The 144179-nt window shown below is 43.6% G+C and overlaps 1 protein-coding gene across 2 annotated transcripts; it reads right to left on the reverse strand.

The window, feature by feature from the left end:
• Window positions 1-15677: 15677 nt before the first annotated feature.
• LOC119654840 lies at window positions 15678-107376 on the reverse strand. 2 transcript variants are annotated; one of them, XM_038060418.1, is made up of 7 exons: window positions 106513-107376; window positions 48944-49140; window positions 41949-42120; window positions 28069-28177; window positions 27647-27828; window positions 27498-27581; window positions 15678-17640 (listed from the first exon to the last, which is right to left on the reverse strand). In XM_038060418.1, exons 1-7 carry the CDS (start codon window positions 106562-106564, stop codon window positions 17570-17572), a joined length of 867 nt encoding a protein of 288 aa, XP_037916346.1. In that variant the 5' UTR covers window positions 106565-107376; the 3' UTR covers window positions 15678-17569. The 2 variants fall into 2 exon arrangements, 1 of the variants encoding a protein (XP_037916346.1); XR_005249857.1 differs by having other exon boundaries at window positions 17613-17640; window positions 27498-27601.
• Between the last annotated feature and the right edge of the window lie 36803 nt (window positions 107377-144179).

The following is a 144179-nucleotide window of genomic DNA, read 5'->3' on the forward strand; positions in this document are numbered from 1 at the left end:
GGTAGGCCTCCACCCTAAATGCGCTCCGAAGTATCTTTCCTTGGTCTGTAATTGTTATTGATGAGGCTATCACAGCATTTAATTGCCTACGGGCATCGGTTACCTATTACGATCGTGAGGAGCTTGCCTTTGCGCTCCACTCAGTATCCCAAGACTCTTCACAATCGCATGTTAAGAGATATTTATTTTGGGCGATTCTGAGACCCAGAAAATTCTTCTTCCCCATCGATGTGGCTTTTGGAAGGTAGACTGTTACCATTTGTGCATTTGGTACATCATCACCAGACCATGTGGACAGTTCTCCTCACTTCAAGCTTTGCAATTTCTGGCCTATTATCCTAATCCCTTCCGGCGGGTCCTCCGTCGCGCAGTCTACCATAATAAAACCTGCTCGAAAGTGTATGCCAGTGAACACGAACTTCACACTACATCCCTTGCACATCTGCACGACCACAAGGCTTTCAATGATTTCATGCTCCTTAAGGAAATAACTTCCGCAGTATAGTTAGTTAAATGCGTTTCGCCCCTCACCAACCCCGAATACCACTTAATACTTACGCGACTGAGGCCTATTTCTTTCCTAACGTCTGATATACTGACCTCAGAGGTACAATTTGCTTGTCACTGCCTTGGGATCAAGGACCTCAGTTGGTAGCAGGTTTCTCAAGAGACCATTGTTCAGCTTCGCTCTCCCCCCTTCTGGAGTGTCATCTAATTTTCAATATTGTGGAGATATGCCTCTGCCTGATGGACCAATTTATGTCCGGTATGAGATCCCGCCTGTTTGTCCATCGGGTATCTCCATGAGAGAAACGCGAATTTCTTCATGTGTACTCTCTTCCAAAAATTCCACGTCGCTGATCATTTGTGGCCTAGGCCATCAGATTGCCAAGGGTCTGAAGACCCAAGGCATCTCGAACGTGCCCTCCTTGACATTGAAGGCCAAGCAATAAAGTCAAAGCCTGAGTCTGTAGCTAACCAATATTTATGCCTCTTTCGATATTGCCGATTTGACAGCAATGAAAGTGATGGAGGGAGCGCTAGTGCAACATAACACACTTAAATGACTGAAAATGGTATAAACTGGGAACTACGGTAAAACTATACTTCATTCATAGTAATAGTTTAACCACGATTCCCGTGCTGAAAAGTTGCCGGTTGACATCTTCGACTCCCAAATTTGCAAAACCCAAGTTTTAGTAAAATAACTCCTCGATTCCCAAAGGTGAGCTTCATTCTAAAGTGAAATCCCTAATTTGAGACAATCAGGAGAAAATAACTTTTCAAAAGAAACTTGACTTATACGTAAAATTTGTTATGATCCCACCGCGGGTTCACTTTGTGCTTCGGTGCTCTCCGTTTGCTTTTATCATTACGACTTTCCCAAACAACGCCATGATGGCAAGCGCAGATAATTGAATTTAATCGGCCATTTATAGGATATCCATTCAAAAAAAGATCCCTTCACAATTCGTAAACATTTTTCATTCGTAAGCTCCAATTTCATATTTTTTTTATTTGTCTACTGGGCATTTCACGCCTTTAAGCCGCCATCATACCACCAGGAGACGGGACTGACAGCGCGAGAGAAGCCAGCGTGAATGTATCCCCTGAAGCCTCAGACTTTAAAATATAATAAAAAGGATCTGGAAACGATCCGATACGAGGAGATGAACTTCAATAAAACAAAACAACGTCGACCCGAGTTGATGCAGTGGCAACAATAACAACAAACGCCCCCACCCCTAGTGCCCGCTTTCAGGCCACCACATCGTCAGGACATCTGAATGATACGAAATTTCATTTCCCTGTGGCGTGACTATTTCAATGACGGAGGAGTCTAGGGGGATTTCAAGTTGAATGTTTGCTGAACGGTCAGAACGGAGGCCAATGATACGTACCAAGCCCTCGTTGCTTCTGCTGAAAGTCTCACCCAGGTCCGGGACCAAGCCAGGCATTGTGGCAGTGAGTTTGTTATGAATTTCATTTAGGACGCTACATTATCGGCCTGCAGGATGTGAACATGTGTCTCTGCTCTGCCTTTTTCAACAGGAAAGCCAAGTAATATTTGCCCGTTATTGAAATAATAAAGAACAGATTTTGGATGGGGAGAACAGAATTGATACAAGAATTTAGAATCGTAAAATGTTATTGTTATTTGAATTACCTTTTTTCGCGAGTTTAATGCGATTGGAGGGGAATTAGGGGCGGTTTGGATGATGATGTCTATATGTACGACGTCCTTTTTCCCTTGTCAATTGAGGAATAACCTATCAAATTTGATGTTTGGCATTCAGAGAAACCACTTGACAAGAAGAGCGTGAAATTACACATACACAACACTGTATTCCGGCATCATGCCAGTCAAAGACTTTGCCATCCTTCGCCTGTTCATCTTCTCCTTTACATCTCCTCGCCATTTTCCGATGAAAATTGAAAATTCTCCATTTGATTTCATTTTGTATGTTTGTTATGCTGGCACGAAATGATGTAACGTGGCAACAAGATGTCCTTTGCCTTGAACGCTCACTTCCGCCGAATATATTTTTATAATGGTCATGGCTTGTGTCATAAGGAAATACAAATTCAGGAGAAATTCAAGACTCGTATTGGAGCTTTCTGTTAGGAATAGTCGAACAATAGAGTAATTCATTGGGTTATTTTCCGGTGGCACACAATTGAAAATAAGGAAATAACTGGCATATTCCGGTCTCCATTGTGTTTTGCAAGAAGACAGTAATTTACATAAAGGATTCCCAGTTTCGAGGTCGTGTCGAGGTGGAGGGAGCACACTCTAAAGTCATTCATGTTTGATTTGATTTAGTGATATTGCCGTGAAGACCTTGAGATTCTCCAAATAAGGGAAATGAATGAATGCGTGGCATTTTCGTTTGAACCACCTCTGGGTGCAGCCTGGAGTGAGTGGGAAGCATTGATGTTTAAAGGATTTGTTAGCTTTCGTATGGATTCACCGGATCACGCGACCCTTTGAGAAGCTAGAAATATCTCCTGATAATGTTAGGATCAAACTGACTACATATAGACAACATTTCGCCCACCTCGCAAAGCCTACAAATAGCCCGTTTTCATTATCTACCCACCACAATCGGAAGTCGTGCTCATTACTACATCTCGAACACAGACTGAGCGGAAGCATACCTAAATTCAAAAATAGAAAGTGATTTATTACATCATCAGTCTACATATCAAAGCAATATCCCGAAACTAACACAACACGCGCCAGTACACCCCAAGGATACGCCACGATAATATAAACAACATGCACATGAGAAAAGCGAAACATAGTCAATAGTAAATAATATCTTTTCCATAGTTTCCTCGTTCTATATTTAACTGCTTCCAACTTTCTCTTCACCTTCCTAGTCTTTCGAAGATATTTTATCATGACTTTTTCCTGTTGTACCCTCGGGAAGCCATCCCTAAGGCCGATATCGAACAATTGATTGTGGTAATCAATAAGGATTAAATGAAGAGCTTTCTGAATAATGAGCTCTTATAAAGATTACTTAAATTTCTTAAGATACAGAGATTAGAGAATCCGACGAGATACATTTTCCGTTGTTTCCTTATGTAGTTTACAGGCAAGTCTCCCATGTAATTAAATTGATGATAGACGTTGTGTACCGAATGTGATTCGTGTTAATTGATTATTTTATATAGAAGAGGAGGAGCTCCAAATTAAATGGGGTTGTTGCAGATGTATGCTATTAATCCTAAGAATCTTTTGATGGAGAGAAAAGTCAATGGCCCTGGATCTCCCGAAAGATTTTGAACGGATAAAGGATAGGTTTCATTGATTAATTAGAGCAATATGAAGGTTACAATACTGAACAAATTATTTGAGGTACCGGTTCAATTTTCGCAAGATAGTCTGACATGAAAAAGGGGAAAGCCTTACATCAGCATCTTGAGAGGTGTATTATAGCTTCACAACATCAGGTTGAAATTGGGACTTTAATCGCGACTCTAATGTTCATCCTTAGATATCAGAAGGTAAGAGAAGAAAAGATGGAATCACTTAATTTTGAAAAAAAAAATCAGTAGCAGAGCTTGAGTAGAACAATTGATTATTCGACTCCTAAAATGAAAGCAGTGCTGGTTAATGAAAATGTTTTCCAAACGATACGCCGTCTTATTCATCCCTTCTCTCTTTTTTTGTGTCATACGTGACTCATTTTATGACTCGGAATGGGTTTCCCATCGTTTAAATGTGAAATGCTTAGGTCCCAAGGAAGGAATTGATAGAGTCATTCGACAGTTTCCTGGTGATGCTCAAAACAAAAAAGAAATGTATAAATAATAAAGCCTGATTTTGAAGGGAGGGGAAATAGATAGCCTCAGTCAGTCAAGGGATAGGTGAGGAAAGTGCATGCACTAACGAAGCTATCACGACAGCTGGCGCTCTGGTATCACATGTAAAATGTTGTATGCCTTGATAACTGGGTGAAGATTCTGTAATCGACAGTAAGGTGGTTAAAAGTCTAAGGGCCGATAACCAGTTGTACTTCGCAGTTGGCTTTATGTGTACCGCTTTATCACTCGCAGCCATGTAACTACCGGCGCCGTCAACGGCCGAATACAACTTGGGATCATCCTGGAGGCTCGTCAAGGAACAACAGGTACTCGTCGAAACACTCTTCTTCACCGTCTGATTGAAATCCCCACTAATAGATCGATCCGTTGCATACACCAGGTATTCCTAGGCTTTATGCATTTCCATCAACTCTGAGAATTCTATCTAAAATCAAAGGACACAGTACAAAATCCGCCGACACAAGACCGATTACTAGCTTACCAACCATCTAGAAATTCATAACGTCCATTATTAGTAGAAGGGTTAATGCGCATTTGGAGATCAACAAAGGGGAGTGTAGGTCCCAGGTCGAAACGTGGATTGGTACCCATGATGGAGCATAAAACCTGGCAAATACCTGCTGAACCAACACCAACAGCTCTACTATCAAACCCTATCTCCACCTCCACGTGGTGACCGCTGGGAGCTCTTTCTTAACGAAAAACTGCAGACGGAGAAGGATGAAGGCGAGTCTCCCGCGCCTCAAAACGGAACAAATTGTACAGCTGGTCCTCCAGGTGGAGGTTGGGTAGGGCTGACAACCCTACATGGAAAACAACTTGTAACGAAGCCACAACAGCAGCCTTATGCAACGACGAACCCGGCAACGACAACAGAATAACGATTTGCGCATTTTCTCATGAAACGTGCGCTCCCTGTACAGAGATGAAGCTGATAATCAGCTAGCCGATATCCTGTTCCAATATGGGGCTGATGAAACAGCGTTTCAGGAGATGCGTTGAACAGGGACCTGTTTCCTGGAGAAGAGCCACTACACCATATATTATAGTGTCCATCCAGTAAACCATGTGCTCGGAGTAGGTTTCTTAGTCAGCCAAAAAATGAAACCTGCTGTTATCGGCTTTGAAAACATAAGCGAACGGCTATGCACTCTGCATTTGCGAGGCAAGTTTAGAAATATAAGCCTCATTAATGTTCACACCCCTACAATGTGCAGTTTTTAGGGATATCGAATTTGTGGACATTGGCGCAAAACCAGAATGCCTGGAGTTCCTTATTAAGACAGGCCTAGACTGGATACCTGTTGTTGCGCCATTGATGATTATAAAGCTAGATAAACACTTGCCCGTATCAATTTAAATTCACCCCAAACCACCAAAGCAAACCCAATCATAGCATGCACCGGAGTGCAACCGCTCACCAGTTGCTAGCACAGTTCGCTGCGGAAGTAAATGGTGATCTAGTCCTGATTAGCGAGCAATACCGAAACAAGGACCCGTCCTCATGGCGTCTCGACTTATCGGACACCGCTGCCATCTAGGTTCCGGACAACGTTCGACTTTGTGTTCTTGCCGAAGGCCGGGGGAACGGGTTTGTCTGGATCCGGTGTTTAGGGATAACGTTTTTTAGCGTTTACCTGACGCCGAATGAGAAAATGCCGGACTTTCGGCACCGGCTTGATGCCCTGGAGGACGCCGTTTCGAGCACGGAGGGACGAACCCTAGTTAGCGGTGATTTTAATGCCAGGGCTCTTGAATAGGTCATGCCTCAGTCAGGCTCCAGAGGGAAACGGATTTTGGAAATGGCGGCGAGAACCGGGCTCATAGTTTTAAACACCGAATCCACGCCAACGTTTCGGCGCCCAGGTTGTGAAGGAAGCATTCCTGACATCACTTTAGCGTCGGAATCTCTGGCATCATCGGTGAACGAGTGGCGATTCCTAGAAGACTTCTCGGCAAGTGATCATCAGTACATTGCGTTCGAAGTGGTTGACGCTACTTGCCGCCGAGCACCAACACGACGTTCCCCCTGCGTGTGGAATGTCGCGAGGGTGAACATCGGGAAGTTCGTCAAAGCTCTTGTATCTGGTAGGGCCGCGCTGGAGGGCACTCCGGGGGGTGGTAGTGTCGCTGCTGACACCGTCGTAAATTCAGTGATGAACCTGATAACAACTGCGTGTGAGACTTCCATGCCCCGGAGAGGCCCCAGGCGCGAAAAGCCTTCTATGTACTGGTGGACGGCAGAAATTGCCGACCTACGGAAGAAGTGTCATAAGCTCCGCCATTCGGCGCAACGTTTGCACGCCAACGAAGAAGCATGTGCCATAAATTCACAATATAGATCAGCAAAAAGGAGACTTCGCAGCGCTATAAATAAAAGCAAAGCTCGCGGCTGACAGAATCTTGTTAACGAGGTGAATGAGGACCCGTGGGGACTTGGCTATAAGCTTGTCACCCGGAAAATTGAGGCTCTGCGGAAGCCCTGCATACTTAGCACCGACCAGATGGACCGCATTGTGCGAGCATTGTTCCCCAGACACCCTGTACGGGTTAATGTAAATAGAGAGAGTTCGAAGAAGCGGTTCTCACAATGAAAAACAGCACGCCGCCAGGTCCTGATGGCATCACGGCGGAATTTTTCCAACTGGTGTTCCGCCAACGGCCAGAATTGCTGCTTGAAGTGGTCAACGCCTGCTTTCCCTTGTCGCTGGAAAGTTGCCAGACTTGCGTCCATCACTAAGGATAAAGGAGACTCGAAGCTCCCGTCTACATACCGACCGCTGTGTATTCTTAACACGGCCGGAAAAGTGTTCGAGAAGCTCATCAGGGGTAGACTCGCTGAAGCGATCCGTGCTGCCGGGGACTCATCCGCAAGGCAGTTCGGGTTTAGAGCAGGGAAATCTACAGTGGATGCTGTTATGCAGATCGTAGATGCGGTTAATCGAGCCGAGGCACAGCCGCCGATCTCGACGAATAGTGCTCTTCATAACGTTTGATATCAGAAATGCTTTCAATTCCGTAAGATGAACAGATACGCTATGCACACTAAAGAACTCCTTTCACGTGCCAAGCTATCTCTTGCGGATATTCAGGGATTATCTGAAAGACCGCGCCCTGCTCTTTGAGACGCTAGAGGGCCAAAGGAGGATGGAAATCACGTCGGGAGTAGCACAGGGATCCATCCTAGAGCCAGACCTCTTGAACGCTTCCTACGATAGTCTGCTGAGACTCGATATGCCTGAAGAGTCGCGCCTGGTCGGTTATGCAGACGACGTTGCGGCACTTGTTACCGGACGCACTGTTGAACAGGCGCAAAGCAGACTTGGCATATTGATGCGAGGGGTAAGCGGATGGATGACTGCTCGCGGTTTCAACCTTGCGCTGGAAAAAACCGAAGTAGTCATCCTGACCAGAAGGAGAATCCCGACCCTGCGTCCCATATCGATCGGCGAGTTGATTATAGGGTCAAAACCAGCGGTTGAATACCTTGGTTTAATGCTCGACTCGAAGATGAGCTTCTTCGAGCAAATCAAAGCAGCAGCGGAAGGAGCTGCAGCTGGAGTCGTAGCCTTGAGCCGGCTAATTGCGAATGTTGCGGGCCCTATATCAACTAGGAGACGTATCCTCATGGAAGCAACGCAGTCAGTTCTTCTCTATGATGCAAAGGTATGGGCTGATGCCCTTGACAAGGAGGTAAAAGCCTCCGCTTTGCGAGTGGCGTCTGCTTATCGTACCGTCTCCGAACCGGCTGTAATGTTGATCGCGGGAGTGATCCCCGTCGCCCTCCTCGCCAAGGAGCGCAAAACTATCTACCGCGGTAAGGGCGAAAACTTAAGACTTAAGTTTGCCCGTGAAGAACGTCAACGCACCTTAACGAGTGGCAAGTTTCTTGGCAAAATGAGCCAAGGGGCAGGTGGACTGCGCGGCTCATCGACAAATTAGACCCGTGGTTGAACAGGAAGCACGATGAGATTGATTACTTCCTTACCCAACTTCTAAGTGGGCATGGAGGTATTCAGTCTTACCTGGACAGGATTAAGAGCGCGATCTCCTGATTGTGCGTTCTGCGATGGAGTGGCGGACGACGCTGAACACACCTTTTTCTCTTGCGAGAGGTGGGACGCCCTCCACCAGCAGCTTTATGCAGACACAGGGGAACTCTCTCCAGACAACATTGTCAGAGAGATGGTGAAGAGCGCTAGCAGCTGGAATCGAATCGATTGCGAAGAAGATTGAACTCGACCGGCGGAGGGGCCGGACGGTAATGGGTTCCCTGAACTAACAATAACTAACCTCCTCCCCTGCCCTCCCGTTGGTGAAGGGAATTCCCTGACTTGAAGGCTCCCAAAGCCGGGAGAGCGGGAGAGCTCGCCCAAAGTAATGTGTCAAACGGTTCCAGGCTAGTTCTCTGATGACAGGGAGGACAGGGACAGGGAGGACAGGGAGTAGTTGGTAGTCCGCCAGCGTGCTGCTGCGGGAGTCTAACACACAATAGCGTTGTCCCGGGATATTTAAATCGCTCAGTTCTGCGCAGGTTACTGCCATGGACAGAACTGAGCCATTTAGATATCTTGAGACAATGCTATCAGCCAATGGAGAACTGCGTTATGCCCCTCACATAGAGAAACACAAAACCTTTTATACCTGAAGCGTCAAGCTTCCGGTTTCCCCACTTGTTTTTAATAAAAATGGAACTACTATTGTCCAATCACCCCCTTTTAAATCGCATTTGCTGTCGACCAGTCGTATTTAAAATTCGGTTGGCAGTTTAGCTTCTCGCCTGGGTTTAAACAGTTCGTAGAGGTGGCTTTCTCTCTAGATTGCGACATTGGAGTCTTAGGTTTTCTAGCTAGAAATCCCTGCTGTTTTCATTCATTTCTTCATTTTTAGTATCGCGTCTGTCGTCAAGTACGGTTCAATACATCGGCTAATGATGTGGGGGAAAATAGCCAAAAGGACCCCCACACTCACTGTCCTGGCAAACACAAAGGCGTGGAAACGTTTGTCGTGGAAACCTTATGACCATAATGCTAGTAGGTACGGACTTTACTAATGTTATACAGAGGCCTAAGGACCTAAGCTAAAATATGATAAAACTCGTTGCTAACAGAGAAGGACCTGAAAATATTCAGTAACAGATTTACCAGCTAATAAAACACAACCTCCAACTTTTTTTACAAAATCTGTTTTCATATTTTATTTCTTATAATTTCACACATTTATATAGAAATTTCATCCATAATTTTCTTGCATAGTCAGTTATCCTTTCCGCGACCACTTTCTTTATTTGTAAAACATCAACATCTTATGACTAACTTTCTTTTAACTTAATTTCTAATTATGATCACTTACAAGCGCTGCTCTATATTCATCTCATTATTTTATATATAATTCCCATCAATTTCATATATATATATATTTATATACTCCTCAAGTATTATTTTCATGATTCAGTTCTGAAAGCGTTACATTAAGCAATATTTAATTTACAATTTCTTTTCACGGTCTTTGGATATTTTCAAAAGAAAATTTTTTTATTCAAGTGGAATTGATTTTCAATTACTTTGAGTTGCTTAGCATATTCGAAACTTTTTATTCTTGAATTTCACTTCTGAGAAGAAATAAGTTGGAAACTTGTGTATTTTGATTCAAAAATGAATGGAGGATGGCTTTATTTTTATCAAATTTCAAAGGTATGTCTGAAGTTGTGTTTGTTGGATGAGAACCTGGGAGACTGGTTCGTTAAATTCTAAGGGAAGGAGGTTTAAATGATTGACAACTATAAAAGCCACACCTCTGGTCCCTCAATAAATCAGATAAGTGTAAAATTTAGTAATTTCAGTGGGAACAACTTTTATCTTTTTCTGCCTGGAAGTGAAGCTTTCAATGGTTTTAATTTTTTGATATTATTATAACATCGAAAAGGTGGATTTTAAGTTGGGGTGTGGGGGTTAGATTTAAGTTTCAAATATGGTATAAATAGAAGGTATCGAGTTACTATTCTCTGTAATTTCATCAATAGAACTAAAAAATTTTAAATTTTGAATTCAAAATTCAATTGAATTATCGAATTGTAACTATAGTCTCGAAAGGAATATTGTTTTAAATTAAAATGCATCCCTTAAACTCGATACAGTACGAAAATTGTACTGGAGGCAATAAGTCTTAACAGAAAATCAAAACTCCTAAAAGTATCTTTCATTGATTGGTCAAAGAGGGAACAGCAATCTATCCAAAGTTTTCTCTTAATCGGTTATAATTTACAATATGTTCCTCCAGGAAATGGTGCTCTAAAAAATACTTGGAACAAGAAGTTAAATTGAAAAGCCATAGGCAATATCACAGGCAATATAAAATTAGATACGATATCGTCATTTTAATTTGATTCCACTTAATGAAAATTAGTAACAGTAATACAAAATCTAAAGATTGATATTCTTTTTCAAAATGGCCGTTGTAGTTAGTAGATAGTGGCTTATGCTATTTACATATAATTTCACTTATTTCTTGGAACATTTATTGTTCTCATATTTGTTTATTTATCGCATTTTTCTCATTGTAGCATTATTTTGCTGTCAAATTTACATTTTTGCATTTCTGCATAATACATCCGAGTGCATTAACATTAATAAATAATATAATCACTTCATAATATTTTCACTGATTTTCAATATAAATAATGATCTTTTCAGCTTCAACTTATTACGTGCATGGATATGCACTATACATAGATATTATCCGTGTTATTTTCATTATCTGAAAGCAAAATGGCTTTGCTAGCAACGATTTAATTTATGTATTATATTTCATGCTGAAATTGGAAGCTTTGAGCTCAATTTTTACCAACTAAAACACCGTAGGGGATTAACCCTTAAAACATGCTAAAATAAACCTATTATTCCTGAATTATTGCTGAATTGAAAGCAGGAATTTCGCGAAAATTTTATACAAACATCATTAGTTTCGATGGGAAAGTTTGCAACAATAAACATCAGACGGTGAAGAAATTAATAAAAAATGTTTAAATAGAATTTAACATGAGATAAAAAGTTTGCATTTTAATTATGGAAATGGCAGCAATACATGAGCCAAACTAGTTTGCCAAAAGGAAAATTAAATTTATATATAAATTAGTAAATAGCAAGTACTTTACCAGTGAACGTTGCCATGTATCTATAAAGTACAAATTGGAATACACAAAGTCAACTTTATGACTTACTAACACCAAAATGGGAGCCAAAAAGATGCTGCTGAAAGATACTGAGGTAATGCTCTCAGTAGTGTTCCAGCAAATCGAAAGGTTGACTTATTTGAAAAAGAGGCAGTTTTAAACTATTTGCGGGCTTTCCTGCAACTCATCCGACGCTGCCTCACCCCGGAACGCGACCGAAGGGATGCAAGTTGGTATTTGCTTCCTTATATAAAATCAAACACACGATATAAGTATAAATGACAAACACCGTTTAGTAAAATTCAGGTCTAATTCGGTGGAAGCTAATCTAAGGTTAGTTTGGAATTGAAACAGTCCTAAATCCACTACCTAGTTGATGGCAGACAGGACCACTTGGGAAGTAACGTTTTATCACTGTTTGTAGGGCACGGACCCCTGTTTTGGGCCAGCACCCAATTTGCCAAATACCCGACTTGTGGTTACGTCAGCGAGCCACAAACTTTGGGCGAAAACTTCTTCCTGAAAGGTCGTTGCTTCATCACACCTTCAACTCAAAACAAAACTGAGATTTTAAAGTGAATCTCCCTCGACGTTGAAACTAAACACCCGCCCTAACCTTCGTCTAGCTTAGCCTTATCATCTAGCTTACACTTCTAATTAGCGTCAAACCCATTTGATAGTTAGGCATGAAAATCCACACGTTACCTCCACATGGTGCCTCCTGGGTGATGAGTAGCCAAAGTTAGATGGTATATTTTCGATCCAGTGAAAAGCCTGCACTCCTTCCTAATATTTTCAGATTGATTGGGAATCTAGAAAGGATATCAAGAAAGTGTCTATAAAAAAATATTGAGTTTTTTCTTGAAATCTGGAATACGCGAACCCTGTAGAAACCGATGGTTTTCAAAATCCCATTGGAACAAGACTTAAAATGCAAATGAATGGTTCGAAAAAGATGTCATATACATCAGACCTCATGCAATATTCAAACCAGAGATCTTCAAGGAGTGGAGAGTTGTAAGTCGCGATCATCGTCGAAATTTCAGGTTGATCGGCCAAAAAAGTTTTGTATGAATAGAAGCCTTCAAATTTTCTAGATTTGACTGAAGCAAAAGATAGGAGTAATTAAAATAGGAGGTCCTTCCGTTCAGTATAATTGAGTGAAGTAATAATCAAAGGTTATATTAAAATAAAGAAGGGTTGTCTAATCTCGCAGGGAAACATTACGTTTTAACATTTTAATCATTTATATATCAACAACAATTACTCGAGACAGACGTATATGCTAATGAAGACTTAATGCCTAATTCAGATATATATATATATGCCTGTGTGGAGTTGCCAAATCTCACATCAAGCACGTCCTATCGGGCGAATAAGGAAACGCTCGATGGCATCACATCCACGCCTCCGGAGATGTACGTGTCTGGGCATGCTTAGTCACGGGCAGGGTAGGGGAATAAAAACGCCCACCCGTAGATAAAAATTGGCTACGGAAAGGATACCCAAAAATAAAACCAAACATGGAAGAGGAGAATAGAGGGAAAGTTACGATGCAAGGCTTCGGAAACCCAGTACCAGCGGTTTTTGGGAGTGGGCAAGCGGGCTCTCGGCCGTCGATATCCAATGAGTGCAGTCCCGCAGTAGTGAGAACCTCGGCTACTGTGGCATCAAATGTTACAATTGCGATGAATGTAGTAGTCCACATCTACAACTGCTATACTACGCCCAGCCCTACTGGCTGACTATAATAGCAGTTCATTTTAATGTGTGGGTTTTGAATGGGGTAGCCGGATAACTATGAGGGGACGTGTTCTCCCAGAAGCATTTGCGGAGCTAGACGTGGTACTGGTAAATGTTGGGCCCTCGTACACTTTCCGAAGAATGTGTTTAGGGGGGTATAGTGGACCTGACATTCGTAAGCGCCGCTTTAGCCAGTAGAGTAGCTTGGCATGCCAGTGAGGACTATAATCACAACGACCACGAGGCAATCTGTACGAAAATCAAGGGCGAACCGAGCTCAAAAACAAATTCTCGCAGTATCCCGGGTGTTATGTCCGGCTGGACAGCGAAAGTTTTTGAAGGGCACACGTTTTCCGCGGCGCTCAAACCCCACATATCTCTGAACGGTACGGCTAGAGAAAAAGCCACCCAAATCACCTGAAGGGTATGGAAGTAGGGGCAACCCAACTACTGGTGAAACAACGAAATCGCAAGTTTACGAACCGCATATTTCCGGGTAAGGAGGCTTTGCCAGAGGCTCAGGGGAAAGCCCGGGGGCGACAGACGACAGAAGACACAGAGGCAACTGCGTGGTCGCCTAAAAGAAGCCATTCGGAGGAGCAAAAAGAGCTGCTTCAAACAGCTGTGTGACCATGCAACATAGACTTTTGGGGCGAGATATACAAGGTGGTGCAACCGGAAGCTAGATGCTTGAAGTGTAAAAGGTTTTGTGTTTCCCTATGTGAGGAACGATTCAATTAGGCTCTATCTTTTAAAGATCCATTTACACAAACAATTTCATCTGGAAAGCCGTGTTGACATTACCATCTCAAAGAGTTTCCGGGATGCCATTAAAGAAGTCGATTTCATTACCGGTTGATGAAGCTAACCATTATATCAGCTGATCGCACTATTCACTTTTTCACCGCATACGCACCACAGACACTTCGACCTGATGCCAAGAAAGATGCCTCTTGCCAACTTCTCGATGCGAAGACCTGCAACGCCTGCTGAGGACAATCATCATTGCCGGCGACCTTAATGGTCATGTGGGTGAAGAACCAGGCGGTAATAAGTGCCATTTGGGGGGGGGGGGTTGATTTGGAACACGCAATGAGGGTGGCGAGCGTATAATCAATTGTCTATTAGACATCATACATTGTACTTATGAATACATGATTCATCAAACAATTGTCTCATCTTCCCACATTTTAGAGTAGGAACAGTAAAACGCAAATCGACTATTTTCTCATAAGATGGCGAAATTTTACCCTAGCCGTTCCCTATGAAATTATCGCACCTCAATATCGGGCGTTGATTGCCGTCTTGAGAATCAAGCCACCGATAAAACAGTGTGAGGAACGCACTCGCCGCCGATCATTGAATGGGGGCGATTTCGTGAGAAAAAAGAAGAAATGATCTCACTTACACGATTACCAGCCGAGATACTTGGCTTTGGAATGATGATGTTGAAATGAAGGTCTGTGAAAAGAAACGCCTCTACCACAAATTTCTCGCTATAAAACGCCTGCTAATTGGCAAATTTATAAGAATGCCACCCGGGAAGCAAAGAAACCGGTCGCTGTCTCCCGAGCGAACCATTACAAAATTCTTTATGATAAACTGGACACTTGGGATGGCGAGAGAGATCTGTATCGACTTGCCAAAAGCTGACACGAGCGCACACGGGATATCGAACATTTTTGTTGCGTTAATGACCCGAGTCTGCAAGGGACTCACCTGAAGTGGCTCTGCCACGCGGCCTCACCGGAAATTATCTGGTACCATTGGAACCGGGATGGCCTCTGAGAGCATGTGCTCCAGGAGTATTCCCGGAGTTATCTACGGTTGGCCCCCTTGTGTGAGTTTGATGGTGGTTGTGTTTATGCCTACATCGTGAACTCAAGCGTGCTGAGGTGTTAGATAGGCCTTGCATTCACTGTCATGAATGCTGAGCCTGCACTCAGTATAAACCAGTATCGCTGTGACAGTCATGGCGGGGCTCTGATTGTGGTCTCCAAATTAATCAGTGTCTGAAGAAGATGGTGAGATTATGTCTACGGCAGGTACTCACGTTAAACCCCCAGAACCTTCATGTCAACGTTATTGAAATCGAGGAAGCAATAAAACGAATGAAATCGGTGAAAGCAACAGGACCTGACGACAACGCATCTGAGCCCTGGAAAGCGAAAAGCTGCGACCGAACACCGAGAATGGCGTTATGAAATTGCTTCACGCATTAACATAATTTGGATCAAGCGCCGTTCCACAACTGGTGTTCTTTGTGATCGACATATCTCAAATCTAAAATTTATCGCAATGTCGTCCCTCCTGTCGCTTTCTATGGTTCTGAGTGTTGGCCGACTACAAAAGACAATGAACGGCGTCTTGTGGCAATGGAGACGAAGATATTGCGTTGGACTAGTGGCGTGACACGTTTTAGATACATTCGAAATGAGGATACCCGCGATCTATATAGGGTTGCACCAATCGTGGAAAAATTACGAGAAAGACGTCTTCGACGGTATGGTCACGTGATTCGCGCTAACGAGAATTCACTCGAATTACGTTCTGATCGGTTTAGTCATTTCGGAGAAAAGTGCGGGCGACGGACAGACAGACAGTTAAACAATTTTCATAAGGTTTCTTGTACACAAAACCTTAACAAGATGGACCGACAATACCCTCCATTTATTAAAGGAGTCAACGGAAGGCATACAAAACTCAATCATTTTGTTATAACTTTAGGGAACCAAACTAATTTCCGATAATCCCCCTTAACGAATTCCGGTGAAACTAAGAATACGTTGAAAGAATATCGCAGAAAAAATGTTTTTTTTTTAAATTAAAGGCCAATCACAACATATTTTTAATTAGTATACGTGGGTGTATCTTTTATTTGCAAAAAATGGTGAACAAGAATTTAAAAAAAAAGGCATAATGCAATTACTTACCTTCGGATGCGGTCGGAGAAAAAGCATTCTCAGAATTTGTTACCGAGAACTTATTCGGAATAGATAACAGCTAGTGCATAGTTTACCTATTATATTTTAGCACCATTAAGTCTAATTTTCAGTTATATAAAATTTAAATATTGATTTATGATTTGCGGGTATTAATTTTCAGTTACATTTAATTGATGCTATTATTAATGTTTTATGACACCACACTATGTTGTTACCAACCCCATATCAAATCGCCATTATATAGTCTCAGCTTCCAGCGTGTCATTCTGCGTATTCAAATTTATGAGGGTAATAAAATATGAAATGATTCGTTTATAGCGGCGAAGGATATGTTGTACTTTCTAATAATTTACACATATGTATTCAAAAGCCTATGTATAATCCACTTCTCATCCCAGAAATATGTTGACAGCAATGGATAGTATCTGGATGGTCTAGGTATAACAGTGTTCTGACAATAGGATGCCATTTTTCCGATGTTGCTCTCAAAATTTATCTTCCAAATGAAGTTAAAGTGGATAAACCCTCTTTTCTATAACTTTCAGGATATTTTACTTTGAAATAAAATATTATAATCAAATTATTGAAAATAAAACGTCATCAATTAGACTTAAATTAAATAACATTAAAATAAAATAAATAATTTCGAAACCTTTCTTCGAGCTCGTTCCCTCCAACTTCAGCATGTTTACGTATATTTGACTCATTCAACTAATTAATTTGCTACTTTACTCATACATTATAAAAATGTCCGACTTCTTTTAAATTTATCATTTAACTGATAATACAACTCTAAAACGCTTTTATTGTTTTATTTCCTCTACACATTTCTTAAAATATTCATTTCCCTTCCTTTCTCGTCCTTTCCTACTCAAGCAACAAAAATATATAGCCTTGCTTTGAACCCAATAAACTCGCGAAAACATAATAAAGTATGAAAGTATGCTAATAACATGCTATGGCAAGTATGGAACCACTTGGGGTTATCCCGCACGATAAAGGTGGAACCTTCCGGGCTTATTCCGCTGAGTTTTTATGAGTACTAAACATTAGAAAACGAAAAGTGGAATAACTTTTCTGCACAAATCATATGTAGTGCGGAGAAAAACTGACGTTGAAATAGATGGAAAAGCTTCCTAGCATCATTGCCTGAACCGCTTGGTAGTAGCATACTTTCTAATGGGGTACACAGAATACGTTTCAGCTAGCGATTTATTGTTTATGTGTCTTTCTTTTATATATTTATCTATTTTCATACGTAATTCTCTCGTAACTTATGCCATTCTTGTCTTGTATCTACAAAAATACGTTTAATTTATTGGGTGGTTTTTCCTACGCTTTCTTTATCATTATTAGCCTAGAAGTCCTTTATTAACTAACTGATGACTAGAAGTAAGTAGCTGATGAATATGGATGATATCGTTGATAGTATAATATTTGCATGACCTGTGGGAGAATAAAAGAAAGATTGCATATATAATTTCAGTGCAAAGTCAAGCTAAGTGTTCTAGGAAAAAAACATAATCCAATACTGACTCTCATATTTTTTGAAAGTTTTATCTGAATAAATTTTTGGATTAATCAGCACTTTATTTCATATTTGGTTACGGATTAATTTAAATTGCCTGTTATATCAGCAATGTTTGAAATGAAATTGACGAAATAAATTTCGAATGTTGTTAACCCCGCACACATCACTCCGCCCCCAGATGAAACCTAGGGGTTTGGCGACCTTCCGAGTTCGGTCGCCGTGCGTTCTCCATCATACGACGAAGCGAACGCAACGTTGATTTGGGGTGCAAACGGGCTTCAGCCTGGATAAGGAGGCAGCCTTTTTCTGTCCCCCGATCTCGAGCTGGAAGAAATGTTCTCCCCGCTCGAGAACACGGTACGGGCCTTCGTATGGAGGCTGCAGCGGCATCCGGACGGCATCCGTTCTGACCAGGTCGTGCGTCCAGCTCCCTGGGCGTGCAGGCAGGTGTGGACGAGTGTCGTGTGGGAGGTGTGGCTTTCATGTGGCGAAGGTTGTCTTTCAACTGACGAATCTGTGAGACCCGATCTCTTGTCGAAGACCGGATCACTTGGGAGTCTTGGGTTCTCCCCGTATACCAGCTCCGTGGGGTTAGCAGCAAACTCCTCTCGGCGGGTTATTCGTAGGCCGAGTAGGACGAGAGGCAAGACCTGAGTCCAGGACGGACCATCGCAAGCCATAATGGCGCGTTTCAGCGTCCGGTGCCAACGTTTTAGCATTACATTGGATTGCGGGTGGTAAGTCGTAGTTCGCTGGCGTTTGAATCCCAGGAGTTTGCCTAATTCAGAGAAAAGGGTGGACTCAGATTGCATTCCCCGGTCAGTGATGATCGCTGCAGGGACGCCAAAGTGAGGGATCCACTCTCGACAGAGGACTTCGGCACAAGATAGCGCCGTAATGTCCTTCAGAGGTATTGCCTCAGACCACCGCGTAAGTCTGTCGATGATTATAAGGCAATACCTGCAACCGTGCGAGTCTCGCAAAGGCCCTACTATGTCGAGAAGTATGGTGTGAAACCGCTTGATAGGGCGGGGAAATGAGCCCACTTCTTTGCTTACATGCCTGGTGACCTTACACTTTTGGCATACGATGCACTCTCTGGCCCAGGAATTGATGTCCTTATTCATGGAGGGCTAGAAGGATTTCTCGGTGACTAACCGATTTGTTGTCCTGATGCCTGGATGCGCTACGTCCTGAACAGCGGGAACACTTCCTTGCGAAAGGTGACCGGAATGTATGGCTGGGGTCCCTTTTCCGAGTCGCAGCAGAGAGAGAGGTTTGAGCCGAAAATGGGCAACTCCCGAATTTGTATTTGTATTTGGGGTTGGATTTAAGGCTCTGAAGTTCTGCGTCATCCTCCTGCACCTTGGCGATAGCCGAGAAGTCGAGTGAGGCGGGGCTGTTAACCTCGAAGACACGTGACAAAGCGTCAGCAACTATGTTGTCCTTGCCGAACACGTGCTGGATGTCGGACTTGAACTGGCTTATAAAGTTCAGGTGTCAAAGCTGACGAGGGGACGCTTTGTTGGGCTTTTATTTCAAAGCATATGTGAGAGGCTTATGATCCGTGAACACTGTGAACGGCCTGCCTTCTAGGGAGAAGGGGAAGTACTTAATGCTCAAGTACGCGGCGAGCATCTCTCGATCGTAAGTGCTGTAGTTCCGGTGAGCGAGGTTTAACTGTCTGGAGAAGAAGCCAGATTTGGTTCACCTTTTGGTGAAGAGCAGCGCCTACTGCGATGTCAAAGGTATCAACAAAAACGACCAGGGGTGCATCTTATCGAGAAAATGCCAAGAATGTAACATCAGCCAGTTGCTGTCGGGATTTATCAAACGCGCGGACAGCCTCTTCAGACCACACAGACCTCGTAAATCCTTCACGGTTTTCGGACGCGAGGAGCTTGAGATCGCTTGCACCTTGTCTGGGTCGGACTGTATTCCTTCATGGAAAATGAAGTGGCCGAGGAATCTTACCTGTGTCTGGAGAAACTTGCATTTCTAAACGTTTCGGACTAAACCAGCCTCAAGGAGACGTTGAAAAATGCACTCGAGATGGGCTAAGTGCTCAGACTCTGAGGAAGAAGCGACCAAAACTTCATCCAAATATAGGAAACAGAAGTCGAGGTTTCGCAGGGCCGAGTGGATGAACATTTGAAAGGTTTGCGCCGCATTGCACAACCCAAAACTCATCCATGTGAACTCGAAGAGTCCAAAGGGTGTGCATATTGCCGTCCTTGGAATGCCTTCTGGAGCTACAGGGATTTGGTGATAGGCCTTGGTTAAATCCAAGGTCGAAAAGATACGGCAATTAAATTTCGAATGTTGTTAAACCCGCTGCGCCACAAATTCATTGCAGAAGATACAAATATGTTACATGATTAAGATCAGTTCTGAAGTATAGTTTGAGGATGGCCAAAATGACCGACCAAACCGAGTATCGTCAATCAAGAGAGCCAAGCGATCCCAAAAATAGAGTAGAGTATGAACACGTGCAAGTTAAGTAAGTCCTTCACAAAAGTAGGTGAAAAAATTAGAAAACAAAAAAAAAATGCAATGTGTGGCCAGAAAACTCGTGACGAATGCGTTCCCGTGAGAAAGATCCAAGACGTATCATATCCTCCCCCAGTCTTCTTCTAGCTTGATATGTTCCCATTGCATCTCGGTATATCCAGGCAAAAGGGTTAACTGACAGCTTCAGAAAGTACTAACCTAGACCTTTCATTTGACAAACCAATATGTCCAAAGAAGAAGGCCAATTTTTATTATCTATTTCAGAGTGTATTTATTTATTCTTGCGAATCTATTTCATGATCTTCAAAGTCATGCTATTGTGCCTGCATTCTGGAAATCGTATTTTCCGACCGAAACAAGAATTAAAGGCCAGGATGGTTTTCAGAGCGCGTAGCGATTCACGTTTTGCCACATCTCTCCCCCTCGGACACCACCTTGTCGTGGCAGAGGAGCTTGTGGTAGTTTACTACTACGCTAAGGGTGTCAAAAAACGCATGAAGATGGAAACAAAGGATTGTAACTCTCCAAGTGATAAGAAGTCACTGACTTCAAATCCAATCCCGCGACTTTGACAAATCAAGTCGTGGCCGAGGCACGAAATTTGGAGGCCTCCTACGGAGAAATCTATAGAATACAGGTTCTCCACTTCAGTGGAAAACCTACCCCCGATGTCTACGGCGGTGTCAGCCAAAAAGGATAGTAGATCAACCCCTTAATGAGTTGAACTGGAAATCTGACTACGGTCGGCCTGTCGGTCACACTGTTGTCTAACTCTTCAAAAATACGGGGGCTCGGCAGAAGGCAAAGGAGAAGAGACTACAGGCTTACCTGTCAGAACCTTCTCCTCCGTCTGTACCCGAAAAAGGGAAGCTGGTAATATGGACACAACTGGTCTAACGCCGGTACGTGAAAACATATCCATGCAACCCGGACACGGTGAACTTGGGAGGGCTCGTAGCTGACGACAATGAGAAGTACTGCTAAAGAAGGCGAAGTTTCTTGGGAATGAGGACATGGATATTGCTACACCACCAAGTGTGATGATATCCAGAGAAATGGGATGCAATAAAGCGGAACTTTCGGCAAAGGTTATGGACAAGCTGCTAACCCCGGTGAAATCCACACTGAACGCAGCAGACTTTTCAGTTAGCGGTGGTTTTCATATTAGACTGCACTTATGGCTACAAACATAAGAGTTAGTCAAATCACCATGCAGCATGCCAAAGCTTTTTCTTATCTACTTGCAGCAAGGCTGGCAAAGTTGCAGGACTGTCTAAATTTTTTTCTGGTTCAAGATCTATTGGTTCGTTTTAACAGAATCTGTGGTATTGGATCACTTATGATGAAAGACCTGCGTTCTGATGTCAAAATTGTTAGAGGTAACCATACTAAGACAATTCTGTTTCAAGGACCTTGTTGCGGTCAACTTACAATACCAGGTTAGTGGTAAGAGGGGAAACGTCATAGTTGCCTCTGCTTACTTACCCAATAATTCTTTGTGTCCTCCGACGACGCAAGAACTAAGGGATGTGGTAGTGTATGCAGAATCTAGTGGCCTTGAACTTTTAATAAGTTATCAGGCGAACGCCCAGCATATTTGTTGGGGCAGTAGCAAATGCAATCCTAGAGAGAGAAGCTGTTTGATTTTATCACCTCTATTTCCCAAGGCCAACCTGGTAAAACGGTTCCATGGTGGAATCGAGAACTGCAGACACTCAAGAAATCAACCAGATGACTTCTAAATCGTGCTTGCAAAAGCAATAAAGGTGAAGACTGGCTAGACTTCTGGAACTCACTGCGTGAATATAAGAGGCTCGTAAAACGTTCGAAACGAGACTCTTTTAGAGCATACTGTGAGGAACTGGAAGGTGAAAGAGAGACTTCCAGGCTGTGCAGAGTCCTTATTTAAAAAAACGGATGGTACTTGCACGAACTTCAGAGTTACGTCTATACAAACTCTCTTGGAAGTATACCACCCGGGAGAACAGGTCTTAGAAGTAGGAAGAAGTGAATACTGTCTCCGAACAGCGTCGTCCTTTAATCGCCTTTTGCTTTGCAAAGGCTCCATAAGAATGCCTTAGAGCTTATAATCGTCTTGCACACAATGTTTTGAACAAATACGAGCGTAAAGTCGATCCACCTACATTTTTTATCAAGTTTTTTCCACTTTTCGCAAATTCTCTCATTCTTCGGAAAACGAAAGAATCTCAAGGTGCTTCCACTTTTGTCTTTATAACTATCAGTCTCCACCTTCCTACCAAATTTGGTGTCAATCGTGATAACCGTCTCCGAAGTGTGACGAACGGACCGACAGACAGTAAACCGATTTTAATAAGGTTTTGTTTTATACAAAACCATAAAAAGAAAGGTAGCGCAACAGAATATTCAAATTACCGTCCGAACTGGTTGCTGTCCCATACCATGAAAATTTTTGGAACGCAGCCTTAACGATCCTTTTCGCAACATCTTTCAAATAAGCGTGATTTAACCCGAGTCTGCCAAGAACTGCGGAACTACTGACGCAATACACGCTGCGCGTTTACTCTAGGAAAAGCACCGTGAGAAACATCGCCCTCTTTACATTGCACTTCTGGCTCTGTGAAAACACCTTGTGCCAGAAAGTTAGAAATGCGGCGGGTGTATCCAAACCGCTTCGTGTCTCAGTCGGTGTTCATCAAGAAAAAGTCTTCCTGCAACTCCTCTTCCTTCTTCTCATGAACACGGTCACGCGGGACGTCCAACTACTTGTATACTGCTTTATGCAGAATATGCTTTCCAGTTGTCTAGTAGCAGAAATGATCTCGAGCAATTTGTCGAAAAAGGAAATGATCGCCTCATGCAACACGATCTCAGATTGAATCTGAGTACTGTCGGGGGCAGTGACCTGCCCAGAACTGAGTGATCTAAATATCTCAGGTCAACGCTATCAGCCAATAGGGAACTGCATTATGCAATTGCTTCAGGCATTAGTGCAACCTGGACCAAGTGATGTTCTTTGTGATCGACATGTTAACGAGCGGCTCAAATTTAAAATTTACCGCAATGTCATCCGCCCTGTCGCCCTTTATGCAATGGAGTCTTATGGTGATGGAGACGAAGAGGTTGCGTAGGATTGGGGGTTTGACCACATCCGAAATGAAGATAACCACGATCGATATGGGGAAAAATTGCGAGAGAGACGTTTTCGATTGTATGATCACGTAATTCACACTAAGGAGAATTCAATCGCCAAGATTGGTCTGAAAGCCTCGCGACTGCATCCAGATCAGGCCTTTAATAGAACAAAATTTCGCAACGGGTTTCAACGAGCCGACTCCGCTGGTGAACGGGACAAAAGAAAAAGAAGAAGAGTTCCGATATAGTGGAGAATGGTGCTTTCGACGAGCAATTACACCCAATTTAGAAGCGACTGAGAGAGAAGTGATATTATGATCGTAATGGGTGTGGATTCTGACAAACACCTCGTTCGAACATGTGATGAGGAGGCACGGTCTTGGCACCGGAAAGGACCACCATCAGAAGGTCGTTTACATTCGCTTGCGACTTGTAAGCGCCACTTCTCGCAAGGTTGGAAAGCTGCGACCCCTCAAGTTCATCATTGACCGCTTATATGATCCAACTGCCGCTCGATTGTGGTGTGCCTATCTTGCAGATCGGACAACATGTACAGTTAGCAACCTGCCTGAGAATATCGATGAGCATTGGACCTTCATTAAAAATGCTCTTTTCTCGGTTACTACGAAGATTGTTGGTCACGTCCCCAGAGAGCGGCATAAAATCTGGTTGACTGCGGAATCGTGGAATCCAATCAATGAACAGAAGAAAATGAAAACTCTATTGACCGTCGATGTCGGTGTGATGGCGGGTACAACGCACTCAAACTCCGATACCATGCGAAATCTTGGGAAGTTCAGTGTAGTGAGCACCATGACAAAAGGAAATTTGCTAAATGACATGCGCTGGCCGGAGAAGTGGAAGATGCCGCAGATCGCAATAATTTCAGAAGTGTATACTGCATCACGAGTGGTCGCAAAGCTTTCGACGAGCATCTGCAGAAGTAGAAAGAACACTTTCCCACGATTCAAAATCGTATCGCATTCGGTCAAGTTTCTCATCTTGTGGATGAAATGTTTAGTCACCGTAACATGCGTATACAGACTATTTCTCCAAGCAGAAGAGAAATAGTTTTAGTAATCAATGCACTCAAACAGAGTATAGCCGCTGGGCTGGACGGTCTCCCCGCAGAGTAATTCATCGTAATTACTATACATCTATTACTTTCGGTCGTATGGAAATCTTCGAAATCCGAGGCCTTTCCCAGAGTGAAAGAAGGGGACCATCGCCAAAATTGCAAAGTAGGGTACCCATTTTGAACGTGTCAATTGGGAGTATCTGCTTGCTCCCTCCCGTCGCAAAGGTAATAGCTAAAATAATTCGGGAACGTATCAAAATATATCTCGAAAGCTTGATCGAGAGGGAGCGGACTGATTTCCGCTCCGGATCTTGCAGCATTGATCACATCAATTCCTTACGGATCATTTTGGAAGAGAGTGCGAAGTTTTGATCTTCGCTTCATCGATCTGTACAAAACTTTCCATAGTGTGAACAGGCAGTGTATCCGTCGTGCTCTATGCAGGAGCGGCATGCTGGAAAAACTAATAGATATAATCAGAGCTACATGTGACGTAAAATGTCACTTACTGCATCGAAGTAAAATCTCGGAGGATTTTAAGGACTAAAGCAGAGATGCATTTTATCAACGATATTATTTCTTCTTCTTATCGGAGAAGGTCTTCGTGCTTCCTCAAATATCTCAACTACGCTAATGAGATCTGTTTCCACCCTTCCCGTGTTATTGACCTCAGAGAAATGGCTTTGGATTTTGAAGGAGAAACAGGTAGAGTTGAACTGAAGGTAAACAGAGAGAGGGAGTGAGCGTCCATGAAGTTATGTATTTAGGAAGCGTGATTTCTGCGACGATGGCGCCAAACTAGATGTTGCCTGATGCATCAGGAAATGTAATTATCTCAACACGAAGTTCAATTTGAGACTGTTCTATGCTAGTGTTCTTTCTGTGTCACTATATAGGAGCAGCACATGGAAAGTGGCTCCCGCTGTTACTAAAAAGCTCTAAGCCTTCGTCAAAATCAATTTAGGACGTATCATCGGAGTACGCTGGTCTAACACTATTAAAAAGGAAGAACTTGGTCGACGCACAGGAACGTCACCCGTACACAATGTGATCCGAAGATGGAAGTGGCGGTGAATAGGGAGGGTCACAATTCCATTGCTCGCTACGCTATACAGTGCACTCTCCCAATGTGGACGACGGCTGGGTCTCCCACAGGGCGCTTGGCACAGAACGGTAGAAAAGGAATGTGAGCGTCTCGGGAAGTCATGGGGGAAGTTCAACTGCATTTCAGGTAATCGCGAACGATGATGCGTAGGTGTGGTTGACGCGCGATACCCTACCAAGAGGTAAATTGTAACCACATCATGGTGAAAGAACGCTCGTTGATTATCTGCTCAGATCGGAAATCGATTGCCGAGACTTAACGAGAAGGAGAAATGTGGCCGCACAGAACGAACTGTTTAAATTATCCTCTGTTGCAAGGGACGAAAACGTAACATTTAACAACCTGTCTTGCATACACAGTTTGGATATACCAATGAGTAACAGCATGCGCTTAATAGGACGACAGGACGCTGCCGACAATTCTCTAATTGCACAATATCGCCTCGCCAATTAGATAACACAAACATCATTGTCTATGCTCCTGGGCCTCGGCAAACAAAGGAAAGCATTTAGATAAGTCTCAAAGACAAACACAACAAATGACTAGATCTTGCGGTATTCTACCCAGGATAGGGCTGGAAACTCTACGATACGAGGTAGAAATGTGAAGGCAAGTGTACGTGGAGCCTAGCCGGAAACAATGTTAAGAATCTAGTGATTCTCTATGAGATACTACCAAACGAGGTTGTGAACCCGAATAGGCTATCTCCCTCTCATTCAGAAAACCTGTAAATAAGAAACACCTGAATCCTGGAAATGCTGGGCCCCACGTTGGGCGCCATTTTTAATTAACCTAAAGCAAATTTGCTTGTTTGCAGGAAAGTTTCAGCCTACGGTGCTTGATAACGAAAAAATAACAATCGAGTTGCTCGCAGAGAACTAGATAATAAAATAATCAAAGGGGATCAAAGCGTTCAATGGACCCCTCACATTCCCGAGCCTGGCTAGCACAGAGCTGTGCAAGAACGTGTCAACCGAGCACTTTGATGGAGCTTCAGTATTTTCGGGCGGACCTTGACGGTCAATTTCGCCAACTTTTTAGATTTTTAGAATAGATCGTCCCTCTAGGTCGTCTTCGAGCACTCAGAATGGTCGACTGATCATCCTATTTCCTGCATGTTCATTAAAACCCGCAACTCTCGCGCTATAAGCCTTAAGAGTCAGTCATCCAAAAGGGAACAAACTCAATCGTTTATAACTCACCATTGTGTACATTCCAGGATACATTAATCGAAAATATGTTCTCTGTTCCAACCGAACCCAAAGCTTTCCTCTATTTCCATTAAGTAAAAATTTCAAAATTTCCTGCTTATTACCACAAACTTCTGCATGAAAATCGAGTAAAAGATTACCTGACATCATCGTTGATTCCTTGCTCTTTGCAAGGGAATCTTTCCCAACTGAAATTGAATCAAATGGCCCTGGGCCGTAATCTGCTTAAAGCATGATAAGTCCATTCCTCTGCTATTGTGGTCGATTCACATGTTGCCGTTACACATTCTCCAATTTCTCCTCAGAATTTCTAATTAACAAGGAGAGAATCTAACATCATTGAGTCATTGCTTTACTCATGCTCCAGAAACCGCAGCAAATAGGCTATCCAATTACAGACCATTCAAAAGAGAACATATACAAGCTTAATTGAAAATGAAAGGCTCTGAAATTGGTGAATCGTTTCCAATACAAATGCGGTGATAGTAATTTCAGGGAGACTGCAGTGGAACAGCTGTTGTCCCAAGAGCTTAAAGGCTCACGACCCGGTCCGTGTGTAATTTCCATTCAGAACCACAAACCCTGTCATCCAATTCTCACAGGACTGTGAATTGAAGTCGATGTTTTATGCAGGTCCCATGTAAAAATCCCCAGTCATAATTTAAGTGACGAATTTAAAACTTAAATGTCCTTCAATTCGGACTTTCCTCTGGAAAATGTAATGAATTAAGTATGAAATATGACTCCACTCACCTCTCAGGCCGTCTCCTTCGAGCCGGGATATAGCACTCGAAATTTCCTCTTCACAAGGCTCCACCGTGGTTGTGAGTCCTTGATCTAGACGTGAAGGAATTTATCTGTTATTAATGTTAATATAGCCTACACCAACCACCCTTACTTACCGTAGAAGATGGTCTCCCTCCGCTTGGTGTAATTCGACCCGGGCAGTGTTAGGACACAATTTATTGGTGTTGGCGACTCTATCTGCGACCGAGGCAGCTCCACCGTCACATTCCCGCTGTACAAATGATTCGGCATTTTCTTCAAATTCTTGATGGCATGGACTGGTTGATCGTTGTTGAACCTGTGAAAATTTAATGCCATATAAGCGCACTTCCTGCAACCATGGGGCTAATAGTGCAGCTCGAGTCCGTTGAACTCTATTTGTCCTGGCTTTATCTACCAGTAAATTTCATGCTTCAATTTTCATTGTCTGACACGAGCCCAGATTTATCGTAATCCATTCGGTACTTTCCATTACTACTACATGCACGTTTCAAAATTTCAGCAACTAATCCTGAGCAGATTTAACTGGTCTACTTACAATATTGTCAGCACTGGCTCCGGGAACACATTCTGCACGCTACAAACGATAATTACGTCGTTTGCTGCGAAATCGACTTTAGCCGTCAGTTGAAAATCCGTTTCCGGCACTGTACAGGAAAGATAATAAGGGAAAATTTTGAAATGATGGTAATAGAGCAGATGAGGACGAAAATGGTTGCATGATGGAAGAGCCAACACGGAAATGCTACGTGTCGACACTAACAGTGTGTTTCATAAGAATTTAATGCGAGTGCAAGCAAGGATTATGCTCGAGGGTGGATTTTGCTGAAAGTAGATGCATATTTGCATTTGAAGTTTTCCACGTTGACTGCGGGTTCCGTATTTATGTGTAATATTGGAGCAAACAAGGGTAATATCGAGGAATGTAACCCAGATTAAAATGATTTAGAAATGTTGTCCCGGGGAAAACTCAGAGAAAATCCAAGGGTGGGATTTGGTAATGTGTTCAGCAGAGCATATAATAAAATTAAAAGTAGTTAGTAAAGTGGTTTGGTCACGACCTGGAAGGATGGAAAGGGTATTGGGGTATCCATGAGGCGAGAGTCTGTGAATGCATGCCTGAACGTCGAAGTTTCTATTCAACAACAAATGATAGTACGATTTAGTCTCAGATCCCATAACAACACATGATTGTTATTCACTACTTGGTGGTGTATAGTGCGTCAATCACACCAATGCGCCATAGTACCTGGTCTATTGAAATGTGCTTGAACTGCTTCCAAGACTTCTCCAGACGTCCGCACTCCCCCGCTACGGTTATGCGCCAAGTCATCTTGGGGGTGTCAGCTCAACGGCATGGTGTACCCAGCAAAGCAATTTCCCCTTCCTAATGTAAAACCTATCCGCTGCTACTTTTACCTCTGGATCAAACAGCGTACGGGTGCCAGGCCTGGCATACCCCGTCAGACTAAGAACCTTGGTCTTATTGGTGTTTATCTCCAGTCTAACGCTACTTGCCTCTCTTTCCAAATCTAGAGTCATTAGGTCAATGTCCATGTCCCAGTAAGAGAGCAAATATATGTAATGAGCATAGACGAGGTGTTTGAGGGAAGATGTCATGGTTCATTGAACTCCTCCACGTCACCGGACAAGACAGCATAAAGAATATTATCGATAACAAGAAAAAATAATATCGCTGATTGTTCCAAAATGATCCTTAAGGCGTTGATGTGGTTAAGGCAGGAGGATCCGGAGGGGAAACCTGTCTGCTCTCTGTCGATGAACCTTTCACGATATTCTTTGATGCGATCCAGGATTATTTTAGCTTGCAGACCGGAGGGCTTTCACTGGATCTGATATGGGGAAGAGGCGCGGTGAAGGGCTCCTTCCGCCTGTTTAGTTGCTTGTCATCGTCGATAAGGAGGCGACATCAACTTCCTTTATGGGACCTTCCGGGATTTCCCTTGGTATCGTTACGATCGCCATCACACTTAGCGCTAAATAAAGCCTTCAATCCCTAACTTTCATCAGTCCTAATTCTTCATTCCGCAGTCAGCCAAACCTTGTGATACCCTTTCGTGACGCGGCTGAGACCTAGGTAGCGCTCGAGGAAAGAGCATTTTTCATGGTGATCCAATGCTCATCAATGTTCTCAGGCAGGTTACTCAGTGTATCTGCCGTTTGATGAGAAAGATAGCTCTCCCACTGTCAAGCGATAGCTGAATCATACAAGCGATCAATGTTGAGCTGCGAGGGTCACAGCTCTCCCGCCTTGCGAGAAATGGCGAACGAAATACGCAAGCGAACGTAAGCGAGAATCAGATAGTGATCCTTTTCGAAGTCGATGTCAGCGTCTCTCTAGTTACGCACATCCAGGAGTCAATTCTTAAATTAACTGCCGATCGCAACGTCGTCAATCTGATTGCTCGTGCCCTGTCGGTCAGTTGAAACCCACCTGACCTTATGGCTGGCTCTATGTTCAAAAAATGTGATACCAATGAAGAGGCGGTGTAAGCTGAAAAAATTCCCAAATCCAGAGGCCTCCCACCATTATTATGCCAACACCATCTTTCCCTACCACATGTCCGAGCAGAGTGTTATCAATGCCCTCCTTTGTATTCAGACACCCATCATGATCACAATGTCACCTTTCGAAGCCTCTCCTGAACTACGTGTAACTGCTCATAGAAAGCATTCTCTTCCATTATATCGAAAATCTCCGTTGATGCATAGCACTGTGCTATTGTGATTCTCCTTAACTTGGATCGAAATCTTGCAGCCAGAAGTATGTCAGAAATTGGCTTGCAGGGCAAGAGAACACGCCTTACGGTTGCTGTCGCAATCCGACATCGGAGTCGCATCTACTACCATTTGACTTTCCTGAGAACAAAAGCACAGTGCCTCAACGGGGAGAGGAGTACTTTCCAGGGTCCCATTATCTTAGTTCGTTTAGGACCAAAATATCCAGCTTATATATTTGGAATTCTCGCTCGAGTTGCAGACACCTAGCATTCAGGAAACCCTCTATACCGTTGTCGAGTAGCGTGCACACATTACATAAAGCAATAATAATCCGTTTTCGATACGAAAAGATCGTAGCCGTGAAGTGAGTCCCTGTCGGAGTCGTTGTTGTCGTTTCCCTAGCAGTAAAGTTTTGAAACTTGCAGGTTGCTAGCCCACAAATTTATATCCCTTTTATTCGCCTTTTACAAGAAGCAGAGGATACTTTGAGGGTATTCTTAGGCCCCAACTCACAGGGCATAAAGAGACAAATATCACTGAATCAGAGAAGAAAAGAAACATATCAGAATAGCGGTAAGATTCAAGGATGGGGGCTGTTGGCCAGAATTTAAGAGGGAGCTGAATCCTAGGGCTAAATGAGGTGGACCCTCGACCATTGTGCGGCAGCCCAAGGCCTGCTTTCGCAAACCATTCGAGAATCGAATGTGGACGACGACGAACTTCTCGAAATTACGGTAGTGCTATGTAAGACAAACTCTCATGTGGAAACGCGGCGGGATGGGGAAGCAAGAAATGCAAAAAACAACGGCATTCCCCTTGTAAGGGCAAAAGTAAACAGCGTGCATATCCACGGCTGTTGCGTCCCTCCTAGTGCACCAATATCATTATTCAAGAAGATGCTGGAGAGCTTGGTGTTAGAACAATTACCAGCGACTTGAGCGTGTGGGAATTAGGCTGGGAAAGCCGGCTGGCGAACACCAGGCGCCGAATCCTACTTGAAACATTCGAACAGTTGGACATTGAACTAGCCTATGTGGGGTATGTACCTACCTTCTATGGCAGAGAGTTATGCCCGATAGTCGATCTGATTCACTACAGCACCTCATTGGTGAGAGGTGTGTCTGGTGGGTGTGGATTCCATGCAGAGTTGCATTCAAGCGTCTTCGCAAAAGCGCCTCCAGGATGATCATTTAACCGACCTAATGCTCTTCTTTAGAGCCTTCTGTGCCTCTTCGTAGTGATTCCAGCCAGCGGCTGAATCACACTTCAGAGGACGATTGAAGACATCATTGTTGTTCTCCTCTGCTTTGACAAATCTGAGTTCCACCATGGTGTTTTACCCTTCTTTGACGGCTTGAGTGTGATCTTCTGGGTTATCTTCTCAATTCCAGGAATGAATTTGATGCGCCTCCCAGAGATCGTGACTCATTCGCTCAGTGCTATTTTATACGTCACCCAATCTGTCTTCCGTGGATTCCGAAATGGAAGGAGATCAATGCGTCTGTGATCTGAGAGCGTGATATCATACTATCCGCTCCCCGACCAAAGCCGCAATGACAAGGGAAGCTTCCGCGATGTCGATACTTTCTCGCCTGACCACATTACAGAAAATGGGTTTATTACCCAAATTAAGGATCTGCAGATCGGTTCCTACTAGATACTCCAGTAGTCTCGATCCTCTTGCATTGATGTTGGAACTTCCCCAGCATATGTGGTGAGAGTTGACATCACATCCTGCTATTATCCCCATGCCTTTACTTTTGGGATACTGGATGACTCTGATGTATATTCCACTGGGATCTTCTTCTGCATCATAGGGGAAATATGGAAAGCACCATAGTATCTCTTTATCTCCCTGTTGACTTTTTACGGTTAGTTTAGCCGATCTGGTGTCGCCACCACATAGGTCGTTAACCAAATTAGCCTGGAAGTCTTTTGAGAGTACCATGCAGGAGTGGGGTCGATCACTTGCATTGGTATACATATACATACATATATATAGGCGGCTGACTACCCCACCAATAATCCACGGTTCTTGTGTGAGATACATAAATGTCTGGCAGCTATTTATCCGACGATTGATAAGTTCAGTCGGCGCTTTTCAACGCTACAAATTTATTTGGGAAATATGGCATCCCACGCTTCAGGTGAAGATGCCGAGGGTTACGCATCTCCTTCAATGGTTTTAGGTACCGACACTTGTAACGTGACCGCCCGTAGCAGAGCCAGCAGCCCGTTTCTTCCCGAAGTTTTTTAATATCGGGTTCGGTAACGCCGATGGTAAGGAAAGTTCCGGAATATTCTGGACACCAAGTTGTTCCAGAACTTCAGCACCAATACACTCTTCTTCTGGGAGCCAGAGGAAGCACTTTTTGAACGATGGCTGCTCAGAGACCCTTTTTCGGGGTTAGTCACGCAAACTCCCACATATTGTTGAGGGAGAAGCAATACCGCCTGCGCCTTTCGTTCATGTTTTCATTGACAAAGTTTAGCTGTAACATTTTACGGTATACACCGACTCGAAGCGAAGCTTAATGCCTTGCGAGGATGTAGTCGTAAGGAGTAGGAGAAGTTTCCTTCCAAGGATGGATTAGTGTCGTCATACAGCACCCATCCATCGGCTTCGATAGCCTTGGCTGCAAATGAAGGCTTAGCCGTTACCGGCCGAGCCCTCTTTACAGCCTTTGGGTCGAAGAGTTGGGATCGTCCGAAGACCACTGCCGCTTCGATTTTCCTTTACCCGCTGATGCTCCGAGCGATCCTTTCCCCTCAACCTTGGATTGTGATTTGCCGGCAGGCGGTTTGTCTAGAGGCGGTTTGCAACCCGTGGACAAGTGCTTACCCATGGGCAAGAATTTAGTCTGAGCTGGTGGCGCCGATATGAAGAGTGCTGAATTGATGGCCAACTTCGGTTCATCCGTTAAGGATTGGGTCCCAATTCAATTGGTTTCCACTTGAATAAGTGGATAATCTGTGTCTAAATTCAGGTTCCTCGTAGTTGCCCCTTCACTCGGGGTTGGATCGTCGCGATCGAGATTTAATTTTAGTTTGTTAATAGGTTTTTGTTGTTTTGTTTTCGCATAATTGGCTGCCATAACCTTTTATCAGAAAAAGTAAGTCGATTTCGACAGAGCTCTTTTTGCCGAGACAGGGCTACTTAAAACTGGGGTTCGCCTGGTACCCAGAGTTCAAAGTTTACGGCCACATCTTAACCCCTATGATCATTCAGCCCTCGGCACGGTAGTCACACCTTGGCTTGGGGTTTCGATTACCGCTTGGCTTCAGGTATCACCTCTCGTTTCCTAGAGGATCTTCCTTACTGAGCTCCTTTACTACGGCAAGGTCGGTAATCTTCGAGAGATCCCTGCCGAGATTGTGGATTGCATACAAAACGCATCTTTGCTATTCAACAATTGCCGAGAATCTTCTCCGGTATAGGCACCAAACGCTCACATGAAGGTTATGAGAGTTTAACATGATTGTAGACATAATACTACAGACTCCTTCGGACACGGATTAACACAGTGGCACTGCAGGCTTATCAATAATATCAGTGGATGCGAGCGGGCGACTCCACGGGTTGAATCCACAAGCAGCTCTGCCCACAATATAAAACTCTCACAAGGACCTAACCCTAAATAACCGAACCGAGAGCACATCCTCCTGGTCCCCAGAGTACTAGAAAACCTCTGGTTAAGCATCATGATTAAAGTCACTTCAAATGAGGCTCTTGTAGACTCGGATCTGATCCCCCTCTCGAGTCCACTGGGACGGCATTCTCCAATGGCCTGAGCGTCGAAGCACAGGCATATCGCATGCTACCAATTGTATGCAGTACAAGTGAGACTAAAGAAATGTTCCCACATGAAAGGGTTGTAGAAGTGGGCATGGACCGCACGATTTAACGAGCGGAAAGACGAATTGAGGAAAACGTTGCATAAATGCAAGCCAAAAATACCAATGGTTGTAATGAAAATATTTTAGGCGAGACAGCACACACATTTTCGCGCTTCTCACTAGTCCCTTCTAAACACTACATATATTCGTTGCTACTCCAACAAGGATACTGTACCGACAGACCTACAAGTGGACAGAATATTTCGACTAATCAAATCTAGACTACACATAAAACTGTACCCAAACACCATGTCTACTGCTCTTATTAGCTCTCAATATTTGCTGCACATTCGCTAAACAAACTAACCAAAAGTTAGCACCGGTATGCACTGCAATTATGCAATTTTCCGACTTTTGTAATAATTAAATGCAACACCGGGATCAACCGACTAAAGCAAGGGTTGCAATCCCTTTCGTTATATTTCCGGAAAATATGGAATTATCTGAAGCGCACAGGTCTTTGGAAAATAGCTTCATATTATGAAAACCCAACTTCCGTTCCAGCTAAGCCGCGTTGAAATGCACCATCCATTAGCATCCCTTCCTAACGTGTGGGCATTGCTCACTGAAGGCGATATAATCCCAATTCTCACTTTTAAGCTTCTTAATTGAAACCAGAAAATTTGAAACAACACTTAAAGAGCATTAAAACGGAATCAGCGAACGTCGTGCTCAACACTTTCAATTCTAGTCGGGGCCGCCTGAAAAATAAATTAAGAATGGAAATTGGAATCACAGAAAGGAATTACTTTATTGCTCAAAACTTTTCCCTTTTCACTGCATTGTTGACTTTTTTTAGCATAGTTTTTTCGGGTACATCATCGTGACTCTGAATTTTCCACCATGTTTCGTAAGTTTTTCTCAACTGGAAGCAGAAAAATTCAACTGAAAAACTTTTTTTGTGGCCGCTACTGGAGAACTGAAATTAAATTCTTTGTAATTCGTTTATTTTCGTCCTTGTGTTCACTTTCTCTGAATAATCTTTCCTTCATTTAGTTGAGTTAGGAAAATATCTGAGGAGATGAGTGCAAATGGATTTTCTGGACTTACGAAAGTTACGCTCCTCAACCCTCTTTACATGTCAGATGTCAAAGTCATGCAGGGCAGGTTTTAATATTGTTTGCTCAATATTTGGAATGTAATTTTTCCTCGTGCTCATTTGACCTTGAGCAAGCTATTTAGTTGGTTTCGTTAGAAAATTCTTGGTCTCTTAAGACAAGCCACTCCCGCACCACCCTAATTTACAGGTAAACTTTGCGGAAGTAAAGGAACTCTGACTACCGATAGTTGTGTTTTGACGAAATTCGCTCGATTGCTTGCAGGGATGGAGCCAGCTGTAAATCACAAGCTTGCAATTTAATAGGGGGTCTGCGGCGGCTGAGATGGATGACAGAGCCTGGCAGGATGGCGCGTCTCCTCACTTGAGATAAACAGGTTTCTGGTGGCCCTTAGAGTGGGTTCTTCCGACCCCGTTAACGTATAAGACGAACGTGCGGACGTCAAACGTTTGTATCACTCCATTCCAACTTGTATATGGCTGCTCTAGCCGCTTCTAGATGGCATTGATTTGACGGAAAACCTATTCGCAGGTGTTCAAACCCTTGGAGACGAAAACATGGTACTCTTGATACCTAGATGCTGGTGCCCAATGAATAGCTCTAAAAAGAATGCGCAGGTCGGTGATGAAGTCCTTGCATCTGGTGGCTGGTTTATCCAGAGAACCCCGTCCGGAGTACGGAGCGATGAGCCGAAAATCATTTCAGCCGGAGAAGCTTACAAATCCTCCTTAAAAGTGGAAGGGAACTGCTGCTAGCACTTACAGCCATGGAACTTCGGACATGCACTAAGAAACTTCGTTCAGATCGCGGTGCATCAGTTCCACCATTCCGTTAACCTGGGGTGGCAAGGCGTCATGTGGACGCCACCACAATGTTGAGCTGGACGAGAAGGTCAGCCTCAGATTGGCAACCTTGTTCAGCAGTGATGTACAGAATCGTACCGACAATGGAGATCCAGTGATCGAATACGATAGCGATGCCGTCGGATCCAGGAATGAAACTACTTGCGGTCCCCATGTGTAAAGACGAACAATGGTGAAAGAAGTCCAGTAACTTTCACAAAAAGGAATTTTGATGAGGTTTACGTTAATGTGATCGAGACGAACGTCAGGCATTTTGAAGCTACGAAACTTTTCTCTGTTGTGCCAGTATACCTTGCGATGACGGAGAATGTCGAGCTGCCAGCATTTCCTATTATGAGCAGTAGATACTTAACTGAGTGGGTAGTGATATTTAGTTATTGGTAGTCGTTCGTAGCACCTGACTCGCCGCCTGCCGTAAACACCATGTGCAGACGATGGGCCTACTGACGACGAGGGACGGTTAACAACACGCTCTGATAGGTGGTCGAGCTCCTGCTTCACTACGATGAGGCGTTTTCCTGCGAAGCGTCGGGGTGAGAACCGGTTGCACACAAGCAAATTTGGTGAGCTTGTAATTTTTCCTGGTAGAAAGGCCCTCTGGGAGGACTTGGCAATAATTAACTTATATTTGTTCCTAAAAAGCGCAAGGTGCCTATGGATGGCGGGAACCTGTAGAACCGGGTCAAGCGTGCAGGCTGTGGAAAGACTAGTAAGGCCGCCAAGTATGTGATGATATCATAGGCTTATGATTAGCTCGTGGTGCTTGAGTCCGTCGATCCGAGAATGGTCGTTTTACCATCTACATGGCGAATAGCCAATAATGTGGTTATCGGAGGACAAGATCCAAGGCGAGATGCTGATGGTGCTGCGGTTGCAGTGTCGAAGTAATCATTCTCAATTGTCACATCTGCATTTGGCTTAAACGCGTAGTTCATCAGTGTGATATCACATAACTACCAATGGGTCTTGGAGAAACCTTTGGGCAATTTTACTTCCAATTTTGAGCTTTCTTGAGAGATTGTAACGATTGCTCCAAAAGGATACAAAGTTGAGATATCCATGAGGCTTTGGTTATCCTCCCTCACCATTGATTTTTCTGTATGACCTGAAACGTTATTCCATCCCCGCTTTAGATTTGGTCTGTGATAGTTCAGAGGCTGCCTATACCGTTCTATTTAAAGAATGTTGGACTTCAGTGGTGGGATCGTTTGCGTCGATCCATCGAAGCTTATGGTAATTAACTTGTGAGTTGCTTCTTCTTGAAATTAATTTAATTTACCCTACTGGGATTTGATACAAATACAAATACAAAGATAATTGATGCTGATTTAAGCACTATAGCTCTACTACCAACTTCTACACTCACCTTCACGTTAGAAACCCCTAGATAATGCAAAAGAAGGTGAAGGGTTTAAGGGGGCCTTTAAATTGGCAGCAGTGCAACAAACTGACAACTTGTTCGCAGTATATTATTGCCTGAAACCCTAAACTGATCCTGGAGATGGACTGAAAAAAAAACTACGGAAAAGAACTCGGGGTTTGGAAGCTGTCACGAAACAGGTCAAAAGGTACAAGATAGATTTCTCAATGGTCCAGAAAATTAAACTATTAGACAGTAAGGTGGCTCTTAAATTCATACTACTTTTAAATTTGGAAAAATAAATCTGAAACATGAGAATATGATTTATCTTTTGTCGCCTACAAGAATTTTACCGGCAAGATGGCGAATTTAGGAAAAATTACTTAAGAAACTGAAGCGCTTCGATGGAAACTAAATTTTCCAATGTTTGACCAATCAACTGTTCTAACAGAGCAAAGGACCACCCAGGATGAATTCTATAATGACCTTAAGTCAGTTTTTTCAAATGACGTGAAGAAAGTGCTCGACGACTTCAGGACAAAGATCGAAAAAGAGCTGGTCCACCGCGCAAGACAAACAAACCCTGCAGACGCTGAGCCAACACTAGGAAGCAAATAGCATTGTTGTGAAGGGGAGTCAGTTAAGTGACGCAATCAAGACGACTACAGATAAAACCATCGGATATGAACCTCAGCGCGAAAGGAATTAATGAGTACCAACAGGCAATGAATTAGGCAAACGCTACATATAAAAATGTCAGAAGCAACACAAAAAAAACAAACAAGAAGGCAAATACGTACAATTAAAATGTACCACGGTTAAGAAGTGCAGAGAAAAAAATGACGAGATCCGCACATTGAATGATAACTCCAAGAGCCTTAATTTAAGATCCTGCTACAAACTGGCAAAAACAACTACAGTAATTTCCAGCCCAAGATCATACTTTGCAGGAACGCATCAGGGTAGCTTATTGTAGATAGGAAGCAGATAAGAAAATTAATCGGTCGAATATTTTATGTGGAAACACCAGAAGTATCGCCCACTTTACATTGCATTTCCGGATCTAGAAAAGGCGTTTGACCGTGTGGCACACGAACTCATCGGGTATGATTTGCGGCGCACCTAGGGCCAAACGAATTCGTGCGCTAAGTTAAATTGCTCTACCGCAACCCGAAGAGTATATTCCCAAGTGTGCCAGGTATTTGAAAACCACTTCATCCCTCTGTTGGTATCCACCAAGAAAGAGTTCTCCTGCCACTTCTATTCCTTCTTGTTTTAGACGCTGTCACGCCTACCTGACACTGCCCAGAACTGTTTCATTTACATATCTCGAATCAATACTATCAACCAAAGGAGAACCTGGGTAAAGTGACCTTCCACAAAGAAATTTCTCACATCTAAATTTACTTCTGTATTGTCCGCCCTGTTACTCTCTATGGTTCTGAGTGTTGGGCGACTATAAAAGACATTGAACGGCTCTTGCGGTAATGGAGACAAAAATGTTGCGTTGGACTACTGGCTCGGCACGCCTTGCTCACATTCGAAATGTGGATATCCGCGATCGATACAGTGTTGCAACGATCATGGGAAAAATTGCGAGGCAGGCATCTTCGATGGCGTGGACATGTAATTCACGTTGAGGAGAAGTCATTTGCCTTTGCCACTAGTGTGATTGGTGGTGAATATCGACATCTATAGGAAACGACGAAAAGGGCGACCGGAGCTTGACATACTAAATGGGGACTTAATAACTTCCCGACTCCATCCAGATCAGACATATGACGACTAAAATAGCGCCACCGATCGAAGCGAGCGAACCCTGATTCTGAACGGGACAAAGGCCAAAGAAAAAGAAAAGGCAAAAAACTTTCCGGGAGGAGTCATGGATGAAGTGACCAGCCCATCATTACCTATTCAGCCAGATTTCATTCTGAGTGGTTAGAGCACAAGGCTGTCATACGGAAGGTTACGGTTCAACTCTCACTAGTGGCAGTGGGATTTGTATCGTGATTTGACGTCGACTCAGCTGTGAATGAGTACCTGAGTCAAATCAGGGTAATAATCCCGGGCGAACGCAATGCTGACCACATTGCCTCCTACAGAATACTGTAGTGTACCGTTTCGGTCTTGAATGAAGTGTTCTAACGCACTTCAAGGCCCTGATCCAATATGGATTGTTGCGCCAACGATTATTATTATGAAGGGGTTATGGTTTTTATGCAAAAATATATTTTCAAAGCCGATAACAGCAGGTTTCATTTTCTGGTTGACTAGGAGTTCTACTCCTTACACATGGTTTACTAGATGGCCATTCCATGAGAAAATTCCATTGTCTGGTCCTTCGTTGTGTACTCCATCCAACCCGGGGCCCCTTTGTGGCTTTGTAATAGCGTTTTCCATATAAAGTTGTCAACCCTGCCCTACCCTCAACCTTGTGGACCAATTGATATAATATGTCCCATTTTTAGGCGCGTGAGACTCACCTTCGCCATTCTCTGTCATAAGAAAGATGTGGGTGTTGATTAAACAAGCATTTGGTCCTGGGACTAAATCTCGCGGAAATATGTTAAAAACCTTATGCTCAGATCGATCAGTTTATAACGAAAACCAAGTACGAGCTGATATTTTCCCATCTATGTGAGTTGTCTTGTCATCCGCATAGATTTTAAGTTCAGCTTTTCGAGCGACGGGGTATTGATATATCAGCACCATTACTAATCAAAAAGCTGCAATTAGGCGTTTTCCCGGAAAGACCGCTTACAACCGGCTATGTAACTGGTATTTCTGTTGCAAGGGGTTGGGCCATACACGGTCAATCATATTTTAAAGATTGCACGCGGCATCGGGAATGGTAGTAACAGAGTGTTGCATCTTTGCTTATGACTGCCGCGTCAGTATTTGAGCCGAGAAAGTCTTGCTAAGCTAATGTAAGATTTGACTTAGAAGATCCGACGGCGTTTCGTTTTAATCCCTTAACCTTTTCACTAGAAACACCACAAACACATATTGTTGTAGACTGAACTAGTAGGCTCCGATCTTGCTTCTGCAGTATGGCTCCCGACTACTTGAAAGATGTTGGGACTCAGCGCTGGAATGGACTATCCCATTAAGCTTATCGATGTTTGGGTCTTTATGGAAAAGTGAGAGAACGTATCGAGTCTACCGTAAGAACGTCTTCAAGATGCTGCTGCAAGGTCATGCTAGAATCGGCCTGATTTCGCCAATTTTAGAGGTACTGAAACTCTGAGTTCTCCCCGATTTTCTGTCCTGATAGCAAGCCCTTCAATTGAGTTGCCTCTGACTAGGTGAAGACTTTGATACATAATTTACTCCTAGAATGCCTACATAGAATCTCTCCGGCCAGCTTATAGACGAAGTGACGAAATGGTCCTGGTAATATCGTCGACTTTGAAAGCAGCTTCAGGGTGGGAAATACAAAGTAATTTTTGTTTAGGATAGTGAGGGATCCCAAGTCCACATCCACTTGATATTGCACCGGACCAAATGGAGAGCAACTTACTCCCACGCTTTTTAGTCCACGGATCCCTCGTTTAGGGCATGGCACACAAGCATTTAAAAAATAGGGACTAACGGTTTCGTCCAGGTTCCCTCACTATCCCAAACAATAATTTAGCTTTAGCCTAGCTTAGGCTTAAACGATTGCCGGTTTCACTTTGATATAATTCGCATTCTTCGCGTGCTTTTACGAATATAGAGGTGAGGCAGCATCTGATGAGTTGCCTCTGCTCTAGACAAAACCGTTAATTCCTATTTTTTTAAAAAATAATTTTAACTAGTGAAATTATATGTACATATAACCATCAACCGCCCAGCAACCGGTATCCGGTCTAGGCCTGCCTTAATAAGGAACTCTTAACACCCTGGTTTTGCGGTTTTCGCTGTCTGGCGTCCTGGCCTACACCATTGCTCCATCTCAGACAAGGTCTGCCTCGTCTTCTTTTTCTACCATCGATATTGCCCTTATAGGCGTTTCGGGCTGGATCATCCTAATCCATACGGATTAGGTGACCCGCCCACCGCAACCTATTGAGCCGGATTTTATCCACAACCTGACGGTCATGGTATCGCTCATATATTTCGTCGTTATATAGCCTACGGAATCGTCCACCCTCATGTAGGAGGCCAAAAATTCTTCAGAGGATTCTTCTCTCGAACGCGGCGAAGAGTTCGCAATTTTCCTTGCTAAGACCCCAAGTCTCCGAGGAATACATGAGGACTGGCGGGTCGATTAGTGCGTTACACCAGAACTGCGCTGCGAAGAATAGTCGAGGAACAGTGTAGACTTCTCAGAAAGTCCTGGAAGAAGTTAAAGCTCATTACCTTAAACTAACTTTCTAGGCCGCGAATGCGTGGTTACTTGTTTGGGCCACATTAAAGTCGCTGCTAGCCGCATATGATTGACACATACTTGAAAACACTTCTTATGAAACACACTACATTGTTCTCATTCTGAAAATGTCAATATGCTCATAATTACCAATTATCTGTAAATATGATGATTTTCGATCCGACGATTGAAACGTTTGTACGGAACATGTGTATTCTCCGGTCATATTCCATTCTGGCTTAATAATGGATATGGCTCGATGGCGGTGGTGAAAGTCGGTGGATAACGAGAACGACGTATCGATTCGCGATTTCATTGAGCCCTGGAAAATAAGCAGAGAAAAAACAGAATATTAATAACAATGTTGATAAGAACGACTGCTAATTGTGAATTAAAAATCTGTTGAAAGGCCGAAGCAGATATATTTGCATTTAAAAAGTCATGAGTGAAATGCATTTTCCCACTTATATTCACTTGGCAGATTTTAAAATTTTAATCCTGCAGCTTAATGTTCTGCGTGGAAACAAAAGGCAATTAAGTTGTTTATTTTATTCCAGAGGCAAGCTTTCAAAGGACGCTTTTAAATTTAATGCATTCGATGGATTTCCCCAAAGGCTCATGGGTTTTGTCGGATCATGGCTTTCCCGCTGAGTCCTTCAGAAAGAAAACCCCAGCACATCAGCCAAAAGAGGCAGTGTGGGTTCCCACCATCCGCCCAATCTCCCCCGCAGCACAATGCAAATAGTACACCTAGATGGAATTAATCAACATCTATTCAGAAATTCTGCATTGAAATTGCACTTTAAAATGAATTGCAGTTAGAAGTTTCAGGTCATACTCTGGAGCTATCATTTTCTTGCTGCAACATTGCACACGGAATGGCAGAGCTGTTGCAAAACTTGCATTATCATAATTCAAATTTCGCCATAAGTTGTGCTCTCGACGCCGGTTCAAAACCACGCTGGATGCACTCCACAGTTACTTGGAACCTCGTCCTTATACCCCCTTGAATGCATCCCTCCCCCTTCCGCCGACTGCATGGTCGCATAATATAACGAAATTTCGTAGTCATGTTGTAACAAAGTTTTATAGGGTACGGAACGTATTAAAAAAGTTGTGCAACGATGCTGAAACCAATGCCGGAGTAATGTACCGCATGTTACATACTTAGTCTGCAATTTTAGTACAGGCGCACATTGTGCAGGTACATCGCGTTTTCGGTGGATACACCTGTTCGCCATAACTTTATTAAATCGGAGCGGAATCAACTTTAGTTGCAAAATAAGTTGTTCCCTTTGGGGCTTTTTTTGTCAGCGGGAACTCTAAATCACTTTTTCACAGACAAGTGCGAAACTGTGACACAAGAGACAATTCGGGTTGGTGAAAGATAGATTGAGGTGGCGTAGGCAAGCTGGAATTCAATTTTAATAAAAGCCTGTTTACAGCCTTGTTCATATTTGATATATGACAAAGAAGTGATATTGGCTTATTTATACCCTCGTTTGATTGAAGAGCCTTTGATGAACTATTTGCAAACACATTTCATTTAATTCTGGAAATTATTTCCGCAATACACATTCATATGCTTTCTGTTCAGTCCCTTCGAGCGAATAGAACATGTCAATAGTATCTCTTTGTTTATCGCAAATCTTTTTCATTTTTAATAAAACTATTCCCCAGTTTCATCACAAACAATTTTGTGGCAATGATAACCCACCATAGCGGGACAAGCACAAAGAGAACATCTAAGCCTTAAACCAGAACCGTAGTCCGAGATATACATAAATAAAAGCTCAGCACCGTCACAGTATCAATAACGAAGGCAGAGCTATCACAAAAATAGGAAAAAAACTCTGAAGCTTAACCACTCCACTAGTAGATAAGTGGAGCTTCACGAAAATGCCCCGTCCAAACCCACTTGCATGCGACTGTGCTTGCCAGGCTCGAAAATATGGGGGAAAATTTAGAAATTTCAGTCCCTTTCACATCTTAAATAAAATCTCACATGTCTTATACATGAATCGTCCGGAACCCATCTGAACTTGCAAAACTGAAGAAGTGAAAATTGGGAAAAATCACAAAAAGTTCCTAAAGGACAAACGATTTTCGCCTAAAGCAAGAGGTGGAAATATGGGCTCATATTTTTTCCTCGCCTTCTCAATTTGCCGATTGGCACAATATTTGTTTCCCACAGTATAATTTTGTACTTATACAAACAACCTTATGTAGAAAGCCAGAAATAGATCGACGAAATAAAGAATCAATGTTTCTTCCCACCAAACGCCAGTTGTTCAATTGTGCTCTCGAATAGCAACATACCCAGCCTACTTTTTCTGTATCTAAAAAGTATAAGGAACTAGTCCGATAGCTTGAGCATCATATCCAAATAAATCTCTCCCCAGGCAAAATGCACATAATTGCCAACTAACATGCAAATATGCATAGCATTGCAATGCTAAAATCTACAGTGATTTCTTTGTTATACTACGAGTACATTTAGGGTTGTGGAAAATTGAGAGGTTAATAGAGTGCATAGAAATTTTCAAGCAACGCTAACAAGAGTATTCAAATGGGATTCAAAAGATGTTCTTGTGGCGCGGCAGTCGAAATTTATTTCGAATGTTGCCAATGTGAGCGGTCAGATGACACCACCGGCGCTCTCCATACATTTTTAGAACTCGCCACAGGAGTGAAGAGCAGGCGAAAAGAGTGCCATGAGTTGCCTTCAGTTGGTTAACCGCAGCGGCCACGGGGAGTGATTTTAAATTTTAAATTAAGACTTGTTCAAACTTTATTGTATTTTGAATTCAACTTGATTAAACTTAAGTGTAAGCGATAAAACGTATTTATAAAGTTGGAAAAGAGGCATTTTATTCTGTGTGGCAGCTTTTCAAGAGGATTATTACAGGGGCGCTTTTCGAAGCCCTTTTAGCTTAGCACTTGGTAGGTTTGGTTGTGTTCTTGTTTACGACCTACGGCTTTTGGCTTAGTTTGGCGAAACGTCTTTCAGTGGTTGTGGGGTTTTATCTGCAATCGTATCCAGTGAAACTAAGGTACAAGCAGTGTGATAGTTTCTAGGAACGTCATGAAACTAAATTCTCTTTTAATATTTTATTGTTTGGAAAGGTTTGGAGGAAATTGACAACGAGATTATGAGGTGGATAAAAAATGGAGAGAATTAGAAATGCCAAATGACGAAAACATGGAAATGCTGCCAGTAGTCAAAATATTTTTTCACAAAGCGGACAGAAGAAGATAGAGAAACAAAGATAATGTTGTGATAATATCAGACGCTACAGTACAACTTGATTCTAGTGAACCCTTCGAAAAGACACAGCTTAGAACTTGCCTAGGAATTCCTGTAGTAATTTTGGAGATTCGAGCAAAGTTTGCCAACAACATATCCTATCGCTGTACCACCTGCCATGACGGCTTAGGAATTCGTTCGACAAGATGTTGACTTCTCACAAGGCGTTTCCTGCTGTGGCTGACAGTGTCGTCGCAAAATCTTCTCTGGGTTCTTTGCACCAAGCCTCCCAATTTGAGTTGATTTCATCTGCAATGCCTTCCTACATCAGGGTAGCTTCAATTGGCTCTACACCCCTGAGTGAGGGGCCCCTATGTGACTAATTATGGTCCATCGAGCCTGTCTCGCTCCATCGCACCTTCAACGTGACAATATTCGCAGTCTCCTCAGCTCACGAATCGGAACGCAGTCGTCGCCAATGAAGCTCCACTTTCCACCGCTGCCATATATTCAGGCACTTCTTCCACCCATACCAGCGGGCCGGGCTACAGGTAGCGTCCCCGCCTAAACAGCTCTTTACCTCCAGGCTAGCGTTCGTTACTTCTACGGACGATGTACTGGAGCAAATAAAGAGGAAAGTTGGTTTACTTTCTCTTCTGTCCTGCATTAAACTGACAAAAGACAACAGCACCGACCGGGTGATTGCGTGTTTCAAGGTGAGTTATCCTTACGAAGTTGACGTCCTCGGCAACCCTCTTTTCTAGCCTGAAGGTGTATTCGCGGCCTAATTTTTGGGTAAATTTCAGGAAAATCCGCCTGCTTCACCGAGCAATATAACTGGATTCATGTTTACTGTCCGTCTGTTTTCTCAGAACTTTAGGGGTTTAAGAACCAAGCTGGTGCTGTCAATTTATCCGTGCTGGCCCAGCAACACCATGCCATCTCTATCTACGAAAGCTGGCTGCCCGAAGAGTCCAACGCTTTCCGCTGTAACAGGGACAGGGATGCATTTCGTAAGTCCACTAGCAGTGGGGTCCTAATTGCAATAAAAGATACGCTCCACGCCGAACTCGTGATCTCCTCCTCTGGTTTTCTTCTTGACTGCGTTGGTCTTCGTGTCTCCCCGCCTAATTAATTCCCGTTCATTGTATCTTGTGTATACGTCCCCTGTGCTTACCCTTTCTACCTCAATGAAAAATTGTTTCACAGTTTGTTTGAACTCCTTACTGTCAAATTCCCTTCCCACCCTTTGTTCTTTTGTGAGGATTTTAACCTCCCCATGGTCCACCGGCCTAATCATCCTAGCCTTCCAATTCTTTCCAAAAACCCTTCCCCTTTTTCCCTTCTACTTTCTTCCTTTATGAACACTCGCTCTGCCTTGAATTTCAATACCACCAAATACTCCTTGGGGCGCACAGTCGACCTCTTCCTTTCCAACCTCCCCGAGCAAAGCCTCTATTTAATTCCTTGCACATCTCCGTATGCCGAAACTGACGCTCACCACCCCGGGCTTGAATTTGAAGTGCAGCTCCCTCGTTCAAACTCCAAAATCGAGCGTGAATATACTAAGTTCAACTTCCGCAAAGCCAACTTTGACCGTCTGAATTCAGCTTTAGCGTCTTTCGACTGGGTACAGATATTAAGCAATTCATCGTGTGATCAAGCTCTGAACACTATTTACTATATACCGTCCGATCTCCTCTCCTGTCATTTCCCTGCTTGCCTACGTTGGTACCCAGCTTGGTTCACAAAGGAGATTCTTAATAACATTCGCCTGAAACATGCATTGCGGAAAAAGTTTCGGGCTTCCCAGATGACGCTGACCTTCCTCCCTTTAAGGCCATGCCCTTTAGGGTGAAGTTAATGATAAAAAAACGCACAAAAGGTACTTATTGAGCGTCGAAACCGCCCTTGCCCTCGGTAACTTGAAACTCTTTTGGTCTCACACTCGAAATTTTCGAAATCCCACTCAATCTCTCCCTTCTCCTATCAGTTTCGTGGACTCCACCGCCAGCTCCCCACAACAATCCTACGATCATCTCTGCACCTACTTCTCTTCTGTGCTTTCCCCTTGACCCCTCCACCCTCTACGCCTCTTCAAACCGGAGACTGTTCCGAATCTCTGACCATTCCTCTCCTTACGCTTTCCTTGTTTAAGTTCCTCATTGGTAATCTTGACCCCAATGTCGGACCTGTCCCGGATGGGCTTCCTAACCTCTTCCTTCTTAACTGTAGAAAACACATTTCTCTCCCCCTGAGTATAATCTAAACAAATGTCTAGAAAAATGCTACTTCCCCATCTCTGGAAAGAGGCCCTTATCATCCCTATCCTCAAGAGCGGAGACCCTTCTCTTGCTGTGAGCTACCGCCCCATCTCTCTTCTCTCCTCTTGCTCCAAAATCCTGGAAAAATACGTCAACTGATTGACCGCGGACTCACACTCACCTCATTGTCAAAGAGCAGCATGGCTTCGTGAAACATAGATCTACGGATTCAAACCTTCTGATCCTTACCAACTTCGTTGCTGATGATGATTTAATTCACGAGAGAAGGTTTATGCTATTTACACTGATTTCTCCAAAGCCCTTGATACGATTGACCATAATATCTTGGTCTCTAAACTCTCATTATTCAACTTCCCTCCCTCAGTCATCCCCTAGCTTTCCTCCTATATGAGAGATCGCTTACGATCCCTGCAAAGTTTCTTTTCATGGTTACTCATCTCGTTCCTTTCCTCCTTCCTCTGGCGTCCCCCAAGGCTCCATGTTTGGACCCCTACTCTTCCTGTTTTTTATCAATGACCTCGCCCCAATCCTCACCTGCCTCATCTTAAATTATTTGCCGCTGTTTCGTCTCCGCTGGACTGTTCTCTCTTGCAGTCCAACCTTGATAGTTTGGTCCGTTCGTGTTCGGTCAACAAGTTAACACTGTATATCAGCAAATGCCGCTGGATGTGCTATTCGCTTGAACACTCCCCAACATCCTTCCTATTCTCTCAGTGGACAGCTCCATTCACTACTGACCTCCACCTGATCACCAAGCGAAGGAAGCAAACATCGATAAAAACCGGAATTGGTAAACCCACATTCGCAACCAACGCTTAAATACCAAGGAGTTATGATTGACCAAAGACTAAAATTCAATCCCGATCGTGAGAATTTAGCAATAAATACTTCCGGGGTTGCTACATTATTTATATTCAACTTCAACGCTAAACTCTTAGGAGTAATCCAGATGTCTCAAAATGGATCAAACGAAGACACGATGAAGTTAATTCAGGCGATCCACAATCTACTGAAAGAAGAGCTTCGGTGAGAAGTAGCAAATTACGAGACCGGCCGCAGTTCGTAACTGATCCTGACCCCAGACGTAATACCGCTCTGATAGTCCCGTAAGGTAAGCAACAAGGAGGAGATAGTTTTAGTGAGTTGAAGTCCCACATAACCGTATAGCAGGAGCCAGCGGTAGGTTTTGAACCTCTCCACCTTCCAACCCCAAAAACAGAAAACGGATAGACAGACAGACATCGAATCGATTCTAATGAGGTTTTTTTCACACCAAACCTTAAAAAGACTTATTTTTAGTCTTTGTGCGCGGTAAGTCGCTTTTACTTTTATTTCCAGTTCCGTGAAATATTTACATACATATATAATAGAGCTCTATAGTGTGTATGGCTATCAATCGAAACTTTTCGAAATTAGGGCCACTTTGGCCACTCAACTCGACCTTGGAGAAGTTTCTTTTCCAACATCGTTCAAACGAAAATTATTTCACTTTGTTCCAAAAGGATAAGGCTTTCTCGAGCATGGTAAGCTGTTAATGTCAGAATTAATGAAAATTGAAATGGAAGAGATGCCTTGTCCAACATTTTCAATATACACGTTACATATATACTTACCAAAGGAAAGGGTTTATGCTCTGGTATCCATTGATAAATCTGAACACCATTCAGCAACCATTTCAAAACAAATCCAGTTTCTGTCGAATCCACTTCGTATTCACAATCTAGTATCAACGGATCTGGGTTTTTAATATCCTCTAATGTGTAGGTGGTTGGAACTTTGAGATTTGTTATCATTACAGCAATTGAGAAATCTGAAAAAGAAGGAAATGGATATGTTAAATTCGGAGGGTTTCAAATAAATGTATGTACCGCTTAAAAGTTTTGAAATGTCGCCACTACAAAAAAAATAGCAGACAATTCAGATGGGACCTGAGAAGGTCAGATACCAAAATTAGATATTTTTTCAACAAAATTAGATATATTTATCAAAGATTATGCATATATTAGATCGGTGGAGATGTTCTTTTTGAAATTTATGAAAATGATGTACCCTTATTTGCGTGGTAAGGACGCGCCGTGGTCTGCTTATATAAGCATATAAATCGCACCTAACAGTTTGCAATGCAGGAAATATGATACCTACTACAAAATATGACAATTGACGAGTACAATTTGGAAAATGTACACACATTTATATTTTTAACTAACGAGGACTGGAAATGAACTTGACGAAATAAAACGCCGAAGCACAACTCGACCCTGATAACAAGACCTGAACTATGCTACGGATGTAAAACATGGACCCTAATACAAACTCCCGAGAAATAATGGGAGCTAAATGATAGGACAAAACGTGGCGAATCACCGAGTTGTAACAAATATTTAGTAACCTGCATTGGGTCGGCCATATTCATCGTATGCACGATACTCAGATACCTAAAACGGTATTCGAGGGGAAGGCAGAAGAACAAAGACCGGTATAGGACCTCGAAAGCACCAAGAAGATTCAGCTCAGATTTCAAAGTTGGAGGACGCGGTCGATAGATCGAGATGTTTGCAATGGGAACATCCCTAAGGTTTCGTCATCTTCTTGGCCGTCCTCTCTCTAGAGTTTGCTCCGAAATATGTGAAACGTTATTGTGCTTTCGAGATAGCATCTGTTTTGCAATGAAAGAATTAGAATTGTCGATGGTCAAAAGACCATCCTTAGTGGCCGGAGACGGCCAAGTAAGGAGAGCTATCGCAAAAACCTAAAAAGATGGTAAAATTGACCGTGAGGCTTAATCCAAGTGCTCTATCAACCTGTGCTTGCACGCCTTTGTGCTAGCCAGACTAAGGAGTGTGTGGGGGGATCCTTTAAAGCACTTCAATCCCTCACGTGTTATTACACACAAATTCAGGTAGCTTTTCCGGTACGTGAGTCTGCACCGTATCCTGAAAAATAAATTAAATACGGAGATTCGCGGGCACCTTTCGAAATAAACAACTCGCGAGCTAAACCTGGAAATGAATAATTAAAAAAAAGACGGCTCGACCACGGGCGTGGAGCCGCAAAACCCCTGACCCGAGTACCGCGGCCGAAAGGGAGGATCCACGACGGATCACCTCTCCCATCGATGTTTCCCCTGCCTCAGGTATTTCGTCCACCCTAGTTTGTCACCATGCTAACCAAACTCCTATCAATCCAATCCTCCCTGCAAGAAGGAGTGTGCCCATCAGAGTGAACTTCTCCACTTCTCCACTTTGTTATCCAGTAAATTACTTCACTATCACTTCTTTTTTACTACAACCCAATACAACCTCTCACTTCACCCTGAAATGATTGTGCCGAACCGTGGCTTCGAATCGACTGCCGGTCCAGCCGCTCCACTGTCAATCGATCAGCCGGTCTCGGCCTCGTTAATTTCTATGCAGAAAAATGCAATTCCCTTCCCCTCAACAAGAGCAACCGTTAGGCCTGAATTTCAAAATATAATAAATGAACCAAATTTAAATGGAAGGTCAATGTTCCCTTTTGACCGGTCATCATATCATATTGACCATTTGTATATAAATATGTAAATGAGTTTTAGAATTTTAGAAAGCGGTAACAAATGGTAGTTTCTGGTAAATAAAGTGAAATGATTGACTTTTGTTTTAAAATTTTAACGTAAGTGAATGTTGAGTAGTGTAGTGTATATTGAGAAATGTAAAGGGGGTTAAAAATGAAAAAAGGGGGAAATATTAAGCATTATAAGATGCATTTCTCCTTTTTAGATTGTATCTGACAATGGCGCGGACAAGTTTGATTTTACTGGTAGTGTCCTTTTGTGTCAATGGGAATTCTTCGGATGAAATGCTCCAGACATACATAGTTGCTGTTTACCCTTGGTGAGGTATAACACCTCAACCACACCTACCCGCCGTCATTCGCAGTTATCTGATATGCCCTTCAGCTCCCCGTACACCTCTGTTATTCTGCGCGAAGGGCCCTTGCGTCGACCCACTCGTCGGCCATCTGGGGGGAGTGGATTTCACTGCTAGGCGTAGCCTGCAATTCAATTGTCGCCCTTCCTTGATGTGTTGCCTATGCACTGCCACCTCCGCCTTCCGATCATAGTGCGTACGAGTGCCACGCCAGTCCGTCGACCAAGTTCTTTGTTTGAGATAGTGTCAGGACAGCGCGCTCCGATGATTCGACGCAGTCAGGTATCGACGAAAGCTTGGCACTTTTGAGTAACAGTCGAGTTCACCTTTCATGTACTACTCTCTAATAGCAACACAGAAACAACACTAGCACAGATCTTGGTGTTGGGATAACTACATTTCCAGATTTTGGATAAGCTTGCGAAAGGGGTTCTAGAACTGTTTATGCGTTCGTTGTCACGGTCTTCATTAACGCCACATTAATGAAGATAGGAAGAGTGCGATGGCCCGTCAGACTGAGAATCTCTACTACTCTTCAAATTCTGACCCATTGGGCTAAGGCCCATGATCTGGCGAAACAGCAAATGACATCAGCATAATCGAGGTTTTTGAGTAAAAATGTCAATGTCCATTGCCAGCAGGGAGAACGTTAACATGAGAGATAATATCCATGACAAAATGCAATCGTTGCTGAATCCACTTCGAACCTCAAAATCCTCTGAGATTTTACTTGGTTGCAGTACATGACATTTTGCGCCATCATATGTAGCTGTAGTAGTAGCTATTAATTTCTTCGAAATGCCGCTCCTGCATAAAGCATTCCAAATACGCAACCGAAAGCTTTCTCGAAATCGAAGAAGAGCAGGTGCAGCGAAGACCTAAACTCTGCTCATTATTCCAAAATTATCCGTAGACTGTTGATGTGATCAATGCAGGAGGATCTGGATCGGAAACCAGCCTGCTCTCTGTCGATCAAGCCTTCGAGATGTTCTTTGATTCGTTCCAAGATTATTTAAGTTATTATCTTAACCAAGGCAGAGGCACTCAAAACGGGTTCCCTTCTTTGGAATATTAACGATCTTCATTCATTCTCTGGGAAAGGTCTGGGAAAGGGATCCCCATGATTTCCATACGGGCGAAAGCAGCAGATCTGTAGTAACTGCAGGTCCACCGATAAATAACTATGCGAGTAGACCGTCCAACCAAGCGGCTTTACTTCGTATGAATACATTGATGGCCGAAATGATTTCTCTTCTTCATGGAGAAACAGTCCGTATTCAAATGTTACGGTGACTAACCATTTCATTCACAAGAGGAAGAACCTCGCCAGATGTAATACCGTTAGGAACCGAGGAGCGTTCGTTCCACCTGTCAGTTGTTCATCTTCGTGAAAGGGAAGTCGACAGTTAACGTGCTTCACAGGACTAACGAAAGATTGATGCGATATGCACTTCGGAAATCATTACCTTCCAAGGCAGCTTCTGCTTCCCTAACGAGAGCAAGAATCAATTCTCTCTTGATTTCGCTCGGAATATAAATGCGATCGAGTCACGCCATCGTTCACCGCTGTTAACAGAGCCTTCTCCTCCCTTCGTCTATCAATCCGCATCCACGATTCAGCAGTAAGCCATATCTTATGACGCCTCTTCGGGACCTGCTGACGACCTGAATAACACCCGAGAAAAGATTTTGATGGCAGCCCAATACTTATCGATATTCTCAGGCGGGTTACTCCGATTACCACGTCAGCTGTCCCATTGCCGAGCGATAGTTGGATCACACAAGCTGTCGAGGTTGAGCTTGAGGGTCTCAGCTCTCCAATCCAACTACGAGAAGTGGTTTACCGAACACATTAGCGGAGATTAGCCACAATCAGATGGTGATCCCTTTCGAGGTTGATGTCTGGGCCTCTCTTATTTCGCACATTCAGGAGGCAGCCTCTAAATTTACTGCTGATGCCAAATGGGCCGATCTCACTGTCAGTTAGTTGAAATTTAGCAGACCTTGTAGCAGGTTCTGTGCTCGAACATTGTGCCAACAATGACAAGGCAGTAGAAGTTGTTGAAACCCGCGAAGCTCCCACCATTATCGTTGCAGAATTTCAAGACAATGCTTCTCCATCGCATGTTGAAGCAAATTGTTGTCAGAGTGCACTTTACACCTCCCCTTTAGGAAGCCTTCCCTAGACTATGTGTAATTGTTCGTAGAAAGCGTCCTTCTCCATAATATTGAAAGTCACCTTTGATGCATAGCGTTGTATAATTCTTTAACCTGAACTGGAATCTAGCAGTTATATGTCCGTCAGAAACCGACTCCTGTCAAGGGAGTACTTTGTGGTAGCCGTCTGAACCACCGGCACCGAATCTGCGTCGGCTTCAACTTGGCTATCCAGAGTACAAAAGCCCATTGCCATTATCGAGGAGAGTAATCTCCAGAGTCCCACCATTTTACTTCTCTTAGGCGTAAAATCTCCACCTTATATCGTTGAAATTCCCGCTCAATTTGGAAAAAGCGAGCATCCTGAAGACCCTCGCTACGTTTTTCGAGAAGCGTGCACATATTCCAGAAACCAATCATAGTCCGTTTTCGATAGCCAAAGGTTTTCGGCATGAGGTCAGTTCCTATCTGAGGCATTTTTGAAGTTTAAATAGCAAAAGACTTTCAAAATTTGCAGGTTTCTAACACATAAATTTCTATCACTTTTAGTCGGCTCTTATGACAAGCAAGGGAAACTTGTGAGTGTATTCTTAAGGCTTAACTCCTGAGACTCAGTATCAACTCTCCTTGACTTTCCACCCGAGATTCTCTCTATAAAGATCTAGTGCACATCGATGTTAAATTTTCAACACTTCCCACGCCCCTGTTTTACTGAGGACAGTCGATCAATTATAGAGCACCCGGTTCTGAAGCCACCTTGGTATTACGACCTTGTTTTTTGTCGCAACGATTTTCAGCAGAATTTTGCATTGCTAGAACAACAGTGAACCACCTTTGTAACTGTCACAGCGGCCGAGCTTATGCACTAAAAGAAAAATATCCTCCAGTTTTGATTATGCCTATAGCGGGAGCAGAATTCCTCGTGCTTTAAAAGGTTGCGGTTGCAGCTAAGGGATGTAACCTGTAATTGATACAAAGGTGTTATAAGGGCCTGCCATCCATTAGTATCAACGCTGAGCTTGCAGTCAGTATGAATATATACAATATATCGGTGCGTTCGTGGCAAGCACATGGTCTGATTTTGTGATCCCTTTTCAAAGTGAAATCTGGGTTGAAACCTAGCGGCTGTTATCAAACCCTCTAACTATTCAAGGAAGGCGATCAGACCCAAACCTACTAGAAACTCGTCTGAAGTGGCCCTTGCCAAGAGGCTTCACCAGAGGATATCTGTTATCATGGAACCAAGATGACCCTCTAAGAGTATATGCTCCAGGAGAATTCTTGGAGCTGCTGGAGGCTTAATGCTCAAAGATGCGTTTTACAATTTGGGTGCCGGACTCCTTAGTTGCTACCGAGGTTTCAGATAGATCTCGCATGCACTCGCATGACTTCTAAACTTGTACTCTGCTACCCACTATGGTTATCAAATCCATCCGTAAATTATTCGGCAATATGACTTTTTTTAATAAACGCAAATATTCCCTGGTATTTCATATTGGCTTGGCTAACTTGAGATGTGGTATTTGCACCTTTTAGCTAGAGTACATACCCAAATCCGAGATCCATCCAAAACCAACGAAGGGTACTAATTATTTGAAATATGATGCAAGAGGAAGATTGATTGAAAAAAATATCTAAGTAAACAAATATTCACATTTTCATTTCAATTTTTACGAAACTTTTTTCAAAGGAATTTCAAGCTTCTTTTCCCAGAGAACCCTTCTGAAAGTGGGTTCTTATATTTCGCTATGCTTCTTTATGTTTTCGAGGTAGCCTCTAAGGCAAGACAAGGCTTTAGCCCCTGGAAAATTGCTTTGTCGCGCCTCCGAATAAAAATTAGAAAGCTTCCTGAAAAAACACCAAAATAATCTCAAAGACCTTATGAATAAATAACACCCTCAACTTCAAGTTCAACATTCTTTTGGTAAATTGTTTATGACAAGCAAAAGAACGGCTTGACAAAGGACTACTAGACTGAGGTTATGATGGTTTTGTGCTCTGTTTTCAGAACACCTTGAAGGATGGAAAGAAGCTTTTGTACTATATATATGTGATGGCCAAATGACAACCCTTCGGCCTTACTCTATTGAAGGCAAGACACTCTGATGTTGACACTTCATTCCATTTTGCAACTTTGCCGCCGCTTTTCATTGCCACCGCACATATCCTTCTGTGCATGCAAAGAAATTACAAACGCCAAGTGATGTTTGCCAAGAACTCAAAAGTCTTCCAATTAACTTAAAATATTTTGACATCTAATTGAACCTGCAATCCAAAAACAAAAAGCCTTGCCAAAAATAGAAAATTTATGGTCGAATAAATATTCATAACTCCATTTACTTCCCATTGTGTCTCTCTATCTCCATACCTACTCCTGATTGTTTACTTTACAGTCGTCCCATGCCATGGAAAAATGGCAAGCATCAGCACTAGCATCAGTGACAGCAGTAGAAAAGTCAAAAAGCTAGAAAAAAAACTGTGGAGAACAGAGAACTGAAAAAGATTTTGACAAAGATAAACTTTTCTCGTTATTCTTTTCACAACGCAAGGATTCATTTTCTATGTTTTGTCCTTTCAAACAGTTTTATTATATAGATTTCTTTACGTCTTTAACGTATTCACTCGGTCCTCATATCCTTTCTGTTCGCCCCCTCTCCAGTGTAATGGCGAATATATGGGGGATGAATATGTGCTGGGGTATCCCCGGTAGCCCGGCGTTCCACAATATGTGAGTGTTTTGTGTAGTAAACCGTCTGCTACGTTATCATATTGAAATGCCTGGCCTGTCCCATTCAAAACACTTTGAGAGAGTAAAACCGTCTTTGAGGTTCGCATTCGTTTGTCTATCCATTACCATCCAATATATGGTTCGCTGGGTATCCTTTTGAATCCCATATAGCATATTCATCTTGATGCTCGTGGAGTCCTTCTCCAGTGGGTTCGGCTCCGACTATAAGTTGAAATGCATGAAAGTTTTCTGCAGGGAAAAACAGGAGCGAATGTAGAGAGAAAGAGCGACTACCTACAATAATGCTTGAGAATATAAATCGTGAAAGGGTTTCTGTTTTTATTCCTGATTCTTCGGCTTTCTACCACTCAACGAGGTTTTCATTCATACGTACAAGTATGAAGATTGCAGGCAAAGGTTTTTGCCTTTCTTCGGATGTTGTTTTATTTCTATGGAGTTAGGCATGTGTAAATTTGCGGTTATTTTGAAGGTTCGCTATTTGTCAGGGCGGATGTAAATTAGTTTTTAATGAGACTCCACCAGAATTCGCAGAGCATAGTTTTCGCTTAGGTTACTGTTATTATTTTCAAGCGGCACTTGTAGGTTAGCCAGCGTGAATTCTGAGCATCAGCGCAGAAGTCACTGGAGCTAAAAAGTTAATTTTGTTTGGTTGTCAAAAGAAGTTGAAAATGCATTTCGCTTCAGTCACTCTCAACGACTTTATCCTGCGGGAAATTGAAAGGAATGAGCAAATTAGGAGCTCGCCGATGGAGTAATATAAAGCAAGTTAGGAGCACTCTAGCTTTCTTTTAATAAGTTTCAAGAGAGAGGCAAAGTGAGCGCTTATTTTTCAACATGTTTTCAAACTTCTATCTTGAAACCATAGCAAGATAAAAGTTATAGAAACTTATTGCATTCCTTGGAACAAAAACTTGTATTACCTGGTATACCACAACGCTTTTATATGTGGTGCCAATTACTTGAAATTTCTGATTTTCTACTTCGGTAACTATAAATTAATATGAAGTCCTCTAAGATAACTCAATTAAGTTGAAGCTATGACCCCCTTTTGTATGGATGCATAGGTCCATAATAAACAGTGTCACTAGAAAGTATATTCCTGTAGATCTTCTTAAATTTTATTTCTCCCTAATAGAGTACTATTACCCGAAAAGATATCGAAATTTTCTACGATCTCACACCTAAATGATGAAAAAGCCTAAAACACATAAATTTTCAGGTTTTTCACTTGCACCTTTCCAGGCAGAGAGGGAGAGTCACCCGTAAAGAATTCAATCTAAGACCACTCCTCTCCATAACTACATTCAGAAAAAAAAGCCCCCAAGCGCCCAAGCAAAATCAACGGCAGAACAACTAGTATCAGGTGCAGGACTGCCTTAATAAAAAATTCTTGCAATGTCAGAAAATATTTTAAAAATCGTTCCCTACCACAAACATCCAAGTCCATTACAAAAGCCACCCAATTTGGGGTCCTAAAACTGCTGGTGTCACGGAAGCAGGGGTTTTCGAAATGATATATTTTAATATCAAACCCACCCTTTCGAGTTCTGCTTAGGGATGGCACCAACCAGGTTAAGCTCCACGAGCGCTTGTTTTCACTTTTCAAAAGCTTTAGACATTGTCGGTTTCCCAACCTAGACTACATTAGACCTTTTCGAATCTGGGAACGTCTTCCAGAAGCAGAAAAGGAAATCTTCCTGAGGTATCATCCACTCCCAGTCAATGCAGCAGCGCATGAAATGCAGAAACATCTGCTTTTCTGACTTAAATTTGATATGTATAGCCGAGATCGCCTGCCTTGTTTTCTCTATGATGTAGTTAAAAAACTACTGGCAGTTAAGGGTTAGGGTTACTGGGTTTTCGTTTACCCTTTCTTAAAAGACATTACAATGTCACTATAAAGCCTCGGATTTCGCACATATGTGGAATTCCGAATGCCAAGTTGCAACTTCAACCTTCAAGGTAGACAAGCAAAGGATCATCTAAAACCAAACGCCGGCTCTATTTCCAACTTCGCGGAACCACACTCTTACTGATTAATTCTGTCAACCACCCCATTACCCAGCGATGCCACAGTGTCCTAACATCTACATCAAGAATACGGCAACAGACTAGGCTGCATTTTTCTAGAGCTCTAGATGCTTCTTGTGCTATGAAGGGAGCTAGGTAGGCCTTTATGTATCTAGCTAGGTGTTCCAGAGGCAGAGAGAGTGCATATTCTTCATTAAAGAAAACCTTTCTGAAGTATTTTTCTCTCTTAGTCCCAACAGTAGCATATGCAAGGGCATCTGCTTTTCTTACTTTACTTTGGTATATCTATATAACCGAAACCACTTCCCTAATTTTCTCTATATTGTTACTCAAAGAATCCTGACAACTAAGGATCCTATTAGGGTTTCCGTGTCCCCTTTCTTAAGAGACAAAAAATTTGCCACTTTGAACCTTCGTGTTTTTCACATATGTAAATTTTCGATTGCCGACCTGCAACTTCGCCCATGATGGTAGACTGACAGGGCACCACCTTAACGCAAACGCTGGCTCCGTTTGAAACTTTGTGGAATCACGCCCTTACTGAACCAGTCTCACAAATATCCCATTACACGTCAAACTTTAGTAGCATCTGGCGGCTGCCCCACATCAACTGACCTAATACGACGTCAAATACTGATACCGCTTGGAGCGAACCAAGTGACCCATGGATTTTTGCTGCCGACATTCTAACTTTGCCAAAATTTGGGCGTTTACTTCCGGCTGAAATATGGTCACTTTCCCGATGTGCCTGGCCTGTTCCATATTTGGATGAACCTGATCTGTCTTTCATGACTGAACCGTCAGTTCACCCTTATCTTTTGGGGATGAAGTGTGCCCAGAAATTTCCTGGAAACAATGGGATACGCCAAAGCCAACACGGAGCTATACTATCCCTGACGATGCGTGAATGGAACTAGAAGTAAATGGTGTCACGAAGAAGAACTCCGGGTTTTCAAGTGAACCCCCAGAGTAGCAATCCTTGATTCCCAATAAGGCTCACTGCGCTTGTAAACTATCAGATCCCACGAAACCCGTGGGACCACATATTATCCACACATCGGAAGAAAAAAAAACACAAATAACAAAAAATAACAGCATGGAAAATTGACGCAAGTATAAAACCAAGTCAACCTCCGTGCGCCCAGGGAAACGGAAGAGCTGTAAACCCACGCACAGCTCAGCCTAACACAAAATCCAAACCTCCGCCAAATGGTTAGAGTTTGTGGAATCAGAACCCCCCCCCCCCCTCTGTTAAATCCATTTAAGCCGCAATATCCACACTGAGATACCAAGAAAAGCGATTATAGAGCGAGCAAGAAAGGATGAAATCTTATTAAACCGCCTTGGTGGCCCCATCCCTTACCGGACAGCGGAACTGGCAACAAAACTGCAAACCAAGGGAAAGGGAAGACCTATCCAATGATGCCGAAGCTAAAATGAAGGTAAGACCCTGAGGATCTGCGAAACCTAGAAAACCTACAGGAAAGCGCTTGTCCCTTTAAAAACGGGCGTGGTGCTAGCAAGACGACGGGAAGAAAAGCTGCACTCCGAATAAAACAAGTTAATGCTATTTTGTCTGTGGTGTGGGCGTGAGAACTCTTCACCAGACCTCAATTCGTTCATAAATGCCTACTGAGGCTTAACAGTCTTCTTTTTAACCCGTCGCCCCTCGTTACTCTATAGGAGAGCCATCTCGGAGTAGGTGCAGCCGTGGGAATAGTCGGAACCGGTGGTGGTTTCGATACCGAATCTCCTTGTCAAAACAATTGAAAAAAATAATTGTAAGAATTATGGGAGAGAGCCCAGCATCGAAGCCAGCATGTTTAACGAACAGAAAAATCGTTAAAGACTGACTATCGTAGTCCCAATGGTTTCTGCACCGGCAACGACAAAAACTAGATAAGACTGGAAGTTCAAGTAATTAATTGACATCTATCCATGTTTTATAGGTGTAGATTCGCATTCGCGGTGCAATAACATGGTCGCCGGTCGGCCGAAACAAGTACCAACTCTCTCCAAGTCTTTTCAAGAAAGCTATATATATTTCTTGGACGACCCTCTCGCCGGCTACTCCAATATAATTGAGCAAATGAAGCAATGAAGCTGTTGCCCTTTCCCAAAGGGTAACCTATCGACAGCCATTATCGTCTTCTAATCAACACATCTATCGGTATCTAGTGCGACGAAGCTCTTCATTGGAGATTGTATCGGGCCAGAGTACACTGCGGGGACAGTTGTTACCAAAAACTTTGGACTCTTCGAGTAGCCGTGGTGATCAGTTTCCACGTGTTACTTCCATGCAACAGCACAGAGAGGCCACTGCCGTGGAACAACTTTATGTTGGTGCTGAGATATCTACTTTTCCAAATTTCAGACAAAAAAGCAAATTTGGACCTGTTAATAGGTCGGGCAACATCAAACTCCATGCCACCGTCAGCGGAAACAGCGCTAACAATGTATAAAACTGACGACGCTCTCGGTGTTCTACTGGTTAATGGAGATAGGTAGAGTGAACTGACCGGTCCTTGGTTTCGTTGTGTTTATCCTTAGACCAACTCTACTTGTCTCCTTCGCCAACTCCACAGCATAGTCCACGTCCTCCACCCAAAACAGCGTGGAGAATTTTAACTATAACAAGCAGAAGTAATATCGACAAGAAAATGCCACTTCCTCCTTCTGTCTGCTGTCCGTCGATTAAAATTTTCCGGCGTTTCCTGATGCGTTCTCAAATAATTTAAGCTATCATCTTTAAATGAAGGAGAATCGAATTCCTTGGAAATATCCCAGACTACAGGCACCTATGGATGAATGGATGCAGCGATGGAAGAAGGGTCGACCAAAATCACTGTTAGTACAGCGCATACTATGCTGCCAAAAGTAACCACGGTACCGAAACTCTGGTGCGTCATGTTCGCCCCTCTCACAGTAGCAATGTGAAGTGTCCAAAAAGATACGATAGGCAGTCTTTTATGGACTCCTCGAAAATCTTTGGAATCGAAGAAAGGATATGTATTCAACCGTAATTTTCGCCCAGTTAAGAGATGATATCAGAATCCTTCCACTTGTCCATAAAGATATCCTCGGTGAAACGAAATGTGAGGTATACCATACATTTTTATAGGAAAAGATTTGGCAGGTGCTTGACCCACATTAACATCAAAGAATTTCGACAATATGAAAGGATTTAGAAGAGGAATCCGCGATGTGCTGGTTATGGAAGGGTCATCTACTGCAAAAAAGAGTGGGACGAAGGAGTAAAAATATAAATTGAAGTGATCTCGGAGAAGCTTACCTGTAGATTCAGCAACGAAAGGAGCGGGCCAGGAAGGAGAAATGTAACTTCGTTTTGCTTAGAAAAGTTTTAGTGAACGACTTAAAGCTGCAAAAATGACCCAATTTTCGGTAGAACTTGAATGACGCAAGCGCAACTAAAATTGCGCGCAAGGCATTATGGTTATTATAGGTAAGCAAAACAGGGTATTTTCGTACAGAAAAGCAAGATAAAGGAACAAAAGAAGGAACAAATTTTTGAAGTACATCATAAAACCTGAAAACGGCCAGGTTTGCATAATAAATTAGAATTACAATTTTCAACTCACCTCACAAGCCAGTTTGCCAAAAGAAAGTTATCCAAAGATACTCAATTCGCAGTATGGAAATTGAATTTGGGCCTCGGTTAAACGGCAAGATGATGAACTTAGAACTCAACTTGAAGAGGCGGATCATGCGCATCGATTAGAAGATAAACCAAGTCACCAGGAAATAAAAGGAAAAGATTGAGCAGAATGATGGTAAAAACCAAGTGAAGGATGCGATTATTTTGATTGATTTGATAAACTGGTAGCCCCGCAGCAGTAGGTTCACCAGGACAACTCAGCAGCAGAATATCTAACAGTGTATCGAAAAACTCTTCGGCGGGGGGAGCTTTGCAGGCTGGTATGGCATGCAGGCAGTTCGGAAAAGCATATAAACATGAAAACATGAATGAAAATCCAGCTGCTTAGTCCTGAGGTCCCTTACATTCTTCTTTTTCTTCTGCCTTTGTCCCGTTCACAAGCGGGGTCGGCTCGTCGTGATCGGTTTCGCCATTTAGCTCTACCAAATGCCTGATCTGAATGCAGGCTTTTAAATCTCCATCCAGCGTATCAAGCCACGGAACTTTGCAGCGCGACTTTCACGGTTGATATCCTTGTAGAAGACGATAGAAGCAAATTATGTTAAATTCAACCCTTCCTGATCATAAGAATAAGTATCTGAGGCTAAAGCTCGCCCAGAGTTGTTGTCCTTTGTCAATTTAGTGCAGGCGAGAGGAGGCCGAAAACGCCGCGGTTGAGGTATCAAATGTCAATCTCAAAACAAATAGTTATCTGGATTTCGTGATGACCCGTAAATATAGTCTAAAGAGAAAATGTTCTAGGTTCTGATAAATCAAACTACGCGTGATACACAGATGCAGAGTGCAGCAAATTAGTGTGAAAGGAACTAATTCAACCTTCAAGAGTTTTGTAAACAATGTTAGGATTTTCAGCAAACTTTCCAGTATCGTGTTTCGTATTACTACAACTATTACCGTACTTTTATGGTGAATATGAATGATCCACCATTAACGTTTATAGGAGCAGATATTGGATTAAGTATTATTTTGAGGCCTGGATGAGGCGTCATCATGATTTTGATAGATTTTTTAGGTGAATCATTTCTGAGAATGAGTCCTTGGTTTTTGTTCTCGGAGGAACTCGAAGTACATATAATATATGACAAGTCGGGAAACCGGACGCTAGACGCTTCAGGTATGAAAGGTTTTGTGTACTTCTTTTATAAACAGATTTGAGTGAACATTTGCCCCATTAGCATGTAGTATGTAAAATATGCATATATTATTCGAAAATAGCCACTTTCAAGTGATACTGACATTCATAGTCTTGAATTTGAAGAGGAACGATAGTTTTGACCTAGTATACCTTTGTTAGTAATAGTGAGATTTTTACCAGATTTGGCAGGATCATGCTCAATACTGTAGCCTACATTGCTGCAAAATTCTGTGATACTAGGGTGAACTTAAGGGGGGTTTCCCTGTCAATTACTGAAAATTATAGTAATTTACTATTATTAACTTTATTTGAACAGCTATCGGTATGGAGGGTATTTCGGAGCCTAGGGACTATATAGTGGCAGCCCCCTGATTTTTTTCAGATTTGTCGGCTGGGTAGTTTCTGAGAATGGGTTCGTTAAAAAAATGACCACTTTCAACCCCCCGCACTCTCCACCTTTTTAACAGAAGTCGAAACTAAGACCGACTTCGAAAAATATTAACTGAGAACTTGAATTTGATACCCCACATGACTATATTTGATGAAAAAAAAATGTACACCCCCCTTTTGCATGTATGGGGACCCCCTCTTAAATTCGTCATAAAAGGGTGTAACTCACTATATGCGTGAGCGTTCACAGTTCCCACCCTTCTACCAAATTTGCTGTCAATCGCTGTAACCGTCTCTGAGAAAAATGCGTGTGACGGACAGACAGACAGACAGTAAACCGATTTTTAAAGCATCTTCAAAGAGTAAGCGCATCTGAATCCTGTAGAAACCACAGCTTCGCGGGCCTCGCATCGTTTGCTAATAGGCAGCATATGTCCTTTTAGCGTTTTAGCCCTCTTAGCTACTCCAAAACACCTCTTTTAACTTTCTATTATTCATCCCAACATTCATTTATCTCAAAATATTGATTTTAAAATGAAAATTTTATTTGCAAAACTATCTCACTTTTTGGTTTCCCATAAAACCCTAAAATTCATTTAAATATTTTTAGTTTAGAAAATTTCAAATATTTTGAAAACGGTCATTATCTCTTTTGCTGTTGTTGGCACAAAGATTTAATCATGTTTCATATTACGAAGTGAAGCACGAACGCTTGTTTCTGGCTAAAGTAACAGTTTGTGGATGGAAATGGGATGTGGAGAGTTTCCTGTTGAGAGGATTCCACTTCGATGAAGGACGACTGAGCCGAGGATTGACAATTAAATTAGAAATACCGGAAGTGATAGGATAATAATAATCGTTGGCGCAACAATCCATATTGGATCTAGGCCTTGAAGTGTGTTAGAGCACTTCATTCAAGACCGTCACGGTACACTACAGTATACTGTAGGAGGCAATGTGGTCAGCATTGCGCTCGCCCGAGATTATTACCCTGATTTGACTCAGGTACTCATTCACAGCTGAGTCGACTGGTATCCAACGTCAAATCACGATACAAATTCCACTGTCACCAGTGAGATTTAAACCGCGACCTTCCGCACGACAGCCTTGTGCTCTAACCACTCAGCTATCCGGAGCACGATAACGTTGTTGTTTAGGATCTGCGGGATCCTAAGTCCCCATCCACATGATGGTGGACCGGACTAAATGAGGAGCAACTTACTCCCTCGTTTTTTAGTCCATGGATCCCTAGTATTGGAGCGTAGCACCCCAAGCATTAAGAATTGAAAAAATCAAAAATTTGACTGACGGTTTCGTCCAGGACAGAGGCAACTCATCAGACGCTGCCTCACCTCTGCCCTGGGAGCAGCGTGACCGAAAGTGCCAACAGGTCGAAAGACGCTCCCTTTTATCATCGCAAAAACACGACATGGTTGCGAGTTATATTGGACTTAAAACACCAGTCGTTCTAGTCTAAGCTAGACTAAAGCTAGGTTGTTGTTTAGGATCTGCGGGATCCTAAGTCCACATCCACATGATGGTGGACCGGACTCCTAAACACCTTGGACCTTTTGGCACTTTCGGTCACGCTGCTCCTAGGGCAGAGGTGAGGCAGCGTCTGATGAGTTGCCTCTGCCCTGGACGAAACCGTCAGTCAAATTTTTGAATTTTTTCAACGATAACGTTCTTTATGCTGTCTTGTTCGGAGACGTGGAGGAGTTGAATGAACCATGACATCTTTCCTCAAACACCTCGCCTACCCACATTACATCTATTTGCTCTCTTACTTGGACATGGACATTGGCCTAATGACTCTGGATTTCGAAAGAGAGGCAAGTAAGGTGATAGGATGATTTGAGCAAATTTACATAAATGATGCCTGTTTAAATTTTGATTTATAATTTACAAAAAAACTACTTTTGAGTTTGGTGCTAAGCAAGAGAAATATTGAGTTCCTCTAGATTTTCGCCTAACGTAGGAAGTCGGCACATGTGAAGGGTCAGAAAAGGAAAAAGAAGGGGGTATTTGGTGCTTAAAGTTACGTTTTTGTTCGCGACCATGGTAGAATAGACCTCATTCATTCCGTTAGAATAGTAAAGAGACCATTCTGGAAGAATTATGACCGGATTGCGTCAGGATTCAGTGATCGGAAGTAGTTAAGCGAGGTTTTGAGACTACCAGGCGGCAAACAGTGGCAAACAGAAATCCGCGATTTCGAGTGGAAACAAGAGTGCTGCTAAGTAACACACTCAATGGATAATAATAGAATAATTCGGGTATATGACTGAAATAATATCTGAAAGGCTCAATGGTTTGAACACCAGGCAGTCGTACCGAAGTTTGCGGTTGAAATCTCACTGGTGGCAGTGAATTTGTATCGTGACATCTGAGGTAAATGAAACATCGATTGAGAATGTGATACGTTGTGCACATGAAGACTAATTTCAGGAGGAGCAAATTATATCTATAGGGAACGGAATGTTATCACGTATTCGTTTGATAGAGACGAGGTAGCTAACTGGCCCGTAGCCCCTGTGGTTCATGCATTGGTATGTCGTTGTATCGATGGAACCTAGATGGTTTTTTGTGTGCGTTTGCCCATCCCATGTGACAAGTCCTAAATACCTGTTGTTGTCGCAACCACGTAACCGCACACGAATGCCCTTCATCACATACATGGCACGTAATTCACAGAATTTTTCTCGCGCATTTACCGTACAACGTCCAAGATACGCAATGATTTTTCCCTTCCATACAATTTCAAACAATGCGCTAGGAAATGTATCAGTGCTTAGTCTTCTTAGTTGTGGATCTTCTCTCTCGATTATAGCATTCGCGTTCAAAGTTTCATGGCTCCATGTGCCAGTTTTATTTTGCGTGTTTTACCCCCGATAGGTACGCGTGATGTACCGATGGTTGCTTGTTTTCAGGTTCCGGTACGGACCAAAGAATCGGTTTAAGGACGTATAAACTTGAATCACACATGTGTCCGGATGGCTTAAGTGGTTAGAGCGGTGGGCTGTCGTAGCGGAAGGTCGCGTTTCAAATCTCACTGGTGGCAGAGGGATTTGTTATCGTTACTGGATGTGGGACACCAGTCCACTCAGCTGTAAATGAGTACCTGAGTCATATCAGGGTAATAATCTTGGGCGAGCGCAATGCTGACCACATTGCCTCCTACAGTGTACCGTTTCGGTCTTGAATGAAGTGCTCTAACACACTTCAAGACCCTGATCCAACATGGTTATGCTGCGCCAACGATTATTATTATTAACACATGAAAGACTGAAGTGTTCAAAAGCGCCCCCCAAATTCTCGAGGCTTGCTAGCAAAGAAGCAAACAAGCGCGTGTCGAAGATGTCGAAGGAACATGTCATTTGACCTTAAGTATTTGTGGGTGGACCTTGACAGTCATTTTTGCCATTTTTTTTTAGGTTTTTAGGATAGCTGTCCCCTCTAGATCAACTCCGACAATCAGGGTTTTCTTTGGGCAACTCTAATCCACATTAAATCGTTAGAATCCCGAGTTGAAATCTTGGGAACAATTAATTTTTCTAAGAACTAACGTTCATGCACTACGTTATCCGAAGTGTAGCAATCAAAATTTTATGATTACCCTAATTTGAAAAACATCAAATTGTTTCGAAGTGAAAAATGGAAAAAGTTTAATCAGAAAGTTATCCTTGCATTTATAGCAGATCGACATTTGTATCAAAGCGGCACTAAAGCCTTGAAGTATGTTTCCAAATAACTCAATTCCGAAGCAAACCTAAAAAAATCTCCCCAGATTTGCAAACATTCCAAAAACAACATTGAACATCTTCTTCGAAAGAAATTTCCATAAGTTCGTTCCAAAAAACTTACAATTCTCCTTCAGAAACTTCTCGCGTATAAAATGAACCACTTTTTGGAAAGAAATCGCAATATCTCTGCTTTCCGCATTCCGGATATCAATTAGACTCAAAAATTTAATATTTGAATTCCGGTGCCGTTTCCCGTTCCCACAAACCGGGAAGAAAACCAAACTCCCTCCCCAGAAATATGACATGCCTTAGTATTCTACACTTTCTCGTTCATGCCACCCCGCAACGTGGAATATTTCAATTTCATTTGCAAATATCCAACAAAAACCAGAGCACAATCCGCTTCCACGCCGCGTTTCAGAACAATCCCTTCGAATGGAGCCAAGGCCGACCGCAACGCCTTGGCATCACCACCGACCGACATTATCATACAAATGGTAACATCTTATTTTTGCACATATTTTTCTTGCTTCCCCAGTGATCATCCCAAACTTCATGCAAACATATCTCTCTGCAGAAATTTTCCGCATTACAGTGTTGGAATATTAGACAGAAAAATTCATAGTAGCCTCACAATAAATTTTACACAAAGTAAAATAAAAAGTCCTTGCCGAAAAGTGTTCCTCCTGCCGTTTGTAATCCACCCCAAAATAAGCTTTTTCCTTTTCGTTTGGCTTTATATGGAGCCATTTTGCCACACGGCTACATGCATGCAGAGGCAACCACCCAACGGGCTAATGTATGTAGTGCAGTGAAGGATGAACTGACCTAGTTTTGGGGTAAGTTTCTCGTAGTCATCCAGCTTTTTTTACCAGAAAAAGGAAGACAACATATAAGTATAATGTGATGCTACCACCAATCCGACTTCTGGCAATGGTTTTCTTGCTTCATGGCGTTCTCTCTGATGTTCTGCCTGACACTGTCCATTTCTTTCACCGAGCTCGCATAAATGTGCAAGGACGAATGTGTATGTTTTGCTACCAACTTTGTTTTTAAACCATAAATAAGCGCTGACGACAGATTAGCGTTGGAAGCGAGCGACAAAAGATGGAGGAAGAAAAAACATCATCGCTCCCAAAAGAAGGCATCGTCAGGATGGCCCCGAAAAACACTGTTCTCGTATGTACGGCAGATGCCTTGTTCCAAATCACATGACAAAAATTACTCCATTGAGGCAGACAGTTTTCCACTTTAGGAACTTCAATGAGGTCGTTCCCGCCCTACTTAGCCAGTGTTGGCGGGCTCATAATCACAACACGAGGAAAGGCTCAGACTTGCTACAAAAACAGAGAGGACGACGGAGAGGCTGGCATAAATGAAAATCAGATTAATTTTGCAGGATTATCTAGCTTTCGTCGTAATGCTGAAGGGTCTTCATAAAGTGGCAACCCTCCACCTGCCATAATAATCTCATCTGCCCCTTTATCACTTGCTGCAATCATCCAACCACATCTTTGTACCCAAAGGGTGATTTCGTCCCACATTGCTCTCAAAGCCTTCCATCTATGACGGCAAGGATCACTGCTGGCAACATTCAAATCACACTCTAACCACTCTAGTGAAGATGGAATGGAATTGAATGAAAATTTGAAACAACTCCAGGAAAAATGTTGAGAGCACTTTGTTCTCCCCGGAATAGAAGTGTGCTACCATGTCGGGACAATAAGGACATCGAGCATGCCGGAACAACAGTGAAATGACGTTCGAGCGATACTTATATGCCTCAGGGTCAATTCGAAACAGGACCCCATTACCCACCGCATTTCCATGAAATCGTCTTAGCTAAATGCGTTCGAATAATATCCTTGGGGGAGGGTGAGTCGCTTCTGTGCTCAGCAAGCCACCAACGACCGAAAAAACTTTCTTCATTTAACCGGCAAGAAGGCCATCGGGCATTCAGAGGAAACTGTTTGCTTTCGTCCCTAATAGATCCATTCAGTGAAGAACCTATTAGCGAAAGACTCAATGTCAACAAATATAATGGCATTTAAAAAGTTTCATTAGTCAAGTTAATTCTGATGTAGTTGACCTTGGGTGGTAGGGGATGTGCCCGGGTGTGGAGATTTGAATGGTCGAGAGTGTTCTGAATTAAATTTGAGAGGAAATATTAAGTTTCAATGGACGGTGGAATGGTCGTTTTTATGCTCCAATAGTGAGCACACAACTGGAGTGCTTTGTAATTTCGATTGGAACTTGAAATTGGGTCAAACTTTTCCAAGGGATTCTCCCAGGAATGTATGCAAGGAAATGTGCTCATGGTGTTTTACGAATCATGAAAAATTCACTGCAATAGGAGGATTGAAATCGATAACAAATGGTAGGAAAGTGCTGAAGAATTCTAGGAAAACGCTTTGGAAATTTCATGTGATTAATTCATGAAATGAAATGTGTTTTATTGGAATATCCTGGACGTCCGGTGTGGGCTGATTTTGTTTCTCGTTGTGTATGCCAATCTGATGCAGGTTTAAATACACAGGTAAAATCCAGCACAGGGAGATGAACCTCGAGAATCAAAGTAAAATGTGAAGTGGAGGGGATCTATCTCCGGCCTTTCGACATATGGACTTGTTGTTTAGGATGGTGAGGGATGCCTTAATTCGTGGGAGGTGACCAAAAAACGTGAGAGAAAGTTGCTCTCCATTTGGTCCGGTCCAACATCAAGTAGTTGTGAACTTAGAATCCCTCACTATCCTAATTAATAATTTAGCTTTAGCCTAGCTTCGGTTGAAACTATTGCTGGTTTCACTTGCATATAATTCGCACCCTTGACTTGCTGGCGAATACATAAAGGAGTATTTTCCATCTGTTGCCACTTACGGGCACGCTGCTCCCAGGGCAGAGGTGAGGCAGCGTCTGATGAGTTGCTTCTGCCCTTGACGAAACCGTTAGTTCCTATTTTTATAGAGACTTCATTCAAAAAGTGGAGGATGAGGTGATGAGGAAACTTCCTTCAATCATTGGAAGGACTCTCGTCTACTCTCGAGGATGTTATTTGTTCGCTTTTAGCTAAGATACCTCCAAGCGAAGGTGATGGGTAATGGGTTACTGCCTCAAATTGACCCTGAGTCATATGAGTATTGTTCTTGGGTGCTTCGCCCGTTCTACTTAGCTTGAAGTATTTGGCTGACGTTTAGGACTCCAACTGAGCTTTTTCTTCAAATTCAACATCAACTAAGTGAATTCGATACTAATTGAGGCAAGGCAAAAAATTTAAAGGCATGTGTTCTGTGAATTATGTACATAGCTCTAGTGTAAATGTTGGGTTAGGATGAGATTTACCTAAGGAAAAAACGCTGAGTTGACAATTTTGAGAAGTTGCCTGGGTCTAGATGGAGGAAAGACAAAAGCAAAAAGTAGATGGATACGCGGTTAAAAAGAATGCTTAGTCATGAAATCTTCCAAACGTAAATGTTAGCGCACTGTCCGTACTGATCATGGTCGTAATCCAAGTTTCCTTTCCCCAGAGTATATGCTGATATGACAAAAATACCTTAGCACATAATACCCACCAATCATACAACCAATACAACCAATCAATCAATCAATCAAGTAAGGGTACAATCTCAAGTCAGCTAAATAGTGCTTCCGCAACAATGATCATCATCACTGCCAGTAGCCATGTCTTCAATCATAACTACAATCTAAATAAACGCCTCTAACAGATATAATATGACCGTTATCAGATGATCAGTAATGGAAATTGCTGGACAAAACATCATAGCGCCCGTCGATCGACTGCTGCTTATGCGATGGCCGACAACGTCAAAGGAGACCCGATCTCACACCTACACCAGAAAGCCTTCATGACAAAGTGGCTGCATGGGAAACTCCCACTCAATAACCAACAGTGGCAAACCCAATCAGGTCTGACAACTAATAAGCAGGGCTTCACAGCAAAATTTTAAAGATCTCGCATAGATGATTTTTTTCAGATTTCTGGCTCTGGATTTGATGTCTAAAGTGGAGTCCGACAGAGTTGCAGCCTATCAACTTCTTTTTCTTCAGCCTTTGTCCCATTCACAATCGGGGTCGGCTCGTCGTGATCGGTTTCGCCATTTGGCTCTATCGAATGCCTGATCTGGGTGCAATTTTCAGGCTTTTAAATCCCCATCCAGCGTATCGAGCGACCGTTGTTTCGATCTGCTTTTTGGTCGTTCACCATCAACTTCGATGTTTAGACCAATCTTGGCAAGTGAATTCTCGTTAGCACGAATTGCGTGACCATACCATCGAAGACGCCTCTCTCACAATTTTCCCACGATCAGTGCAACCCCATAACGATCGCGAATATCGTCATTTCAGATGTGATCAAAACGTGTCACTCCACTAGTCCAACGTAACATCTTCGTCTCCATTACCGCAAGACGCCTTTCATTGTCTTTTATAGTCGGCCAACACTCAGAACCATAGAGAGCGCCAGGACAGACGACATGGCGGTAAAGTTTAGATTTGAGACGTTCGTTAATTCGTCGATCACAAAGAACACCAGTTGTGGAACGCCACTGCATCCAGCTTGCGTTAATGCGTGAAGCAATTTCATAACGCAGTTCTCTATTGGCTAATAGCGTTGATCGAATGTATTTAAATCGCTCAGTTCTGGGCAGATCACTGCCACTGACAGTGATTGTGCCTGTTTTATGGGGATCGGTCGTCAAAAATTCAGTTTTGTTTAGATTCAATCTGAGACCGTGTTGCATGAGGCGATCATTCCATTTTTGGACAAGTTGCTCGAGATCATTTTTGTTATTAGATGCTAGGAAAACATCATTTGCATTAAGCAGTGTGAAGGGCGCTAGACGTTGGATATTCCGTGTGACGGTGTCCATAACAAGAACAAAGAGGAGTGGTGAGAGGGCGCTTCCTTGATGAAGCAGTTTTGATACACCTGGCGGGTGTACTTCGAACTTAACTTTTTGGATCATGATAGAGCAATTGAATCCAGCGCACGAGTTCTTCTGGCACTAAGTGTTGTCGTAAAACATACCAGATGAGTTCGTGTGGTACACGGTCAGACGCTTTCTATAAATCCAGCAATACAATGTAAAGAGGACCATGCTTCTCACGGTGTTTCTCCATGAGTAAACGCACAGCGTCTATTGCGTCTATTGATTCACGGTCATTTCAACGATTTCGTGAATACGGTTGTGAAGAATGCATTCAAAAGTAATCGGATCGCACGGTAATTTGAACATTCTGCTGGACTACCTTTCTTTTTCCATATTGTAACAGTGGTACTTTCTTGCCAGTCAGATGGTGTTCTTCCTTCCTGAATAACCCGATTAAAGAATTCACTGAGCCACAGTGTTGGGTCCCAGCTCTTCATTTTCCAGAGTTCAGATGCAATGTCGTCAGGTCCTGTGGCTTTCCCCAATTTCATTCGTTTTATTGCCTTCTCGATTTCAGTTTCGCTGACATGAAAGTCCTGGGGGTTTGACGTGAGTACCTGCCGTAAACACGGGCACGGATTGATTTTGAGACCACAATCAGAGCCCCGCCATGCAAGCACAGCAGTCCTGGTTTATACTGCGTGCAGGCTCGGCATTCATACCAGTGGATCCGAGGCCTATCTAACACCTCTGCCGCAACTAAGGAGTACGGCACCCGAGTTGTACAGCGCAACTCCACGCTCGAGCTCCGAGGAGCTCTGCCCGCGATGTAGGCATAACCACAACCACCATGAAACTCTCACTAGGGGGCCAACCACAAATTACAGGAATTCTCCTGGAGCATATGCTCTCAGAGGGCCATCCCGGTTCCCATGGTACCAGATAACCTCCGGTGAGGCTTCGTGGCAGAGCCACTTCAGATGAGTCCCTTGCAGATTCAAGTCTGATCGCCCTCCTCGAGTACGTGAGGACGGAACTCCCCAACGTGAGTTGCGCTGACAGGTGAAACTGGTTCAAATGTCAGCAATGATTTTGGAAGTGGAGGATGAGCAAATTCTTCAGTTTAAATCTGCTCGAAGTATTCTCGCCATCTATCCGTTACGTCTCGACGGTTGGTAAGCAAAGTACCGTTCTTGTCATTAACGCAACAGAAGTGTTCGATATAATGTGTACGTTCGTTACGGCTTTTAGCAAGTCGATACAGATCTCTCTCGCCATCCCAAGTATCCAGTTTATCGTAAAGATTTTTGTAATGGTCCGCTCGGGTGACAGCGACCGCTTTCTTTGCTTCCCGGTTGGCATTCTTATAAATTTAGCAATTAGCAAGCGTTTTATCGTCTTTTCACGGACTTTCATTTCAACACCATTATTCCAAAGCCAAGTATCTCAATTGATGTACGGCTTACCCGGCTTGGTGACCCCCAGGGTTGCAGAGGCCACTTTATGGATGGTGTCTTTCATTTGGTTCCACGATTCTTCCACATTCGTAATGGTCCGTAATCGTGTGAGTGAGATCGTTTCTTCTTTCTTCTCACCAAATCGTCACCATTTAATGCGCGGCGGGCCAGTGCGTTCCTCACGCTGTTTTATGGGTGGCATAATTCGCAGGACAGCAATCAACGGCTGATGTTGAGATGCGATGGTCTCATAGGGAATGGCTTTGCAATCAGTGACAGTGGTAAAATGTCGGCGTCTTATGAAAATATAGTCGATTTGCGTTTTACTGTTCCCACTATAAAATGTAGGAAGATGAGACAATCGTTTGATGAACCATGTATTTATAAGTACAAGGTCATGTGTGTCCGCAAAATCGATGATACGCTCACCACCCTCATTGTGCCCTCCAAACCCCTTCCCCCATGGCACCTGTTACCGTCTGCTTTTTTCACCACATGACCATTAAGGTCCCTGGCAATGATTATATAGTCGTCAGCAGGCACGTGACAAGTCTTTTCATCTAGAAGTTGCCAAAAGGCACCTTTCTCGGTACCAGGTCGACCTGTCTGTGGTGCGTACGCGGCAAAGAAGTGAATAGTGCGATCAGCTGATATAATGGTGAGTTTCATCAGCCGATCATCAAATCGTTCGACTTCTTTAATGGCATCGCAGAAACCCTCTGAAATGGCAATGCCAACACCAGATTAGGTGTGTGGGCTACTAAAATAGAGATGTTTCAACCTATTTTTACCGCGCTCGCGTTCAATGTCGCAGTTTTTGGCACCAGACCATCGGGTTTTCTTACAAAGCGCAGATATCAATGCGCCTTTTCCGAAGGGCTCATGCGAGTTGCTTGGTCTTTCCAGTTAGGGTACCAACATTTAGCGTGCAGACATGTATTTGTTTTGTTCGGACTAACTTGCTTACGTCCTGATGCCATCCATGCGTCAAGAACCCTTGCCCTTTTCTCAACAGGACCGGAGCCCATCCTGCCGTATCGTCTAAGGTGGACGCCCTAGCATTTCTCCGAGGCTTGTGACTCAATCCGATCATCATGTTTGTAACGACGATACATTTTTTTGTTCAGATTGATCAGGTAGGATTTAGGATAGTGGAAAACTCCAATTATACTCTATTTATCTCTTTCCCAGATCTCAGCATTTTATTTTTGTTTTACTGAGGAAAGTACAGAGAACGTTGCCTCAAGCACTCTTCCTTTACCTGGGGTTGAGACCAGCATACTGTGTTAATAGATTAGCGATATTATTATTCACCGATAACGTTGTTTATGCTGTCTTGTCCGGTGGACGCGGAGGAATTGAAACACCTCGACTGCACTGAGGACATATGTGTGCTCTCACCGCGTCATGGACCTTAGCCAAATAGCTCTGCATTTGGAAAAAGAAGCAAGTAGGGATCGACTGAATATAAACACCAACAAAAGCAATGTGTTCAGTCATCGGACTCTCCCTATCCGAATTGATGGGAAGAACATCGATGACGTGGATCAATTTGAATATCTAAGAAGGGTGGTTTCTGCCAACGGTGGCAGCGAACTGGATCCACTTTCTGGAAATGCAATTGTCTCTAGACCAAGATCAAGTTGAGACTGTTCTGTGCTAGTGTCCTTTCTTTGTTGTTTTATGGAAGTAGCACATGGAAAGAGAACTCTACTGTTACCTAAGAGCTTCAAACTTTCGTTAATACCTGTCTGCGTCGTATCATACTAGTGCGGTGACCTGATACAATCTCAAATGAAAAACTTGGTCGGCGCAAAGACTTGTCACTAGTGCGCACTGTAATTGAAAAACGAAAATGGATGGGTCACGCTTTATGGACGTGCAACAATTGCATTACTGATTACGTCATTGAGTGGAGTCCACTCTCCCAAGATGTCCGACCAGTGGGTCGCCCTATGGGCACTTGGAGCGTCTCGAGACGTCATGGGGAATGCGGAAGGGCATTTCAAGTAATCGCGAACAAAGGCACGTAGATATGGTTGACGCGCTATACTCCACCGGGGGATTCCTCGGAGACTTGGGTTCTTAGCAAGAAGTATTGCGAACTCTTGGCCGCATTCGAGAGGAGAATCCTCCGAAGACTTTTTGGCCCCCTACATGAGGATGGATGATTCCATAACCTACATAACGACGAAATCTATAAGCGATACCATGGCCGCCCGGTTGTGGATAAAATCCTGCTTAATAGGTTACGGTGGGCGGTGACTTAATCCAACCTGGAAAGTCTTTAAGGGCAATATCTCTGGTAGAAAAAGAAGACAAGGCAGACCCTGTCTAAGATGGAGCGATGGCGTAGGTCAAGACACCAGAGAACTTTTAGGAATATCGAATTGGTGGACCTCGGCGCAAAACCGGGATATCTGGAGTTCCTTATTAAGGCAGACCTAGACCGGATGATGATGAAATAAATATTCTTTGAGTGGGGCCTTCAAACTTATTCCTTATCCTGTAATTGCCCAAACGCAAAAATCCCAAAAGTTGCTCTAGAAACTGTCAAAGCTTTGAGCCGACTTTCCAAACCACTTTTCAATAAATAATTTTTTAAAATTCAATTCCTAAAATATTCAGGCATCAAATCGTCTCTTGGCACTTCTGTATATCCCACGCTGATAACTAAATTATCATTCCAACAAGTTAGTTACATGTGCAAAGGTTTTGTTCAAAGGGTTCCTAACCTGTATCTTCAATTGCACCACCAAGTTTCGCAAACGGTCTCGGAGTCCTACATTTGCATTTGATGCTTCTTTTCCCCCATTATTCTCGAGATATGAATTCCTGAATTAAATTATTTACAAATTGCAGGCTTTTTTCGCATAACAGTTTCATATTGAAAATCCGCCCCTTCGCATTTGACTAGTCTGCGGTAGCTTAAGCATCCCCTAACAAGTGTCTGCTTCCTTCCTCCCATATTTGCTTCTCATTCATATTTCATTTGCCGCTTTATTATTAATGAAGACACAGATACTCTTGTAATTGGGGGGTTTCATGGTTACACGATATATAGTTCATTTGATATTCGTACGTACTTGAAAAGGAACCACTAGTGAAGGAAGTCATATGGAAATTTGAATTTAGCATTTCAAATGCGTTGATTACTTTCCTGAAATGTTCAGTTTTATGCAGATTCTGTAGAAGCACATTTACTAAAAATTCAAAAACGTTATTAAAACATTGCTCCAAACGGAGTCAATCCGGGATAAATATGTTAAGGATGCACTTCCCGTAAAATTGAACTAATAACAACCAAAGCCCGGCGGATTAATGGTATCTAATTTAGCCCCGGATAAGGATTCCGCAAGCCACGAATCAGTTCCCAAAGCAAATCCGTTTCGAATGCACGTGCTGCAATGAAAGCAATTTCGAAATGCAAAACTCCGGATCAAATAATCCATTTAAATGAGCTTTTGCTCTTTTGGCGGTTTATTTAGATAAATGCATCCATCTGTAAGCGCTGACCGCATATCAATATTATTACAAAATCATAACGCGTAAAATCTACTCCTAGTGAAGAGCAATACCTCCAACAACCCGCGTCATCCCTCCATTATGTGGAGTCCCTTCCGTACTTTTCCCTGTTCACCCCTTTCAGTATTCAAGGATACGCTTGGAATTAACAGGTGTGGAGACGTACATGCAGTCAATTTGTAATTTTCACAACATTAATGCGTCCAATGAAATAATTCATACTCATTATCGACTACACAGGGAATTTTCCAATAACTCATGAATGTAATTTTGAAAATTCCATCATGTTGAAAAGAGAAATGCAGGCGGAGGGAGGGGGTGGAAATGTATTTCGATTGGACTTATCGTTACTAATCTAATTTTTTGGATTGATTGATGCTTGCCAGGATGTAACTTGCTTGGCAATGTGTTCCATTATGGATGGAGCTGTTGATTAGGTAACAGCAAAATAGCAAAATTGGGACATGCAGATGGAAGCGTAAGTAAATATTTTATTTAGATTGTAGATACTAGTATGCAAATTGAAATGTCATGCAATAGCAATCAAATTCTAGGATTATGGATAGTTTCAGATGAAGTCCTAATTGATTTAGATAGTTCGGGGGATGGAACAAAATTGGTTAATTCAATTTGTGAGACAAGCTGACACTCATGTATGTATATATGCAATCGATGTGTCCATAAATATTAGGACTTAACAAATAGATACCATATAGGGCTACAGTCTATTGATTGTTTAGATAATTTTCTAGCTTTTTAAATGTATTCTAATTTAGAAAACCAAACAAGAAACTCTCGAAGACAACATCTGTACCCCACCGCAGCATCTCAGGGGGTAGTTGAGCATCGAAACCGCTAATTCTGGGGCGGTTCGACGTCTAGGCGCCACGCCAGTAGCATTGCTCCGCCTGTTGCAGCTGATTCGCAACAATCTGTGGTGATCACTTCAACAGGTTCGCGTATGCAGCGGATGAAGTGAACCTAGGAAATGAAGCTCTTCATCATCCGCTCCTACGAACCGAATCCGCTCCTACGAACGTCGTGGGCGGGTACAACATCTGGGAGGTCACCTGCCCAGCATTCTGAGTATGCTGAGTGGATCAACACGGAATGTTACCAAAGACGAGGTTTGACGAACAATAAACTGCTCAAAGGACTGGAAGGGTCCCGGTCTGGATCAGGTGCAGAATTTCTAGTATAAAAAATTTACCAGTACACGTGGTTGGTAGGCATATAACCTAATCACAATCAGGCCGTTAATCCGGAAGAATTTCCACCCTTCCTCATTGCGGGAATTACCATGCTGCAGGACCTCGCAGACACAACTTCTAGAAATTCATAACGTCCATTATTAGTGGGAGGATCAATGCACACCTCAAGACCAATAACATTATGTCCGAGGAGCAGAAGAGCTGCCGAGTTGGGTCAAGGGGTTGCAAAGAGAAACCCATTATCGACTCGGTAGTCGTAGAACAAGCAACTAGAGGCCAAAGAAACCTCTTGAGTAGTAGGCTGACATTTGTAGAGAACGGACGTGTCTACAATTTGATATTTTTAATAAAAATAATTTAAAATTGAAATTAAATTAACTTTTATCAAGAATATAAAAAGATATTTATATTACTTAATTAATAATATATAATTTAAAACTTAATTGAAACTAATTTACTTTTGAGTTATTATCTAAGTTACTTTTCCTTAAAAAGTTTTGAGAAAAAATTCGTTTTTTTGGCTTGGCGGGAATGAGCGGCGAGCCGCCGGCGGGTGGCGGACCAGACCGGCCCCCCACCATAAGGCCTAGGAGCACTCGGATTGGTCGTGGAGTCCGCAACGAGGAGGATCCAGACTTGAAAATAACCAAAGTGAGGATAGCCAATCTTGAAAGAAGAAATGGCGAGCTGGCGAAGACACTCGAAGATTTGAAAAAGCAAATGACAACATTGATAAAAAAAAATGGAAAAACGCCGTCTCCAAAGGTAGCCAGAAAAAAGGTTAAGCTATGTTTGACTACTTTTGCAATCATGGAGGAACCGGGCTGCCTTGAGGGCTAACAAGTTCTCGACAGCGAATCTGTCCGTATGGAGGACATAGAGAGCAGTAAAGCAGACGATACGAGAGTCGGCGACAACGGTGGCGATGGAAATGTCCCAGAAGAGGATGCTAACCAGGCAAGTTGCAATAGTGAAGATGGAAAATTGGGTGAGTTTTTGGTCCATGTTTCCAAAAAATTAAAGAAAAAAAACAAAACTCAAGAAAAAATGTTAAATAATGTTAAAAACAATGTACGAAAGAAAATTTAAAAAATAATGCAAATACGAGTGAAAATTTAAAAAATGGTCCGACTGGGGATACAATTAGCACCCGAAATAAAGAAAAGGGGGAAAGGGTGCCCCCCATTAATGTTTATAAATTAGGTGGTAGAGATTTAGCCACTCTACTTAATAGGAGCGCGGGGCTCTCAAATTTTGTTATTAAAAAGACGGGGGCCGAGAGAGCCCAAGTCAAATGCAATAAAATTGCAGATTACAAAAAAGCACGGGAGGTCCTCGAGCGAGTGAAAGCTCCTCACTTCACCTACACTCCAAAGGAAGAGAAGGTGCAAACCTTCCTTCTGAAAGGCTTGGATGCGGAGGAAGAGCCCGATGAGGTGCTCAAAATGCTCCGGGAGACGGGAACTGAGGTTAAGTTCCTCTCAGTGTCACGGTTAAGTACGAGGAGGTCCGTTTTGGAAAAACGAATCCTGCCGCACTTCCTCGTGCAGATAAGCCCGGAGAGCCGGGGAAGCGATCTGATCGGCATCAGGTCGCTTAATTACCAGGCCATTCGTTTTGAGCGCCTGCTAAGGGGCGAAATAGTCCAGTCTCGAAGATGCAAGCGCTATGGTCACTCGGCAGTGAACTGTCAAATGACCTTATGATGTGTAAAGTGCGGGAAAGACCATACCGCAGCTGAATGTTCGCTGACTGAAGCAGATGGCAAGGAAAAAACTTTCTGTGCTAACTGCGGAAGCGGAGGGCATCCGGCTTCGTACCGTGGATGTCCTGCATACCGCAATGTTAAGGTCACAAGGCAGCAAGCACCGAGATCGGCCCAAAGAACGAAGGTGTCAGCGGCGTTGGACGGTACCGTGCCTTCGGCACCAATCGTCTCGGGGATCCCCCCAACATGCAGCATACGCTACACGTACACAATACAAAAATAAATAGCATAACAGAATATTTACACAAACAGCATGTCCGCTGCTAGGTCTGCAGTCACAGCGGTACCACTGGATGGTCTCCGGATCATCGCGATTAATGTGAATTCCATCGTAGGAATCCATCGAAGAGCGGAGCTCCTTGATTTCGCTGCCAGACAACAGCCTGACATAGTCTTGATTTCAGAAACCCACCTCAATCCGAGGCATTCGATAACATTCAAGGATTTTGAATTCGTGAGGAACGATAGACGAAATTGTGATGGGGGAGGTGGTACCGGAATACTTGTGGGTCGCCATTATCGTTTCAGGCACATTAATAGGCCTGAATTTGAAACCTTTGCGTGTATCGAAGTCTCATGTATTCTTTTTTCACTGCCTAGAGGAGGGAATTTATACATTCTGTCAGTCTATGCAGTGGGAAACAACCGAGCCAAGTTCAAGGAGGAATTCCATCCTGTTTACGATACTCGAACTGAATAGGCTGCATAATTACTATATTATAGCTGGCGACTTGAATGCTAAGCATACCTCGTGGCTAAACGCCACAAACAATCCCAGAGGGGTATTCTTCAAATCTTGGATAGAGCAATACCAGATAGAGTATAAATGCGAATTATATGGGTCAGACAGTCCAACCTGGCCCAGTGCAAATTCCTATCTGGATTTGTGCATTGCTGACGCGCGCTTGAACTTTAATTTTAGGAATCCTCAATGGAAACTACAAACTCTTCCTTACGATAGCGATCATAACGCTATTCTTATTGAAGTTCTATTTGATGGACGAAGAGTTCGCCTTCTGCCGATGGACAGTGGCGTCCACAGGCTGAACTTTAAACAAACAAATTGGAAGAAATTCCAAGAGAGGTTTATTCGGGGATATCGAGAGGAATGCCCACCTCTTGATGGGGAAAACGATAGTACAATTGCACCATGTGACAGGAACTTGAGCAACGAGGAAATACTTCAGTATCTTCTCAAGCTGGAGAACTTGACGCTGGAAACAATTGAACAAGTCGTCCCTAAAATTAAACCTCGCAATAATATGGAAGGATATGAAACTGCAGCCATAAAACGGTTGAAAAAAGTGAAAAGCCTTCTGCTCACTCGCGTCAACAAAATCTATCGGAGATATGGGGACTATCATCATCCCATATTGGTTGAGTTCAAATCACTTCTAAAGATCGCGCGGGATCTTATCCGTCAACATTACGTAAATGAAGTGAACTCCCAGTGGCGGGAGAAGTTAAAGGGTATTTCACCAAGCGATCCAGACTCCATGTTTACTAAGATAAATACGTTATTCCGGAAGAAGTCACGAATAACTGTGCCGAGAATTAAAGTCGGTGGCAGCGAGATACAACACCTTATTGACTCAGGTATAGACACGAATAGTGTAACTGCTGATGCGCAAGGCAATTACATTGTGATGGATGATGCTCTAAAACTTGAACTTATAGGGGAGCACTTTGAATCGGTGCATCGGCCCAGAACGGACTTAGAGCCAACGCGACTTTCGGAAATTGTAGAACGAGATGTCCACAATTTCAAATATAGCCTGAACGGCACCACAGTTCTCCAATTTAGCTCTGCGTTGCAGGCTGATCTCATACCGAGTGATAATCTGCTTGATTACTTTGTCTCATGTGTTGAGTTAACTTCCATATACAGACGAGTAAACAATAAGAGATCATCCGGTATGGATGGCATTCCCAACGTGGTCCTCAGGCATTTACCAGACATTGCCATTCGTAATTATTGCATTTTGTTCAATAATTTATTGAACAATTCCTTCTTTCCAGGACAATGGAAGAAAGCCCGAGTATTCCCGATTTTAAAGAGAGGGAAGGATTCATCTAGCCCTCAAAGCTACCGCCCAATCAGTTTGCTGCCTAACATCAGCAAGGTGTTTGAGGTTTTGGTATTGAAAGCCTTGAACGGGCATATCAAGAAGAAGGAATTATTGCCGAACGCGCAATTCGGATTTCGATCTGGACAATACATGCAATAACGAAGGTAACGTCTGATATTTGCTGGCGGATTAACAATGGTGAGTGCGTAGGCGCTTACCTTATAGACATGGAGAAAGCCTTGGATACCGTCTGGTTGGATGGACTGATTTTCAGGCTCCTGAAGAATGAGCTTCCCAGTCACCTCGTAGCGATGATGTGTAGTATGCTGTATGGCAAGTGCTTTGTCATTACGGACGGAAATCTCACTACTAGCAGAGAATTTCATGATCTGAATGGATTACAGCAAGGGACAGCGACTGCGCCTACACTTTTTGCGGTATTTGCCGGCGAATTGCTCAATTCTTTCGATTTTAATAAATCTCCTAAAAGGTCGTTGGTTGCCTTTGCTGACGATCTGATAGCCTACACGGCGCACAAAAAGGTAACTGAGGTGCAAGTTGAACTTCAGAAGATGTTCAATGATATTAAGTTCTTCACGAACAGTTGGCGGATGAAAATCAATGCGCAAAAGTCACACTTTTGCGATTCTGTTTCGGAATTCCTTGGCGTATGCCAGTAGGAACTTGAAAAGGAATTGGAGAGATTTCCACATTGTCGCGAACGAGGATAGTCCTGAGCGCATTCCTCATAAGAAGTGCGTTAGATACCTGGGTGTGCGTCTTGACGAGCGTCTCCAATTTAACGAGCACGTTAAAGTCGCGCTAGAAAGCGCTCGCAAGGCATTCATGTCTCTTCGAAGACTCTTTTATGCTCCACATCTTAGCCGGAAGGTTAAGATTATTTGCTATCTTACTTTGGTTAGACCGGTGCTCACCTACGGGTGTGCTATCTGGTTTAATTTGAGTGCTAGCCAAATGGAGAAAATAAGGATCTTTGAAAGGAAATGTCTGCGTGCTTGCACGGGGCTTAATAGGACTGCTTCGTCAAACTATGAGCACTATATAACTAATGAAGTGATGTATGCAGCTGCTGCTGTGCCAAGAATCGACACAGTTATCGTCAGATTGATTCGGAATCATATAGTACGATCTGCTTCGCATGGTGAGAACCCTTGGGTTTCGCAGCCGTTCTACCCAAATGATGGGTATTTCGAGAAAACTCTCACGACAGGCTTCATTCCTACCGAAGCGTTCGTGTATCTTGACAGGAATGGTCTAATTCTTGATTCTGCCGGTGATCCGGTTATGTATCATATACATAGACGGGCCACCGACAAAAGGATAGAATACCCCCCGAATTTGACAGTGGGGGCTCCGGGATTCGACTGGAGATACTCCAAAGCGAGAGCAATTGACATTAAGCGGGATGAAAAAGAGAAATCTTGGTACTGGTGGCTGCGGGATGCCGGTTAGCGGTGGCCGTGCTCAGTTCTGCCATTTGTTTCTTGGTGGGGCTTTGTAAATATGTACATACTGAACGAGTGCTGATGATTCCAGTTGTAACTTACAAATACATACGTTATTATTCTTTGTTTTTTTTTTGTATGGATATTATTGTAAAAAAAAGAAAAAATGTATAATATAAAATATATAATTATGATAGTTTTAAGAACAATAATTTAAGTTAAAAGTATCTTTTGAAGCGATCAAATATTTATTATTACTTTTATATTTCTTTATTTGCAACTAAGGCCAAGTGAATTCTGTCGGGTTTTTGACCATTTCCCGACAACTTATTGTAAAATTAGATTTTCATTTCTTACTGTTTCTCTTCTCTGTCTGTAAATCGTTATTCAAAAATTTTGAGAGCCCACAGTGGCCATTAGATTTAAGTTATTTTTGTTATTTTAGAAGATTGTTTTTTTATTGTTCATTTTTCCAATCTATATACTATTGTTATCTATTTCTTAAAAATAAAAATGATTTTAAAAACAAAACAAAAAAACAAAGAAACTTCTTCAGCTGCAATATCGATAAATCAAGCCTTTGGATAGCGTACCGGGCTAATCGATGCCCTACGTCTTTATCGCAATAATCCCAAACTAATAAAATTTTGGACAACACTCATGGAAGGGTGGTCGAACTATGAGCCACTAATATGTATTTTCGGCTACAGGTCTTGTACCAAACTCCCTCACGGCTTTCCTTGATGTCCTGGGACTCTCACGCAGTCTGGTTCAAACCATACAGAAATATACCATTCTGCATACGTATTCGATGTTGCAGGGAGTTCTCCACGGATTCTCCCATTAACCTACTACCGGTCACCACCACCGGCGCCCCTTTATTTTTCAGTAAGGAGAATCGTGCTAGCCTAAATGATCAGCGCTTAGTACTAGTACTAGGTAAAATCCGGCACCCGCCGAGATTGCGACAACTCCAAAAAAAGATAATAATAATAATAGTGCGTTGGCACAACAATTCGTATTGGATTAGGGCCTTGAAGTGGGTTAGAGCACTTCATTCAAGACCGTAACAGTACACTACAGTACACTGTAGAAGGCAATGTAGTCAGCATTTCGATAGTCTGAGATTATTACCCTGATTTGGTACTCATTCATGGCAGAGTCGACTGATATCCGACAACCAGTCATGATAACGAATCCCTCCGTCACCAGTAAGATTTGAATCGCGACCTTCCGCTACGACCGCCCAGCGCTCTAACCACTTGAGCCATCGGGATACCGAAACATACAATAATACATAACGCCCAAGGTAAGAACGACGGTGTACGACTCCAAAAACGCAATGGAACCTCATCCCATCAACATAAGGAAGCCCTAAAACGATCAACTTCCGAAAATGTTATGAAGACGTGAATGCGACTGTTATAGCACTCAAGGTCACCATCATGACCGCCATCGGGGATTGCAAGAAGCAGTCTACCAACCTGCCGATGTCAATACGCTTGTTTTACTCAACGAATACCAAGGCAGCAAAATGTATCACCACAGGCTTCTCTGAAACAACTGCTAAAGAAAATGGTATGCTAAAAATCCCACCAAATCATGTCATGGAACTTCCTAAATCACATACAGTCAAACAAGTTAAAGAAAAAAATCTATTCTGCATTGACAGTAGGGACGTAAGAATACACTCAAATGGTTTGGTTTCTGGAATGTACGCATGCTCCTCCAACTTGAACGAATATTCCAACTATAAAAGCGGTACATTTTGGGCCCAAACGAAATAAGAGGGCGGGACTCTGAAGAGTACTCTTCTCCCTTTTGCCACAATTATGGAAATGCGCTTTTGTACTCTTGAAAGCCAGGTGGTAGTCGACGCGAATCCGATATCGGACTGCTTCTAACTTCTACCGTAAGGCGCGCTCCCTTGATTTAGGAGCCGCTTTCTGGCAGACTCCTAACTAGAATATTTCAGTACAGGTTAAGGAGCATTATAATTGTATAATACTACGCACCATTTTCTATATAATGAAGAAGAATGCTTTCTACGAGCAATTAAATGCAATGCAAGGGAGGTTTCCTAAAGGTGACATTGTGATCGTGATAGGCCATCTGACTGCCAAGGTGGGATCTGACAACACCTTGCGCGAAAATGTGATGAGGAAACACGGTCTTAATGACCATAACAATAATGGTGGTAGGTTGGTGGATTTCTGCACCTTCCAACGCCTCGTCATTGGTGGCACATTGTTCGAGCACAGAGTCTGATATAAGGTCAATTGGGTTTCAACTGACCGACGTTCGAATAATCAGATCGACCACTTCGTGATCAGTAGTAGTTTTAGGAGTAGTTTCTTGGATGTGCGTAACGAAAGAGGCGCTGATATCGACCTCCAAAGGATCATCATTTAATTGGTGCTTACGTTTGCTTGCCTGTTGCGTCCGCTACTTGCCACAGGCTTCATAGGACCTGGCTGACTGCGAAATCATAGAAGCGGATCGATGATTAGAAGGCTTTATTGACACGTGATGGCGTAGGTGCTGCTTTTGAACCCGGATACCGAGTGAAATCCATGACAAAAGAGAATTTTCTAGTGCACTTGTCTGGAAGCGGAGGATGCCCAAATGATTTCAAGAATGTATACCGTATCACGAAATAGTTCAATTTCAATTCTTACCATGGTCCTCCGAAGGACGTCAACGGTCGACTTCTCAACCACGATAATGCACAAGGGAAGAGGTGGAAGATGCGCTTCACCAACGTTCTCAACCGTATCACATCCAATGAAATGGATAGTCACCCTAGCATGCGGATGTGGATTATTCCTCCAAGTAGAAGAGAAATCATCTCAGCCATTAACGCACTCAAACGGAGTAAAGGTGCTGGACTTGACGGTCTCCCCGCAGAGTTATTTATCGCTGCACCTGCAGTTACTATAAATCTGCAGCTTCACTCGTACGGAAGTCTTAGAAATCCAAGACCATTCCCAGAGGATAAAAGAAGGGGGTGATTGCCAAGATCAAACAGAAGGGGACCCGGTTTGAGTGTGACAATTGGAAAGGTATCTTGCAGGGTGTCTTGCAAAGATAACACCTAAAATAAAGCCTGAACAGTGGAACAGTGCGCGGAGTTTCAATCTTCGCTCCACTTTCTCTTTATCGATTTAGAGAAAACTTTCGATAGGAGTAACCAACTCTTCGCAGAACGACATATGATGGGGCAAAATGTCTCGTGCTACACCAAGGTAAAATCTCAGAGAATTTTTGGGACTAAAATGGAGTCCGCTAGGGTTGCATCCCGTTATCGATATTATTTCTTCATGTTTCCGGTGATGTTCTTCATGCTGCCTTGCCCCGAGGACGCTGGGTAATTCAATTGACGACAACATCTGTTTCATCTCTCATCGATCTCACCGAGTCGTGGACCTTGGCGAAATGGCTCGGGATTTAGGAAGAGAAGAAAATTGAATTGGGCTGAAGATAAACATCCAGAACACTAAGGTTCTCAGTCTAACGGGTCATCGCACTCTCGATCAATTTATATATCTAGGAAGCATGGTTCCTGCTGGCGGTGTTACCGAACTGGATGTTGAGAGGCTTGATCCACATTCACTGCCTTGTCTGAAATCTGGAAATGAAGTTATCTCAAAATCAAGATCACATTGAAACTGTTCTGTACTAGTGTTTTTTCTGTGTTGCTATATGGGACTACTATTTGGGAACTGACAACCACTGCGTCTCGGGAAGTCGTGGGGGAGCTGAAAGGCATTGCAGGTAACTGTGAACAATGGCGCTTTGGCCAAGTGGTAAATGCCAACCATATTCATTCAATTCGATCAACAAGAAAGATTGGACGATCGCCTGTAGTGTTCCGTTACGGTCTTGAATGAAATGCTCTAACACACTTCGAGGCCCTGATCCAATATGACTGGAATGCTTCGGTACGACGATGATGACGAACCCGAGTCGTACGTTATCCCACGAGTTTTCCACATGATCCCAGGTGGCTATTATTAGGGAATATCGTATGTGACGATCTCCTCAACATCTGAGCTGTAAAGATAGGAATGAGAGGTGATCACAAGCCAGGGTAATTGTAAAACATCCCGAGGTGTCGAGTTATACTCAATTGAAATAATCGCTGCTTTAAAGGACTTGCAATCGCAGGGATCAAATGGCAATCAACTCTGCACAAAGCACAATAGTAGAACATCTACATAGATTCGAAGCTTCGGAAGAACCGCATATTTACATGGGTTTAATCTAGTTTGATCGGACTAGATAAGTAGTTCCAGATCATCACGAGCTAGTGTGTCAGAAAAGAAGTGTAAATTCAGCGTAGGCCTAGGAACGGGGGAAGGGAAGAAGATTATTAAAGTATGGTAGACAGCACAATTGACTGGCCAGAGAAGAGTTGAGCAAAGTCTGTCCAAGATTGAATATTTTGCCACAGTTGCTCGGTGAAGAAGTGGAGGTGGGGTGTCGATGTATTAAGTGAAATCACTTGTGCTAGTAGTATATGAACCAATACTTAAAAAACACCCACAGAAATTGTATCAATTTCAGTAGAACTTTGATTAACACAAAATTTTAATAAGTAGCTCGACCGATGGCGCGATTGAGTTGGCAACCTCTCGAACTTGTCGCACCAGGTTCGAATCCCGGTTCATCATGTCACTTGTGGAGCCACAACCTTATTAAAAACTGACACTATGTGAAAGCCCTATATTCCACAAAGGATTCAACAGGAGATATATTATAAAAACCCAAAAGATGAAATCAATACTAGGGAACAAAGATAGATGTGAATAACATCTTTGCCTGACTAAGTCTCACCCTCTGCTAAAGTGAGACATGACTTTTGTATACTCCTGGTACGGTCCAAATAAAAATAGATCGAGAATGTCCTAGACAGCGAAAAAGTTTGAAGACACCCAATCGAAAGGACAATTGGGTGAAGGTACATAACTAACCCAAGAAGAAGTTGCGGAATCCCTTGCCATTTGCCTGGCATTTTCATATGTTTGAAAGTATTGTTGTTGTGAAAAGACATGGTAAGGTGATGTTTCAACATGATAATGCTCGGCCACCTGTTGTAAAATCCGTTAAGGAAACGTTAGAAGCGTGAAACTGGTGCTATCCACCACTATATAGCCCAAACAATGTTCCATCGAACTACCACCTTTCCTGATCAATGACGCATGGCCTGGCAAACCAACACTTTATTTTTTGCCAGGAAACCAAAAAAGGCCTTCTCACGCGGAAGCCGTATGCTACCAGCAAAATGTGAAAAAGTGATGGCTAGTGATGGACAACATTTTGAATAATCGCTTTGCAACCATTTCTTTACAATGAAGGTTCAATTTTACGAAAAAAATCGTTGAAATTAATTTGTACCCCTAATGTTTTCCTATCCCTTACAGGGAAGTGTTCATATGGTGCTCGAAGACCCAAAAAATATACCTTAAAGGTGCGGAAGCCATAATGAATATAAATTGAATCCGAGTTTCATCAGTCATAAAAACGCAAGCGGAAAATTTTGACCTCATGGTTGACAGCAGCAATCCGAGCCAATGCATTTTGTACTACTCCCATTTCAACCTCCTCCCCTGACCTTCAACTTATCGTCAACCAAGCTTTTATCTACGGTTGAGTAAGTTAAGTTATAGACATAACGTAAGCCTTGGGTATGCCACAGTGCAGTCTAAACTCCTGATTACAGTCAGACTCCCCATTCAACGCTCGTTACTTATTGCATTCCGCAGCCTCCGCATCATCGAAACAAACCCACTTAGCGAAATACTTCATCAAGTCATGGGCCAGAAGTCGAGACACTCATAGCATTCATATAATTCCCAAGTAGTCGCTATTAAGGACTTCTTTATCATAGAATTTTCCAACGGCCATTAACCCCAATATCGTGCAAACTATTTGACCTCATTATATCTCATTCAATTCTAAATTATTATTGCATGTTTTTTGTTCATATATCACGAATACTTTTGTCTACACATTACATAGATTCCATAGTACGTCCAAAATAACGAAAAGGATCCGGGGAGAACGTAAACGAGTGATGTGAAAATGGCTAAGACACATAGCAAAGCACCAAACATATCCTCTAAATGACTAACACGTAACACACATTGCATCCAAAGCACTTTTACGGAGGAAACATTCCTTCTACCACGGGACCATGATGACGGCGGCGACGTTGGTTGCGGAGAGACGACGTATAAAAGTGCTGAATGGATGGCGGAATTCTCAAGATACTCCACCCGAAGGCAATAAATAAATCCAAGGAGAAACATATCCTTTGGCGATGTGCGATGTGCCAAGGCGACTGGTAGCAAGGACTTAATGCGAAATGAATCACACACCATTCTAACTCTTTCGGAAAAGCAGAATTATATCGTAAGCAGTCCTGTCGCAGCACAAAGGAGCATTATATTTTTTCCGAAGGGTCGCGATGGGTTAGGGACAATATACATGGAAAGATTCGGGGGTACGGCTGTTCTACTGTATTTTCCTTCTTCCTTGACAAAGGGATGAGTGCTTAACAGCCGTTGAAAGTTTAGGTTAATCTGACATCCTTGAACTATAGTTCTTTGACCCGGGGTATGATAGCCGGCAGATGGAGGTATCGTCGAGGGGTAATTCCTGCAATCCTCCTGGAGTTTGTCAGCTTAGACAATCGACGGAGGACCATGAACCGACCTAGTGACTTTATGCCATCAGAATCACAAAAAGTCTTAAGAAAGACTTAACTTCCTTAATTAGTCCTGACAGAGCTCAAACACGACCGACAAATTCTTACATGTAGGAGTCCTTTTACCGAATCACCTCTGTCCCAAAAGTGAACAAAAGAAACTGAAGGTGTTTGGACATGATCAGGATATTATCGTGCCCGCGTGGAAAATCGGAAAGCAAGAAATATATGGGCCTGAACAAAGGTACACCATATGCCCGTAGAATTTGTCACGTACCTGCAAAGAATGGTAATCTAATGCAAAATCAATAAAATTGCGAACAGAATACTAAAAACTTGGAAGCGATACGAGGTCAATTTACAAACACTTCCACAAAAGAGACTATCACAAGAGTCATCCTCTTGAATTTATGTTTCGCTGAGCAAACTTCCAACTTTAAAGGTAAGGAAACTTCAGAGGGAAGAAGTTTTCGGGAGTATGCTCTTAGTTAAAGTTGGACCTGTGCAGGAAATCCGAAACACCTTAAATACCTACTTGTATAAACTTAAAATCAATAACGTGCCGGCAGAGCTTGCAAGCACCTCTCCTTCTACCCTGTCTTGACAACGATGTGACCAAAATAGGAAAAGGATAATCATTTCCAAGGAGGATAATATTAGTTTCATTCTCGAAGGTATTTGCCTTGGGGGGTGATGTCGAACGTGAAGGCCCGTTGGCAGGCAAAGGCAGGCTAGGTACTCGTTTGGTTCAGAAGGAGTGGAGTGAAAAAATGAAGAAAGTTCTTTGCGGCAAGTGTGGCTTTTTGGATTGAGCCTAATGAGGCCGCCGAGAAATTGATATTTCGATATAATAAGATGTTTTCGGGGAATGGAAGCACCTTCATTGATGGGTACATTAAAGGTTAAAAGTTTGCCAATAAAGTAGTGATAATCACTGCTATTCCGTCACTAAAGACTATTAATTTGCCTATAAACTATGCAAGGCATTATATTTATAAATCTCTGCAATCCTTTTCTCTATTGAAGTTGCTTGTATAAGTGTAACATCCTTAGTTCGAAGGGAGAAATGGAACTCTGAAAAACTCCCCTCCTTTTTAAGACACATTGTTTTATGAGAGAGAGGAGTAAAACGAAAAAAGGCTTAGCACTGAACCACCTATTCATATTCCCCAGATTCTGATTGTCATTCAGAATAAACAAACCTACTGTCCATAATAAGAATGCTCAGATGTGGCAAAGCGGCAGATAGTCTCAGGCCTAGCGCGATCAGACCAGAGTTTGCAAGGGACTCATCTTAAGTGGCTCTTGCCACGAAGTCTCACCGGATGTTATCTGGTATCATGGGAACCGAAATGGCTTCTGAGAGCATATGTCGTAGGAGGTTCTTGGGGAATGTGTTCTCGGCCCATTTATTTGCGGTTGCTCCCTTTGTGGAAGTTCCATGGGAGTTGAGGTTGTGCTCATATCGCGGGCAGAATTCCTTCTGGGCTCAAGCGTACAACTCAGGCGCCGTCCCCTAAGTTGCGGTGTAGGTAGAAATCTCAGGAATAAGCCTCGCATCCACAGGTGTGAATGCTAGACCTATGTCCAGTACCGCCGTGCCAGTCACAAAGAGGCTCTAATTGTGGTCTCCAATCAATCCGTGTCCGAAGAGGCTTGAGAGTTATGCTTGCGACTTAACTGCCCCTAAGAAGTTGCCTAAATACATGCTTATATTCTGGTAGCTTTGGTCTTTAGTCTAGAAACCACGGACTCTCTGGAAACCGAGCTTTTAACTACCTCACAAAGAAGAACGAAGTAAAAGAAATAAAAAATGTCCGTTTTGGTATCATCACCATCAACGGCGCAACAACCGGTATCCGGTCTAGGCCTGCCTTAATAAGGAAATCCAGGCATCCCGGTTTTGCGCCGGGGTCTACCAATTCGATATCCCTAAAAGCTGTCTGGCGTCCTGACCTACGCCATCACTCCATCTCAGGAAAAGTCTCCCTCGTCTTTTTTTTCTACCATAGATATTGCCCTTATACATTTTCCGGGTGGGATCATCTTCATCCATCCGGATTAAGTGACCCGCCCACCGTAACCTATTGAGCCGGATTTTATCCACAACCTGATGGTCGTGGTATCGCTCATAGATTAGATTTAGATGTAGGGGGCCAAAAGTTCTTCGGAAGATTTTTCTTTCAAACGCGGCCAAGAGTTCGCAATTCTTCTTGCTAAGAACCCAAGTCTCCGAGGAATACATGAGGACTGGGAAGATCACTGTCTTCTACAGTAAGAGCTTTGACCCTATGGTGAGACGTTTCGAGTGGAACAATTTTTGCAGGCTGAAAAAGGCTGCGTTTGCAGCCAAGAACCGTGCGTGGATTTCATTGTCATAGCTGTTATCGGTTGTGATTTTCGACCCTAGATATAAGAAATTTTCAACGGTGTCATAGTTGTAGTCTCCCATCTTCCTCGCTTTCATTTGACCAGTGCGACTCAATGTTGTTCATTCTTTTGGTTTTGACACTGACGTTGCCACCATGTACTTCGTCTTGCCTTCATTAACGTGCAATCCAAAATCTCGCGCCGCCTGCTCGATTTGGATGAAGGTAGACTGTACATCTCGGGTTGTTCTTCCCATCATGTCGATATCGTCAGCGTAGGCCAGTACTTGGGTGGACTTGAAGAGGATGGTGCCTCTCGCATTTACATAGGCATCGCAAATCACTTTCTCTAGGGCCAGGTTGAAGAAGACACATAATAGGGCATCTCCTAGTCGTATACCGTTGTTGATGTTGAGTGGACTGAAGAGTGATCCTGCTGCTTTTATCTGGCCTCGCACACTGGTCAGGGTCAGCATAGTCAATCTTATCAATTTCGTTGGGATACCGATTTCTCTCATGGCCGTGTACAATTTTACTCTGGCTATGCTATCATAGGCGGCTTTAAAGGCGGTGAAAAGATGGTGCAACTGATGTCCATATTCCAACAGTTTTTCCATCGCTTGGCGGACCGAGAAAATCCGATCTCTTGCTGATTTGCCTGGAGTGAAGCCTCTTTGGTATGGGCCAATGATGTTCTGAGCGCATGGGGCTATCCGGCCTAGCAAGATAGCGGAGAATATCTTATAGATGGTACTCAGCAACGTGATACCTCTATAATTGCTGCACTGTATGATATCTCCTTTTTTATGTATGAGACAGATAGTGCCTCTTTGATAGTTGTCAGGCATTGATTTACTGTCCCATACCTTGAGCACAAGCTGATGAACCACTTGGTGTAACTGGTCGCCTCCATATTTAACCAATTCGGCTGTAATTCCATCGGCTCCTAGCGACTTGCACGGACTGTTTCTCCTAAACTTGGTGGTGGCAGTATTTGTCCGTCGTCTTCAGTTGACGGGACCTCCAACTCGCCGATGTTCTGGTTGTCCAGTAGCTCATCAAAGTACTCAACCCATCGCTCCTATATGCCCATTCTGTCGGAAATCAGATTCCCCTCTTTGTCTCGGCAGGATCAGCATCGAGGTGTATAAGGCTTCATCCTGCTGACTTGTTGGTAAAACTTGCGCGCTGGTGCGTTTGCTCCCTGTACTTTTCTAGTTCACAGAGTTGTTGGTTCTCCCAGGCTTCCTTTTTCCGCCTGTGAAGTCGCTTCTCCGCTCAACGGAGTTCATGATAAGTCTCTGTTCGTGCCCGCGTTCTTTGAGAATGCAACATTACTCGGTATGCAACATTCTTCCGTTCCGTAGCTAACTTACATTCATCGTCAAACAAGCTGTTCCGACATTTCTTGCTGCTGGGACCAATTATGTTTGTGGCCGTATCAATGATAACGTTCTTCAGGTGGTTGTGAAGATCATTTCTTGATGCTTCATCTCCACGACATCAGTTAGCTGCGATTATTACGGCATCCATTTCCCCCTTATAGGTGTTAAGGACGGTTGTGTTGTGAATGTCTTCAGTATTCACTCTCATCTGATTGTCAGAGGGGATTGTAGGTGGTTTTGCGATTCGAGCCCGGAGCACTATGCCAGCGAGATAGTGATCCGAGTCTATATTGCCCCCCCCCCCCCCCCCCCCTATATGCTCTGACATTCATCAAGGCTGAGAGGTGGCGGCATTTAATAAGCACGTGGTCAATTTGTTTCAAAGTGGTCCCGTCTGGAGAGGCAAGCGTATGTTTGTGGACCGCCTTGCGCGCAAACCAGGTACTTCTAACAACCATTTCGTGCGATACTGCTAACTGAATAATTCGCAGTCCGTTATCATTGGTATCCCTATGTAAGCTGTGGGTGCCAACGTATCGCCTGAATACGGATTTTGTCCCTACTTGACTGTTGAAATCTCCAAGTATGATTTGGATATCATATTTGGGACAGGCTTCGAGGGTCCGCTCAACTGCCTCGTAGAAGGTGTCATTCTCCGACTCTGCAGTGTCCTCTGTGAACGTTTATGAGTCTTGTATTTCTAAACTTGCCGCGCAAACGCAGAGTGCATAGCCTATCGCTTATATTTTCAAAGCCGATAACAACAGGTTTCATTTTTTGGCTGACCAAAAAACCTATTCCGAGTACATGGTTTACTGGATGGTCGCTATAATATATGCTGTAGCGGCTCTTCTCCATGAAACCGGTCCAGCGCATCTCTTGCAACGGTGTTACATCAGCTTTATATTGGGACAGGGTATCGGTTAGCTGCTCAGCTGCTCTGTACAGGGCGCGCACTTTCCACGAGAAAATATGCAAATCGTTACTCATTTGTCGTTGCCGGGTTCGTCATTGTAAAAGCCACCCTGTCCGAGGCTCCTTCCGTGGTTTCGTAACATCGGTTTTCCGTGTAGGGTTGTCAGCCCTACCCGATCCCCAACTTGGAGGACCAGTTGTTACATTTTATCCCGTTTTTAGGCGCGGGAGACACAGCGATTTTATGCGTCATCGTGGGTTCCAATCCCCGATTCACCCTAGGACCGATACTACCCTTTGACCGCTGGATTGGTATCATCTTTGCAAATTTGCGAGACTGCGGTGGAAGTTACAAGCGGGAAAATGAGAATTGGTTGGGCAGTATGTAGGATACAAATTCAGGTCACAACCACCACCAATGTTGCAGATGTTTAGATTATAGGCATACGTTTGCAACCTGGCGGGGATCTGACAGGAGAGGAATAATCTGCAGATGCAGCCAGGCAGGCCATAAAGTGAATACCTGCAACAAAAAGGTGAGTTTCTTTCAATGCAAAGATTCTGGCAAGTCTGATGAGACCGTTGCGCATACTGTGAGCCCAAGGCGGTGTCCAGGCTTCAAAGCAGATCTGAAAAGAGCCAAGATGCGATTAGCATGAATTGCATCCTGCAGATCAATACGTACCCGAATGCAACCGTTTATGACTTTCTAGCACAGGTCGCTAGGGAGGTAAAAGCTAATGTGATGATTATCAGTGAACAGTACTGAAACATGGACCTGGCTTCATGGTATCCCGACATATCAGGTACCATTGCCATTTGGCCTGCGGAGCGGAAAAAAGTTTTCGCTCAAGGCCGAGGGGATGATACTGACTGGATTCGGTGTTTAGCAATATCGGTTTTTAGTGTATATCTAACACCGAATGAAACGATGCTGGATTTTGGATCCAAGCTTGATGCTCTATCTTGGGCAATGCCAGGGCACTTGAATGCGGTATGCCTCACCCATACTCTAGAGAAAAACGAATTCTCGAAATGGCGGTGACAACAAGGCTCGTAGTTTTCAATACCGGACCCACGTCAAAGTTCCGATGCTTCGGCAGTGCAAGAAGCAATACCGATGTAACGTTGACGTCAGAATCACTGGTGTTGCTGGTGGATGGAGTTGTGGAAGACTTTCCGGCAAGCAAACATCAATACTACGCATTCGAAGGGGTTGAGCCAAACTCTCAGAATACGCCAGCCCGGTGCTCTTTGTGTATATGGAATACTGCGAAGGTGAACAGGAAGGGTCGCGGAGTAGTAGCGTTTCAGCTGACACGGACGTAAATTCAGTTATGAGCCTGATAACGATAGCCTCCGAAGTTTAGGCAGTAAGACATGGGGAACCTTCTATGTGTTGGTGCACGGCGGATATTGCAGAGCTTTGGAAAGAGTGTCACAAACTCCGGCGCTTGACACAACGCCTTACGGACCGCCAGAACGCATAATACCATACCATAATGACATAGTACAGATCCGTTAAGCTGGCAGGGTCTGGCCGATGAAGTGGATTGTGACCCGTGTGAATGGACCTCGGCGCAAAACCGGGATGTCTGCAGTTCTTCATTAAGTAGGTCTAGACCGGATACCGGTTGTTGCGCCGTTGATGACGATTCTCTGGCAGCGTGTTCAAGATAACTATCACGAATACTCCCGGGCAAGTCTTCCAAAATAGCTGTTGTCGGACCAGAAGGGGGATTTACTAGCACTCTTCGAAGAATATACCACTCTTTCGATAAATTAGTGAAAATAATGCTGTGTTAAATTGGATCACAGTCAGCAAAAATACTATTAATATATCATCATCATCAACGGCGCAACAACCGGTATCCGGTCTAGGCCTGTCTTAATAAGGAACTCCAGACATCCCGGTTTTGCGCCGAGGTCCACCAATTCGATATCCCTAAAAGCTGTCTGGCGTCCTGGCCCACGCCATCGCTCCATCTTAGGCAGGGTCTGCCTCGTCTTCTTTTCCTACCATAGATATTGCCCTTATAGACTTTCCGGGTGGGATCATCTTCATCCATACGGATTAAGTGACCCGCCCACCGTAACCTATTGAGCCGGATTTTATCCACAACCGGACGGTCATGGTATCGCTCATAGATTTCGTCATTGTGTAGGCTACGGAATCGTCCATCCTCATGTAGGGGGCCAAAAATTCTTCGGAGGATTCTTCTCTCGAACGCGGCCAAGAGTTCGCAATTTTTCTTGCTAAGAACCCAAGTTTCCGAGGAATACATGAGGACTGGCAAGATCATAGTCTTGTACAGTAAGAGCTTTGACCCTATGGTGAGACGTTTCGAGCGGAACAGTCTTTGTAAGCTGAAATACGCTCTGTTGGCTGACAACAACCGTGCGCGGATTTCATCATCGTAGTTGTTATCGGTTGTGATTAATATATATAAGCCTTAGTATGCTTAATATATACGTACATATATATAAGCCTTAGTATGCCTTGCTGTTAATTCTACAGTGATACTGACATTCTATATTGTCTAAAGGTACAGTAGGTTTACGCGGAATATGAAATTTTCGCCTTCTATAATTTTTTAGTAAGATTTAGGCAAGTATTATGCTTTATATTATAACTGAGGCCAAACTGTCGAATATGGCCATTGAGCATTTCCTGGACCAAAGACCAAAGACACACGTGGTCCACCTCCTGCTTCGATTCCTCTCAGGTGGTCCGTGGGTTTCACTTTATAGTTTTCGCGTGCCTGGCTAAAGTCAGCGATGTCTGGGAGTGCATAAAGTTCAAAGTTATCACCTACGACGAGATTCCCAGATGCCGGTCGCATCTGGTTGCCGAAAATCCACATGGATAAAGACAATCTCGTCCAATCCCTGCGCCTTCGAAACCCCAGATTCCCATGTATGACTGGCTAATTATCAAGGTGGAGGAACCCCAGAAGAACAGCCAACCTTTCCTGCCTGTATAAACTGAGAGTGCTTGGAGGTACTGGGAAAGGTAAACCATAAAGTGCGATTCGGAGACAGGAACACAAAAGTGAAATTGTTCCGCTCCGCAAAACCCGACGGCGTCCTGGACCCGATCGATGCCACCAACGAGTTGTTGGAGGAAGTAAGGATCGACGATCCGACGGAGACTGACGAACCCCACACGCAAGCAGGTCATGCTGAAGGTACCGCAGATAAATCTGCAGCACTCGAAGTGCGGTTCGATTAATGCTTTCCTCCCTCCTAAAGGAAGACATCGCAGTAGTACAGGAGCATATTTCCTCGACTTACAAAACTACAAAATTTTTGACGACCGCCATAGCGACAAATAAAGCAAACCTGTTAGTAGGCTGCGACGCCAATGCAGCTTTGAGGCAGCTTGGAAATCAGAGAAACAGGTGAGTCATTCTTTCATTTCATTTTTAATACAAACTTATCCGTGTGTAACAGGGATAGTACACCAACCTTCCATTTTCCCTGCTAGAAGAACTGTGAGGTTTGAAACTAGGTCCTTGATATCACCCTACTAACCGACAATGGTATTCATATGGTGGACAACTGGTGAGTATCTGACCAGAGATCCTTCTCAGATCAAAGTTGGGTACTCTTTAGTCTAAATCTCGTCGTAGAGGTCTGCAAACCTTTCAGAAGCCCCAGAAGGATCATCTGGAGGAAGTTTGGTCAAGTTATCAAGAATAAACTCTCCGGTGCGCAAACTTACAGGTTTCGTGCCCTGCTAGATACTGCAAGAAGGCACTGCCACCGTGGTGGAATAAGGATCTGCCCAGCCGCAGGAAGCTGATTAGATCATGAAAGCTCCTGTACCAAACGCATGCAAATGCAAATAAGATTACACAAAGAAGAAAGGGAAACCCTCAGACAGTTTCTTTGCGATTGCCCAGCTCTAGCTAGATTCACGCTACGGACACTAGATAAACCATTCTTGCTCATGCGCATTGACATCGGCGTTGATGAAAGTCATTACTTAATATGCGCTTGCCTTTGCCTGCACATTTCGTCCGCACAAAGATGATTCCCGAGTTCAACACCGTCTGCTTTCGTGATCTGACAATAGAAGAAGCACTTTTCTGACGGTTATTTTGAATACCTCGACGGAAAAAAAACCATTAGCAGTCGAAAATATCCCTTCTTCTGGTGAAAATCAAGTTGTTGATTACCTCCAGAGGGCACTCCAATAGAACTGACAAGCTACGGAAACATGGAAGCTAGAGGTGGGGAGGCGAACGTCATGCGCTTCAGCTCTGGTACGCAAACATATTTCGGAATGTGCAGCGTATCGTGCGCCATTACAAAAGGATATTTATTTATGTCTTGCTTAGGGAAGGTGGAGTTTCCGCAAACAATAATGGTGTGTGGACCGTATACCACATTATAAGAGCACTTGCAAGTGTTCAAAAGGCTTTCGATGGTCCGATCAAGGAACGTCGATCAATAAGTTCCTCATCTCTTTTAACAAGTAAGAGGCAGAAGAATTGTTTCACCATGTCTCCAACCAAATAATACCCGGTGGATTCTCACCTCTTTTGGATGAAATAGCTAGTCACCGAAACGTGTGAATACAGATTGCTCTTCCTAATAAAAGCGAAATTATCTAATTGCATTCAATTAAAGTGAAGCCGCCGGCTTGATGGTCTGCTTCGAGCAGTCCAACATTGATACTGCGGTCCGTTAGTGTTCGCTTAACAAGCTGACACTGAATATGAGCAATTACCACTGGATGTGCTATTCGCTTAAACCCTCCCCAATACCCTTTTCCTACTCTCTTAGCAGACAACCACTACTGACCTCCTTTCAAGAGATAGATTTAATCTTCAATTACAAACTTCTCTGGCATGATCAATCAAGTTTCATCCTATGTTCCTGCTCGACTTTACCTCAATCCAGCTCTCTTTAATGTTTTCAACTCACTTGGCGGAGACATCCTTGAATATTGCTGTGTAGTCTGATTTCCCTTCTGCAACCGTGACTGTCGCGCTTTTGAAGCTATACAACGTAAATTCACCCGGAACTTTTTCAAAATGAGCCTTCCCCGTGTGGACTATCCATCATGGCTCCGCACCCTCAATCTCCCTTCCCTGCAACAACTTCAAATTTCCTTGATTTATGTACCCTGTTCAGACTCTGTCATTGCCTGATGAGCTGCTCTGCCAATTCTGATTTTATTTTCAAGAACGCCTCTTATAGTACACGAAGCATGGAAGTCCTCTTCATGTAGCTCGGTTCCAACTCCGAGACTATGCTGGTCTTACAACGGCTGACAGCTTGGATCCTTAAATAATGGAATGATCATCGAGATTCCGTGAAAGGAACTCTTCTTAAGTAAGACAATTGGAGAAGTATTTGGGTCCCTCCTGCTGTCATAAAATAATGGCTAATAATTATCCTAGAACGCATAAAAAACACCTCGAAAGCTTGACGGACAAAGACCAGGCTGATTTCCACTCTAGGCTCTCGAATCATCATGAAACGCGGATCATTTCGGAGCAGCGAAAAGAGAGTTCACCGGAATTGCATTCCGTCACCGATATTATTCCTTCTTTTACAGGTGACGTTCTGGCAGATTTGTCGGGTGGAGAGGCTTTAGTGTTGTCTTTCTCAAACACAATAATTATACTAATGACATCTGCTTGTCTTAAAACCAAGTTTTTGATATTGATCAAATAGTTGGAATTGAACAAAGAAGCCGCACTGAAGATAGATACCAAGAAATTCAAGGTTCTCAGTCTGACTGGTCATGGCACTCTTTGATAAATTTATATATTTTGATAGCATTGTTCTTGTCAATGGTAGCATGATACTTGATGTCATCCGATCTATTAATAGTATTGGATCCGCTTTTTCGGTTATGTTTGAAATCAGGAAATGCAGGCACCTCAATACCAACATCAAATTAAGGTTGTTTCGCCCCAAAGTTTTTGTGTGCTGCTATATGGGGGAAGTGCATGGAAAGTGACCACCACTGTTACTCAAAGGCCCCGAACCTACGTTAACTGCTGTCTCAAATTGTCCCCGTAATAGTCTGGCCCAATGCAATCTCGAGTCATCGGCGCTTGGCCAAGTACAGGCAGACATGCTGACTAGAAGCCGGCTATGAACAGATCGCATTTTGGGAAAGGCCAAACGGAAACCCTAATTATGCCATGCTATGGAAACCAATATCCCAGAGTTCCTAACCAGTGTTTCCCCAAGAAACACTTAACACCGAATGGTAGCTTACCATTGTATGCTCCTTAGGAGAACCTGAAAGGAGCTAAAACCAATTTCGGTAAAGCGGCATTGGAATGATTTGCACGCAGTGGTCCACTTTGTTGATAATCCAACTACATACAAAAGACATTGAATTAGCTGCACTAAAAATTTTTGCAGGCCTCTGAACCTGGCGCCAAGAGCAGCATTTTCGGCATCTATTTGCCGGGAAACAGTTGAAAAGTAAGTAGCCTTAATGATGCCGAATCTCAACCAGCTAGAGGGAACCTCCACGACGGCCGGGTTGGAGGAAGCCCTACGCCAACAAAATTAAAATGGAGCCCTTAGAATTGAAGAGAGACTAGCAAGGCTTCTGAGAAAGCGTAGACACAATTGACCAATTTTCTTGACCATATGATAGATGAAACAAGGAACGAACGGAAACGTCTGAATGTTTCACGGAAGAATGTAAAATATCCGCCATATGAAAATGAGGAGAGGCTTTACTTTAGCAGCTCCAGCGTATTTCATTGTTGTGTACGTCTTATTAAGGGGAGGAAGAAAGTATTAAGAAATTAAAGCACACTAACCAAGAAATTTAAATCTAACCCAGACCTGAAATAGAGAGATGTCCCCTTCATGTCTTTCAACCTGGTCAACCTTGAAGTCAGTAGCAATAGAGATCAGGTTTGACGTCAGTGAAGCCAAATCAAAATGAATACCCCAAACGAGAAATTAGACACGAGACGGAGAAAATATGACAAACGACGAACCTAGAGGACGGTCAATTTTTAGCTCATCTTGACATAAAATTCCGAATAAGCAAACGCTAAGTTCAAACGTCGCAGACTAAAGTATAAGGTATAACCATAAGGTGTACAAAATAAAGGACGAAATAGCCACCGGAAGCTAATAACCGCAGTCAGCAAAGGACCTGGAGATGAAGCATCAACAAATGATCTTCACAACCACCAGAAGAACGTTATCATGGATACGGCCACAAACATACTTGGCCCCAGTTGCAAAAGGAATCGGAACGGCCGGTTTGACGATGAATGTAAGCTAGCAATGGAACGAAAGAATGCTGCATACCGAGTAATGTTGCATTCTCAAAGAACGCCGGCACGCGCAGAGACTTATCACGAACTCCGCCGAACGGAGAAGCGACTTCACAGACGGAGTAAGGAAGCCTGGGAGAACCAACAACTCTGTGAACTAGAAAAGTACAGGGAGCAACCGCACCAGACGCGGAAGTTCTACCAACAAGTCAGCAGAATGAAGCCTTATGCACCTCGATACTCATCCTGCTGAGGCAAAGAGGGAAATTTGATTTCCGACAGAATGGGCATATAGGAGCGATGGGTTGAGTACTTTGATGAACTATTGAACAATCAGAACATCGGCGAGTTGGAGGTCCCGCCAACTGAAGACGACGGACAAATATTGCCATAACCAAGTTTAGGAGAAACAGTCCGTGCAATTCATCGGCTAAAAAATCATAAGTCGCCAGGAGCCGATGGAATTACAGCCGAATTGGTTAAATATGGAGACGACCAGTTACACCAAGTGGTTCATCAACTTGTGCTCAAGGTATGGGACAGCGAATCAATGCCTGACGATTGGCAACGAGGCATTATCTGTCTCGTACATAAAAAGGGAGATATCACACAGTGCAGCAATTATAGAGGTATCACGTTGCTGAGTACCATCTATAAGATATTCTCCACTATCTTGCTAGGCCGGATAGCCCCATACGCCCAGAACATCATTGACCCATACCAAAGAGGCTTCACTCCAGGCAAATCAGCAACAGATCAGATTTTCTCTCTGCGGCAAGCGATGGAAAAACTATTGGAATACCGACAACAGTTCCACCATCTATTCATCCACTTTAAAGCCGCCTATGATAACATAGCCAGGGTAAAACTGTACACGCCCATGAGAGAATTCGGTATCCCGACGAAATTAATAAGACTGACTAGGCTGACCCTGACCAATGTGCGAGGCCAGATAAAAGCAGCCGGATCACTCTCAAGACCATTCGACATCAACAACGGTCTACGACAAGGGGATGCCCTATCATGCGTCCTCTTTAACCTGACCCTCGAGAAAGTGATCTGTGATGCTGATGTAAATGCAAGAGGTACGATCCTCTTTAAGTCCACCCAACTACTGGCCTATGCTGACAATATCGATATCATGGGAAGAACCACCCGAGACGAACAAACTGCCTTCATCCAGATCGAGCAGTCAATGAAGGCAAGACAAGATATATGGTGGCAACGTTAGCACCGAAGACGGGTCAACCAACAACATCAAACCGCACTGGTCAAACAGGAAAAATAAGGATAGGAGAATACAACTTTGAGACCGTTGACAATTTCTCCTATCTAGGGTCGAAAATCACAACCGATAACAACTATGATGATGAAATCCGCGCACGGTTGTTGTCAGTCAACAGAGCCTATTTCAGCTTACAAAAACTGTTCCGCTCGAAACGTCTCACCAAGCTCTTACTGTACAAAACTATGATCTTACCAGTCCTCATGTATTCCTCGGAAACTTGGGTTCTTAGCAAGAAAAATTGCGAACTCTTGGCCGCGTTCGAGAGAAGAATTCTCCAAAGAATTTTTGGCCCCCTTACATGAGGATGGACGATTCCGTAGCCTGCATAACGACGAAATCTATGAGCGATACCATGACCGTCCGGTTGTGGATAAAATCCGGCTCAATAGGTTACGGTGGGCGGGTCACTTAGTCCGTATAGATGACAATGATCCAGCCCGGAAATTCTACAAGGGTAATATCTATGGTAGAAAAAGAAAACGAGGCAGACCCTGCCTAAGATGAAGCGACGGCGTAGGTCAGGACACCAGATAGCTTTTAGAGATATCGAGTTGGTGGACCACGGCGCAAAACCGGGATGTCTGGAGTTCCTTATCAAGGCAGGCCTAGACCGGATACCGGTTGTCGCGCCGTTGATGATGATGATGATTAAGCTAAAATGAGCTATCGGCTTGGAACTAAACATCCAAAAGCGTCCATAAATCACTGTCGAGTCGTTAAACTGGATGATGAAGCAACGGAAAGCCCAGCTCGAATTGGGCTATTGAAAGTGTCAAAGTATTTTTCTGTGTAGAAATTGTAAAGCTAGCAGTCAATAACAAAATTTCAAACTCTTCTGGCCATATTCTTCAGCTCCTTCCCCAGGAATTTCCGAGGAGCTGCAACTCTTCCTCCAATGTCAAATAAATTTTTTTCAGACCCTTATTTAGTTACATTTGAAGATTAGGCTACGATATAATATCGAACCAAAAATAGCCTTGATGAAATCAGGAGATTCTCCAAGATTTCCATTGATATGCAATAAGTCGTTATGTGAAAAAGACCAAAGGGGCTCAAAATGATGAATTCCAACCAGCCTAATGTCTTCAAGTTCTATTATTTCGGACGACTTTCTTGCAGTGTTATCTGAACCTATTAACTATTAGCAATGAAGATGGCATACTAGTACTAATCCCACTATTCCACATGCCAAACAAACTTCCTTAAGCTCACATCTACGAACGTCGGAATAAGTATTAATAAAAATAATTTCATGAGCTAAACAAAGTATAATTATGCGTAAAGAAAGCCATAATCAAAACTGCTCTTCTCCTCATACTTGTCCTGAATACAGAAGCTAATGTTTCCCTTCTGAAAGAATTCTCAATAGATTCAAAGGAAGTATCCTACGTCGACTTTTATTATCCCATCTCATGAATACTCACAGATCTCATCTCATGAATGCCCATAGAATAATAAAACGGGTCCTGCATTACAAGATGCATAGACAGTAGCTTATGGATAATCTCTTTGGACGACAAAAACTGAGGAAACAGGCACTTGACCCTCATGACAGTGGATAATAAATTCTCATCTGGTTTGGAGATTTAGTACTGAAATTTGTAGGAAGAATTAAAGGAATTTTTCCAATTTATTCAAATGATTTAAAAATGTTTAACGGTGCTGCTTGTAAGGCACTTTATGAATAATTCGAAACAATGAGTAAGTCAAACTGTTCAAGATACCTTCTTTTGCGTCCTAGATCGCCGAATTAACTCAACTTGACTATGATGGGATGGGAGAGTAACTCATTATGGAGTCCACTTAAAAGGTTCGTTTTTTTGCTGTACGGCCATCACTTGCACACCATTAATTGCGATGATAATGGGACTGAGGCACAATCTCATTAAAAATAAATTGGAAAAAATAATGTCAACAACAGGAAGGCTGTGCGGATGCTCTAGACTCCACAAAAGAATGAACAGGAAACACACACAATTCCTCATTTCTAAAAATCAAAGCGGGTAGAAAACTAATTTGAACCTCCCAATAAATGAAAGCCAACTGACAGTAGTTGGGCCTCTTGAACAGCCATAGCCCTATCAAAATTGACTGCTTCCACTAGATCAAATTTGGTTGCATATGACATACAGGATAAACGGGAAGAGCTCAAAGCAATTTTATAAATTAAGCACTGATACCAGCCTCTATAATTTTAATAATAACCCCAATTCCTGTACAGCTCTATTAATCAATGTTTGTCACAAAATTTCATTAAAATCGCATGCATAATACGAATGCCAACCCAGCAGGCTGGCACTATGCTGCACAATCATATAAAATGCCATTAATATTAATAAATAGTCTCAATCACGACATTGAATTAAATAATAATGACATTATTACGTCTGCACACAACAGGCAGAATCAAATACATAGTTCGTCGACCACCCTTCCACCACCCTCTTCCTTGATTTTTGCGCCCAGTCGAGACTGACAAAGTATTTGCTGTTAATATTAATTGAAATTCCATTACACCACGCACACAAACTCACGTACTCGATGCCCTTTTTTAATGCCGGTTCATTTGTCTATTATCCCTGTGTTGGCCCACCCACCTAGGGAATTCCTAAAATTGGGTTCGCTCAGTTATTCATTCATTTTCGGTTGATCGATTGGAAATTTTTCTACATGAATCACAATCTGATACAAATAATTAATCAAAAGGATGACAGGATCGCAGGAGAACGTGTCGTTCGTCCTGATTCATTGAAGGACCCTTGAGACAAGTAGATGTAAAAAATCACGTTAAAGCTCCCGCGTATCCTCGGGCACGATGAAAAGGCCACCGGAGTCTAGAACTCAACGGGATTGAAATGAGCAGAAAGCGGAACAAGGGATGGGAAGTAGTCGGGCGAAATGAGTAACGAAACGTGCCTACCATAATCCTATACCCTTCCGGGGACTTCAAGAAACCCCCGAACAATAGCTTAAGAAAAACAAGCCGATCTGATCCAACGAGGCCAATCCTTCTTACATAACCATTTACCTGGGACGAAAACAACCATAAACTATTGCTTGGCCAAAGGCAACACACTCACCTCTCACTACAATTGAAGTCCATAATCCAAACAAAAGCAACAACTTCCACATGTTTCCTGGAATACTTTTGTTTTCCCACGTTCGACTCTAAATGTCCTACGTATAAATGCTTGGCGAAGGTCGGCAGCCAAGGTTCGGAGCTCAATCAGGGAAAGGATATCGTTGTTGTTATATCGTCCCCTTTGCTGTCGTCCTTGCTGTTGAAAATTACTTCTTTGTGAATAATAAAGGAAACGAACGAAACACCTTCCCACTCTGCACTTTCACGCTTCGCTTGGCTTACATAAATGTAATATTGCCTTTATTCAACCCGCCTCATGTATACATTTCCCTTTTGATGGAGAATTATTAATTGGCACTCTTTCCTTGCGTACGATAACAAACACGTTGCCTTCAAAGCCTCGCACTCTCACAGCATCACACGCTCCTCCGAACTTTGAAAATGAATCGCTTCGAGCAGATTTCGTCGCACCTGTTTGTCGTTGAATTCAATTCGGACCTCACCTACCGCAAGGACAATTAAATTAACGTAACGACGCGCGACAATATCATAGCCGCGTAAATAAACAATGATACAAACAAATCTCCTAGTACACCGCAAAGGAATCAAAGGCCCGCGTAGGAAGAGTCCTTGCTCGTACGGTCTTGGCTATCGGGCAAGGCCTTGGGATTGCTTGTCGTCGAGACCACCATACACAAATAATCTTCACATTTTAGTTGTGCCACTATTTATATATAAGCCTCGATTCAGACGACAACTAGCAAATAGTGACTGCGATCCGATTCGATATGACGCGAAAGGATAATACGAACCGTTCCCGATTCCTGCGTCATATCCACACTAAGTGACACCGAAAACTGGTCCTTCGAGCCGCTACAATCGCTACTTAACTGTCGGTATTTTGGGGAAAAGTATCATCCATTGTTTGGGAAAGTTTTTGGTTCTCCCGACTATGCGAACACCATAATATCCTTCTCTGTAAGGTATCCAAGCTCCTGGAAATCTGGGGAAATGAAAGCTTCAAGTACTTTCCTCAGAACTGGTCTATTCCAGGAGTTCATTCCGGCATAGGAATTCACCATTTGGTTAGGGTGGAGGGATGAATCCTGCGAGCGTACAGTTCTCGACAGAACGTTCATTATAAGGAAGCTCCCTCCAATATGAACCTGAAGTACATAATGAAGTGAAAGCTAGTGGAGCTTCACTCGTGTGTAAACTTCACTCAACGCGCTAAGGACATAAAGAGTACTTCTCTGAAATGTTCATTAGCCACTTGAATGGAGACGGTGGATGCGAATGAGCTGGTTCAAGTGAAATGCAACTGATGCAGGTGTGCGGTTCCGGATGTAATTCCCAAAGATCTGAACGCGAAGCTCTTAGGAAGCAAATCCACAAAGGCAGAAGAGCGACTCACATCCAATTAAATTAAATCCAGTATCCTTGCCAACTACTCAACATCTACCGCTCCTCATCCTCTCACATGGATACATATTTCCCTTTGACGAGAAACCTTAAAAAGTCGCCCTCAACCAGTATAACTTTAAAACAATAAAACCAATACCCAAAACAAACATTCAACAACACATCCTAGCTCCCAACCTGACCATTTTACATTTATGTCCCGCATATACATGCTCCTTTCAGATCCTCATGTGTTACTTATACGTCTCAAACCATCTTTTGATATTAGGCCGAAAAGTCCTTAATACATTTCCGACCCGGATAGACGATGTCCATACCAACCAGAGAAAAAATACTTATTGGACCGGAAATTAGGGCTAACCTCTAATTTACTTTGGTATATACGGAAAAATTGAAAAGGGAAAAACTTAAAACCAACCCGATGGGAAAATGTAGGACTTTTTGTCTGTCAGTGGGAAGCTGAGAAAAAGCCGGGCTTTAGGGTAATGTGACCTCCGAATGGTTTGAAAGGATTTTGAGAGTGAAGTGTGTTGTTGCAATTTGGACAAAATGAATCCTTTTTATATCCTTTGGATAGTTTCTAAGTAACAGCTACACTAGAAAGGAACCTGCAAAGTCAAATGCATAATTTATGAGTCTACGTGGCAAGACAGGTTAATTTATTATCATTTTAAGCTCTGGTAATCATCATACATAGATCGGGACTCATTTTTTTTTATGGCTGTAGGTGGAAATCTTATAAAGACTCTGCTGCGCCAGGTTGCAGCAGTGTGTGGGATGCGCACCCACTAAAACCACCCCCAATCTTCCGCTCCTCCTCGCGGGACCACCGTGAAGTATTACTTGGCCGGGGAGGCTCTGGTTCGCTATACCAGCTCGTCTATGTCGCGTCTCCCTCGCGCCGCCTTCTGAGCTCGATGCAACTCCAGGAGTTTTGTCTGCACCACGGCTACTGCCTCATTTACCGCCATCCAGCTTTCCACCGACGTTCGATGCCCCGTAAAGAACTGTGTCAGGTGGTAATTTAATTCTCCGTGTTTTCGGTCGACCCATTTCTCGATACACAGGATCAATGTATGGGTCCACGGGCCCTTGTCGGAGTTATCTCACCGTTGTTGCCACTTGCCACACAACTCTCTCCTGATGGCTTTTCGGAAATCCGCATTCACCTCGGCTGGATTTGCCTTCCATTTTGCGTAGAGCCAGTGTGCCTCGCTCGCTAGAAGATCTATAGGATCATTCCCGCGATGACACACACTGCCTCCGTCGACGCCGTCCTAAATGCGCTGCACACCCTTAGCGCAATTGGCCAGTATGCCGAACTTATCTTCCTCCGGTTGACAGCGTGGTTCAACGCTCCCGCCCAGATAGGGGCCGCGTATAGCAGGATCGACCTCACCACTCCCGCGATGAGTAGCCTGCGACTATACTTCGGCCCTCCCATGTTAGGCATCATCCTTGCAAGGGATGAGCTGGCATTTGCTGCCTTCTCTCGTGCATAATCCAAGTGTCCCTTGAAACTCAGCTTGGCATCGATCATCACCGCCAGGTATTTGAGAATTGATTTTGAGGCGATCTCACGATTACCAACCCGGATGTTAACAGTGTTGTTCTTCCTACGGTTGGTAATGAGGACCGATGGTATGATGGTATGAATGGCTTCATTTGCATAAAGCTCCACATCCTCGGGATGCTTTGCAATTGCAACTACCGCCAAGTCGTCCACAAAACCGTGACTCCGCGTAAGCCAAGCGCTCCGTTGTACATTATGTTCCACAGCAGCGGTCCAAATACAGAACCTTGAGGTACACCCGCTGTCACAATGTACTCCTTCGGCCCGTCGTCCGTCTCGTACCAGAGAAGTCTGTCCGAAAGGTAACTCTCAACTAGCCGAGCCAAGTAGCTAGGAACACCCAGTTTGGCCAAAGCGCCCTTAATCCAGCCGCATTTGGCTGAGTTGAAAGCATTTTTGACGTCCAGGGTCACGAGAGCACAGCATTTGTCCATGACCATTTCATTTCGAGCCAATCCCATGACCTTTGCCACTGCATCGACCGTAGAACCGGATCGCCGAAACCCATATTGCCGCTCTAAAAGACCACCCGCAAGCTCGATGAACGGAAGCAGCCTGTTGTATATCACCCTCTCCAACATCTTCCCCATGATGTCTAAGAGACAAATAGGGCGATATCAAGAGGGCACGTCGGGTGGTTTTTAGCGCTTCGGTAGCAGCACCAGCTTCTACCTCTTCCACTGGGCAGGAAATACTTCTTCCGCCATGCACGATTCGAATGTGCTTGCGAAACACCTTGATCTGGCCTTGACCGCCACCTTCAGCGCCTTGTTCATTCAATCCCGGAGCCTTACTATCCCCAGTGCATCATTCGGTAACAGTGCATCATTCGGTAACACCAGGGACCGAGAAGACGTCCTGCTGAGCTTCCAGTTGGGATTCACTTTCATCCTGCTCCTGCTGCGGGAAAAAAGTTGTAATTATTTGCAACAAGAGCCGTGGGCATATCACTTGAAGTGATTTTTGCCCGCGGATCTTGTTCATTACAACTTGGTGGGTAGTACCCCACGGATTCGTATTACCCTCCATGCTGAGCTTCTGGTAGCATTCCCGCTTGCTTCTCCGTATGGCCTTCTTAAGGGGGTCATCCCGTGTGTCGGGTTGGAGAAATCGATTTTTTTGTTTTTGCATGAATTGTATCTATATATAGTGGAGAATATGTGGGCAAAGGGATTTTCCGATATTCCGAGTCCTTCAGAAATTACAGGGTTAAACAGGTAAGGAGTTTGCAGCCGCGGCTAGAGTACTCGATGAGAAAGAGCATCGAATCTTTTTTTAACTGTTAGTTTTTTACCTGAGCCTTATAAAATCGAACACAGGTATAAATATAAAAAGATGGAAAACCAATCAATCGTCTAAACCTATTTGCTGTTTGGAATAAAAAGGATAATCCAGTCTAGAGTGAGCACTGAAAGGCGTTCAAGTTATACTCAGTTATATTTTGTTGTAAGTATTGTGCTGTTTGTGTGTTCAGTGATTTTTTTAAATGGATCGTACGAAGGGAGATCGCTTTAACGTTCAACGTCATGCTCGCACTAAAAAACGAGTATTTCATGGGAATCGATAGTTATCAGAGAAGAAAAAGGACTTCGCATCAACATCAGCAAAGGAACTTTTAGCAAGCATGAACATGGATGTTCCAATTGCGACAAGTTTTGTATATTGTATATTGGATTTTGCTGGAGTTTTCTCCGGTGGTTCTGCAAATTTCTGCAAATAATAAAATATACGTAGTAGTAAAAAAGGAATACGCAGGACATGTCGAGAAAAGAATGGGAACGCGGCTTAGAAAAGCAAAGAAGAATCACAAAGGCATTGGTGGAAAAAGACTGGAAAACTTACTGATAAGGACCTCACTATATTTTCTGGGGTGGCTATTCATCGACACGCAAATTCGATAGAAGAAATGAAGCAAGAAATTTGGGAAACTTTCTTCCATAAACGTTCTACAGACGAAAATCCTCAGCATCAAAATTGTCCAGCAGGCGAGGACAGTTGATGCAAATGGCGTAAAGCGGAAGCTAAAGGAGAACTGGATAGTTTTCACCACGAGAAGGCACCTTTGACTGAAGAAGTTCAAACAGTCACCAAATCAATCTACGAAGATTTGTCGCGAGATGATCTCTTGAACAGATGTTTAGGAGCAGAGATCCAGAATAACAATGAGTCGTTAAATGCATTGATCTGAACTTTCGCTCCTAAACACATTCATTCTGGGGCCAAGGTCGTAGAAATAGCCACTTTTCTGGCTGTAATTATTTTCAATGAAGGATTCAATGGCATTCTCAAAATCCTAGTGACAATGGGATGTCAAGTTGGTCACATATGTCAGGTTTATGCCGACCGCCGTAATGAAGCGCGAATTTGGCGGTCCGTACGACGATCGACTGACCTCGCTAAAAGAGCCACAATTGACACCAGAGAGCAACAATCGGCCTTACAAGACTTTTTTGAAGAAGCGGAGGGTGCTCTCTATGGACCAGGTATAGCAGATTAATGGTGAGCTAAAATTTTACTATTGATAATCACATTTAAATTTTCAAATCCGTTTTTCTCGAAACTGCATCTTGAAAATCGGCTGCCACCATAGCTCAAAATCTATCCAACCAAATTCTTTGAAATTTTCACGACTTCTTTAGTACATATTTCTACGGTCCGCAAACTAGGATAATTGCAATCGGACTGGTAGTTTTTTTTTTATTCATAAAAAAAGCCGTAAAAAAACACCAAAATCCAAAAAGTTAAGTTTAAAAGCCCACCAACAATTTACCTTTTAATATTTTCTAATTATCCTAGTTTGCGGACCGTGGAATATTGTCCACATAAAAATGCCGTTTAGTTTTTTTTCCTCAGATGAACACAGCGCCCTCCAGCGTGGCAGCAGAAAAACACCTTTTTTTGGAGATGGGTGCATAAATTAACACCTATTCCGAAAATTAGCTAAGAAATCAAGCTGAAAAATTTATTATATATACTAGAGATATCAATAAACATATGGTGAAAAAATCACGTTTCTATCTTTATCCAGTCCTTCACAATAATTTTTCAAAAAAAGGCAAAAAAAAACGGCCTTCACACGGGATGACCCCCTTAAGGTTGCTTCGGAGATCCCTGTATTCCTCCTCACGCTCCTGGTGCTCGGGCCTTCCCCTTGTCCTGTGGGAAAGTTTCCTCGCTCGGAGTCAAGAGGATCTCAAGGCAGCGATCTCCTTGTTCCACCAGTAGTTTGGCCTCTTGCCGTAGTGCAACCGTCGTCGTAGCATCGTAACGTCACATGCTTCGGTTACACGCTGAGACAGCTGTGTGATCCTACCTACCGGACATCTGCTGCTTCCCGCAACATGCCGGACATCCACGCCCTCTTTTCCACTACACAGCATACACCGTGGATCTCTGGTGCAATCTTTGCTGAGGTGGCCCTCATTCCCACACTTCCTGCAACTTCTCGGCCTGGCATGCTGGCTAATGCATGCCGCCGCAAAATGGCCGAAATCTAGGCATCTGAATCATCTCTTTAGAGATATTTGCTCCCAGAGTCTGCACACGACCCAACCTATTTTTACCTTGCCCAACTCAATCAACTTAATAGTTGATTCCGTCGGCAAACTAATAATAGCGGTCTGTGTGCCGCCATATGCCTTCTTCATCCTTTTTATGGCACTCTGGTCAATATCGCTAAGGTTGAACTATTGCTTTAGCGCAGCACAGATATCCTCACGTGAGGTGACCTCATCTAGGTCCTTACATTCAACCACTATCTCCTGCTTCCGAGCTCTTACCTCAGCTTCCTCTCCTAATACCTTTTCCACCTTGTCACGTAAGTTATCAGCCGACTTGTCAGCGGATCTACTTAATTCCAGCATCAAATGCCTGCTCTGCGTTCGCCTGATACGGCTTACACTATCCCCCAAATCCATCAGTTCCGGGTCTGATTTCACTTTTCGGAGTATGTCGGCATAGGACATATTTCCCTTCTTGGAAATAATTATTATTTCCGGGCGGAACTTCTTTTTGTCCTTTTTCCTCTTGTTGCTCACCTTAATCCATTGTTCGGGCCTCCGAACGTCGGTTTCTACCACTTTTGCAGGTGTTGTTGCTGCAATCGTGAGATTACCGACTTTCGCGGGTACTCTCGCTGGCTCCGCCTTCTTTGATGAAGAGGTTTTTTCCTTCTTCGGGACTTTCTGCGGTCCTACAGGCTCACTGGTACCGTCTCCAGTCCGTTTTCCCGTCTGCCTTATCTTGGGGAGGCGTCACCTGTGTTTCCCTTGTGACCTTGCTACCTGACGCTTTGGAATTCTTTTGTTCGAGTGCCTTGATATAAGACAATTTAATGCCTCTTATCAAGGCTCGAATATTTTGGTAGATATTCCGCCTCTCCTTGATGAACTCGCACTGTTCATTTATTCGTTCCCCAAGTGTAACGAACGCCATCTCGGTATGTTCCCGTTTACTTTCGCGCCTTGCGCCACAAGGAATGATGTCGATCAAGGGACTACTCATGTTTGTTTCAAAGTCCCGCGACGAATCTCGACTACCAAAGAGAACCATTGTCATCGGTGGTGATCTCCCAAGCTTCGAACTCCTCTTAAAAGGATCCGGTGTGGACCTAATTTCTACTCCACCATTATCTCTTGTAGCATTAAATGCCACAGTAGCCAAGCTTCCCACTACTGAGGCACTGCGGTCGTTGGATATCGACGGCCGGGAGCCCGCTTGCTCACTCCCAAAAACCTCCGGCACTGGGTTTCTGAAGCCCTGCACCGCAAAAAAAATACTTTTCTCCTCCTCTATATTTGGTTTATTTTCTGGATATCCCTCCCATAGCTAATTTTTGTCCACTGCTAGGCGTTTTCCTTCCACCTACCCGGCCTGCGCATAAGCATGCCCATACATGCACATCTCCGGATGCGTGCATGTGCATGCCCATGGCACATTTGCCGAGCATTCCCTTATCCGCACGAAGGAACGCGCCTGATGGGAGATTTGGGAACTCCACACAGGCAGGACTCATTAACTGCTAATCAAAAGCTAGTAACACTGCGGGGGCTCGTGGACCTGCAGATCCGACTAGTGGCGATAATTGGTGAGAAGCAAGCCAGAGGAGAGTGGATATAAAAGAAGAGCTTCCGTTCAGCCCGCAGTTTTTTTGAGGCCCGGAATAGGAAAGCATATTAAAAGGACCCGCTTAATTTTCAATGCGGGCTGGATTTTCCCACAAATTTCCACTTCTCTCTTCACGATCTTAGTCGGAAGAAGTGTAAGAATCAGAAACTCACGTCTCGGTTTGGCGACGTTGATCACACGCGTCAACTCACCTTTAATTGCTGGCATTGAAGACACTCTTGGATCTAACACCTACACTCTACTCCCGGATGTGACAGTCCGTGCACATACATGAATGGAAACCTGCGTCCTAGGTGGGAGCGTCGAGAAAGTTTCTCGGTTAAGAGCGAACTGCTAATGACCGATACACGCCGGGACACACTGGGAGTCTCGGAGCCGTCGACAACTCCCCGTGGACGTCGATGGGATGATATGAACCTAGCTCTGGTAGTTGTGGCGTGTATCAGAAGCCAGCCCCTTCGGGACCCTGGTCGGGTAGTGTACATTGTACGTATTCACCGTGTGCGTGCATGAGCATGCTTATGAGCAGATCGGGCAGGTGAAAGGAAAATACCCACTCGTGGAGGAAGGACCCCCAGAATAAAAAACCAATATGGGCAAGGTGCTTAAACTTACGGTGCAAGGGCTCAGAATACCAGTTCCGGCGGCTTTTCGGAGTCGCCAAGCAGGCTTCTAGTCATTGATATCCCTCGACTGCAGTGCATCGGTGCTGGAGAGCTTGGCCGCTGTGGCATCTAATGCAACAACCAGCTTAGGCAAAGAAGTGTTTAAGCCGGACACATCGCTCTCTAGAACACCGATAACAAAAGGATGTTCCTAATGGAGAACGGTGGGCGTCGAAAGCAGTAGTGACATCAAGGGGCTCGTCAGGATCGAGAGTCGGATTCGTTTAGGAGAAGGTCAACCGTTATGAGAGCTCCTCCGATATCCTAGGCGGAAAAAACCTGGGCCGAAGGAACCCCATTAATGTCTCAAAATATGCGGAAAGAATAATGGAGGCCGTGGAATAGAAGTCAGTCCTGGAAGAGACATCCTTCGTTTTGTTTTGAGCGAAAGTTGTTGAGTTGTCGAGATTCATCAAAGATAAACGCAACGTGCACCATGAAATCAATTATATGGAAAGAGCTATCAGAGTACCATATAACAGATCGCTGGGAAGTGCGTATACTCGTGGATCGGCAGAAAAAGGAGGTTCGAGAAAAGGAAGGTGAACATCCAGGAAATCAGTAGCTTCCCAAAAAAAAAAACAAAAAGGCGGATTGCCCACTTTGAAGAAGAGAGCCTAAAGCCTCAGTAGGTGGAAGAACATTGCCTGAAACCCTTGCGCCACCGAAAGAGCCGATACGGAGATACGGAATAATTGGACTAAGGTTGGGCCAAAAAAGCTTTAAAAAGGAGGGAGAATGAAGATCCTTCCTGAGATAATCATCACCTCAAGCATTCAAGCAGATCCTGACTTCTAAAACTTGGGGGGAAACGCAGGCAGGATTAAAATGAACCAAGAAGGAGATCTCATGTTAGAACTGAAAAGATCGGAAGAGAGCAAAGCCGAGGGCTTACGCAGCCAAGTAAAAAACACACGACTTGCAGGAGCAACTTTTGTACACCTTAAAAAGGCTAATGCAGGTACACATCCATCCAGCTACCAGCAGAAGCAGCGCGTAAGCTGCAAGATGTCAGGAAGGTCCATATTGGGTGGATAGTCGGTCGTCTTAGAGGGCAAATCTCGTTGAAGAGTTCCTCCAAGTTTCTCTTATATGGACATCTGGCGAGGGCATGTACAAGTGCGGTTGATCGGTCTGACCGATTCAGATGTTGAGGGGAAATAAGTCACACTACTCGGGAATGTAACAAGGATCGCAAATGCATGTTGTGCAATGAAAAGGACGGCTTAGCCAGTGGGCATAATTCTGGAAACGGAAAGTGCTCCGAATTACAAAGAATGAAGTTGATCCAAATCAACCTTAAACGCTGTTGGATCGCTCAAGACCTGCTCCCGGAGACCACCAACGAATCAGAGTTCCAAGTGGCTATAATAAGCGAACCCTATCGAAACCCTATCAATAATATGCGAGTAGTCTTACAGGTGGGGTGGCTTTGTGGGCATGCGGGAACCAAGCCCTACAGAATTGTATTAGGCGGTCCAAAAGTGGGTTCATATGGGAAAAAGTAGATAGCATATACATCTGTTATTGCTATGTTCCTCCAAGCCTGACGTTGGCCAAATTGGAGGACATGCTGGACAGATTAGTCTTCGACGCAAAAATACGGAGGCCAACAATCATCATCATCACAATGGGCAAGCTCATTGAAAAAATGCAAGACGGCGTTGTCTCTTGGAGGCTTACGCGCAGTTAGATATCATATTAGTTAACGATGGTCAGGTTAATAATTACCGGAAAGGGGGCTCAGTTTCCTTCATACCACGGAGTGTATCGTGACGGCATGCGACTCATCAATGCCGAAACGTTATACTTTCACCAGTAAAACTCCCACCTGGTGATAGAATAGTGAATTGTCTGACCTTCGGTCGGCGTGGCATCGGGCCAGACGATCGACTCAGAGAGCGCTGGGTAGTAGTGAAGCAGCATGTTGACAATGTAGCTGGAAGACACCTGAAATTAGCTATACAGCGAAGCCAGAGGGACTGCTTCAAACAACTCTGCTCAGAGGCGAATATAGACTCATGGGGAAGCATCTACAGGGTCGAAGTGGGGAGAGTCAACGGTCAGGCTACTGCTGAAAATTGTTCAAAATTTGTTTCCTCCAGAGAGCTTGAGCAACATCAGTCTACAAATACCTTCAGATGTGGCTGTAATACCAGTGACGACGAAAGGAGTACTGTAGATACGTGGTAGGGTGGAAGACAACAAAGCCCTTAAGCTGGCCGTTAGAGTTTGGGAGGCTTGTCAGCCCGAAAATTCGGCTTCCGTACGATCAGATGAATCGTCGACGACAATGCGATGCGCAGAGAAAGTTCCACAAGCAAGTATTCTACTGTGATTACCCTTATAAGGAGGTCTTAGGCAGCGATTGGGGTACCCAGTAAATTAGTTGCACTTGTCGACACCTATTCAAAGCTCTGGTACAATACAAACAATGGGACGAAAGAATACATTGTCTCTGCGGATGTTACACAGGGCTCTATTCTGGAACCGCTATTATGGAACATCTTCCATAATGATGTCCACAACGTACCAGTTGCTAGCGAGGCCACAATAGTGGACTACGCTAATGAGCGGTGATTGTTGTTGCAAAAGATCTGGCGGATGTGGAATTATATTCATCGAAAGCAACCACTACTATATAGAAGTGGCCGACAGATGCTGGTCTTGCGTTCGCGGGAGATAAAATAGAGGCTGCTTATCACGAAGTTGTATACGCAAACCCCTGCGCCTTTCAAAATCAAGAAGCATATCATCACTTCAAAATCAGCTATTAAATACCTTGGAGTGATTATGTATGCGAGGCTGAATTTCCAGAAGCATTTATAACATGGTGCACCAAAACATCCAATGTTAGCATGGCTGGGGCCAGAATGATGCCAAACGTTGAGGGTTCGTGATGCACTCGCAAACTGCGTATAGTTAGAATAGTGAACTCTATGTTATACTGCTCTACGCAGGACGTCCCCACGAACTCGAGGAAGGTGATCAGATGCGAGTCTGCAAGGGACGCATGTGAAGTGGCTCTGCCACGAAGCCTCACCGGAGGTTATCTCGTACCATGGGAACCGGGATGGCCCTCTGAGAGCATATGCTCCAGGAGAATTCTTGGAGGATGTGTTCTCGGCCCGGTTATTTGCGGTTGGCCCCCTAGTGGGAGTTTCATGGTGGTTGTGGTTATGCCTGCATCGCGGGCAGAGCTCTTCGGAGCTCAAGCGTGGAGTTGCGCTGTACAACTCAGGTGCCGTACCCCTTAGTTGCGGCAGAGGTGTTAGATAGGCCTCGCATCCACTGATATGAATGCTGAGCCTGCACTCAGTATAAACCAGGACCGCTGTGCTTGAATGGCGGGGCTCTGATTGTGGCCCCAAAATCAATCCGTGTCGGAAGAGGACCGTAGGATTATGCCAACACGGCAGGTACTCACGTTAAACCCCCAGGACTTTCATGCTCTACGCAGGGGCAATTTGGACAACTGCATTGCATACCGCAAATCATTTTTATCCATCGACAATCCATTCTGCTCTGCAATATATTTATATATGGCTAACTAATCTATGTAGGAGCCCAAATAGTTGTTAATTCAAAATTGTATCAGCCAAAATACCCCGATGACGGGCCGAAGGCAAATATTGGCAGAATCCAGGCGATCAGTAAACAATTTAGAGAAGGGATAACACTGGTGCGGAACAGCTCCAATTCGATTTCAGTATCCTGATTAAAGACGTTTTGTAAACACAACAAAGTCCGAGATATTTCATCGATGAAAAAGTAAACCCTTTTCAAATAGCCTTTGAAATTTTCCAGTCCTTTATTCAGGATTGGAAAAGTTGACGTGAATATAGTTGATATACCTCAATATATGCATATAGAACCACCAACTTTCCTAATTAGTTTCAGCGACAATCCGGATAATTATAAATATTTTCACTGTAGGCACGTTTAGTAAAGCTCACTTTTCAAACATCACGGAGTCAAGGATACAATTTCCTTGAAAATCATACGTCCTACAATGGATCCCTTTCTCTATCACAACGTTCAGTTCCAATTCATCCCCACATCTGACCCGTTTCTTAATCTTGTTGTCTGTGTGTATCTGTTCCCTCAAAAAGGGTAAGTCAGGCCACTTGAAACGATACGATACGGGTCTGCGATTTATCGGGCACTAGGACGAGACAACACCACGATCCTAGGATGCTAGAAATTCACCGAATTGTAATGTCATTAGGCGGATCCTAATCCCTGACCCTTCCGTTTCACCTCATCACTCGCTCACTTGGCTCGGTATCGACGTAATCAGTTTAAAGAAAATATTTTGCTTTTTTGTCTCTGGGAAGGGGCCGACCAAAGGACGAAGATGGGTGGAGCGGAAGATGAAAATTTGTATCGGTCAAATGAAGAAAGAACATTTTATGGATTCGATTATACAATATCTTTTTTCTCGGGCTTTTTTCGAGTAAATCGAAAATTAATTGAGGTAACATTTTTTTGGTGTATTAAATTTGGAACGTGCCGTTCATTTTTTTGTGCTTTGAGGCCGGTTTTTAGGTTGAACGATTTAGTTCGGAGTAAAACGATGGAGTGGATTAATTTGATACAATTGCATATTGGCTGCGAGCCTGAATGTAGACGGGTTGCGTAAAACATAATATGGTTCAGACGGATTCCTGGGGTTAGAAAAACAAAGAAAAGGGCTTGTAGACGTTTTCGTCCCCAGGCGAATTTTTGATTTTATTGGCCTAAAAGCGAATTTTATGAAAGTAATGAATAATTCAGGAATGTCCTGTATTGAAATAAGCAAAATTACGTAAACTTTGTATTTGAACTTCCATTCAGTGAAACGACTTCAATAATATTCTTAGAGACCACACAAAATCGTCAATAGTAAATACAAGTCATCTGCCCCCAACATATACAGGCACGGCAAACAATCTGAATGTCCTTCCCAGACGGAAAAAGGAAGGCTGGGAGAACCAACAAGTCTGTGAACTAGAAAAGTACAGGCAGCAACCGCACCAGACGCGCAAGTTTTACCAACAAGTCAACCGGATGAAGCCTTATACACCTCGATGTTGATCCTGCCGAGACAAAGAGGGAAATCTGATTTCCGACAGAATGGGCATATTAGAGCGATGGGTTGAGTACTTTGATGAGCTACTGAACAACCAGAACATCGGCGAGTTGGAGGTCCCGCCAACTGAAGACGACGGACAAATACTGCCACCACCTAGTTTAGGGGAAACAGTCCGTGCAATTCATCGGCTAAAAAATCATAAGTCGCCAGCAGCCGATGGAATTACAGCCGAATTGCTTAAATATGGAGGCGACCAGTTACACCAAGTGGTTCATTAGCTTGTGCTCAAGCTATGGGACAGCGAATCAATGCCTGACGATTGGCAACGAGGCATTATCTGTCTCATACATAAAAAGGAAGATATCACACAGTGCAGCAATTATAGAGGTATCACGTTGCTGAGTACCATCTATAAGATATTGTCCTCTATCTTGCTAGGCCTGATAATCCCATACGCCCAGAACATCATTGGCCCATACCAAAGAGGCTTCACTCCAGGCAAATCAGCAACAGATCAGACTTTCTGTCTGCGGCAAGCTATGGAAAAACTGTTGGAATATGGACAACAGTTGCACCATCTGTTCATTGACTTTAAAGCCGCTTATGATAGCATAGCCAGGGTAAAACTGTACACGGCCATCCCGACGAAAGTAATAAGACTGACTAGGCTGACCCTGACCAATGTGCGAGGCCAGATAAAAGCAGTAGGATCACTCTCAAGACCATTCGACATCAATAACGGTCTACGACTAGGAGATGCCCTATCATGCATCCTCTTTAACCTGGCCCTCGAGAGAGTGATTCATGATGCTGAGGTAAATGCAAGAGGTAGGATCCTCTTTAAGTCCACCCAACTACTGGCCTATGCTGACGATATCAACATCATGGGAAGAACGGCCCGAGATGTACAAACTGCCTTCACCCAGATCGAGCAGGCGGCAATCGGGGCGAGATCTTGCGCTACATATCAATGAAGGCAAGACAAAATATATGGTGCCAACGTCAGCACTGAAGACGAATCAACCAACAACATCAAACCGCACTGGTCAAACACAAACACGAAGAAGAATAAGGATAGGAGAATACAACTTTGCGACCGTTGACAATTTCTCCTATCTAGGGTCGAAAATCACAACCGATAACAGCTACGATGATGAAATCCGCGCACGGTTGTTGTCAGCCAACAGAGCCTATTTCAGCTTACAAAGACTGTTCCGCTCGAAACGTCTCACCATAGGGTCAAAGCTCTTACTGTACAAGACTATAATCTTGCCAGTCCTCAGGTATTCCTCGGAAACTTGCGTTCTTAGCAAAAAAAATTGTGAACTCTTGGCCGCGCTCGAGAGAAGAATCCTCCGAAGAATTTTTGGATGGACATGAGGATGGACGATTCCGTAGCCTACGCAATGACGAAATCTATGAGCGATACCATGACCGTCCGGTTGTGGATAAAATCCGGCTCAATAGGTTACGGTGGGCGGGTCATTTAATGAGTATGGATGAGGATGATCCCATCCGGAAAGTCTATAAGGGCAATGTCTATGGTGGAAAAAGAAGACGAGGCAGACCCTGCCTAAGATGGAGCGATGGCGTAGGTCAGGACGCCAGACAGCTTTTAGAGATATCGAATTGGTGGACCTCGGCGCAAAACCGGGATGTCTGGAGTTCCTTATTAAGGCAGGCCTAGACCGGATACCGGTTGTTCCGCGGTTGATGATGATGATGAAAATTACGTAAACTTTGTATTTGAATTTCCATTCTGTGAAACGACTTCAATAATATTATTAAAGCCCACACAAAATCGTCAATAGTAAATACAAGTCATCTGCCCCGCAACATATACAGGCACGGCAAACAATCTGAATGTCCCTTCCCAGAGGGTATTCTTAAGTCCCTACACATTTCATTCTGGCTGAGAAAAATTTCCATATTAAATCCTTAATATCCTTAATAGTCAATGATGATATTAACATCTACAATACACAAAGCTCATCCGAATATTAAATAGGAGGACATTTTTTTTGCTCCAGTCACTTAGCCAGCCAGTCGGGCGGACCGGTCGCCTCTCCAGCCAGCCAGGATACAATAAAATTCCGGAATACCACCACAAGAGAGAGGCAGCAGAAAAAACTTCTATGCTAGAAAATTATCCCCAAGAGCCCAACAAAGCTTATTGCTGCCACTCTGTAATACGAAAATATCATTACCATCGCCTTTTTTATTATTTTCCTTTGTTGCGAACGTATTATAGTCATATATCTGCGAACATGGTGTTTCGTCAATGTGCTGCGTTTGGCAAATATTCATATCTGGGAGCAGGGAATTTTTATGTATGCGTGCACTATGTGTGCTAGCTCCATGTTCATATGGGAGTTGCGGCACAGTTGTCTACAAATAAATAAAAAAGATACACAGAAGATAAGAACGGGTACGGCGGCAAGGACCTGGCCGACTACTGACTGATATAATATTGAACAGAATATAAACTCTTCTTCAGCTCAGCTCCCTGGGCTCATAACCAACCCCCAAGTAAGTGAACAGCAGCAGTTTTACGATTCGCAAATAAAATGGAATATACACAGAGAACACAATGGGAACAATGTAGGAACCGTCACAAACGTTTCTCTTTTTCATTTTCCCGAATTCTATGTGGTTTTGTGAAGTATAAATATGTCAAGAACGTATCATAATCCGAAAGGATGGTTTAGAAATTTGTTTTTATTCAGCGCAAGGCGGTATGGCGAGATAAAAAATTACAATAAACTTTAGACCCTTTCAATTTTTCTGTGGGTTCTGACGTCAACAGCTGGAAACTCACAAAAATTGTATCTCTTTAAGTAACTCGGCATGCAGTCCAAAGTACTACCATAAGGTCAATCTACTTATCAGATATCTACCAGATGTTTCAGCATCAAAAGGATTCGTGCCTACGGGAGTCGAAAAACTGAACCTATCCCACATTGGGCGCCAATTTCGAAAAGCAATTTCTATCCTGTTAGAAACGGTAACACAAAAACCTAGATTGAAAATTGATTTCCTCAGAATGGATTCGAAAAGCTTCAGCAAATGGTTTTAAAGAAAAGGTGGGAGAGCCGGTTAGAGGAAGCTTAGAAGAATTTCCTATTTGACGATTATCAACCAAAACACAGAGCTATATACCAAGTTGCTTGAAAACGGAAAATGGGACATTTACCGAGAATGAGGAGGACAGGGTACACCTGCTTCTCAGAACTCATTTCCCGGGGTCCTTCCCCTCGGTGACAGGCGAAAAAAATCTGCCTGACACCCCAACAACGAATAAAAGGGGAAGGAAGGAGAGCTGGAAACTAGCAAACGAGGTATGCTCAGAAGCTAGGCTAAGATGGGCAGTGGGAACTTTTAAACCAATGAAATCTCCCGGAGTAGATGGCATTTTCCCAGCACTTATCCAGAGAGGCCTAGGAATTTTCTTAGAGTCTCTTCTGAGGGTGGTAAGGGGAGCATAGCACTGGGTTACATATCAAAGACATGGAGACGGGCTAAAGTGGTCTTTATTCCGCAAGCGGGTAAAAAGGATCCTTTTCACCCTAAATCTTTCAGACCAATCTGCCTAACATCGTTCGTACTCAAAACGGTGGAGAAGGTCATAGACAACTATATTAGAATTAACGTTCTAAAGTGTAATCCCCTACATCACTGTCAACGCGCTTACCGGGCAGGACGGTTAACTGAAACTGCTCTGTATCAGCTGACAGACGTACTACGGGACGCCATAGACACAAAAGAAATTGCACTGTGCGCGTTTTTGGATATCGAAGGGGCATTCGACAACACATCGCAGAACAGCCACAGGCTTAGGCGGATTGCTAAGAGTATAAGAGTGGGAAAAAGGAACTCCGCCACGAAATCAACAGGCAAAAGGCGCGTTGCTGGCAGGGGAGGGTCATGGGCCCTCGGATATAAGCTGGTTACCAAAAACTCGGTGGCCATCGGTCACCCTGTTCCATAGAAGCAACAAAGATGGAAGAAATCGTGCAGGCCCCTTTTTCTTCTTCACCCCATCCGAACTGGCGCCTTTGATAAAGGAGTGACTACTGACAAATGCCCACTCTTCATTGCAAAGGAACTATGTAGTGGAGGCGGTCCTGTCCATCAAAAGCCAAAAAGCGCCAGGACCGGATGGTATTCTTAGCGAAGTGTTGCTACTCGGCGCAATCAACGCATGTTCGACTTCAGGCGTTTTTTCCTGCCGTTGGAAGAATGCAAGACTTTCGCTGACAAGCAAGCTCAAAGGCCACTCCGAGGATTATTTAAAGGACGGTATCCTACTCTACGAGACCTGGGAACGAGAGCGCAGAATGAAAAGGACATCGAAGGCGGTTCTGGGATCTATCCTTGGTCCGGATCTATGGAAGCCCTTATACCATAGTCTTCTACGACCCGGGATGCCTGATGAATCGCATCTGGTCGAGTACGCGAATGATGTTGCTGTGATGCTGTGATCTGTGTGATCTGTGCACACTGGGAATGGTGATGCGGCGAGTAAATAGGATTCTCCCTAGCTTTGGAGAAAACGGAGTCGTTGTGCTAACGAAGGGGAGCGTTCCAACAGTCCTCCCTATTCAGATTGATGAAACTGTGGAGGCGCAAGCTGATTAGCGAGAGAGAATGATGTAACTCACCGCGGAGTGAAACTCACCCACCTGAGTGGCTCGCTCACCTGTAGGTAGCGGGGTGAAAGTCATGAAGCTATCGAAGCAATCGTGAAAGTGAAAAAGAATATAGAGCGTGATCAGTGAAAAAGCGTTTAATGAACTTTTTTCTGGATTGAATTTAAAAAAATATAAATGACATTGTTTTGTAAATGAATTTTCATAATTAATAAATGGTTTACATTTTCTTGGTGCGTTAATCGCTATTCAAGTGTGCAAGCTACAAAACCATAGTCTTGTCAAAGCCGGCGGTGAAATACTTCGTGATCATAATAGACACAAGGTTGAGCTTCTTTGCACAGATTCACAACACCGGCTGATGTCAAATGTTGGAGTGTGGTTCAGTCCGACCTTCTTTTAGGTTCGAAATATGAGCTGACTCCCTCAGTAAGGAAATGTACTGTAAGCGCCTAGCGCAAGTACAAAGAGAAGTTCTGCGGTAATGGTAATAGCAAACGTTATTCTCATCGCTCTCTATGCTGCCGAGCGGAGGTTTATATACCTCAGAAAAAACGAGGAAAATAAGAAAACTGTCCCTTAGAAAGAGAGCGTCCGTGATGTGCGGCTGTGGTTCAATCGAAAGCATGGTGGGGTTGACTATTACCTAACCCAACTGCTCAACGAATATGGATATTTTCAATTTTACCTGCGCTTGGAGAAAGCACTGTCACCCGACTGCATTTATTGCAAGTATGTGGTGGATGATGCCGGCCTCACTTGTTTCTTCTGCAGAAGGTGGGAGCTCCAGCGCCATGACCTGTCGATGGAAAGGTTGTCTTGCGTCCCCGGACACCATAATTGAAGCCAAGACACGTGGAGAGCGAGGACTGCTGCAGAGCGAGGATACGTGGAGCCAAGTGGCTCGTTAGACTCAAGGCATTCTTAAGGTCAAAAAAAAGGTGATGGATAGGAGAGATGCCACAATGGCTGTGGCTCCCTGAATCTACGGGGTTTTGCTCCTAAATTGAATAGGTCTGATCTGAGGTAATATATCAAACGGTTTCGGGTCGGCATCCTAGACGCTGCAGGTGAGTGTTTTAGCCGGTAGTTTGTCTGAGACGGGAGTCGGCACTCCATACCTAAATGCATTTCACCTCCCTACCCACAATGAAAAAATTGAAGGGGCATTCACATTGGAAACGTTCCGTGGATTCTACTTCTTCATTACAGGAGGGTCATGTATCATCTTGCACAATTCTTATTCTGAACATATGTGCAGCTAGTGGATTATGGCTGGTCACAACGATTATAATATTTCTACAAGTATTTCTGCTTTCCGACAGGATAAACTTTACGGTATGTTTGCGTTAAGGCTCTGCCACATATGATTGTTGATAGTTTGTACTGAGTTTTTGAAAGCAACCGGCATTTTGGAAGTCAAATTCTCTTTTGTTAGGGCATCCGACATTTTATTTCTCTCCCCATCACAACGACCAGATACACCGAGTGGTTCCACCAGATTAAATCTAGAAATAGAGTTCAACCAACTTCTACATTCCAGAACGATTTTCGTGGTGATCAAAGACCTACTAAACGTGCTCAGCACAGCCTGGCTATCGCTGCAGATTACGATACGCCTTTCCTTTAAACGCTCGTCAATCGCCCAGGCTGCCGCACTTAAGATCGGATATATCTCAGCCTGAAATAACGTTGTATCTAGTCCCAAGGGAAAAGCCCACTTCTCGTTTTCTATCCAGAGATAGGTTTCGGCTCCAGAATTGTGTTTTGTTTTTGAGTTATCGGTGTAGAAATCCCCAGTACATTCCGCAATGAATTTTTCTAGTTCGTCCCATTTTTCCAATGCTCTACACTCCTCACGTCCGTTCAGGAACACGGTAAATTATCTCTCTGACATTTTGCCATGCTTAGAGAAAGTTTCCATGACAGCGCATGCATCCTCTTCTTTCGCGCCCTCGTATTCGTATTTCTAAGAGGCAAAATTCGTTGAGATCTCTCTCACTGATTTAATCACCTCCCGGAATATTGATACTAGTGACCGATGGGAAGCGTGACTGTACGTCATCGTGGTGGACACGCTATACTATAAAGCGTCTATGAGATGAAAATTCTATTTATTATTGTATTCGCGGCTCGTATGCGACTATCACAGCGGCTAGACTATATGATGAACTTCTTGAAGTTAAGAATGACCAGAATAACCATCCGACGCCATCATAGTCAAGGGTCGGGAGCAAAGCTATTCCGCAAACTAAAAATAATTAGCGAAGTTAACCGTACAGTGCAGCCTTACTGATGCCTGCCTTTACCATCCGCTTGCGCAACTCTGTGCCTGCTAGGCTCACGAATGTTGTGGCACTGCTCCTCACCTTATTATTATTAGATCACGAGCACAAGCCCCCGCAATTAAAAGCTCTTCTCTGAAAGGCCGTAGCGGGATAGGGAAAGCAGGACACAAGGTCGTCAAACTACCTGAGTGACGCGGTGTTCAATCGTGACCTGCCTTTATTGCACTGGTAATGAAATCTCATAGCTCTGCGAATTTATCAGGGAATGCCTATTCAGCAGAATGAAATGGTCATGGTAAGAGGCGCATGCGAAGCCCAGATTGAAAGATGAGTGAAGGCATTCGACAAAAAGTAAGCCAAGCAAAGAATTGACGCCCACTCAAAACTTAGGAGGGAAGAAACCGGATAAGAAGCTGCTCGATTGAATGACTCAACAGGATAGCAAACCACGAAGAGAAAAAAAGTGCCCACCTTCCATGAAAAGCCGGTCAAAAAGAGAAAAAAGTTTACGCTGACGGCAGCCATTAGGGAGTAAGGGAATAGAGCCCACCAGGAGGATGTGGAAGCTTGGAGAAAGGTGCCACCTCAGAAAACGAGAGGTACGAAAAGGATACGCCCGAAGGTTATTATCATTTACAAACAAAGCGAATGGTCGTACGCTGACATTCTCAGAATAGTAAAGGCAGACCTAAAATTCACCAATTTGGGAGAGTTGGGAGAAAGACAGAATTCTTAAAGCAAATTGGAAAGTCCTTAGGACAGTAAGCCGAAATAAGGACAGGCAGCCTGGAGGTCTCTATAGTTTGTAAGGATATAAATGAGGACATCACTAAAGTCTTTATTGAACTTGAAGAGTAACCAGAAAAAACTATACAGAAAGCGTACGTAGGACCATGGTCAACCTAGCAGTGCAGCATTGAAACGGTGCTTTAGGCGCCTTGGCTCCGGCCCCACCACGCAAGGATGTAGCAGGATGGATGACATTGCGAAACAATGCATCAACAAGGACTGTGTAGCGGTTCCAAATTACCTACTGTGCAAAAGGAAGGAAGGCAGTCGTCGGCACAATACAAGGAGTGCCTGGAACACAAAGGAGCTCTCAATGCAAACCACAGATGGAATTAATAGAAACGAACCACGGCTAGATTCCTAGAAAGATATCGATGGGGCCATAATTATCAAGGGCCAAACGGGCAAAGCAGTACCTCGAGCTTAAGGAAAGCAAGCTTTCCAGAAAATAATAAGCAAAAGCCAAAGAATTTCAAATATACAACCGCTATGCTCCACCTAGCTACACTCAAGAACTATGAGCAAACGCTAATCGCACTGGTTCTGGATGCAAAAGGACGTTAGGCGAAAATCATAGCGGGTTTTCAACTCACACCCGGACAACGAATATGAGATGACGTGTTCTGCACGGAACATTCGCGGAGCTAGGTGTGGTACTCGCGAATGTCGGAACCTAAAACACTTTCAGAAGTAAGGTGTTGGGATCTTCAAAGGAGCTGCCTTACGTAAGTGCTGCTTTAGTCAGAAGATTCGCTTGGCAAGTTAGTGAGCACTACACGCAGAGTGACCACTAGGCACTCAACATGGAAATCAAGGACTAGAAAACGAGCTCCCACCAGTTGGGTTGCCGAGCTAAATAACGAAAACTTTCGAAAGGAATAGGTTCTCTGCACGCTCGGGTATGATATATCCCTGAATGGTACGGTCATAAAAAAAATCGCATAACCACTCAATGGGTGATGGCAGCATGCTCCTCATATGACAACCGAACTTCTAGCGGAACAACGAAATTGCAAGTTCACAAGCCGCATGTTTCCAGAAAGGCGCTTCACCAGAGATTTAGACCTTCAAAAACAGCTCTCACAGAGTGTCAGGTGGGTTGCCGAGTTAAACTGCGAAAACTGTCGAAAGCAACAGGTTCTCTGCACGCTTAGGTGTGACATATCCCTAAATGGTACGGCCATAAAGAAAGTCGCACAACCACTCAATGGGTGATGGCAGCATGCTCCTCAGTGGGCAGCCGAACTACTGGTGCAACAACGAAATTACAAGTTCACAAGCCTCATGTTTCCACAAAGGCGCCTTCACCAGAGATCTAGACCTAAAACCCGAAGGCGATGATCAAATGCACAGATAACTGCAGCAATTTGCGAAAGTAAACGAAACTGCTTCAAACAGTTTTGCGAATATACTGATATAAACATTTGGGATTGGGCTACAGGGTAACAATAAAAAGGCTGCGAAAATCACCCACGGTGTCCTATCCGCTCCTTCTGAAAAAAAAATTGTTGTCACTCCGTTTCCTCGTCATCATAACAGTTGAAGGCAAACAGCGATCCTGATCAACGATTGCGTAATAACTCCAACTACCGAGTGGAAGCTGGGGGAAATGTGTGATAAAATCGAAAACCATAAAGCCCCACGTTTGGATGGTTTCACCAAAAAAACTTTTAAGCAATGAAAATTAAGCCCGACCTCTTCACCAACACTTTCGAGGCCTGTGTAAACGAAGGAATGTTCCCTGCCCAGTAGAAGAGGCAAAAGTTGGTGTTGCTTTCTAAACCCACTAAGCCACCTGGAGATCCAACATTATACCGTCCGATCTGTGGACATATAGTAGCCTCTAAAGTAGTTATCAAGTGCCTGAGCGTGATAATTCATACCAAGTTGAGCTTTAAGGAGCACCTGGAATACGAATATCGAAAAGCAGTGTCGCCCTGAAACTTGAAAGGAGGAAGTAGATGAATTCGGTTTGCCAACTGATAGTTCCGAAGGTGTGGGAGCCAAGTCATATGAACCAGTAGCTAGGCCAACCTATCAAGGCAGGCGGTCACACGGAGAGAGTTGTCCCTGTCACACAATGCATCGCCAGGGTATGTGAGGCATCTATCCTAAGAAAATACTTATTTCCAGAAAAAGGCCCAACTACTAGTGGATTAGTGAATTGTGCAGCCTTCGATCAGCCTGCTACCGAGCCAGACGAACGGCTCAGAGGGCAGCAGGAAGGAGTGATCAGGAACAAAAGGAGGATGTTTACAAGGTAGCCTGCAAAAAGCCCAAGCTTGCCATTCAAGAGGGAGTGCTTTAAGGAGCTTTAACCGAAAACGGATGTAAATTCGTGGGGGAGCGCCTATAGAGTTATGATGGAACAGTTGAGAGGACGGTCATTTCAAACAGATCACATGCCCTACTCTCTTGTTGAAAATCATCCACGAGTTATTTCACCAGCAAGAGTCGTGCATTGACACATTTTAGAGACCTCTGAATGTGACGGAAATGTCTGCAGTGACCACAGATGAGCTGTTGAAGATCTGCAGCAGAAAATGTGATAACAAAGCTCCTGGCCTGGACGGCATACCGAACAGAGCCCTCAAGCTCACCGTAAAATTCAGACCGGACTTGTTCGCTGAATTATTCGATGCGTGCATGTCTCGAGCAGATAGTCTCTACAGCTTGGAAGCAGCAGAAGCAGGTACTGTTGCCTAAGGCTGGTAAACCTCCAGGTAAACCATCCTCCTACAGACCCATGTGTCTCCTAGACACTATGGGGAAAATGTTGGAGCCGGTAATTCACAATAGATTACTTCCAATCTTCGAGAGCCAGGGAGACCTTTCAAATAGGCAGTATGCATTCGATAAAGTCAGGTCAACCATTGGTGGCATCAAAATGGTTACTGGCTTGGCCAAGAATGCAATTCACAGAAGGGGCAGTACCAGGAAATATGGACGCGCGAAATTACGCCCGGATTAGAATCAGCAATCACATCGTCACTTCTAAGCCTACCAGCAAATGCTTTGAAACGATGATAGATACGAAGTTAACTTCTAAACAGCGCAGGCAATATGCTTGTGATAAGGCATCCACGACGAGTTTGGCCCTGGCAAGAATAATGCCGAATCTGGGAGAGCCACGGAATAATTGTAGGCTACTTATTGCCAAGTTGGTGAGCTCGATCTTGCTTAAGCTATCCTTATTTGGGGAAAAGCATTTTGTAATGGTCATAAACTGAGTGCGATTTATAGGGGGGCATCCCTAAGGGTGTGTTCTGCCTTCAGAACCGACTCAGATGGGGCTGCATTCGTAAATCGGATCAGATGGCGAGTATATACAATCTGAACTCAGTCTCCCTTTTGTCGCAGACGGAGAACGCAAAAGGGAGAGATCTGTAAATAAATGGCAAGAGTGTTGGAACTACTCGGAAAGAGTCGGTGGACACGCAAGCTGATCCCTGCCATCAAGGACTAGCTGGGGACACAACATAGGGAGATTAATTATAATCTCACCCAGTTTCTAACGAGGCAAGGAGGTGCAGGTTCATATTGGACAATTCGCTTAATTGTTCAAACTGCGAGGGAGTCCCCGATGACCCAGAGCACATATTCTTCCACTGTCCAAGATTCAGGGTCGAGAGGAGAAACCTAGAGGGAACTTTAGGTGAAGCACTATTACTGGAAAATGTCGTGAAGAGAATGCTGACATTGCAGCGGAATGGGTTGCGATCAACTCAATAACGGCATTAATCTAGGGTAAAGCGGAAGAGGTGAGGAAGGCGCGGTTGCGAAGGTCGCCCATTGAAGGGTGGAGAAATAGCTAATAAGCTTGTGAGCTAACTCCGCCCCGTGATGTAATACCTTATAGTGGTTCCACGGGGCAGGAGGAGGCGAGGGTTGTTTTAATGGGTAAAAATCCCACACTCTGGCGTGTCCAACCCAGAGTTTTTGAAGGTCTCCACCTCTTTAGTTAAATCTGTTCGTTAAAATGCCGTTTACTTTTTTTCTTTAAGACGACCGCAGTGCCCTCTAGCGTGGCAGCCGAAAACACCATGGAGATGGGTGTGTAAATTGCTCTGTATTTAAATAACGAACTATGCGATCGAGCTTGTCCTATTTCCCGAGGCCAAAGCGGTAAAACGGTGCCTTGGTGGAACCGAGAACTGCAAAACCTCAGGAAATCAACCAGGCGACTTCTAAATTGTGCTTGCAAAAGTAACAAGAACGAAGACTGGCTAAATTTCAGGAACTCACAACGTGAATATAAGAGGCTCGTGAGGTGCTCGAAACGAGACTCCTTTAGAGCGTACTGTGAGGAACTGGAAGGCGAAAGGGAGACTTCAAGACTGTGCAGAGTCCTCAAAAGGGATGAGTCGGCCAAGTTGGATTCTCTTAGAAAACCCGACGGTACTTTCACGAGCTCCAGACTGGACTCAGTACAGACCCTCCTGGAAGTACACCACCCGGGGGAACGGGTGAGAGAAGTGGTAGGGGGAGAGTTGACGGTTCTTGCAACCTCTTCAACACGCAAGTGTTGCAAGAGGAACTGGAACACTGCGAAAGCGGTTGTTACCCAGGAAAAGGTGAGAGCTGCCATACTGTCCTTTGAACATTTCAAAGCACCTGGCATGGATGGCATCTATCCGGCAATGCTAAAGGAGGGTATGGAGCATTTAGAGCGACTTCTAAGAAATATTTTTCGAGGATGTCTTGCTCTGGGCTACGTGCCTTCTTCTTGGCAACAGGTTAAGGTAGTTTTCATACCGAAACCTGGGAAAGATGACTATTCTAATCCAAAGAACTTCAGACAGATCAGCTTGACTTCATTCTTGCTGAAAGGTTTGGAGAGACTGGTGGAGCGTCACATTCGTGGAAAAGCACTTAGGTCACACCCACTTAGTAAAAGCCAACATGCTTACCAACGTGGAAAGTCCTGTGAGTCTGCTCTTCATTCTTTGTTCACAAAGATAGAGGATGCAACTTTGAATGGTGAGTACGCGATGGGGGTGTTCGTGGACATTGAAGGGGCTTTTGACTGTGCGCCTTTTCAAAAACTTTGTGATGCCGCCAGAGCGCATGGTGTTGATGATACTTTAATTAAGTGGATCCATGCTATGCTAACGCAAAGATTGTTGTGCGCTGAGGTAGGGGTCGATCGCTACCTGACTACGGAAGCGACGAAGGGCTGCCCCCAAGGAGGTGTGCTTTCGCCGCTTCTGTGGAGTATGCTGATCGACTCACTGCTATGCGAACTGCAAAATTTGCCAATACACGTTCAAGCTTATGCTAATGACGTGGCTGTACTTGCTGTTGATCGGGATCTTGGTACGGTGTGTGGGAATATACAGCGTGCCGTTGATTTGATAGACAACTGGTGCCTTAGACATGGTTTGTCAGTTAATCCAAATAAAACCACAATGGTTTTATTCACAAAAAGGAGAAAACTGGATGGACTTTGCCTCCCTGAGATGAGGGGTACTACCCTTTAACTCTCCGAAGAAGTGAAGTATCTGGGGGTCACTCTAGATAAAAAACTTCTTTGGAACAAACATGTAGAGGTAAAGATGAAACGAGCTCTCACAGCTTATGGGCTGTGCAGACGGACCTTTGCCTCGACATGGGGACTCAGGCCTCATGTGGTAATGTGGATATACGTTGCCATCATTAGGCCGATGTTCGTATATGCATCCGTAGTGTGGTGGATTAAGGTGAGACAAAAAAGTTTTCACCGTAAACTAGCTGCACTGCAAAGAACTGTTTGTCTGGGTACCACTGGCGCCATGAGCACGACATCCGGCGCAGCTCTGAATGCACTACTCAATTTGCAGCCCCTGGATATATTTCTTCAAAGCACTGCAATGAGAGCAGCTCATAGGCTAATTCGATTAGATCTATGGGAAAACCACGGATGTGGGGGGCACATAGCATTGGAAGAGTTACTGGGAGGACTGAATCCAGTTCTTACAATGCCTTCCGATTCTCGTGTCCACATACATCTGTGTGGTAGAAGATATATAGTTACCCTGAAGCGTAGAGAGGACTGGAAAGACCCAGAGGAATGCGTGGCGGGATATACGGAAGTCTTCTACACCGATGGCTCAAAAACAGAAGAGGGTTCTGGAGCCGGAGTATACCTCTCGAATAAAAACGAGAAGTGGGCTTTTCCTTTGGGACAATATGCAACGGGTTTTCAAGCCGAAGTTTATGCGATCCTAAGGGTGGCAAACTAGGTGATTGACGAGCGGTTGAAGGGCAGACGCATCGCAATCTGCAGTGACAGTCAAGCTGCACTGAGGGCATTGAGCAGTCCTTTGATCACCTCGAGAATCGTTCAGGAATGCAGAAACCGTTTGAACTCAATGTCTAGATTCAATACGGTGGAACTACTCTGGGTACCTGGTCACTGCGGCATAGAGGGAAATGAAATCTCGGACGCTTTAGCGAAAGAGGGGTCAATCTCCCCTATGCCGGGACCGGAGCCAGCAATTGGGGTATCAGTGGCATTGGCTAAATCTGTTGTCAAAAACTGGGAACAAGTTTCCCATAATGACAGGTGGCAGAGCCTAAATGCTGTTCGACACACCAAACTTTTTCTGCCAGAACCCAACATACGTACCGCAAAGTTTATCCTGTCGAAAAGCAGGAGGACTTGCAGGGGTATTGTGGGCATTCTGACAGGCCATTTTCACTAGCTGGGCATATGTTCAGAATAGGAATTACCGAAGATGATACGTGTCCCTCCTGTAATGAGGAAGCGGAATCCACGGAGGATTTCCTATGTGAATGCCCCGCCTATGGACGCATCAGGCATCAGATCTTTGGTGCCGATGTTCTCCGAATGCGACGGGTAGCATCACATCCACTAACGGAAATCCTACGATACGTGAACGAATCCGGAATATTCCGTTAGACGGGGGACGCGAGTACAATGGGCCAACACGGCCTGAGTGCTCAGAAGCTGTAGCTTCTCCCCACCATACACACACACACACACACATGCGATCGAGCTGGAAAAATTACTATTCCACGCTCAAGATATTAATAAATCTATGGTGAAAAATTCGTATTTGTATCTATATCCAGTTCGTCACAAAAAAAGTTCTAAAAAAACCCAAAAAACGGCCTTCACATGGGATGACCCCCTTAAGGGGAAACACGGAGAAACCAACCCAGTTCCTTACGAGACACGGTGGTTGCTACAGGCAGTATCTGCGCCGAAACCCTAGCATATGTAGCCCATATCTTTAGAGTTAACTTAGCTTCGTTTATTCTATTCGAAGTGACGGAGTCCATATCCAAGAAATAATATTTTGGTTCGAGTCTTTCAGGCTTCTACTCGGCGGACTTTGATCCTTTATAGTTTACCTTAAGAATTTGGAATCTTAGCCAATGGAGTTATTTTTCCTTGCAAATTAACGGATACATTACAACTTTCCAACAGCAGCAAAGTTTTCAATCTATTGCCGGTTCATACGTACCGTTTTAATATTTCATTCTTCCTTGAATCCTGGAAGGAAAGGTCAGAATTAATAACTTCTTGAGCTAAAATATACAAAAACAAGGAACAATAAAGAAATAAACAAAACAATTTTCGCATCAACAGCATAATCCCACAATTTCATATGAATTGTTATAAATAATATTTCCATATCCTGCAGCCACTAGCGTTTTCACCCCAGACCTTTTTATCGCCGCCTTAAATAAGGCAAGCGGAAAATTTCGTCCTTCTATATTCTTACCGTTCTGCCTATCGAACTAGAAAATTCTCTATTTTCGCATTCATGTTGCTTGTTATTTATGAATTCGCAAATTTCGACCGACCGACATTCACTCTATCTTCCCAGCCCCACTCGTTCCTGCCCGACATTCTAAAGGGTATGCAGGTTCGTCCTTTGAAGCTCGCAGGCAGGATAATACCAGTGAATATCGCCTATTCATGGAGCAAGTGATAATAGCCAAAGCAAGCGATGCAAGCCAAGTTTTTAGGGGTAGAAAAGTCTACATCCTCTTCCGTCTATTGAAATTCAAGCGAGGTTGGGAGGACCACTAGGTGATAGCTTTAACTTGTACCTCTCATATCTTAGTAAATTTTGAGAGAGATGGGTATTGCGCGCGGATTCCCAAAGAAGCTTTGCAAATATTATATGGAAATTGTAGCGAAAAGCAGAGTGAGTTTCGTATGTGTCAGTTTCGCAGGGAGGAATTTGTTGGGTTGATGCAAACATTCCAGTGATATAGGATTTGTGTGTCGAACCATTCCTGGCTCTGTTGGGGATCATCATCGGAATCGGGAATTGTATTATTGACGACTCGACTCAGACGACGGGCCGGGATCCAGAATGGCATCCCAGGCATTGGTTAGACGGTCCTTTTCAAACCCACTACACAGTTCGACTCCAGTGTTCTCTTATTTTCGAAACCAATATCGAAAATGTCATTTAGTTCCAGCACACTAACCTTGGTGCTGCAAGTTTGTAAAAATCCACAACAAATATACGGAATGCGCCTCGCAGAACTATTCACAGGATGCAAACAGCCACCCAGGGCTTACGAACATGAACCTCCCCTACACGCTCCCGATACCAGCAGGAATGAGGGCTCAGCACACCGAACACCAAAGCGAAACGATGAAAATCCTCCGATGGAATGGATTTTCCGCAAGTCTGATTGATAGCCGTACTTTGCATGTAAAGTGGTTTTTTATTCCTCACAATTTGTTTAAATTTTTTTATCCGACTATTTGCCTCATTGTTACTGCTCGTATTCGGCAATGGTGCGCTGGCTGCTGGCGGATGTAGATTTGCTTTTCAACAATGCTGACTCGAATGCGTTCGCCCCACTCGCGCCACTCCTGGCTTCCCAGCTTCCCAGCTTCCCTGCTTCCCTGTCAACCATTAGAGATATATATGGTGAATCCTTTCAAAACAATTTTCGTAATAACGTTTATTTATTTTGGAGTCGGGAAGTTAAAAAATTTCGCCTAGATACATAAAGCACGGGCTTTGGCCATCAACTGTGACTATCCTGGAAAAAAATGGAGCATCATCGCGAATGAGTAGTGAACGGATCAAGGACCAGTGTCAGCGGTAATGGTCCATCTACTGCATATCATCAGCCACAGGACAGACAACCAGAGAGGAAAAATAGGAGATTTAAATATTTTACGTTAACCGCTGAGTGCATGCCATTGTAGCGTGTGGTGGGGGGAGGATTCGTTAATTGAATTTGTTAGTTAAATTAGATGGTAGCTCACTGCAAATGGACCGTTTGCTACAAAAAGAGATCTTGCTTGGATGCTATAAAGTCTGGGTATCAAGTATGATTTGACAAATCACTGCGAGTGCCATTCCTATTAAGGATTCATTCTAAAATGGTTTTTCTTGAAAATTAAAACCGTGGAGTGAAATAATATTTCCTAAAATGGTATTTTCTAGGGTCTTTTTAAGGGGCCTATTCAGCTTGATTTATTCTAGGGAAAAAATAACTTTCTACTGATGTTACGCCACTTTGAAATGCCAAAAGAGATACAAGAGTTTGAAAACCGGGAATATGATAAAATAAGAAAATGCTGGTAACAGATATCGGATACTAGATTATAGTCCAACAATTCGGGGGTGTTCAAAATTGAATAACATTCCTTTACATAATGCAGATGACATGGTGTAATTATGCTTCAGGTTAAGGGTTGGATAATTCGGCAAGTTCTCATGCGACATCCGCGCGGTGGCCACTGGAAACGTTCTTCGGACTGAGAGTAGGCTCATCCAACTGACTAGGATCTTTTTGCCTGCAGATCATGTGTCAGGGGCAAGTAAATCTCCTGGCAGAATGTGGAAGTGACAGCCCGAAAACCGTCTTAGCCGCACTGGAAAAGGTTCTGAAAGCACCTCAAGTTGAACTGAAACCGGAGACCAAGCTCGTTAGTATGTAAACTCTCGATATCTGGGATATTTTTATGTTAAAATAAAACCCTTATCTTGGTAGTCGCGCAACCAGACGAACTAGTAGTTTCCAATTTGAAATCCGCTGTCTATGACCTGGTTGCAGCGTGTACCAACCATAGTACTCCTAGCACGAAACCGTCGAGGTCGGAAGTTCACTCAAAAGCAAAGGCTAATAGACTGTCGGTTACCGGAGACCGGCAAAGAAGCCACGCATATTCTAAGATTGCGGAGAGTAAGTATGTCCGAATTATCAACGAGCGGGATGAAAACGACCCCATTAAATACCACGCGATTGTGGAACAATATATAATAAAAAAACGCCTGCGAAACCAGAATAAGGCCTTCAACTGCAATCGATGTCAAGAAGTCAAACAACAATACAAGTGGAGCCAACCAACCTCCGAAAACTAGTAAATAACAACAGCCGGCCGTAGAGCCACAAACGCGAAACCCTTCAAAGGAATGGCGAGGAGACATTTACTTCTGGCACCGACTGATAGTAATTCAACTGGTGACAAACTAACGCTAGAGGTGTGGACCAGTGTTGATGCCAGGCTGTCGGGTCGGTCATCGAGAATCTCCTGTAAGCAAAAGCGAACACACGAAACTCATCCCAACTCGCCTATAGACTCCACATTATTGCATTCGAGGACCTATTCTCTAGGGACTTTCTCAGTTCGTGCGTCGCTAAGATCAGCAATACCTGTAAGAACATAAAACTCCTCATGGATAAGGACAAGCTATTCCATTTCCTGAGCCTTCAAAATCCTCAGAACCCTTTGGACGACTGGGTTTGTCAAGGAGGAGACAGCCTAAGCGAACAACCTAACTCTTCTGCTCCATATAAATGGAAAGTGTCTGGAGGAACTGGGAAAGACGAATTGCAAAGTGAAAGTGTTTCCTTTGAGAAACCGTACTACGCAAGCAGATCATACTGAGGGTAGCACTAATACGGCTCAACTAACCTGCTGGTCTCCCTCCTGGAAAAAGATTTTGACGTCCCGTTAATACAGAAGCCCTAAATCAGAGGAGACCGAACAATCAAAGGGCTCCAAAGTAAATATTTTAATTAATTACGCAACACAAGAGGTACTTATTGACCTAGAGCATGTACCCCGCCAGGAAGAGCCGGCACGCTTTTCTATATCCGAACCTGAGTTTCAGTGACCTAGTCTTGGTCAGACTGTAGCAGACGGGAGCGGAGAATGTGTACATTTCCTGGGACTACATGGCTCACGGTCGATCAGCTCTACCAGAAGAACTGCAACATTTGACGACCACCATCGCAGCAAAGAAGGCCAAACTATTGATAGGCAGCGACGCCAATGCAAAACATACTATCTATCGGCGTGTAACAGGGGCAGTACACCAACCTTCCATTTTCCCAGCTCAGAGAACTATGACGGTTGGAAGGAGGTCCTTGATATCATTCTACTAATCGACAATAAATCTTTAGGGAAGAGAACTGAAGACCGTTTGAGGTGGGGAAGAAGCAAAGGCTCTGGGCACTCAGACCCTAGTGGTCCATTGTACTCGATTCCCCCGTGTAACAGAATATCCTGGATTCGTTTATGTATCACATGATTTTCGTTAGTGGTTGTGATCCTACCCGATACAGTTAAAACCCATCAGCACCAAAAATCGGATGTGCCCATAGGCGGGGCAGCCATATCAAAAATTATCCGTGGTTTCCACTTCCTCATTACAAGATGGACACGTATCATCTTGTAGAATTGCTATCCTGAACAGATGCCCAGCTAGTGAATTATGACCTGCCAGAAGGCCCACAAGGGACAATATCTATGGTAGAAAAAGAGGACGTGGCAGACTCTTCTCAGATGGAGCGATCGCGTAGGTCAGGACGCCAGACAGCTTTTAGGGATATCGAATTTGTGGACCTCAGCGCAGAACTGGTGTGTCTGGAGTTCCTTACTAAGGCAGACCTAGACCGGATACCGATTTTTGCGCCGTTGATGATGATGATGAGAATACCCACAATATTTCTGCAAATCTTCCTGCTTTTCGGTGGAACAAACTTTGTCGTATGTTCATTTGATTCTGACAGGAAAAGTTTGGTGTGTTGAGCAGCATTAACGCTCAGCCACCTGCCGATATGGGAAGCTTGTTCCCAATTTTTGATAGTAGCATTAGCCAACTCTACTGACACTCAAATTGCTGGTTCCGCTCCGGGCATAGAGGAAATTGAACCCTATTTTGTGATTTTTAAAGTGATGGAAGGATTGCTCAACGTCCTCAATGTAACTTGCCTGCCCTACAACCCCTGGATCGGATACACTTCAGCCTGAAAGACCGTTGTATATTGTCCCCAGAAGCCATTGCGAAGACTGGATTCTCTCCCAATAACTCTTCCATTGCTCTGTGCCCCCATGTCCATTGTCTCCCCGTAGATCTAATCGAATTAGGATTAGAGTGGTTAGTGCTTAAATTGGAAACAAAATGAGGCTCATGTTATTCCCAATTTTTTAGTAGATTATATTAAATGAGTGACGGTCACATGATGCTGACGTTTTTCTTAGCAAGCAAGTTGAAGTTACGACTATATTCTTGCTTATCACGGAGTCAATCAGAACCTACCAGTGTTCATTAATTTGATCATGCAGGCTATACCCTTCAGTTACCTTCTTTTCGTCGATTTTTATATTCGATCACAAGAAACCAATTTTATAGCACTCGCCCATCTTTCTTGTCTTCCATCAAAGAAAAACATGTGGCCAACTGAACACTGAAATTTTTGTCCACTGATAAAATAAGTAAAAAAGTTTTCCATCCTCGAAAATTGGTGATACTTTTTACTCGCACTTTTTCTCACAATGAAGGCAACGTTAAATCCGCAATTCCAAGCATTCGGGCATAACCCATTGTATTATCTCTTATCCCCTGCCTAAGCAATGACCTCTTCCCGCGACTTTACCAGGCTTTGTTCAACCTTAAAGCCTCTTCCAGAGGCGTAGGGTGTTCAGCTTCTTCATTAAAGGAAACTTTACCGAGGTCATCTGATATCTGAGGAGACCAAACAGCTGCAAATGCAGGACCGTCTTGTCCTTTTTCTCTCAATGGTGGAGGTCACCACCCCATTTTTTCCATGTAGTAGTTTAAGCATCAGTATTCGGTTGAAAGCCTTAGCAGGGTTTTCATATCCACTTCTTAACGAAGAGTAAAAATATCACTCTGAAGGTCGCGGGTCCTTTAATAAAGACTTTCGGCTTCCGGCAGGAATCCAAATTCCTCCATTCGGCCTCTTCAATTTTTACACCTCAAGGCAGACTCAACAGCGTAATCCAAAAAGACTTCACATTACGTCAGAAAATTAAAATATAGTATAAGCATATACCAGTCAAGTGCGATAAATATTCCGAGGGTATCCATTCGCTCTATCACTAGAACAGGAGTGATGCTATCTATGCCCGCAGGCTAGTATTTATGTTATGAAATAAGTGTAAATTATATTCGTTTACGCCTGCAATGCCAAAGTCCAGTCTCTCAATTAAGGTATGCATGTACCTGTCGGCCCTGGGTTGAAGAGTACTTCAAGCAAATGGTTTACCTTCTCTATATTGCTTTCATGTACTTCCAGATATGTAAACGTAGGTAACCTAGTTATTGGGTACGCTCTTTAACAAAGATCCACTTCAGTTTCGAAGTCGTCTAAATGAGTTAGTTTCGCGAAAGCCTCTCCGTGATGACCGTTTAGCGCTTCCTCCCGACACCTGCCAAATCCATGTTTTATCCTTCTTTGGCGTATTGAATGGACAGCTCTCTTCGAAAGCTTCTCTCATGCTAGTTGTGACTATCTATGATGTTTTCTCAATTCCAGCAATGGACTTGATACAGCTCCCAGAAGAGGCCAACGCTTGTAACGTGATAGGTTCCAACCAAGTAATGGTTTCATCCCGAAGCTTTCCAACATCCGGTTCAGGAATACCAGAAAAAGGAAAATTCTCGGCCTATTATCTCTCTCTCCTGCTTTGGTGCCCAAACATATTCAGGTGGAGGTATTGATATTATTCTGAATAGCAAGTTGTTCCAAAGCCTTGGCGTCATTATACTCCTCATCTCAAAACCTGTAAATGTAATTTTTGAACGATAACAATTCACAGACTCTCCTGCGCCCCACACACTGAAGGAGGAGCAATATTGCCTGTCAGTCGTTCGTGCTTTGGCCGCAAAATTTAGCCGTAATATTTTATGCACCTACCCACAAATCAAAGGCGTGCGCTACTTGCTGTCCTTTGGGCTGAAGAGTTGGGATCGTCAGGGGAGATGTTTTTTCCTCAACCATAACACAGCCCGCGAGTTATGATTTGCCCAGAAGTGATTTGCTCGAAGATGGTTTACCCGGAGGCTGTTTTATCCCCGAAAGCAGTAGGCATCTGCTTTCGGGCAAAACTTTACCCTTAGCAGGGACCGTCAACTGAAGCAAATGGAATTAGGAGGGTTGACACAAGTCCATTAAGGACTGAATCCCAATTGTTTTGGTCCCGAATTGAATGAGTGAAAAATCTGAGCTTGTTTCTGCATCAATAAGCTCAGAGTTACCTCTCACCTAAGGTTGGATTCCTACGATCGAAATTCATTTTCGATTTTTATTTTTTTCATGACCTCTGCTTTAACGTTAAAATTAAGGTGGCAGGGCCCATTTTTTGCCGAGATTAAGCTAGCTGAACCTGGGGGTCGCCAGATACTCAGAGGTATCATCATGACCGCAAATTAACCCTTGTGACAATCAGGCCCCCAACGTAGTAATCGCACTCTGGCTTGAGGTTTCTATTACCATTGCTGGGTTCACCTTTGGTTCCACTGGGGATCTTTCTTACTAAGATTCTTACCATAACGGAGTGGATAGTCGTCTAAGGACCCCTTTATGCAGATTGCATAACGAATGATCGAGCCTGTCGATAGGAGAGGGAAAGAAGAGGACTCCCGAGCGGCGCGGAATTCTATTAGGATCCCAATGTAGGGAAACTTTAACAAAATTAAATCAAATATGCAGTTTCGGGGGATTCGAATAATTTTCCCCGTAGGCGAGGCTTTACCTCCCTTCGGCCCTGTAGATGCTCCGAATATAAAAGAAATTCCGACGCGAAACGCAACTAAGATCCATCCAAATCACTCTCAATTACAGCGAAGTAGCGCAGGGTTCACCCTCACGAACCAGTTCCATATAAAGCATCAAAAGGGAAAGTAGGAGCAGCCCTAACGCAGGTGGGAACCAATCAAAGGGGGACCCAGACCTTAACGGACGAGCCGAAACAGGCCTCTTCTGTCCAGGCTCCAAGCGGCACCGCCTGCTAAGGCTAAAGTCTTGCCCATGGGTAAGCACCTGTCCACGGACAGCAAACAGCCTTCGGGCAAACCACCTACGAGCAAACCGCCATCGAGCAACGCACAACCCAAGAGCTGTGCCAAGGTTGAGGGGAAAGAATCGTTCGCTAAGAGGAAAACGAAGCGGCAGTGGTCCCCGGATCCTAACTCTTCGATACAAAAAGCAACAAGGAGGGCTCGGCTTGCTTTGAGTCGGTAGGTGTATAACGTAAAATGTCCCTCAACGATCTGTGGGAGGGTGCGCGATTAACCTTGAAAAGGCTCTCTGAGCTTCCTCCGGCTTCCAGAAGAAGAGCGGAATGGTGCTGGGGTTCTGAAACAACTTGGTGTGCAGAATAACCTCAACACCTCCACCTGGATACTGCTAGGCAGCAAAACAGAAGAGAGTGTCGATAGACCAAGCACTTTTCTCACTGTCGGCCTTCCCGAACCCGATGTTAAGAAGGTTCAGGAAAAATTGGGCTGCTGGCTCTACTACGGGCTAGAGACCGTCACGTTACAAGTGCTGGTTCCTAAAACCATTGAAGGCGACGTGCAGTCCTCGGTATCTTCATTTGAAACACAGATGACGTGCACAATTCCCAAATAAATTTGCAGCATTGGAAAGTGGCGATTGCACTTATCAGTCGTCGGATAAATAGCTGCAAGACATTTATATACCTCATACAAGAACCGTGGGCTGTTGTTGGGGTGGTCAGGGGCCTAAAATTCTAACATGCTCACCTGTTGTATGCCAATGGAAGCGGTCGACCCCGCGACTGCGTAGTAGTCTCAGAAGACTTCCAGGCTAATTTGGTTAA

This window comes from Hermetia illucens, chromosome 4, assembly GCF_905115235.1.
Source record: "Hermetia illucens chromosome 4, iHerIll2.2.curated.20191125, whole genome shotgun sequence".
NCBI classification, from domain to species: Eukaryota; Metazoa; Arthropoda; class Insecta; order Diptera; family Stratiomyidae; genus Hermetia; species Hermetia illucens.

Bases quoted from the DNA above. Each gene is read 5' to 3' on its own strand.
- LOC119654840 (XM_038060418.1), bottom strand. From the start codon at position 106,564: ATGTGGAAGTTGTTGCTTTTGTTTGGATTATGGACTTCAATTGTAGTG. The intron at 28,178-41,948 runs GTAATTATGAGC...TTTCCTGTACAG, and splicing joins ATCATATTTACAGATAATTG to TGCCGGAAACGGATTTTCAA. The intron at 27,829-28,068 runs GTAAGTAGACCA...AAATTTTCACAG, and splicing joins GAGCCAGTGCTGACAATATT to GTTCAACAACGATCAACCAG.